General features: G+C 38.3%; 7 protein-coding genes across 7 annotated transcripts; 1 reads left to right on the top strand and 6 right to left on the bottom strand.

Annotated features, from left to right (window-relative positions):
• Positions 1-1,133: 1,133 nt before the first annotated feature.
• LOC134650351 (uncharacterized) lies at positions 1,134-33,208 on the top strand. The gene is made up of 11 exons (XM_063505313.1): positions 1,134-1,294; positions 19,987-20,108; positions 20,751-20,859; positions 22,029-22,141; positions 23,385-23,497; positions 23,736-23,814; positions 24,343-24,473; positions 27,785-27,901; positions 28,417-28,562; positions 31,285-31,391; positions 33,119-33,208. The coding sequence occupies exons 1-11, from the start codon at positions 1,235-1,237 to the stop codon at positions 33,204-33,206; spliced, it is 1,185 nt and encodes a 394-aa protein (XP_063361383.1). The 5' UTR covers positions 1,134-1,234; the 3' UTR covers positions 33,207-33,208.
• Positions 33,209-38,242: 5,034 nt separating this feature from the next.
• LOC134650214 (carboxypeptidase E-like) lies at positions 38,243-49,088 on the bottom strand. Its single transcript, XM_063505157.1, has 8 exons — positions 48,703-49,088; positions 48,436-48,632; positions 46,938-47,093; positions 44,644-44,810; positions 43,907-44,061; positions 41,562-41,822; positions 40,232-40,374; positions 38,243-38,401 (listed from the first exon to the last, which is right to left on the bottom strand). The coding sequence occupies exons 1-8, from the start codon at positions 48,920-48,922 to the stop codon at positions 38,270-38,272; spliced, it is 1,431 nt and encodes a 476-aa protein (XP_063361227.1). The 5' UTR covers positions 48,923-49,088; the 3' UTR covers positions 38,243-38,269.
• A 1,035-nt stretch (positions 49,089-50,123) lies between these two features.
• Positions 50,124-65,048, bottom strand: LOC134650341 (glutamate receptor ionotropic, delta-2-like). Its single transcript, XM_063505302.1, has 9 exons — positions 64,101-65,048; positions 63,451-63,575; positions 63,056-63,149; positions 62,432-62,588; positions 60,608-60,829; positions 57,160-57,268; positions 51,540-51,724; positions 50,587-50,691; positions 50,124-50,258 (listed from the first exon to the last, which is right to left on the bottom strand). Exons 1-9 carry the CDS (start codon positions 64,796-64,798, stop codon positions 50,160-50,162), a joined length of 1,794 nt encoding a protein of 597 aa, XP_063361372.1. The 5' UTR covers positions 64,799-65,048; the 3' UTR covers positions 50,124-50,159.
• Positions 65,049-66,064: 1,016 nt separating this feature from the next.
• Positions 66,065-71,356, bottom strand: LOC134650340 (glutamate receptor ionotropic, kainate glr-3-like). Its single transcript, XM_063505301.1, has 9 exons — positions 70,561-71,356; positions 70,346-70,473; positions 70,156-70,249; positions 69,564-69,720; positions 68,139-68,360; positions 67,823-67,931; positions 67,299-67,483; positions 66,635-66,739; positions 66,065-66,171 (listed from the first exon to the last, which is right to left on the bottom strand). The coding sequence occupies exons 1-9, from the start codon at positions 71,259-71,261 to the stop codon at positions 66,073-66,075; spliced, it is 1,800 nt and encodes a 599-aa protein (XP_063361371.1). The 5' UTR covers positions 71,262-71,356; the 3' UTR covers positions 66,065-66,072.
• Positions 71,357-79,073: 7,717 nt separating this feature from the next.
• Positions 79,074-80,671, bottom strand: LOC134650580 (protein THEM6-like). The gene is made up of 3 exons (XM_063505533.1): positions 80,442-80,671; positions 79,766-79,980; positions 79,074-79,355 (listed from the first exon to the last, which is right to left on the bottom strand). Exons 1-3 carry the CDS (start codon positions 80,581-80,583, stop codon positions 79,125-79,127), a joined length of 588 nt encoding a protein of 195 aa, XP_063361603.1. The 5' UTR covers positions 80,584-80,671; the 3' UTR covers positions 79,074-79,124.
• Positions 80,672-81,429: 758 nt separating this feature from the next.
• On the bottom strand, positions 81,430-83,360 carry LOC134650579 (protein THEM6-like). The gene is made up of 4 exons (XM_063505532.1): positions 83,010-83,360; positions 82,486-82,552; positions 82,191-82,338; positions 81,430-81,663 (listed from the first exon to the last, which is right to left on the bottom strand). The coding sequence occupies exons 1-4, from the start codon at positions 83,149-83,151 to the stop codon at positions 81,430-81,432; spliced, it is 591 nt and encodes a 196-aa protein (XP_063361602.1). The 5' UTR covers positions 83,152-83,360.
• Positions 83,361-86,614: 3,254 nt separating this feature from the next.
• LOC134650257 (doublesex- and mab-3-related transcription factor dmd-4) lies at positions 86,615-108,525 on the bottom strand. Its single transcript, XM_063505213.1, has 5 exons — positions 108,364-108,525; positions 100,838-101,008; positions 87,788-87,885; positions 87,316-87,481; positions 86,615-86,896 (listed from the first exon to the last, which is right to left on the bottom strand). The coding sequence occupies exons 1-5, from the start codon at positions 108,523-108,525 to the stop codon at positions 86,615-86,617; spliced, it is 879 nt and encodes a 292-aa protein (XP_063361283.1).
• Between the last annotated feature and the right edge of the window lie 225 nt (positions 108,526-108,750).

Below are 108,750 nucleotides of genomic sequence, written 5' to 3'. Positions count from 1 at the left end.
ATTAGACAACCCGAAAAATGTAATCCTTCTTCATCACTTACCTATTCAGTCATGTTTTTTAAGATATACCTACTAACAATTAAGTTTAATTACCACAATCAAACACAAAAACAAAATGTAGTAAATTTCAGTAAAATAGGAAATATATGAAAACAACGACCATCAATTGATTGACATTTGAATCGGCAACTTTTTTTTTGTAAAAAAAAACATTTTAAGATACGGTCCGAATTGCGGATACTTACTATTTGTAAACTATTGTAGATTGTAGAGATTCTTAAAAGTATAATTATTTATTTTACGTGATATACTGTGTATTTTTTTGAGTTCATTATTTTAATCGTAAAATAAATTACGTAAAATATAGTGTTTTATCAGTTTTTATCAAATCTGAAACTTTATTTTCATTAATTAATTATTAAGAATTAATACTTGTATGTGTTTTGGAACGATGCGTTCTGACGTTTTTCGGGGGTCTATTATAAACCGTCAATATACCGTTGAATGTCGTTTGAACTTTTTTTGTCTCTTTCTTTTTGCTAACGACGTGAAAGGGACAGAGATAATAAAATCCAAGTATTTCGAACTTGTATTAGACCCCGCATGTTGAAATGACATTTGAATATTAAGGTCACTTGAATGTCATTTTGTCTCACTCAGTGAGCAAAATGCGATTTTGCTCACTGTTTTTAAGTAGCAAAGTACCCTTGTTCGAGCTGCTGAGGTGAAAATGATATTAGTATCTAAATTGTCGAATCAGGACTATCAGGAGTTTACAGGAAAAAGCTAAAGTACTTACATACTTTAAAAAAAAACAACGGGTTGCACTCCGGGAGTGCCGGCAGAAGTGAAAACTCAATGACATCTTACGTCTTAGGTACGTCTTACGTCTTACTCTCTCGCGAGTTTAAAATTTTTTTCTCTAACCCAAAAAGTGCACAGCGCCGCTAAAGTACTTTTCACTTCAAAAACGCTATCATTACTAGGCAAGTACTTATTACATAATGTACCAGTAAATATAAACAAACAAAGTGCCTGTATATTTGCTAGCAAAACCATCACAGTCCACAAAACCTTGCATGTAAACGCGGCCTCCCACAGAAAGTAAAGTTTGTTGTTCTCGGTCGTGAGGCTCCGCGAGTCCGCGCGCAGTGGCGCTCAGACCCGCACGGCGACCGAACGCCATGCCGATGCCGCGCTAACCTGTGCTAGTGACAAGCTGTCAAGTGTCAACATGTGGCTCTATGGAACGTGTGTCCTCGCCAGCGTCCTGCTGGTGACCGTGCGCTCGCAGGTATTCACCATTGTTTTATTTACATTCCTGGCCCTGCCGATTGAGGCAATACTTCATTATCAATAGTCCGCTCTATGTGTCAGAGCCGTATTATTGCCGTGCAAGATTTTTGAACTTTGATGCTGTTTTATTATCTGACGATTTATACGAGTTACACAACACAAAATTCTGTGTTGTTAAACTAGAAGTTATGTCTGTAAAAGTCGTTAAAATGTGTACTTACCTAACATAAATGTTACAACCCTTAAAATGTATTCTATAGTAGTACATCGTAAACTTGGGACAAACTTTTTACGATCTTTTATCGAGAACAATAATAATCCTGTTAATATATTTTATTACCCTTATCACATAATATACTTCTTGTTGTTTTAATGGATCTAATAAGAATCTAACTTACATTGATTAAAGTAGGTGAAGGCGATCCAGAAGTAATTAATTAGGATAGTTAAGATAAATATGAATACATTAACACTGAAAATTAAAGAGAGAAAGCTCCTATTTACCAGAGCGTTTAGCGTAACCGCAGGCCGCAGGTTTTTATAAATTATCACCACAATGACTTCATACCATTATCACCAATACGACCTTGTTCCAATAACAAGTATTTTTTATGTGTGTCTCTGTATACTCGTACATCAATATGTTATTCAAATGTTGTGATAACATTAACATGCTCTATGAATAAAACATTTTACCTTAGATATTACTCCAACAAAGCATACCAGCGGTCTTTCTCAATAGCTGCTGGTCATTTTAAGGGACCTTGTCATTTTCTGAATTTATATTTATATATACCTAACTATTATGACTTTCGTGGCATTATTACTATGTGCAAGAAACCGACTGTGCAAGCTTACAACAAGCATACAAAGACATTTCTTATTGTAAGATTTGCCAGCTTCTTTTCATGATTTTATTGTTACAAAGATCACGAATAGATAATGCGGTAATAGTTTTATTTTCATGAGCTCGGATGCTCGGCATTGCTCGTATGTTAATAAGGTAGGAAGGCTGATCAGCTGCGGCTGAATAAATATCCGTACATAATTTATACGCCTCCACACCGCATTGTTTAATATTCGTCCTTTGGGGACCGGGCTTTGCAATATTCAATGCGAGAGGATCGGGGGATAGACTTGACGCTTGACAGAGTTACTTGAGCCTTTTCAGTATAAATCCATTGGTTTTTAAATCAAAATTCTTCATTTGTTATTTCTAGATATGCCTATACCACCCTATACATAGCGTAGCGTATCTGTAGGTACATGGATATAAACCTATGTTTTAAGGGAGATAATAACATAATAATAATATGTTTCCCAATAAGTAAACTGACGTATGGAGTAAGACCTCTTAAGCTTACTTACGTATTGCTTAATGATATAGGTAGATAAGTATTATGAAGGTATGTTCATTTTCTCATCATGATCAAAAGGCAAGTGGCACTACATCACTGTCAGATGGTTGTTGTCCATCAGTGTGTCGGTAAATTAGAGTTCTCAGAAAACTTAGCTAAAACGTACCCATATAAAGAATGATATTAAAAAGAAACAGTTATACATTTAAATAATTCTAACCGGTTTGTTGATCTGACTGAACGGATTAGATTTTCCCGAAACAAATGCTCGAAATGTTTTTGCAATGAAGTAGCCCTGCCCCCAAAAGGCTTATAAGGCTGGCGGTTGACGCCAATGCCATGCCAACACGGGCAGCAAGGCTACTCCTACGCATCCCACGCGCATTCAATACGATATTCAGATATCACAACTTCAAAAAATTTCAAGAATGTATAAAATCAATAGGTATAGAGATATTGAAAAACATGACAGCTATATTGAGAGAAAATTAATTTCTATTGAAATTCTTAGATTCCGTCGAAAGATATTAGGAATGGACTACAAAACTATCAGACGTGCACCTAAAGTAACTAGATTAGATACTTAATATCTGGGAGACCGAGCTTTGCTCGGAAAACATATAAAAACTCAAAAATTTGCGTTTCCCAAAGATAAGATCTAGATCGATTTTTTGCCCCCGAAAACCCCCATATAGCAAATTTCATCGAAATCGTTAATGAAATAATAAGAATTGCTCGTTTAAACTTTTAAAGGTATAAGTTAGTACCTACTTCTTAAAATGTTACACCTCGTAACCAAACATATTGTACAAAGGAAACAAGTTTACCAAGCAGAAAGAACACGTAATTTTATAACGAAATTTGCCGTTAATTCGGTAAACCTCCGCCGACATTATGGCAACGAAATACACATGCCATGTACCTATTTACTTACAATTACAATAAAAGCAAATAAGAAATATATATTCAAGGAATAGTCACGGAAATAGGTAACATAGTAGTATGACAAACCGTTCATTCATGGAAACATGGTGAGTCGAATTATTGAGTCACCGAGTAAATACGCAGCCTTAAGATATGACGCAAGGTGATACAAATCTGCCCTGCCCACGCCATACCGGGCTTCGTACCCGCTGTCAACTAGGACCTTTTGTGTGGAAAACTAAGATTGGCATGTTCTTATCTTTGTACGAAAATTCGTGTTCATTTTGGAGGGAGTAAGGTTAAAAGAAAAGGAAAAAAGTTCCTTAACGATTCTTTTCACGAGTGTTATACCATTATCGCTATTATGCCAGACGTTCTATTCAGGATTTTTTTCTTTCAGCGCGTCATTGCTTATATCCAGTTATATGCCTACATTTTAGAGTGAGTTTTTATCTTTGGATCACAATAAAATTCACACAAAAAAAATGTGTACCTAGACTTAAAAATTACCGTATTTGACTATTTGAAGTTAGCAAGTATAACATGTATATTGTTTGTCAGCGTGTGACCATGACGTGCTATTTATTCTATACGGACACGTATAACGCATAAACGAAATCTAAGAATTGACGTTCATATTTGATTTTAATCAAATTGCCAAAACATGACTTGCTGAGTTTCTACTTAACATTGTCATACGTCATTTATTTTTTGTTAATTATTGAAGTGCGATAAAAACGTGGTTTAGTTAGACGACTCGTTTACGATAGAGATCATCATACCGACGAACAAATAGATACCAAACATGATTAGATAGAGTTGATAGAATCTTGTCTGGCATGAATGACGGTTACCAAGTAGATGTTGTATACCGATTACTCTAAACTAAATCCTTTGACAAAATATCTCATCCTATACTTTTAGAAAAACTAGAGTTAGTCGAAGTGCATGGCGATCTCCTGCGGTGGGTTACCTCGTATCTGCGGGACCGATCTCAGGCTGTAGCTGTTAAGGGTTTCAGTTCTAGTTTTGTCCCTGTCAGTTCAGGCGTCCCTTAAGTATCTCATTTGGGGCCCTTGTTCTTTAATGTTTTTATAAATGACGTGACTTCCCACCTAAAATCTTCAACCTGCTTTTTATACGCCGACGATAAAAAGATACTGAAACTTGTTAAGAGCTTGTCAGGTCTTAAGTGATTGTCAAGCTTTACAGGAAGATTTAACCCGACTGCATGTATATTGTCAATTGAATCATTCGCACTTAAATATAAATAAGTGTAACAGAATTACGTTCAGTAGAAAAAAAAAAAAACTATTTACTACGACTACCATATAAACAATGTGCCATTATGTAGAGTTTCTAGCATTAAGGACTTAGGTATTCATTTGGATAGCAAGTTATTATTCTGCGACCACACTGAAAGCATAATAAATAGGACCTTTAGTTTACTTGGGTTCATCTTGAGAACTTGTAAAGAATTCAAAGAAGCTATCACCTTGCTGACACTCTTCAACTCACTAGTCAGGCCAATTCTGGAATATGGATCTACAGTTTGGAACCCTAACTATAAATGTTATATTCATAGTATTGAAAGAATTCAAAATAAGCTCATCAAACATTTAAAGTATAAAAACCTTCGGTGAACTCAATCGCTTAACCTGGATAAACTGGTGTCGCTTGAAAGCCAGCGCACATTAAAATAACAAATATTTTTGTATAAAGTATGTATTAAGAAATTTAATTGACTCCCCTTATTTGTTAAGTAGACTTAGCTTTAAAACTCCCCGCTTGAACTGACGACGTTGTGATAAATTATTCCATATTCCCTTTACTAAAAAGAAATATGTACAAATCAAACTCCTTTTTGATAAGAGCTTGTAGATTGAACAATGATATTTTTTCAAAAAATTATATATGTAATGACTTCTTGACTAAATTTAAACATCAAGTACTTTTGGTTTTAAATGAACAAACGAATTAAAGACACTGTAACTTTACATTTATATTGCATATTTAATGTATAAAAATAGTTATATCTCATTAATTTAAGCCCTTGTCCTAATTAGACTGTTGTTGTTAATTTTTAAAATCTAGTTATCCCGTATTTTGTTTTTCTTGAATGAGCTAGTAAGTGGTGGCAACTGTATTGGTTTATGAATTAAGTATGTATACTTAGACATTAGTTATAAGAAACATGTACCGTTTGTGTCCAAATAAACATTAAAACATGATATCGGTACCAAACAACAAAAACCTAACTGTAACTAAAACTGAATACCTACGGTCATTAAATTATTCTCACGTTGTATAGCAGACGCCCTAAGCTAGTTATTCCTATCGTTTGCCTCACTCTCCTTACACTAGCCAACATAAATGTGACCCCGAGATCCATGACAAAACCGCGCAGTCGCAGATAGCTCCTACACTGGTCCGCCTCAGGCGACTGCTCGGGGAGCAGATGGAATAAGTGCCCTGCACCTCTGCGCATGACATGACATCACATAACTTAATGACAAATGAAAGACATGGAACGAGCCGAGCGCTGCATACTTATGTTATATTCAAGGTACGAGTAGGTAAGTACCAACTGCGTAGAATTTACGGTATTAAAATCGATGACAAACTCCATACACATTCCGTGTAAATTTAACAGTTATGTCATAAATCTTGTTAAGTTATTGACGCGAGAATAGTTGTTTATCTTTATACGCACATGCAAATCTCCGCTAAATTAATTCTAAGTACTATTACTAGAACGAATAAAGGAAACGGAAATTATAACCATACTTTATAGCTTGAAAATGGTAATTAAGTTAACGTTTAACGTTACTTTAAACGTTAAGTTAGATGGATCAGTTTGTAATACTGTTTTAAATTTAAATAACATTAAGAGTTGTATAACATAAACGTAGTTATTAGTTAAGTCAATGGCAATAACGTAATCGTAATCTAGTCGCTCGGCCTCCGGCCGGCACCGCCAAGGTCGCATCTTCCTCTTTTACAACTTACCACTTCATACCAAATTATGGGCAAATAAGTTTTTCCTTAATTTTCTTAATTAAACGTTTTACTTAATTACTTTTGAAGGTTGATAAACGAGACAGTTGCGGATGTGAATGTGATTTATTAAACGAAATTGCTGAGATTATCATTCAAGGTTAAAACAATGTCGTAGGTTTTTAAAACTTAAGTGTAAGGTAGACTAGGTAAAAAGTACATACCTTTCTCGTAGACCGATTGTACCTATCGGAGTTTGATTTTTCAGTAAGTCAAGAGAATGTTATGGTCTAAGTGTACCTAAGTAATATTTAATATCAAAAAATAAATATATTAACAAGAGAAGTCAGAACAAGAGAGCACACATTTTATTTCGAATTGTTGTACATTATTCACGCAGTGAAATTCATTCAGATGATTGATTATCAAAAAACACCACCATAGACACTTGCCTACTCAAGCAAAAATGTTAATGCAAAACAAGAGGGCATATTCGATGTGTAATTGATAGCGCCTTTGGTTACGCATGCGCGATGGACGCAACGCTCTGATTGCGCCGGCGGCGATCGCGATAACACCTCGCGGAAGCTTCGCCTCGCCTTCCAAAGCGGCACAACAAAAGCGTACCTTATGTGATTCCTATCAAAACATTTTGCAACCTCTAAGGATGGAAACAAACTGCTTCTAAAATTGCAGTTCCTCGAAACGTATATTCCATCCAATTGCAATGGAGTTCCACGCGTAATGTGCTGCCGCTAGTGCCGCTGCAACTGCTTTTCAACTAGATATGTGAAAGATGGCCAAACGTGGAGTAAAGTTCAGGTTCGCCACTGGTAACCTAAGATATAACCTTAGATATATCTTCCGAACTGGAGAGTATCAAACGTACCAAGCAACGCAATTCAATACATGAGTACCGTATATGTATGATGAAAAACGAGTTTAGTTTAAGAAACCAATGAGGAAACCGTCCACTACAAATATTGTTCTTAAACATTAATCAACCGTCGCTAATCAACCGACGTATGTCTTACACAAATAGAAAGAGCGCGTTACTCAATATCTGCTAGATATTGAACAAAGCTTTTACAATGTAACTAAGTTATTCACGTCATACCATTTGAAAGATGTTTTGGTCGGTTATCTGATTTGCGGGCGTGTCTGTGACTTATTGTCTTCGGACACCATCTGATGTTACAAAAGGCTGTGAGATCCTTTACAGAAAACTAAGGCAGGATAGTATGACAAAAACAAGTTACGTTGTTGTCGATGACTTAAAAACAGTATATAAATGGATCTTATTTTATAAGATTGAAAACATTTTGAAACAGTAACATGATGGACTTTACAGTATGCATATTAATAAAGGTTGCCATAAAGTATAGGGAGTCATTTAAATTGTAACTTACAGCTCAGCCTCGGCTCACCCTCTGGACTCTGGTACAGATGTTGACGCTGTGAGCTAAAGTTTTGCAGAAAGGTTCAACTCTTAGTGTCATACGTCGCCTACGTTAGTATTTTTTTTCTTTGTTTATTGCTTCAATTGTGGTCAAACATATGAGTGCATAGCATATCATCATCATATCTATAATATTTTTTATTGCGGTTGTATGAATACCGCTTTTTGTACCTAAGTTAATGCTCCTATATGTAAAAGTAAGCAATAAAGATATTGACTGATTGAAGTTCGTGAACAATCATTATGCACGTGACATACTTGCAAATTTCCTCCATCGCAACATACAGACAGGATAAACTTTTGTTGCTCAAATGACACTTGAAGTCTCCTGGAAGACGTATGGCTGTACCGCCTTGTCATTATGTGCACACATCCGTGCGCGTGCGCCACCTACGTCGCTAATGTTCCATCATTGACCACTTCCTATTCGCAATCGGGGATTGCAGTCTAACAATACCTCGCTATTTCCGTGGGAAACACATTATGTGATCGAAACTGACAAATACGGAGTTGTTACTTTTTCATTAGCACACTTCAAGATCGCGATTCGCGGCCTACTGAGTGGATGTTCGTCGTTTTATAACATTATATTGACATTATTTCGGCATTAACCCTAATGCCTTGTCAAAGTTACTAAGTTGCAATGAAAACACCAGTATTTAACAATGAAACAGTCGGTTACTGATGATTCCTTTGGACCTCAAAACAAAACTGTATTTGGGTCAGGCACTTTAACAAAAGTTGCTTCCATGCAATTCGTAGAGATCCATTGAATATTGGAAATCAGAAAGATCGTCAAAACGATCCACGATGCAGACTTTGTTGACTTTTATTTTACCTTTTATAGTGTGTATTTTTAAATAATTATTACGTACCTACGCACCGGCAATCGATTTGTATGTAATGATCCGGGTCCTAAAAGTGACATAGGCTACATTGTAAACCATCCCCCTTAGAAAAGAGGTGATATTATAAGCCAATAAATAGTTTCCAAAGTTCTCAAAACTTTTTAAAAGTATATCAAAAGAAATTAAATTAACTTTTCTTAAGTAGCTGGTGCCAAAACCAGCATTTGATCCATTGTCTGCACCAATTAACTACCTACCCATGTTTAAACATAAGAGGCTATTAATATCGATCCTGTTACGGAAACAATCCCACGCCATAATAAGCATTTGAATCGTGAATATGTCCAAACAAGTTCTTCTGTATAATGGTTTAAAATTACGTCACGAGTCCCACATCACATACTGGGGTGACATTACAATCGCTTACCTAGCTCGTAGGAGTCGAAGGTGTGCTCTCCGACCATGCAAAGAGTCTGGACAACTTTTTACGCCGTTTTTTCCATAACCCTTAAAAGGAAATGTTTTCATAAGATGACGTTTAGAGTTTACTTTCATGTAAATGAAAGATGGTAGCACATTGACCTCCCATGGTAGCACACTAATCATGGTGAAAATGACGCAAAACGCTTGAAGATTCGCCCTCAAATTGTTGAATCCTTTATTATATGTATGTATGTTTACCACGACCGTAGTCGTTAGCGAATGTGTACTCTCACTACTAGTACACCTTGCTTGCACAAATAATATATGTAAATACAAGCTAAGTAGATGCACTGCGAGTATGTTTACGCAGTGGGTTAATATTGGCTCCGGCCGCGGTAAACTCATGGTAAGAGTACATGGTTCAAGCAGATCCGTACCGGTCCGGTGTACACGTCCGCTATATACGTACACGTACAGCGCTATGCATGTGCGATTCTCCTCCAGTATGAAAAAATACAGATCATGAGATCACATCACACTGGTTCGCTAGAGATCTCGACTAGCCCGTGCTCGCGCAACACGCGGCCCGGTAGAGTCGCCCACTGCCGCAACGAAGATATTGGGGCCGCCAGAACAGGTCGCAGCGCCCAGTTACATCAAAACGCAATGCCCGTCGCAAAATTAACTCACATTCGTATTTATATAACAGCTGCCAGCTTTACATAAATTTATCTTAAAATAGGCCACCACAAACCCTATTCAACCAAATTTCTAGTGGTTTTGTGAAAGTCTACTTAATCGTGGCACTTTTCGATTGATAAAAACATCAACGTACGATTTTCTCTAAAGCAGTATACGACCCTCTTTTTTCTAAAATAAGAGGGTCGTAGGGACTGGCATAGTTAAAAAAAAAAAAAAAAAAAAAAAACAAAAAACAAAAAAAGCAATACAGATTACTAACAGCAGCAGCAACGTTCGTAAAGTGCAAAGTGCAATGAACAAGAAGACCTGCGGCTGTATTTTTAGACATAAATCTCGTGCGTGCCCCATGCAACACAGCCTATATTAAAAGTTGCAATGATGTAATAACTGTTTATAATATGTACAGAAAGTATTTGCAAGAATACAACTCTACTTTACCAACTTAGGGACTAGAGCCCTTCTGAACATCCAATAAAATAATTACCGATAGAACTGTTGATGAGAGATCTGATGAACAGAACAGGTTACTGCATGCTACCTATATTCTTATAGGGCTATCAAATATGGAGTCAGCCAGGAAATGATCAGTGGGATCACCACCGGCTTGATAATCAAGCCGATTGGCAAGTACCTACTGTCGTTGGCACCCCTTAAAGAGGTTCTAGGTACATATATAGTGTTTTAATTTTAATATTTACTTTAACGGGACTTTAACGTTTTCTTTGCAATTAAAAGTACTTATCTACTACTTATGTACTACTATTGCTATTAGAATGTAATTGGTACCAGTATTTAACCAGACGCCAGCCTTTACCATTAAGTATCAAACACAGAAAACACAAGTTCTCTTAGATTTATTTTTATGACCCAACCCATTCCTTAAGAAGACTATAATGAAGCTTTTATTTCCCTGGATGACCATACCGTTGAATAGCCATAGGATTGCTATTAAGGGACTTAATGGAGTGTCATTGCCTTTTAAAAGTTTAGGACTTGAGGACGTGACAGACATAATTCAGGTACCTACTTACTTACTTACAAACTAGATGAAGCATACGACTTGCACTAATTGCTCAAAAAAATCATACATTTTACAACTACGCCATGAGCCGAACTGTTCAGCTATTTATTGTATTTTATATACTATCCCCGAAATTAGTTTTTTGGTGTCTTTTAAACTTGAAAGACACCAAAAAACACCGAACGCTGCGACTCGCGGCGTGCGTAGTAGGTACTTTATAAACCTGTGCCACTTAATGATAAATGCTGCTACAAATACAATAATGCGAAGTCTAATAGTAGGTAATCTCCAGATGCCGCAGACTCTGCAGAGCCTTAAAGCTCTTGTTTATTATAGCTATTTCAGCGCCAAGATAATTTAAACACTAAGAAAGACATTTAGACTTGGAAGCACTCCCAAAAGGGTATTTTAGAAGTTGTTTACGTTGTTCCTAGGTTATTTAATTAAGCAAATTTATCTGCTTTTGGTAATATTCCATCGTGGCAGTCAAAACTCGATTAAATAGACAAATGAACTAACTTACCTTCGCCAATTTCGAGCTCGAAATACCGTCAAAAGTTATTCGAAGCCAGTAATAAAATAAACGACTCCTTCTTAATTTAACTGTTCTGAGAATTGAGGATTTTGATTCAGAAAGCTTTAACGAAGGGATTTGCAAATTAGTTCCGCATTCAAGTATGCAAATGTTGCAAGGGTCGTTTCTCCGCGCCATTAATGCCACACGCGCCATTACGACCTAATAACATCTCTACTTTATAACATGGGGTACCTAATACTGAGCCTACGCCATGGTATCTACTGTACTTAGGAGATCACATATATCATATATAACTGTACTTAAACGTGGCTGCAAGCTGCAGAAGTCGATATAACGTTCCAAATTGACGATACGCTCTAACGCCTCTTCTGTCAATTAAAGACGTGTCAAAAATTCTATACCTCCCGACAGTTATTCATTATACCGTCAACAGCAATCATTTTCAGCATCTGACCCAAACAGTCATAAGGTATTTGATACTGTACTTATTCATTAATATCTTTGAACCTGTTGTATAACCCTTGCATTAATTCTCAGGGCAAAATAGTAATACAAGTCATGCGTTAATGCTCTACCAAAATCTCTCAATCAGAACAAACGGTTCAATATATACTTACTACATAGGTACCGCTTTCTGTCCATATACTTAAAATAATAATCATAATATGTTTCTAGTTTCAAAGAAACGGAATGAGTTCATCATTTTCTGTACCATTTGACAGTTATGATGATAATCTTTTTTTGTTTGCGATTCCAATTTTGAATTGTATCGTAGGAGAACCGTTAAGTCGATGGCGGCGCGTAAACGGCACCCGCAGTTGCGTTTGCTGCTCGTGTTATATCATTACATTACTATGCCGGTAATATGCTGTGCAATGCTCAATTCGTATCGGATGAGGATGATGGCTGTGGGAACCGTGAAACGGAGATTTACACTAATATACCCGTCCGTCGCGAGTAGAATAGGTATATTGAACACTAAGAAATAGCACGACAGCTATCAAAAGTAAAGATATCGCATAAAACGTTATAAAATAAAATAGTTAAATCTTTTTTAACGTAAAAAGTAACAAAATCAGTAAAACAAAGACGACATTGGCCGAGAAACAGATAGCGAAAACGAGATCATCGGATTGGATTCAACGCTCCTAATTTTTTAATTGAATACTTTTTGCGATTAAGAAATTAGCGGTATATCAATCGTGCGTACAGAGCGGCCTTCAACATTTCGGCTGACTATTGTTGTCACAACAGGTTCTGCGGCCGACGGACCGACCTACGATTAAATTTCAAGTGATTGCAATGCTGTAGGTTTAGTTGTGACTAATAAAATACTTGCCTAGAACCATGGCTTGGATATACATGAGTATAAGAACTGGATTTAGTAATTAAGTAGACAACTTAAATAACGCGTCATGTGTTCACATAAAAGTCAATCACCGGAAACATCCTTTAGGTTTAGGGCGTTCGCAACGTCGTGCGTGTGCACGGAACGGGCTAAGGGTAACATTCCATTTCTGACCGCAGCTGCACTACTGGTACTGAACGCGTCGCTGTTACTGTCAATTTCCATAGTAAAATGAACAGTAGTGCAGCTGCGGTTGGAAATGGACTGTCACCTTAACTGACGTGGGCCCGTGCGGCAGATTTTTCCTACGACTTCACCCGCGCGTGTGTGCTCGCTCCTTACACCCGCGCGACGTTGCGGACGTCCTACCCCTTAGACCTCGAGAATTCAATTGATTACTTTGCTTGGAATGCCTTGTTTCAATATTATATTTTCGTATATCCTGTTCACGTTAATTACAATTGAAAGTATACAAATCGCTATAAAAATAAACGAAGTATCTGTACAATAATGCCTTCCATTAGGGACATCAAGGAAATGAAAATTTCTTCGAAGGCATTGACGTTTTGCTGAGGCAAACATCAATTCTTTTTTTATCTGGGTACAGCTTTCTTTCTACATTTACGTATGCAGCTCTGTATGGTATAGATTTATATAACCCTACCCTAACTAAATACATGTTCCAGTATTGTATCTGCCCCATCTTTCGGTCGCTCGACCTGAGGCCCGGTGGTCGTCCGTTGACCTCGTTTGGCCTCTTCTTTGACAATTGCCAACGTACACTGCCACGACCTGCTGCGGTGCCTTCTAGATTATATACTTGTACAACAATAGCCCACAAAACTCGGCCTTAAATCGGTACATTGTATGACAAAGCGTAAAAAGTAGACCGGTATTATTATGAGCGGTAAAAAAGTATTTTGTCCAAAATTGGTCTTTTGAATAAATACAAGAACATTGTGGGCACAAAACGCAGGTTATAAATATTTAAATTAAAAAAATACTAAAATAGAACTTTACTTTCTTGGTTTAAAACGTCTACCCTACATACTGTTAATACGAAAGAACATTGTTGACTTTTATGTGAAATTCCTCACTCGTATTATGTCTACATACCTATCCAATAGGTAAGCCACAGCTGCAGCTATGTATCATAAGGCTATAAATACTCGTAGCAATCCGTTTTTTGTTTTATTTGTGTCTGGTTATAAAAACTGCTGATCTTGCTTGTAATGCACTTAATTTACCCCACTGGCTATCAAATAAATGGACCTCACGTACAACCTTTACAACCGTTCCGTAATTTTACAATCATGAGTATTCTGCCAATAATTACGTTTTGCCTCTACAATAGACTACTATCAAAATTGCGGACAAGGAGAAATATTTATGTTTCAAGTTAACCAAGGGATGAGAGGCCCCTTCAGCCGAGGTAGTTTAACACCAATTCAATATAGAACTATATTGAAATGGTGCCTTTCACCCGAATTAAGCACTATTTTTCATTCCGACTAAAAGAAAATCAAAATCAGTAATATATCTCTTAATTAGATACATTTTCGTGCAAATGCGAGTATTTTGTACTTACCTATCTATTTCACGAGTACCTAGCACAAGAAACAAATCCCGGGACGAATAAAGTTTTTCTTATTACATTTTACAAAAAAAACGCAATAGCAGCAAATAACAATACAAGTTGAATTTGTCTCTAATGTTTCGTTATCGACAAAATACGAGCAATATCTAGTCAATCATTTGTTACAATTACAAGTCAAGTTGTCTCACATGTTAAACGACATCGAAAGATAAGTTTTTTCGTGTTTTTGTCGGCGGAACTAATAGTCGGTCTTGGTAAACCACTTATTTGTATGACAATAGCAAAACTATACTGTGACATGATTTCATGGTAATTCGCTATCTCTGTCTAACAACGTCTAGTAGCATTTAAAGTCACTGTGAAACGTTTCCGTCCTTCAGGGCAATCAGAGGGCCTACCGCGAACCACGTTCGACGTGTTGGCTCTCTGTCGCACTTGTAAATTCGTACGTAAGTGTGACAGGAAGGCAACACGTCGAACGTGGTTCGCGGTAGGCCCTCAGTCACTACGATTTGGAATGAAAATCTTGCGTTTCTAAGTAGGTATGCTACTTTAAAATATTATTATATTACAGAATATTTATTATATTAGTAGATATACATTAAGTACAAACTTGTTCATGAAGTCGTTTTTTTTTTAATTTGCTTTCATTCCTGGATTGTATTTTACTTAGCGAAATTTATTCGGTAGGTATTTGTAATGTTAGAGAAAAAGCTTGTACTAAATTTTTCAATGTTACTGGTTTGTTCTAAGCAATACCTAAGTAACTGGTCACTAACTACTTTTATATATATTCAAAATATGTTTATTTCTGAAATAGGTATCTAACTGATATAACATAACTTAAATTGTATTAGGTAAATAGGCCATTCATCGAGCAAAGCCTGATTCCGAACAGATAAATCATACTAAGATCTCAAAACATCCGAAAATGCACGGTGTCAAAACTACAAATTATGACATGCATGCTATAGCTCCAACTATAAATGCCTATATTGTCTGCTCTTTGAGAATGCGATAAAGGAATAAGACAGGTCGTGAGATTCATAATCATAACAACGGCAATCATCCTCCCGGGGAGGGCATTATCTCGCGGGGACGGTATTCTTAACTTTTCCTCTTTGGATCCTTCCTCGTGCATAGGATTTGCAATCCGGATCCGGAATGTAAAATGGAATAAACGGAATGTGAAATTATCCGGATCTGGATCCGGATCCGCGGTTCTTCCCATACATTTCGGATCCTTCGTGCAATACCTACTCGTGCAGTTTTTCTGCTGGCGTAAGCACGGGCGGAAAACCAGTTTAAAATGGACACTTCTATAATTATACAAATTACAATTTTACATGTCAAACTGGCAACTGTTCAAATTGCCACATGCGATTGATCTAGTGCGTGCCAGTCCAGTATTGACGAATCACGAAATGGACGAAATGTAGAGTGACAAATCGCGAAATGGACGAACTGCGTATTGACGAATCACGAAATGAACGCATCACTTATGGACGAACTGCGTAGTAGACGAATGTACGAAATGCGATTTGGACGAACTGCGTATTGGACGTACAGCTAACAAATCGCTGGTTTACACCTGTAAAATAGAAAATTCAACCAACTCAACCTGCCTGTAATGAAAAGACATGAACATTGTAATGCAAAGGTGGAAGCTTATCGTAATTAAATAATCTACTTTGTTTTCAAATGTTTCGTCCCTATATCACAGGATTAAAAAATAAATAAACTAAATAAATTCGTGAAATATACGGTACCTATACAATTTTTTTGCTAATTTATAAACACGTTTTTAAGATTAGGCATTAGGTACTATTAATATTCCTACTTAAATCTTTCGATGTGTACCTACTCCAGGTCTTCTAACTATTCATATCAATCATATCATCATTTATGCTATACCTATAGGCACAAATTGATAATACAATTCAATTTATAACATAATACTATATAAGTGGTTCAATTTCTAATAAACGATCTCGTCCAGATAACCTTTCGGACAATAATTTACTTATAGAGGTTTATCTTCTCAATCCAGGAAGTAACCTAAGGCTTTCCGCAAAAGAATGGCCATCAATTGCTTGGAAATAAATTGAAGTTTAGAGTAATGTTGGAGCTATCAGGCAGATCGTGTAGATCGTGCGCGTGCGACGCCCTAGGCCGCGACCCGCGTCAGGCCGTTTCCTGGAGCAAATATTAGAGTAAAGGTAAAGGCCCTTATTCATGGTACACCTTGCTATACATGCTATAGGCAAAACGTGTGTCGCAAAAAATAACACAAATTACACGTAGAGTCGTCAAAGGCATTTTTGCATGTTACGGTCAGGGGTGACAAGAGATTATATCGATAGTATCGATACCTACAGACTACAGTCAAGCGTCGAACATTGGCGGCCTTTACTAATAATTAAAATGTAGGTAGGCGTTTAAGACAGCGACTTCCATTTCATTTTTGTCAAAAGAGAGAATTTTCAGTAGGTAAGTATTATGCATTGAATACTTAGTCACTTATGTATCAAACCAATTTGTGTTTTGGTTTAGAACTTGGATTCTAACTTTATCGAAAATATTTGATGTAGAACATATTTACAGTAAATGGCACACAGCTATTAAATAGAATGAGATGTAACATAGGAGTTGATGTTACAACATTCTCAGCTACGTTAGCGAGATGGATCGAGAATAAGTCCTAACTGGCAGCTGCAGCGACTTGCGTGGGCTAGCCCCGAAGGCGAAGCTAATCCATTCGTATCACGCTCTGCCTTCGAACAATCGATTTATGCCATCTCGCCAAACTTGGAAGTTTTAGCATGGCGTCGGCATCGGCATAGCTGAGCGCTTCCTAGTTGTGTAGATCATACTACCATGTAATTCAATATAATTACAGCAATCAGGTAAGCTTACATTACATACGTTCACGTAAGTTACAAACTTTTACTTAAACTTAGTTTTTATATACCAGATACTAAAATTGGTCCAATATATTGTTCAACCGATAGATACAGTCAAGTGTGAAAATATGGGTGCATATATATATAGATATAGTCCTCCTCATCGTTTTCGATGACGGCGACCCCAAATAAACATCATGGACGTTGTCTAGCGTGAGCCCTTATGTGGCTGGCCAGGCCGAGTCTGGTCTTAAATACTCTATTGCACGTGTGACAATAAAGTTCGCCAGCTGCGTTGAGCGTGTACACGTAGGAGGGCTTAGGTCTCTCTTTCCGTGACTGGCGTTTTGTGTCTAGGCTTGTGAGGCGGTTATCCTCAAACATTTGGACACCGTTATGGATGGTAGAACGCCAAGATGACCTTCGTCCAGCAAGCTCCTCCCAACGCTCAGGGTCGATGGCGCAAGCGCTCAGATGCCGCATGTCATCGCTCATGGGTGCATACAACTTACTCAAAAATATGTCCCATAGTTCTTAATTCGCTGATATAGGTAAGAGCTAAGTATGACACATATTTTTGACTAAAAAGTAAGATATGTGCACCCATATTTTTACACTTGACTGCACAGTCGCCCTTAGATATATCGGAGCGGCCAAGGTGGTCACAAACATGCATGCATGTTTAGATTGGTATTTTTGAGCACCTCTAAATCTGATGGCGACTGTACAAAAGCAAGATTACAGGAAACTTTAAAACAAGAAAATCATTGCTTTGAAACACTAAACATTGACTTTGTTCGTAATTGATGGGTATTAGTACTGGGTAAAACATTTACTTAATAAGATGGACTTCTAAGACCGCGGAAACAAGAATTGAGCATTATTACAAACCGACAAGGTATATTTTCAATGTTCTTCAGCTAGTATCATCTTGAACCGTCAAGCGAGCAAATAGTAACAATTTGTTTTGTTTATGTTTATTTTCTGTCATACAATACCAATCAAGTTGCTGCGGTTTACTCGATAACAGGACAAGTGGTATTATCCATTCAGTTATGTATTCTAGTCAATTAAACTGTTGGTTTTCCTTGTGCATAATTTGCGTAGTCATCAAGGACCCCTTCGCTCTAGAGAGCAATAACATGGATATATAATGATCATCATTATAAATAAACTACCTATGTATGTAGACCAAATCTTGGATGATCGAAAACAACTAACAAGCGCAGAAACACAAGATAAAATACCTAACGGACAAACTGCGACCAAATAAAGCTTGTGGAATTTTGCATATTACCTATGATATGAATCGATCCGCTTAACATTTTAGCACAACAGTACGACTACGAGTATAAACATGAAAATTAAATACGATAAGACTTAAAAAATATATAAGTAGATAGGTAGGTAGTGCAAGTATTTGTATAAACATTAATGTTAAGACAATCACAGTGCCAGTGTACCTACTTACGTTAAACACGTTAGCAAATGTTTTAAAAACAAAACCCAGCCACTAGTTCTGGTCGGTAATTTATAATCATAATCGTTTATTGCAGCCATGGTATTACAAGATGTTCTTTTATTTTAGTCAGTACATACATGGACCTAGGGCGTGGCAACATTTTAAAACCATAATTCATCTATAACTTTACATATTGTTATCGTTGACTCTAATAAAGATTCCAATCTAACAGTTTGTCGGCAAGTTAAGACATTAATCAAATTGCCTAATTACGTACACGCACAAGGCGTAGTGAACAAAAACAATCTATGCACACAATCGTGTGCAGTGTCCATATAAGGAAGGTGGACGCAACGAGCAGGAAATCCTTGTAGGTATGCGATGCTATGACTTGCAACGCATGCGCGAATGACAAATTGATGCAATTGCGACCAAAGTGAGCGTCGTAAATTTAGAGCATGTTTGACAACTCAATAATACGTTGCCAACGATGTAGTTTAGTTTATATGGGGCTCTCGTGTTTCGTTGATATTAGCTATAAGTATGCACTGGGTAAAATAGTCCGGTGTCTTGGTTGTATTAATAGTAGATCGCGATATGATCGATATGATTGGTGGTAGCATTCAATACATGAACGGATGAAAGAAACCATACCAATGTAAAGAGAGTGCTGCCGCTATAGTCCTACTGTTTCTTCTAGTCGATGCCTACACGACACCCTATCTTTAAACTTCCCTTATAGCTATAAAACACCGAAAGTTACTGAAATTTACTCATAGGTAGTCTATTTTCCCTCAAGTTTTTCCGACACTGACATTATACCAGCATTCCGCACCGTTGCGTTGTGAGGATCGCCTAGTCATAGTGCTACTTTACAAAATCTGTATCTATTTATTCAGCCCGTATTTACCTATAGGTCTGTTTATTACGCCACGCTCCTCGGTCCTTCGGTCTCTGTCACTTTATTACAAGATACTCAACTTCAATAAAGACACTGAAAAATAATGTTTCAAACCCTCGTCATACCTGTTTGTTTCTAAAATAGCATCAAAATGTACTGGATTTTCTAAGTAAAATGTCTTCAAACTGACAGAATTTGCTTTGTTACAGAGCACCGAAGGGAGCAGCGAGTTCGCCCCCGTAGTGACAGCTACCTGCAAGACGGGCGTGATGTCCGTCAAGATCAACTTCAACCAGCCCTTCTACGGAGTTGCTCATGCGAGAGAGTTCAGGTAATTGTAAATAATACAATAAAACCTACAACCACCTTCCAGAACGTAAGTAACACAACAAATCCATCAGGCGGGTTGAAACAAAGATCAGTTGACAAAGAGCTCTAGAATTGCGGCGCAAGTAGTATGTATTATCGGCTTGGTGAAAATAGAAAATGGGCTCTACTTTTATCTTTGCTTCAACCCTTTTTAGTCTTCCCCACTACTTACATGTATTATATATTTCCAGTTTTGAGTAAGGTCAACAAAACGCCTGCTGAAGCATTTTATAGACGAGCGGCATGCGAATCCGCTTCCATTCTGAAAAACGCCTCATGTAAATACCGACGACCGGTCTGGCCTAGTGGGTAGGGTAGTGACCCTGTCTGTGAAGCCGATGGTCCTGGGTTTGAATCCCGGTAAGGGCATTTATTTGTGTGATGAGCACAGATATTTGTTCCTGAGTCATGGTTGTTTTTCTATGTATACACATAAGTATGTATATCGTCGCCTAGCACCCATAGTATACAAGCCTTGCTTAGTTTGGGGCTAGGTTGATCTGTGTAAGATGTCTGTATATCGTCACCTAGTACCTAAGTACAAGCTTTGCTTAGTTTGGGACTAGGTTGATCGGTGTAAGATATTTATTTATTTATATTTCAGAACCCCAGCATGCATGGCACAAGGCAACGGTTCCGAGTCCATGAGCTTCGACGTCAGCCTGATGGCGGCACAGGGCTCGCCGGACTATTGCGGAGTGTTCTGGAACAACGTAAGTGCTTCAAATTGTATGCATTTATCACACTGATGAGGCCGACGAGACAGCGCTATGTACGTATGTACCTAAATGTAACCAGGGCCGGATCTAGGGTAGAGCGAGTGGAGCGGCCGCTCTAGGCGCCGGATGGCAAGGGGGGCGCCATACGCTTGAAAACTTCAACGAAGGGCGCCAAAACCCGATTTCGCTCTACCCTGATCAAGGGCTCGGGCCGGCACTGAATGTAACGATGTCTCGCTTGCACACCAATGTGAAGACGCGTAAAGATGGGTCCAGATCCAGGCCGCGAAAGTACACGCATTTTGGCTTCCGTATGGCCGTAAAATTAGAGTAGGTACCTAGTGATTAGCGAAGCAAAAGCGTTCGAAACAAAAAAAAAACAATATCACATCGTTGTTGAAATGAGATTGAAATATTTAATCGATATAATTATGTAAGTAAACAAAAAGTTGTTTTTATTTATTGTTTTTTTTTTGTCATGTTTTTGTACCATATACATATATGACTAAACAAAAAAAACACAACTTTTTTTCTTCTTTATGACCCACCGATACCTGCTTGTACCTATGATATCAATATCACATAAGTACCAAACTTCATTAAAGTACAATGATGGTTTGTTCAGCATACACCCGTAGAGTACATTATGAAATGTTAGATTGTTTATCTTACACTTTCACTACCCGCATAAACATTACACAACTTCTATCGATTACCCTCATTCGATGTAAGTATCAGCTCACATATCTTGGTAACTAAACTGACACTGTATGCGTCTTGGGCCCACTTGCACCATCCCACTAACCCGGTGTTAAGCGGTTAAACCGTTAACCCAGTGTCAAATTGTATTGTACAGCATACAAATCTCTCCATTCGTGCATTCCTTCCTTTATGTTTACACGCCTTAGAGAAGCGCCTCAAGCGCATGGCAACATCAACTGCAAGAATGTGTTTCTTGCCCGGAGCGATGAATTTTTCAATTTTCCCTTTAATATAAATATTTGTAGTTACCTAAGTATCGCTTGCAAACGTTACTGCTTGAAAATAAATAGTTTAAACATAACCTGTTTGGGGTAATTATCCTGAGATTCAGGATTCTTCAATTACGAAGCAGTGTCATATTTCGTATGATATGAAAACTACGTGTATTTGTCATGTTTCAGCGCACGGACGAGCGCTCGCTGCCGTTCGCGGTGCGCGTGCACCGCACCCTGGAGCTGGCTGACGACAAATTCTACGTCATCACGTGCGGGAAGGCGGGCTTCAGGAACGCTAGGTACCTACAATTTTATTTAAAACAGTCCGGGTTTCCTTAACTGATCTTAAAAGATCAGTCAAAAACAGATACTAAAATTGTGGTTGGTTTGGCCTGTTTACTATTTTACGAGTACCTATAGGTACCGGATTATCCTGTTTTTGTAGTAATTTTGTACTAACATTAACCTAAATTATAACAATTGTGGCAACTGTCATTTTAGTACAGAGAATTTAAAAACAGAACAAGCATGTCTTTTAAACTTACTAATAAAGTGTCTGGTAAATTCCCTTCTTGAGGTATAGTTTGTAGCTTTCTAATAGACCCCGAAGGCTAATCCTATTGTCTATTGTTAAGAAAAACCGCTCGTGCCACGTGCCACAACCACCTGCATAAAAAATCGGTACTTCGGTTACTGAGTGCCGGCGAGTCGAACGCTACAGAACCAGTCTAAAATGTGTCATCGAGATGCGTAACAAAGGCGCGTTATCGGAGAGCGCACCTACACTGGTTTTTTGAGCGTTGGACTAGCCCGCGCTCAGGAGCCAAATAGAATACTTAGGACCCTTTTTTGCAGGTAAGTAGCACGTGCGGTTTTACTGAACAATAGACAATAGGATAAGCCTTCGGGGTCTACTAGAAAGCTACAAACTATATCTGCGCTATCGTCTATCTATAATGATGCCAAATGAGGAATATTCCTAAACCTATGATCAGCTGGTAAAGATAGAAAAATATGTTAGATTAGTAGATACTTTTTATACACACTAAGTGGAAATTAATTATCTCGTAAACACTCAACACTCAAAGTATTTTACCAACTTTGATTGTCGTCGAAAATTGTAACGAGACAAGAATGTATGTACAGCGCTCTTGAACTTTAACACCTGTTACGTAGGTAGAGGACAGTATAACTTTACGCGAGTAAGGAAAACGCGAGTCCTAAACTTTTACACGTATATTAACAAGGTTATAACTTATAAGAGGCTCTAAGACACAGAAATATCACGGATATTTAGCAAAGTATAATATTTATAAAATGAACATTTTATGAGTTAAGTAGGTGATTAAATGTAACGTACGAGTAGGTAAACGTCCGGATATAGGCCGTTATGGTTAATTTGCAAGCGTATTATACCTACTACTATATTGGACACTTATTGCAGACGCCATGTTTACTTTATTTCATTCGATTTAGCTTGCCCAGCTTCCGTGACTTCATTCGTAACGAATAATCTACATACGTAATTTAATTTATTTGCAGAAACGAAACCTCACTCGTGTCCCTACGAATGTTGAACGAAAATGGCAAAAAGATTATGAACGCCGCGTTCAATCTGCCCTACACGCTGCGAGCGGAGATGAGCAAGCCTGACGGTAATAACATTATTATAATATGAAGAACTGTATTAATATGTATTTAAAATGTTTCTAAAATATCAGAGTCAGAAATTTACTTTCAATAAAAAAACACAAAGATGTAAAAATATTGAAGAAATTTTTTTTATTAAAAAAATATATCACTACCTCTTCAACTAGTAGGTCATGGTCATAGCAACTTGACTTTGAAAATTGGTAACTAAACTACTAACCCTTCATGTGCTTCCCATTTCAGGTGCTCATGGCATCAAGATGAAGAGTTGTTTTGCATTTAACATGAAGAACAACACAGTGGACTTGCTGGATAAGCGAGGGTAAGAGCATTATTATATTGTCATAAGAATGTTTTTATTACTGTAATATTTGCTGACTTTTGCTTCGGTGTGAAATGTATGCATTAGAGCCAATAGTTTAACTGTGTCGAAAACGTCGGTGAATAACTATAAAAGCTTCGTCACACAGGCGCGTTTACCGGGCGCGGCGTGAGCGGGGCGTGAGCATTTTATATGTTAAAGCGGCGCGCCCCGCTCACGCCGCGCCAGGAAAACGCGCCTGTGTGACGGGAATTTCCTTCCGCGAATGATCCGGCTATGTAATGGTTTTCTCGAAGAACTCTTACAGTATGGTTCCTCAAAAACGGAGAGTATAGGGTCGAAAAGGGTGGGCGAAGCGTATAAATGACACCTCTGGAATTGTAGGTTATGCGTCCATAGGCTACGGTTTACGGTACTGTGTACGGTAGTTTGCGGCCCGGGAAAAAATAATTTTCATCACTCATAATCACCATTCCACACAAACATCGCTGGCAGAAACTAGTAGTGAATATGTTGTATGATTTTCAGGTGTCCGATAAAGCAGCAGTCAGTAGTGGTGCGGTCGGAGAGCGGCGCGGCCGAGCTCTTCATACCCGCCATGTTCCGCTTCCCCGACTCCTCGCAGATCAACTTCCAGTGCGACATCTCAATCTGCAAAGGTACTGTAAATATGTTCTATGGTGGTCAGGTGTCCGATAAAGCAGCAGTCAGTAGTGGTGCGGTCGGAGAGCGGCGCGGCCGAGCTCTTCATACCCGCCATGTTCCGCTTCCCCGACTCCTCGCAGATCAACTTCCAGTGCGACATCTCCATCTGCAAAGGTACTGTAAATATGTTCTATGGTGGTCAGGTGTCCGATAAAGCAGCAGTCACTAGTGGTGCGGTCGGAGAGCGGCGCGGCCGAGCTCTTCATACCCGCCATGTTCCGCTTCCCCGACTCCTCGCAGATCAACTTCCAGTGCGACATCTCCATCTGCAAAGGTACTGTAAATATGTTCTATGGTGTTCAGGTGTCCGATAAAGCAGCAGCAGTAGTGGTGTGGTCGGAGAGCGGCGCGGCCGAGCTCTTCATACCCGCCATGTTCCGCTTCCCCGACTCCTCGCAGATCAACTTCCAGTGCGACATCTCAATCTGCCAAGGTACTGTAAATGGTGTATATGTTATACATTCCCATTTTTCCCCGCTGGGCACTGTATGGTCACGTAGAGCGGACCATACAGACATACCGTTACACCTGTGGACCTGACGTTACATACATAGGTCACCCAGGAAAATACATCACAAAGGATTTGTGTAGCAATGTAATATTTTGTTGACACTCCAAAGTAAATGGGCGTTTTCTAAAATAAATATTGAAAACCCGATTCTCCCAGATCCTGGTGTTTTTGGGTTCTTTCAACTCAGAATCACTAGCATAATCAATCCTGATGATAAAAAAAATTGTCCCAAAATTTTGTATGAAAATTGTACATTCCACTACGTCACGTTACATACAAGTGAAGAATTTTCTCATACTAAAAACGTGACGTAATGGAATGGACATTTTGGGACATCTTTTTTTAATGGTAGGAGAGGTGGAGAGTGCTGTCGATTCTGAGTAGAATGAGCCCAAGAATGTCCAGCCCGCGTAACCAACTCGCCAATCGCTTACGCTCCGTAGCGATCGAAACGCAACTGTCACTGTCTCACTAATATGGAAGTGTGATGGAGAGACACAAAGCGTTTCGATGTCGAAGCGATACCGATTGTCAGCTTGGCTAGGCCGACTGATTTGAAAGAATCGGGTTTTCGATATTTATTTTAGAAAAAGCCCAAATAGCTACAACCATTATAAATTGTACAAACGCTTTTTTTTATATAAATATTACGAGTAGGTACTACTTAATTGGCCTCTGGTAGAAATGTAATAGGTACAGTAAAAGCCGCCTATAGTAACGGCACCAGTCATGGGACATTTAAGAGGAAATTTTGAGTATTTGTGATATTTCCCTGATACATGTAAAAGTTCTACCGCTTAGCTTGTTAAAAGATGAATATCCTATCCTTCTTTCATGTTTCAGGCGTGTTGTATCAAAGATACTGCAGTCAGTTTCCACATAATTAATAAATTAAAAGTATGTGTTTTTTCTCCAGTCATGGACACCAAAGCTCCAGTAATGGAACCCCGGTAATGGACGTGGATCCAGTAATGGGCCCCCTATAATGGGCATACCCTATCAGTATAAGATATTGGAATAGGGAATAAGTTTTTGGCAAAAAACGAGTTATTAGTCATTTTTGTCACCCGATTGCATTGTCATCCGATTTGCATACGTATCCAAAATTTCAACTCAATCGGAAATCCGAAAGTGGCTCAAATGCCATTTCCAAGATTTGAACCACACTAACTAATACAGGATGGATTTTCTTTTTGGGTCAGTGAGGGCAGCTACCACATCCCGTGCTGCTACGAGAAAACGGTCTTAGAAGACCTTCCCTCGATTTCAAATTAATGAAGATTGGCTTTTACAGATTTTGGAAAAAACATACAGGGTGCGAGGAAAAGGTAATTTTTGACAAACTTTTTTTTTTATGCCAATCGATCCCATTCCTATTGAGGATCAAAAGCTTGTATGGAACAAAAAATAATTTCCGGCTAGAAAAGCCACAAATCGAGGAAAACATTTCCCATACAATTTGTATGAAAATGAAAACTTATTTTTCACATGCTATTTTTGTATGCCAATCGATTCCATTCCTATCCAGTCTCAATAGTTTTTTTGGGGTCAAAATTAAATTTCTCATTTTCTCCATAGTAAATGTATGGAAAAAGTTTTTATTAATTTGTGGCTTTTTAGTACATTACCGTAAGTTGACCCCAAAGAAACTATTGATACTAGATAGGAATGGAATCAATTGGCATAGAAAAATAGCATGTGAAAAATAAAAGTTTTCATTTTCATACAAATTGTATGGGAAAAGTTTTCCTCGATTTGTGGCTTTTCTAGCCGGAATTTTTTTTTTAGTTCCATACAAGCTTTTGATCCTCAATAGGAATGGGATCGATTGGCATCAAAAAAAAGTTTGTCAAAAATTACCTTTTTCTCGCACCCTGTATGTTTTTTCCAAAATCTGTAAAAGCCAATCTTCATTAATTTGAAATCGAGGGAAGGTTTTCTAAGACCGTTTTCTCGTCGCAGCACAGGATCTGTTGGCTGCCCTCACTGACCCAAAAAGAAAATCCATCCTGTATAGAAACTAACAGGGCAAGTTAAATAAAATTTTGTAAAAACGATATTAATTTATCCGAAGTCCGAGGAGACCTCCTGACATAGTTCGTACGAGTAACTACATTATACTTCTGTATTGTTTAAACATGAAATTACGCCATGGCAAGCATCATTATGTAAATTATCCCATCATAGGAGGTATGCAGTTTTACAGCTCCTATAATGGGATTGGGCAAAATACCACTATTTTTTATACATCTCTAGAGTCATAACATAATGTGTTGTATACCTTATCTCATGGTAGATGCAATTAACAAAACACATTCTAGTTTACACCAAGTAATAATTAACTACAATTGAATATATGAACTCACCTCTCTTAGCGAAGTTGTTAAGAATTCTTACTGGTTATTTTTTCCAGTGACACGACAACTTTTGGGTTGGCGCCAATTTCTTAAAAAGTAACCGAAATTAATAAAAAGTCAAACTTAAACAGCTCTATGACTCTTATTTATGGTAAAATATTGCCAGTGTTTATAAACTACTTTTACATACTTATTTTAGAGGATTTGTGGTTTTATGTCCCATTACCGGTTCCACGTCCATTATAGGGTCCATTACGTTATTTGCCGATTAGTCACGTACATTTTTTACGTTTTTAGCATACGAGCTCGCAGTTCGTTCAGAATCATATTACCTATTCTCATTAATTGTATTGAATAAGTTGTCTTTATGATATGAATGTGTTGTACTCTTTTTCAGGAAGTTGCCCAGTGCAGGACTGCACCGCGGACGACGGAGTTGGCGTAGTGGGTGAAGAGGAGACCACGGTCACTGCCTCCACGGGAGTCTTCGTCTTAGATCCCAATGATAGTGCAGGTATTTTCTTAACCTTTTAACCGCCAGACGGCGAAGGAATATGCCGTGCTCCCGACGCCAGGCAATTATTTAAGCGAAATTGAACTTTACGGAGTCCTGCCTAAATCCCTATTACATTGGCGAAGTCCTGGGCTGTAGCCGTCGTTGGCGTCCTAGGCAAGACTTTTCGATGACGGCCACAGCCGACTATGGCGGTCAAAAGGTTAATTAGGTAATTGTTTTCATTGAACTATATAGCCAAGGTAATAACGGTTACGGCTGGTAACAAACGCTACCCACATCAAGATAGTGGTTATTCGTTTTATTACTCCCCGTTTTGGCATTTTTTGTATTTTTTCATCAAGGCAGATATCATGCAGGCGAACTTAAGAAAACATTGTGTGGCCGCTGGCAGTAGGTGTACCATTCTCCAAAGAAATTATCTCTTGAAATTGCGGCTAACTGATGCCTTTACCTCATTAACAGGTTATTTGCTTACTAATCAACTCGTTATAAGAATATATCGTACTCCACAGTGGCAGCCCTGAGCTGCTCCGATGGCAGCATCCACCCGCCGTGGCTGCTGTACCTGGCCATCGCGCTCGGAGTCATGTTCCTCGTGATGCTGCTCATCAACTGCTTCCTCTGCACCGCCATGACGTGCTCCTGCGCCAGGACTGACGTGAGCTCTCTCCCTTTCTAACACACCGGGCAGACAGAGACAGCACATCCACCGTGGCTGTACCTGGCCATCGCGCTCGGAGTCATGTTCCTCGTGACGCTGCTCATCAACTGCTTCCTCTGCACCGCCATGACGTGCTCCTGCGCCAGGACTGACGTGAGCTCTCTCCCTTTCTAACACACCGAGCAGACAGAGACAGCACATCCACCGTGGCTGTACCTGGCCATCGCGCTCGGAGTCATGTTCCTCGTGATGCTGCTCATCAACTGCTTCCTCTGCACCGCCATGACGTGCTCCTGCGCCAGGACTGACGTGAGCTCTCTCCCTTTCTAACACACCGGGCAGACAGAGACAGCACATCCACCGTGGCTGTACCTGGCCATCGCGCTCGGAGTCATGTTCCTCGTGACGCTGCTCATCAACTGCTTCCTCTGCACCGCCATGACGTGCTCCTGCGCCAGGACTGACGTGAGCTCTCTCCCTTTCTAACACACCGGGCAGACAGAGACAGCACATCCACCGTGGCTGTACCTGGCCATCGCGCTCGGAGTCATGTTCCTCGTGACGCTGCTCATCAACTGCTTCCTCTGCACCGCCATGACGTGCTCCTGCGCCAGGACTGACGTGAGCTCTCTCCCTTTCTAACACACCGGGCAGACAGAGACAGCACATCCACCGTGGCTGTACCTGGCCATCGCGCTCGGAGTCATGTTCCTCGTGACGCTGCTCATCAACTGCTTCCTCTGCACCGCCATGACGTGCTCCTGCGCCAGGACTGACGTGAGCTCTCTCCCTTTCTAACACACCGAGCAGACAGAGACAGCACATCCACCGTGGCTGTACCTGGCCATGGCGCTCGGAGTCATGTTCCTCGTGATGCTGCTCATCAACTGCTTCCTCTGCACCGCCATGACGTGCTCCTGCGCCAGGACTGACGTGAGCTCTCTCCCTTTCTAACACACCGAGCAGACAGAGACAGCACATCCACGGTGGCTGTACCTGGCCATCGCGCTCGGAGGCATGTTCCTCGTGATGCTGCTCATCAACTGCTTCCTCTGCACCGCCATGACGTGCTCCTGCGCCAGGACTGACGTGAGCTCTCTCCCTTTCTAACACACCGAGCAGACAGAGACAGCACATCCACCGTGGCTGTACCTGGCCATGGCGCTCGGAGTCATGTTCCTCGTGATGCTGCTCATCAACTGCTTCCTCTGCACCGCCATGACGTGCTCCTGCGCCAGGACTGACGTGAGCTCTCTCCCTTTCTAACACACCGGGCAGACAGAGACAGCACATCCACCGTGGCTGTACCTGGCCATGGCGCTCGGAGTCATGTTCCTCGTGACGCTGCTCATCAACTGCTTCCTCTGCACCGCCATGACGTGCTCCTGCGCCAGGACTGACGTGAGCTCTCTCCCTTTCTAACACACCGAGCAGACAGAGACAGCACATCCACCGTGGCTGTACCTGGCCGTCGCGCTCGGAGTCATGTTCCTCGTGATGCTGCTCATCAACTGCTTCCTCTGCACCGCCATGACGTGCTCCTGCGCCAGGACTGACGTGAGCTCTCTCCCTTTCTAACACACCGGGCAGACAGAGACAGCACATCCACCGTGGCTGTACCTGGCCATCGCGCTCGGAGTCATGTTCCTCGTGACGCTGCTCATCAACTGCTTCCTCTGCACCGCCATGACGTGCTCCTGCGCCAGGACTGACGTGAGCTCTCTCCCTTTCTAACACACCGAGCAGACAGAGACAGCACATCCACCGTGGCTGTACCTGGCCATCGCGCTCGGAGTCATGTTCCTCGTGATGCTGCTCATCAACTGCTTCCTCTGCACCGCCATGACGTGCTCCTGCGCCAGGACTGACGTGAGCTCTCTCCCTTTCTAACACACCGAGCAGGCAGAGACAGCACATCCACCGTGGCTGTACCTGGCCATGGCGCTCGGAGTCATGTTCCTCGTGATGCTGCTCATCAACTGCTTCCTCTGCACCGCCATGACGTGCTCCTGCGCCAGGACTGACGTGAGCTCTCTCCCTTTCTAACACACCGGGCAGACAGAGACAGCACATCCACCGTGGCTGTACCTGGCCATCGCGCTCGGAGTCATGTTCCTCGTGACGCTGCTCATCAACTGCTTCCTCTGCACCGCCATGACGTGCTCCTGCGCACTGACGTGAGCTCTCTTTCTCTCTCTCTCTAACACACTGGGAAAATAGTAACAGCACATCCACCGTGGCTGTATCTGGCCATCGCCGGAGTCATGATGTTCGTGTCTTGAGCAACATTGACACGACTCGTATACAATGAATTACCTATTTGGAGCCAAAACCAACGTGCCGGTAGGACATAAAAATAAATGATTCGGTTAAGTTGTGTTCTAATGTATGGGGAAGACAAACAAATTATAGCCAGCCTTTTATGAATTTAGTGATACCTTTGGGTATGGTGCTTTACGCACACAAGCGTCCCAATCCTTCCCCCTGCCGCAACCATAAAAGGCTGGCTATAATTTGTTTTTCAAAAAACACAATTTAACCGGACCAAAAAGATAATAGCTGGAACACACATCGCTTAGAAACCGAGTGCGAGCCAGCCAGTTCATGAATTACTACTCTGCAAGCACGTGGATTTGAACTTTTCTTACAATTCGTTTGTAAGATATTACTGTACATACATACCTACTTCTACAGTTACAACATACGTTTGTGTTTGCAGGTGATCGAGAAGGACCCGTCAGTGGTGGAGGACTACGACCCGTACCGCAGCTGGCACGGCAGCCAGTACGGCAGCAGGTACCCCTCGTCCACCATACACTCCGCGAGGTAACACCCATCATCACCATTCACTACTTTTACATTTATATACAACTTTTGACCGCCAACGAACGTGTCAAGACACGCCATCATTGGCACAAGCGACCGCGGTATTCGGAAAACAACATCCGTTCTAGAGAAGAGAACGATACGATATGTACTAGATACCAACTAGTTTAGATTTCAACTGGATATCTTTTGCAGCACAATTCGGGCAACCAATGTCACTTTTACGTTAAATTATAGTTTTAAGATCGTTTCAAAATCGTTTAGAGATCTAAAAATACATAACGAGACGTTTTAGACATTGTGAAAATCGTTCAAGAGTATCTCCAGAATCGCGGAAATGTCAAATTTGACAGGCTAGATCTTTAAAATATCTTTGTCGTATCTTGGTGATGTCTAATAGATATCTAGTTCAAAATCCGAATCGGGCCCCGAGTCTATCCCTTATATGATTGACTATATGTAAGATACTATACTCGTACGTACGTACGTACAACGCACCGCAACCAGAACACTCATGACACCTTTACCCTTAGGTAAAGGTGCTCTTAAGCTATTGGCACATTTAGCTATATTTTGCTAGCAGCATGAATAAACTATAAAGACATGTGGAAAGGAAGTTAGTCATGCTAACTATCTTCTGCATGCTAACTATCTTGTGATACCTAATTCCAACGGTAATAAAGTATATGCATTATATGAAATAAACATAATTTGGTCTAATAAGTAGTATACAGCGTGTTCCTTAGGCAGCACAACAATATTTTTAACTTAACTTATTTAATCTGTCATGCTATTGATTACGAGACTCAAAAACAAATACAATATTTACATCAAATTCGCCATTTTAAATACTATCATTCGAGATTTATTCATATTCATGGCAATTAAATCCCGATCTAAACTTCTAACTAGCTAAATCACCAGCTAAACTAAACTTTACAGAAAAACTAAACATTACAATGGTTACTAAGCTTGCTAGCTTGCAACCTCGCCGAAGTCCATGCTATTCCAACTGTTATAGTAGGAGATCCGGCATATATGGTCGACCTTCACCGATATGTCTGACGGATGAAACTTACATATTATGAAAGAAAATATGTTTCTGAACATAAATAAATAGGGTTGCCTAAAGAAATATGGTCAAGGCTATTTTTAATTAATTTTTAAAAAAAAAAATTTTTTCCTCAAATTTCACCGATCTGTCTGACAAACGAAATAAGTTCCAATGGAAAGTATACAACTTGTACAACATAAATCAACTAGGTTGCCTATCTTTTTCCGGTCACTATTATGTGGTTGCCGTGTTTAAACAGGTGACTTTTTATCGATAATTGCACTCATCTGTCTGACGCTTGAATTATACATCAAAATGATGGTAATTTTATTGCGAATACAGTGGCATAGGGTTGCCTGCGAAAATCCGGTCACAAATAAGGGTTGCCAGGCTTTTAAATAAAATAAGAAAGGAAGACTTTTAGCGATAACTCATAAAAGTCATAAACGGCTTAACTTATCAAGTTTGTTTTTTTTTTTATTAATTAAAAATAGCCTTGACCATATTTCTTTAGGCAACCCTATTTATTTATGTTCAGGAACATATTTTCTTTCATAATATGTAAGTTTTATCCGTCAGACATATCGGTGAAGGTCGCCAATATATGCCGGATCTTAGACTACTACCAACTGGGGGTTTTACACAGCTCTCATGGTTTGCTTATTAAATGCAGGTCTGTCTCGGATAACAGCGACCACTACGCGATAGTGCAATCCCGGCCCGGCAGCCGGCACTCCGGCATGCACCGGAATAGGCATTAAAAGGTAATGTACTACTACTTCACAAAGTATGGTTAGGAAGTTGGTTATTGTGGCACATTGACTTGAGTGATAAACGCCCGAGCATATTTGTAAACATAAGTAAGGTAAACGTCCCAATGTAAGACAAATGCTAATGCTCAGTAGGTAAATGACATCCTGTTGTTACCTCTATCGCTAATGACAGTAGTTTAAAGAAGACATGTACTGGGACAGCGACGAGCACTTTGACATCTACCTTAACATGTATAAGTATAAGCGTGTATTACTTTATAAATTGGCTTAAACATGAAGTTTTTACGGTTCCGTAGTTAACTAGGAAATTTTACAATTGCGCCATGTCCGTACGTTTATCTGTCTGTTTAACATCGAATGGTACTCGTTTTGATATTATTTTTTAATGTTAACCGTTTGTTTACAGAATCTATACGGAAATCTCGAGTGGAACGTACCTAGCAAGCAAGTTGATGATGAAACTAAAGATACAAAATTGTAAAATAATTAGATTTTTAGAAAACCATTGCCTAATTCGTAGAAAAAATTTAAACATTAGTTATATCCACTTCTAAATTTCCAACTGTGTTGATGATATGAATCATTAACAAGAAATAGGTTAAAAATACGAGTGGTGCTTTGAATAATATTCACAATTTTTAACATAACAGTATGTAGACCTTAGTCTGTAACGTTACCCAAGCTAGAACATGAAGGTACTTCCGTATGTTCAAATGAATTTATCTTGTGCCATTTGATTCCCCGTACCTTGAAGGACATTACCGATATTTGGTACTAAATGACTGCAATCATTCGAATTTAATACGCAATTTGATACAACGAATCCGTCCAAAATTATCTCATAGAGTAAAAATAAATTAATGCATTGTATGGTTGTACTTTGAATAAGTTTAAGATTGAGAAATACACCAGTATAGTTATTAATGTAATTATTAGGATTAATCTAGTATAAAGACACGCGCCTATGTTTAGGCGTGGGTTAAAACTGTACCACATCATACACTGTGAATTAGTGTTAATTTACACTAGTAGTTAGTACTTCCTCAGCTACCTAGGATATTTTATGTGTCGTATTGCCTGTCATGGAATGTGTAACTAAGTATGTAATAAGAGCGAATGATATTAGCTATATGACATCTCTTTATGATTTTGTGACTTATAATTTCAAAAACTTAACTTTTTTCGTCTTTTGCCATCCGTTAGGTAGTATATTTAAGATTAAAAACTTGGCTTCTCGAGTATACCTAAAGTAGAGACTAAGTTAGGATCTCTTAAATCGGTACGAGAAGCATTTTTTTTTAATGGGAATGAAATGAAAATTCTTTATTCGTATAAAATGTCAAAAACTATATGAAACTAGACCTTTATGTTATGATTTTAAGAGTTACAAAATTGGGAAGAGACTTGGAACAATGAATAGCGATGTGCTCAATCCGTCTTCCTCAAGTAAATGGAACTTTAATGAATATTTTTTGAATCTCGTTTTAAGGTGTGCTATGTGTTTGTGTGCAAGAGAGAGTGACAATAAAATTCTTAACACTGTCCGTTTGTTTTAATCACCTGAAATTAAAAGTGCCCATAGGTTACAAAGATAAAGAAGTTTAATTTGCTAAATTTGTATGTTGTATGATGAATTAGTTAAAGGCATACTAGTCATGTGTAAAGTTAGATCAGATTTTAACGTCACTTTCAATTGAAAACAAATATGACATGTTTGACCTTTTTGGTTACGAAAATTCGACCAACTTATTTTACTAAAAATTAGACACCTAAATCTGTTTATTTGCAATGTACTGGACATAGGTAATAGTATGGAACGGTTATTTGATTATTGCATGGAGAATTTATGTCATACTACTTTATAGTTAAAAAAAAGCGGCCAAGTGCGAGTCGGACTCGCCCATGAAGGGTTCCGTATTTAGGCGATTTATGACGTATAAAAAAAAACTACTTACTAGATCTCGTTCAAACCAATTTTCGGTGGAAGTTTACATGGTAATGTACATCATATATTTTTTTTAGTTTTATCATTCTCTTATTTTAGAAGTTACAGGGGGGGGGGGGGACACATTTTACCACTTTGGAAGTGTCTCTCGCGCAAACTATTCAGTTTAGAAAAAAAAGATATTAGAAACCTCAATATCATTTTTGAAGACCTATCCATAGATACCCCACACGTATGGGTTTGATGAAAAAAAAATTTTTTGAGTTTCAGTTCGAAGTATGGGGAACCCCAAAAACTTATTGTTTTTTTTTCTATTTTTGTGTGAAAATCTTAATGCGGTTTACAGAATACATCTACTTACCAAGTTTCAACAGTATAGTTCTTATAGTTTCGGAGAAAAGTGGCTGTGACATACGGACGGACAGACAGACGGACAGACGGACAGACAGACAGACATGACGAATCTATAAGGGTTCCGTTTTTTGCCATTTGGCTATGGAACCCTAAAAACTGAATATAGTATTTAGACAGTGGACGCCTGTATATATTTTTACTTGAAAAACAAAACTAAAGGTAAGATATTAAATACAAATAAAATTATCTTGCTCACACAAAATCTCATATTTTATTTAATACTTAGTGTCAAACACTTGTGAATTTTACGTAAATATTATATAACCTACAAGTTTACACGTTACATTACAATAATTAACTATATTTAGAGGAATGGTTAAGTGGTCGAGTTAAGAGGAATGATTCGAGTTCAAATACATTTAGGTAGGTACATACAGTTCACAATAATTATAGAATAGATATAAAAAGTAAAGGTTTAAAAATAAATAAATAGTGTAGAAACTTTAGCTGCCAATATTTACCTAAAGGTTATAAAATTAATAATTATACAAATCTCATTTTCAACAGAATATTAATTATTACTTAACCCCTTGATGACTGCTGGCATACTAGTTCATTATCGTCATAGATGTAATTTTCAGATTCCCGGTTGCTGGTATGTATGGGATTTCAGACATCCAGGCATTATAGGCATGAAGTTGGGCAGAATACTTGACTGACTAACCGTTAGATTAACCTGTCAGTTAATAAGCGCTTGCTCTTAGTATCAACGGGAAGCTATGCTCTCGTAAATTTGCGAGTTTTCGATTACATTTCTTATAGACATAACCGTATATTAAGTTTGATATTATCATTTGTTCGTAACTTTAACAACAACCCATATTTAAAAATAAAGTTTGATCGATATAAAATCCACCGAAGCATACCTCGCCTTAATAATGTATCGATAATGAAATTAGCTAACAGCAGTGCTGGAAGGGTTAACTTACATCCACTAACCTAACGGAGCTTTATACATAGGAGAAGGTACTTCACTGAGGACTAGAACATATTTACTACTGGTAACATGCAACAATAAACATCTAAAAACCATATAGGCTCTAAATCTTTGTGACATTGCCAGGGTTTGTATTATACATATACTCTAAACTATAACCAAATGATCTACTGTTTATGGCACTTTAGTAGTACAATAAATAAAGTATTTGCTTACGTACGTACGTTTGATCAAAGATTGTGATGTACATTTTAAATTGGGTTAAATAATTAGAACCCTCATATTGCCAAAAGCGACCACAAAATTCTTCGACAAAACGAAACTTGTTATGGAATATAAATTAACTACAATATTTGGCAATAAGAGTGTTAAAATTGGCCCAAATACAAACTGATTTTTGGTGTAAGAGATACGTATTTTATTTTAAAATGTGTTGGTTATAATCGCGATAATCAGTTTCTAACATGTCCAAAACGCGCGTCGCGACAAACACAGGACGAAAGCATCAAATAAATTCGCAAGGATGTCTTCATTTACTCTACAACTCAATAAAATTCAGTCAAAAGGCAAATTCAGGTATCTAGTGAAACTTCACTGCAAGGTTTTTTCATTCACTTCTGCACTTTATTATTACTTAGCTGCAACAATGCACATACTCGTATTATAGGCTGCTCTAGCCCTGACATTAAAACTTGAAAAAAGAATGAGCGTGGTTTAATTAAATGCCGCCGAAAGGAAATTGCATTAAGAATACACCAATGATATATTATTGCCCTTTCCTTGAAAGCTGCCTCCCGTCCTTGTCGCGGCGCGTGAGATCCTGTATAACACGATCACGTTTATTATACCCTTCATTTGTCTAACTAGCTATGAAGAAGTCTTTAGATTTCATAATCTCTACAATTTTTCGGCCTGCCCGCGGCTGAAAATACCTCCCTTAAATAGAGAAACACACAGTAATTGGCATACTATATTTGTAGCACATTTACAGCTTATTTTAGCAATACTCGTCCCAATAGACAGTCCTGGAACTACACCGCGGATTTAAATTTTCTGAATTCGTCTATCTCACAGAGGTAGTGTAAAGCTTTGGTTTCCTCCGATAGCGGTGCCGTCATATAGCGGCCGTCTCCATACAAATACTACGACATCCATATTTAGCCGTATTATTTAGTATGGAGACGGCCGCTATATGACGGCACCGCTATCCTAAGGAAAACCGATCTTAACTTCCAAATGGCAAATAGCAGTAGAGACAAAAATAGACGAATTTCGATGTCCAACATTTGCCAGTTTGACTTAGGCACACTAGGAAAAGCTTCCAGCACAAATTTGGTGATTACCTGGTTCCGATACTGTTGTTGTATAGAGAGATTAGAAAACGAGTATCAGGAGCACACCCAATATGTGTGAATTTCACACAGTGGCAACGTAATCAGGTGGTCCTGGTACTTTCAAACACCCCATCAACTATGCTATCCCTCAATCAAACTGACGACCGAGGTCAAATTACTATCTCTCTCAATCTTGCCATGACCACGTAAGCATGAAAGAGAAGTTTTACGATAGTTGGGGGATAGTATAGTATACCTAGTAGACTACATGACGGATATAAACGTGATCCTGCTACCTGGGGCCCGTTTTTCAAAAGCTTGTAAATCTCATTCTAACAAAAGCTGTCAAAAAGTGACATCCGCTTGTATTACAAGTTACAAGCTTTTGAGAAACGGGCCCCTGTGGTTCCTTTGACTTCGTTTAATGTTTATCTGTCTTCACGATGGTGTTGACGACCTTCTCGTAGAGCGAGCGCTTGTAGATGCGCGGCTGGCCGTCGCGCAGCCCGCGCGGGTACGGCCCGATCTCGTCGTCGAACCAGCTGGTTGTGGGCTGAAATAATAGGGATGATGACACATGTTGAATTTTATAACAAAATCTAGTAAAAAACGAGCAATTTATCACAGTATTATGGGTAGGACATCAATTTAAAATGAGTTTGTATGAGTACCTCATTTTCTAAAATGAGGTGTTACAATGTCTTACTTCAAATGAGGTGAGGTACTAGCATATTTTCAGCGTCGACTATTCCATTAATTCCAACGGCGACAAAAATATTTAATGTATATACATATTTATATATTCATCACTTCCTTTATAAATAAATAAATAGTAACATTTAATCAGAGTGCAATTCTGGAGGTTAAGAATAGAACTTTTAGGAGAAAGATAATTTTAGAATCAAGTAAAATGAATAGAGGAGTGAAGTAAGACATTTTTGCGGTACGAAGTACTTCGACAAATTAACAAAATGAGTGGTACAAATGAGGTGCCTCACGAGTGAGCGACTCAACACTACACAGTAATGTAGATATTAAACTAAAATATTGAAAAATTACAAAAATACAGGACCTTTTTAACTTCCAAAAACGATAAAAGTAAGGGTACCATTCGATTCCTTACATTTCACCCAAAAAATACTGTATAGCAACTATATACATAAACGCAATATTTCAACGACAAAAACGCAATTTTCTTGTTTTGTCCATACTACAAGATGGGCGATGACGTCACGGCCCCTGGCCGTTTTGTATAGGGCGTTTCGCGAGTGAAGTGCGACTGTCGGCCTTTGACTACAATTTCTGACTTTTGTGTTACTTTAATGCAATGGGTCCCATATAGACATTTGATCCTAAAAACAAACCCGATCGATTGATACCATAAATGAAAATTAGTCATGTAGCCTATTAAAACAAAACATATAGACGCGCTTAAGGCAGAGTATATTTATATACAGGTTGTAACAAAAATTGTGGGGATCCGTTTTAGGGGACATTCAGTATCGTATTCTGAGGAAAATGTAGAAGAATTTTTTTGACATCTCTTTGGCTTACCATCTTCATTCAATCTATCTTTGGTCAAGAAAACAGCCTAATACAAAGCTCGTCAATATAAATTGTATTCGGGTTAAGTTTAGGCATGAATGATCACGAGATTGAAGGGGTATACCCATACATATAGGTATTCTGTGACGCACACGAACTCAATTACGTCAAAAAGCTAGGGTGTACGTGTGGGTAGGTATTCATTCGTGCGTAAATCTTGAATGTAATGATCGTTGTTCTTAAATCTTAATTGAGTGCGGTAACTGAGGTTCAAATATAGGTACAATTATAATGAATTTGTGTTTATTTATAATCTTTACAGAGTTATAAGATACTTTTTACTGAGTACGCAACTGAAAGTAAGTATCAACATTTAAAACGAATTATATCATGATATACGCATATTATGATAAGCGATATATGATGATACTGCATGCAAACCGTTATTCAAATGAGACTAGTAAAAGTAAGGATACTTTTGCCTTAATTTGATTTGTATTTTGGGGACATTTGTGCCGGGTACTTACCGGATTAGGATATAGGTTTATGGCTTATTATTATGTATTTTGTAATGACCAATTTCCTTTATAATTTGACGATGCGTGTTGCGGATGACATATGTGACCAAATGCATTTTAATTTGACGAAGCCTGAGGTGGATGAGCTTTCTGTATGATGACGAAGCCTACCTATGCTGTTATTATTGTGTTGGTTTAATAAATAATTCTTTATTTTCTTATTAGAAAAACATAGCTCTAGCACCTCTAGATTTGACAAATGAATATACATATTACTTTCCAAGATTTTGGCAGAATCCTACAAGGTACTCAGTACTCACCTCCAGCTTGAAGTTCAGGATGTGTGCTTGGTTCTGGTTGTGAGGCACTGTAGCCACTCGTGACACGGAAAAGTAGCCGGGGTGGCTCGCGGTTATCTCGTAGTGTCCCGGCGTCAGGAGGCGGTAGTAGTCTCCGAAAGCACCTGGACAAGAATTTTGTTAGTTATAATTGTACTAGCGACCCGCCCCGGCTTCGCACGGGTTAACAAATTATACATAAACCTTCCTCTTGAATCACTCTATCTATTTAAAAAACCCGCATCAAAATCCGTTGCGAAGTTTTAAACAACTAAGCATACATACAGACAGACAGACCGCTGTCTGTCTGTCTGTATGTATGCTTAGTAGTAGTTATGCTTAGCTTCCCGCTGGAAGCGAGTTTGTTTTATACTATGTAGTGATTAAGATTAGACTGATTATTTTAAAGCTCGTCGAAACTGGCTATTTGGAGACAATCTTAGCATAGATTGTCCAAATATGATTTTCACAATCAAGCGTTTGAGATTAGCAAGTTAATAACTGTGGAAACGACGGTACAAATACCAAAAATCTCTGTTGAATTTTAAAATCAAAAGTACCAAACCAGAACTGATTCATTATAGCTCTCTTCACTTTTGCCGCTTCCCTACTGGCCCTACGGCGAACGTAAACCACGTAAAAGTAGGAAGCACTCAGTTAATTGAGTTAACGTGCGTCGGAACATTCTCCTCGATTAGCGGTTGACAATAGCTTATATAAGTGCGATAGCGGCCTGTGTCATGGCATTGTCTGGCCTAGTTTATAGTTGACATCTCAATGGGGATTATTTACGTTCTGCTCTGCTCGATCCAATAACAAAAGATTTCAATATATATACCTAAACAATTGTTTCTTCTACTGTACTAGAAACTTTGCGTAAGTCTTCAGGTGTAGGTAATAATTGAAGATTTATGAATTGGATTGGTTATGTACCTCTTCCTAATATTTAAACAAGAAATCGGAAATATTCCCCATTAACCAGTTGCGATAAGCCGTGTTAATGTTAATTCAGGACAAGTCGTTTAAAAAGGTTTGTCCACTAGACAGCATAAGATTTTCTAAATGGGAAAGAATATTTGAGTGGTGACAGGCCTGGCCAGTCTAAATTTTTTTTTATTTCAATTATTTCTAAGAACCCTGAGAATAGCATCCAGCCATAGTGAAAGTGGGCAGGTCTAGGCCCAAGCCTAGACTTAAAGAAGCGATGGGAGATGGGCAGCGTAGATGAATTTATCACAAGAGCGAAAAGATTGGCATAGGTAATAAAGAATTCAGGCCGAATAGATGGAAATATTGATGGGATTAAACTTACCAGTAGTAACATCGTGTCGGATAGGCCTCGGTATCGGTCCAGTAATGTTCACCACGGAGATCACAGCGTTCTGAATAAACCCAGAGTCATCAGTCACAACTCCCTTCACTCCCGTATGCGCCTTCCATAAGTACGCCAACATGGCTTCCCTGTTCCTTTCCCATTCGGCCTCCAGTTTATCCGCACTCGGGTACTTATCGCACCCGAGCTCCAAAGTCACTTCAAACGCGTTCGTGGCCAAGTAGTTGAAATCTTGCATGCCTGAAATATTTCAATTGGATTAGGTATTTCAGCGGATTTTCCAGTCTTTGAATAGAAATGCTAATTTGTGAGATGTTTTGAAGTTCGCGATTATTCGAGAACGCAAGATAATGCCTTTTTACGACGTGTTTTGGCATTTATATAATTTCTATACAGTCGAGATTAATAGGCATAGATATTTTAATTACTTTTCGAGCTTAAGAAACGAGAAGGTAAAGTGGGCAGTCCCTATATTACCTGAAATTCCGAGTAGATAATGTGCAGTGTTTCTTAGTAACATCGCAATACCTCGCACAAATAAATTATTGATGGATGAAATGTAAAAATTTAGTGTATTCTAACCAATCAAGAGCGTTATCTATTATATTCTAATGTAAGAGGAATATTTGGGCGAATAAAGCGAAGTGGATCTAAGTTAATAGTTCATTTATATCGCTTTTACCAAAGATGGTTTTGTTACTCTATGGAAAATTGTTTAATTTTAGAATCGACAGCAGTAGATACCTATAAATAAAAATAAAAGTAGATAACTAGATACGTAAGTACCTATACTTAACTGATGATTGACAACAAATGTTTGGCTAATTTTAGATTATAGAACGGGCTAAGCACTGTATAGTGTATATGTAATAGTTACAAAAAGTTGTTTATTAGCGTGCAATGACAATGTACGAGTAACGTAGGTGTTCATAGATTCACATCAACCTTGAACAATATTCAATGTCACATGTGAGCTGAAGATATGTAACTATCATTAAAAAAGTGTTTGCAAAACAACAGCGGACAATGATTCTCAAATTAGCATCACTAAACCAGTTTACTCATGGTTAACGACTTGACATTTATGTGCGACCGATAAATGTCAAGTCGTCATGTCACAGACATGTCTGAGTAGACCACGGAAGCTAGCTACTTTGCTCGACAACGAATCGGCTTTTGCGAAGTCATGTTCGATACACATGCAGAGTTGCAGAGTCAGTGTGGAAAACTATATACTTACCTCTGCACTCTGGGTGTGCCTATAAAAGTCACAATTTCATAAGAATTTGACGTTTATGCTGGCACTGACACACTGTTGCTTGCAAAGTCGGTACATAGTTAACTCGGAATGATACCCGTATGATATTCATCAGGAATGATAGTCTTCATGTTTGAACACAACGCATCACAAAAAAATAATACTAAAATAATAAAACGTGACAATTCACAACAATACAATCGTCTAGCTAGATTTAACATATTTTGGAGATGCAGTAACGTGACATGAACATGCTCCAGGGACAAGTCGCATAATTGGTACAATTGGTTTTCCAGACAAGTCATGTCGGATGCGACTTCTACTTAGATATGTCTGTGAGCTAGCATACAAATGTCAGTGTCCACGTGAAGTAATCTATTATGTGGGAACCGAGATACTTCCTGCTACAGAACTCTTTGAGACAAGTGAATGTTGACGAGAGTTCTTTGTTTAGTTTTAATAACAAGTGCGATAAGGTAATCTGAAAAGGTCTAGAACTGTTAACCCGTGAAAATGTTGATGTTGATTTATGGACTTTATGGTACATAAAGTACATATTGTAATTAGACCGAACATATTGATAATGTAATTGAACCACATACATACAAAAAGCAATCGCAAGTATTAGAAATAATTCAGGTGAAATAAGTACACCTATCATGATTTAATTAACCATTTCATATATATATATATATATGACTCCCGCGTGCACTCCCTTCAGGCTGCGCCATTGGTGACGCCGCCTTGCTTGCCGAAGTTGTAGGTGGCAGTGACGCCATGTTGGTGTGTTATACGCCATGTAACATACCTCCCTTCAGGCTGTACAAGGCCGCGACGTTGGTGACTCCGCCCTGCTTGCCGAAGTTGTAGGTGGCGGAGTAATCGCTTCGGTGACGCCATGTTGGTGTGTTATACGCCATGTAACATACCTCCCTTCACTTCAGGCTGTACCAGGCCGCGCCGTTGGTGACTCCGCCCTGCTTGCCGAAGTTGTAGGTAGCGGAGTAATCGCTTGTGACGTCACGCGGTGACGCCATGTTGGTGTGTTATACGCCATGTAACATACCTCCCTTCAGGCTGTACCAGGCCGCGCCGTTGGTGACGCCGCCCTGCTTGCCGAAGTTGTATGTGGCGGAGTCGTCGGCGCTGGTGGCGTGGCAGCCCGGGCGGCGCGGGGACGCCATGTCCGCGTGATTCACCGCATAGGCCAGGGCCAGCGCCCTGTGAACAAGTGCTGGGTTTACAAGACGGCCACTTTTTAAATAACCCTAAGATTTTTCAAGAGACCTGGAGGATCGACTTTTAAAATCTCAATGACAAAAAAGTTCCAACAACCTGCACAAAACAACAACCACTTAAGTATACAACTTAAAACCAACTTACAAGAAAACAACTCCAACAATCCTGAAGGTATCATCATCGGGCTGGCAGAGTCATAAGGGTAGTTGGCCACAAGGTCACCTCCGTGCATAACCACAGTACTAAGGACACTACCATAAGTCTCGCGACACAACAAACCTGAAGAAACTCCGAACTGAGACAGGCGCACGGCTGCGACTCTCGTAAGTACCCCGCCGTGAATGGCCCCAGTAGGTATCTAGGTATCATGGGCGTAGGCAGGTACAGGCAGGGGGGGGGGGGGCAGCAGCCCCCCCTCTGCCCCTGCCCCTGCCCTCCCTCTGGAGATCAAATTTTACATACAATGCATGCCCCTCTGTGGCCTCTTTCCCCCCCTAGGCCTATCAACTCGCCGCCCCCTAGTTCACTGGCTGGCTATACCCTTGCTAGGTATACTAATGGTACCTGAAGGTATCATCGTCGGGGCTGGCCGAGTACTCGGAGACGGGCGCGCCGCTGCGGCTCTCGTCGTACGGGTAGTTGGCAACAAGGTCGCCGCCGTGCATGGCCGCGCTCAGCACGAACGGTATGGACATGATCCATCGCATCACCGCTCGTGTCTCAGGCTCAAGCTACGAAAAATAAAACTGTCGTAGCATGCGAAAAAACTGTAATCTAGGTAGATATTTCGGCTACAAGGTAAAAACTTAAAATGTGATGTATGTAGTTTTATCGGCGTCTAGATATCTGGAATGGCTACGTGACTTCACTTCAGGGCTTCAAAATTCCTGTGTACAGTCTTTATTAGTTTCCATTCGTAAAACAAATGCGTAAACTTTGTCATCGTATTTAAAGCTTTATTTTACTGCCAGATGCCGTAGAAGTGCTCCATGTGCAAAACAGATGGTTTACATACGTTACCATTAACCACATTTAAAGGCTATTGTGGTGACATTATTGTGGCTATTGTGGTTAAATGACTACAATTTTTTGTGTAAATCTATAAGTAAGTAGGTACCCCATTCTATTAGAAAGGGGTCATCCATTAATTACATAACACGTTTAGGGGGAGGGAGGGGGTCAAGAAAATGTGACATATTGTGACATGGGGGAGGGGGGAGACACAAACTTTGTGACGTCACTTTAACTTCATCAGTAACCGAAAATTTATTTAAATTATTTTATTCGCTGTACATTTAAATAACAAGTTTTTAAAACGATAATCGTTTTTAATCGTTTAATTTTCTTTCCTAAGCAGTTATGGGTTATAAAATTACTAATATTTATATCGTCAAAAATATTTTGATAAAATATTAATAACATTTAGGTACCTACTTAATTCGATTTGGCGATTTCGTAGAAAAAATGTGACGTCACACTAGGGGGGAGGGGTTTGCCAAATGTGACCAAGTGTGACAAGGAGGGGGGGAGGGGTCAAAATACCTAGAAATTCGTGTGACGTAATTAATGGATGACCCCAAAGAGTATATCTCAAACACATAAAATTAATCTCGAAATGCTAGCACGTCAACAGCCCACTTATATCCGGCAGGGCACTATCACTCTGCAATTTGCAAAGGGAAAAAAATCAATAATTTCATATATTGAATTATCTTATCATCATGCAAGCACATTTGAATACAATACAGTAGTATATGTAAAAGCCGATATAGTTAATAAACAATATCCATAATATAACTGCCCTCCAATTCAAATCCGAATACCTAATTTATGTGATGAGCTGATGAGAAATATTTACAAATATTTACAACATCGATGTTTTCTACGTATTCTAGATTAAAGTAAGCTGCCGCAAAGCATTAATGGAAAGCAATACCTATAATGTTTGCGTATTTTGATAAATTTGAGCTTATTCTCCATGTATTTAACAAATAACCAAGAGGAAACAGCTTTGGCTTCTCCACAACAGATTGTTCCCACCTGCTACTGTTACTCTACTGTTACTACTACTAATGATAAGTCTGTACTCATCCATATGACCATGTGGGCACATTGTAAAATTTAAACTGTAGAAGATGTAATTTAAGAAAAATAAGTTATTCATACAGTTGAAGTTTGAAGTCAGTTCAAATTTTAATAAGTTTTGAAAAATTATACTAGTCTAGCTTTGTTTGGATTGGAGTTGGACTAAGATTAATTTGTGAAATTTTGTTGGAAAATAATTTGTTTGGCAAACTAGAAGTAAAGGCTTTTGCCCAGAAGGACAAAATATAGGCTATGGAAATATAAATAAGTTTATGTCAAATAATAACATTCTTGAAACAAGCTTTTATCTGTACTTTTCTTTTAACAGGCAACTATGTAATACTTATCGAGACTCATTCTAACAAACCCAAACACAACGAGGCTTGGCTTTGTTTTAGCACAGAGTTCCTATGGCCACCTCCTGTGTCCATCATCAGATCAGTGCGATGGTACTATAATATTGCATTGTCACCTCTGGATGCATGGAAATGTCGCTTTTCTTTCATTCGGAATACGGGTGTTTTTGTCATCAAATGAGTGTTGCAGATAGTAGTTGAGTAAGTATAGCGGCAATATGTACGTGAAGTTTCAGCTAAATTGAATAATGACAAGTGGGTGGGTTGGGGTTGGGGTTTGGGTTAAATTATAACTTGCAAGATTTGACCCAAACAAACATGCATTGTAAGTTAGATAAAAGTTTGTAAATAAATGGTTAACTCACCGGAGCAGCACTCAAAGTTAAATAAAAGCTTGTAAATAAATGGTTAACTCACTGGAGCGGCGAGACGGGTCACATCTCTCAGTAAGTGGTTGTTGTGGTTAATGCCCTGTCTCTCGAGCTCAAATGTGATGGCGTCCAGATCGGGGAAGTTCCGGTTCAAATCCACTGTGTGGTTATTGTAGCGACCAATGAGATAATCCTGGGTACCCTAAAATAAATATGCTATAATAACAACAGCGAAATAACTTACAGATATCTTATACCAAAACATGTCTATGTAGTACCTAACAATAATGCATTTTTTAAATATTATAACCACATTCTATAAAAATCTCATTGGCGAAAAAGTATTCTAGAATATTTAAAAAAGCGGCCAAGTGCGAGTCGGACTCGCCCATGAAGGGTTCCGTATTTAGGCGATTTATGACGTATAAAAAAAAACTACTTACTAGATCTCGTTCAAACCAATTTTCGGTGGAAGTTTACATGGTAATGTACATCATATATTTTTTTTAGTTTTATCATTCTCTTATTTTAGAAGTTACAGGGGGGGGGACACACATTTTACCACTTTGGAAGTGTCTCTCGCGCAAACTATACAGTTTAGAAAAAAATGATATTAGAAACCTCAATATCATTTTTGAAGACCTATCCATAGATACCCCACACGTATGGGTTTGATGAAAAAAATTTTTTTGAGTTTCAGTTCAAAGTATGGGGAACCCCAAAAATTTATTGTTTTTTTTCTATTTTTGTGTAAAAATCTTAATGCGGTTCACAGAATACATCTACTTACTAAGTTTCAACAGTATAGTTCTTATAGTTTCGGAGAAAAGTGGCTGTGACATACGGACGGACAGACAGACGGACAGACGGACAGACAGACAGACAGACATGACGAATCTATAAGGGTTCCGTTTTTTGCCATTTGGCTACGGAACCCTAAAAATTGCAAGCTGTAGAACAATACTCATTTTGCCTTATGAACAATCCATGGCTGTAAAAAAGCACTTTTGTTGGACATTCTCTTAATTATAGTAAGAAAGGTTTAAATAAGAATTAGTTAATTATATTTATAATAAATTTCTACGGGATTAGCACATACATCTAGTAAAGTGCTTCAGACACCTTACTTAATTGAGTAACTGACGACAGGGATGCCGCAATACACAGAAGTGAGATGCAGATATCTCTTATGTCTAACAATAGCTACATCCCTGCCGTCACTAAATTAAGTAAGGTGTGTGAAGCACTTACTAATAAAAAAAAATGCGGAAGTGTGTCTGTCTGTCTGTTACCTCTTCATGCTTAAACTGTTGAACCGATTTAGTTGAAATTTGGCATAGTGATAGTTTGAGTCCCAGGGAAGGACATAGGGTAGTTTTTATCCCAGAAGTCATACTTTTAAGGGGGTGAAAAGGGGGTTGGAAAGTTGTACGGGGAATCGATAAAAAGCAGATTGGATCAAAAATAAGCTACCCAAATTACTAACTCCACGTGGACGAAGTCGCGGACAAAAGCTAGTAATGGAATAAGTTTAATATACTTACTGTGTCTGTCGACAACTGCCATCCATCAGGGTTCATGGAAGGCATCAGATGGATGCGCGTGTTGTGTATGAGCGCCCGGATGCGACGGTCGCGATTCATGTACTGGTCACACAAATAATGGGCCAAGCCTAGCAGCAACTCGCGACCCAACACCTCATTCCCGTGGATATTGCCGATATATTTCACTTCAGGCTTATCTAAACGAAAAAAACGGTTATAGCAGATAACAAAAAATTAAAAAAAATAAGACTACCCTCGAATACTTACAAGGCTGATGGATTCCTGGTTTATCCGAGAATTCAATCACGTAAAGAGGCACATTTTGTACCGACGGCTCGGTAAGAGCGTAAACTCGCGATATGTTTGGACATTTTTTATGAACTTCCTCCAATATTAGCGGCAACTCTTCATTATTATGATGTCTCCAAGTAAATTCGGCATTCGCGGTTAGAAATACGGCAAAACAAAGTACTATTAACTTTGCCATTGTTATTGTTATAGTAAATTTTGCTTTATTTTTAAACAATGCACAACATGTTATTCGTTCAGCCTGGTGATATCGCAGTATCGATCGATTTCCCGCCTACGTAAAAGCTCACAGAAAATGACACCCTACAAAGACTCGCAAACTAATCTGACTGAATGACGAAACGAAGGATGAATGAAGTGAAGTTGGTCGATATCAATGACGTATATCATGACGATGACGCTTGACGGCCGATTAACCAATCACGTGCTGGCTGTCATTTCCAAGCTATTCAAGGCATTTTTAAAAACGATTATAACCAAATATATAGTGTGTCAAAGGTCTGTTTTATTTCAAACATAGACAGAGAGAATCATACTATCTTTGTCTTACACTAGTACTAGCACCCAAAAGAAAAGGATGAGAATAGTTTTTTTTGTTCCTATTTACTGACAAGATTTGGTTGACCCAGTATAGTCAAACACAACTATTCAGTCAGTAAGAACCAGGAAAACCATAGGAAAACTATATTCATCCCTTTCTTTTGTATTAGTACTAGCGTAAGACAAAGACAGAATGATTCTTTCTGCCTATGATTGAAATGAGACAGTCCTAAGGTTGGTATTCCATCTGTCAAATTTCTTAGTTCAATGTGCATTGCGTCTCACTCTCTCACTAAGCAAAATGTGAGACGCAAATAAACATTGGACAGGTGGAATAGCACCTTAAGCCAAACTGGGAACAAAACTGGGAAAATAAAAAATCAGTGTTCAGTAACTGCACTTTGGTATTGGTTCCGTATAATTATTTGTCTCAGAACAATGACCCCAGACATCCAGGTATTATTTTGTTAGGTACCTAATTGCTCGCTAGATGTCACTGTTCCGTGTAGTAAACATGCTGACTCGCGTTATTAACATTTTTGTCGGGATTATGACCCAAGCTATTGTTTAGTTACCCAATTGCCTGCTAAATTTTTTCTCGGAACAAATACCCAAGCTTTTGTTTAGTTATTTAAATGCTCTCCAATGGCTCGCCAAATATTACTTTTCCAAGTAGGTACTTAGTAAAAATCCTGAAGATTGTCAAACTTACAATTAGAAGTGTGTGCGGAAAAAGAAGAGTCGTGAAATATATGGAATGAATAATACATTTTACGACTCTTCTCTTTCCGCACGTACATACTATAGCTGGTATTTTAATCACAAAATTGCAGGTATATTTAGATATATAAATCTCAGTATATATTTAGGTATTTTTATAAAACTATTGAAGGTTTGCTGCATTTAAAGAGTAATTCCCCGAAGAAAACCATTAGTGCTATGACTACTCCTCCGAAGTAAAAAATGTAGATGCCCTGAAAAAATAACAATACAACAACAAAAATAATAATAAACAACAATAATTTACACCACGTCGGACCACGCTAAGATTTCATGTTAAGTGCTATTTACATCAAGTATGGAGCTTATAGGGATTTGTTGTTATAGCGGCAACAGAAATACATCTGTGAAAATTTCAATTGTCTAGCTATCACGGTTTATGAGTTACAGCCTGACAGACTGACGGACAGCGGAGTAGTAATAGGGTTCCGTTTTTACCATTTGTGTGCGGAACCCTAAAAACAGACATTCAATCCATTCATCAATTTTTGTAAAAGCTCAACAAGTATTAGAAATACGCACCAAAAGCTTTTTTAAGCTTAACGGCTCAATTCCTTGCAAATCTTTTCTTGCTCTAGACAACCTTACTTCCAATTGTACTTTGAAATCTAGATATTTCAAAGCCACCTGTAACAGATATAGGTCAAGATTTTAAAGTTATATAATTATAATAGGCTCTATTAGGTAGTACCAGTACCAGCTAGCTGTACAATCTCACCTAATTATAAAAAAAACCGGCCAAGTGCGAGTCGGACTCGCGCATGAAGGGTTCCGTACTATAACCCAAAAAATATGGGAACCCCACTTAAATATTTATTTTATTTTGTTTTTAGTATTTGTTATTATAGCGGCAACAGTTGTATGCTGTATTTACATCATCTGTGAAAATTGCAACTGTCTATAGCTACCTATCACGGTTCACGAGTTACAGCCTGGTGACAGACAGATGGACGGACTAACAGACGGACAGCGGAGTCTTAGTATTCGTAATAGGGTCCCGCCCTTTGGGCACGGAACCCTAAAAAGCTCCTTTAGTCATAGGTACAGTCGCCATATCGGAGCGGCCAAGGCCAGGGCACAATATCTGAACAAGCACTCTAAGGCCTTGACAATAGAGGCGTGGTCAGATATTTGTGAGCACCTTGGCCGCTCCGATATATCTGATGGCGACTGTACAAACTTTCAATCTCGCTTCAAATTATTCCTCCTTAACAACAGTGTATAGCCTCCAGAGTCCAAAAAGCCCCTCTAAAGGCCTTATTCTAAAATTTTATTTAAACCTTTTTATTTAGAAAGTGGGTAGAGATTGGCTGTGCCTGTAAGTCTATTAATTAAAATTATATAAGCCTTAAATCCTATAATTATATATTTCGTTTGTGAGATGTACGTTGTTTATGTTATAGAATGTATCTTATTGCAGTGTACCCGTCGGCATAGGCCTATCTGTTACTATGACTATAATCAACGGCCCAAACCTGCGTCTCCCAAGACAGCATTAGCCCAGACTGGTGAAGGCGACCAACTAACTCGCTGAGTTTAGCAGTGTACGGAGAACTCTTCCTCAGCATCACCACGCACTGCTCGTAATACACTTTGTCCAGCATTATTTCGAGGTCCATCGCTGCTTCCTTGGTTATGTATTCACCGATCGCGAAGTATCCTAGGTAAGTAAATAATAAATAAATCTCTCGAAGCAGACACCTAGTTAGCGATACCAAATTTTAGTTGAGTGTGATATAAGAAGCCTGTACTACAAATTTCTTGATGAATATCATAATACTAACCCTGGAGTTAGATATCGCCGCTATACTTACTCAACCTCGTATCTGCAACACTCATTTGATGACAAAAACACCCGTATTCCAAATGAAAGAAAAGCGACATTTCCATCAAATGATTGTTGCAGATATGAGGTTGAGTAACGCTACGGCTTACGTAGGCGGACAACGCGCGAACGCGGCGCGGCGCGGCGAGGTTGAAACAAACCGTTGATACGTATAGGTATGTCCTACTCGTACGTGAGCGATTTAGACGCGAAGCGGCGCGGCGGCCGCGCGGCGTTCGCGCGTTGTTCGCCTACGTAATGTGGCTGGTCGTATACCTATTGCCTAATATTAACCTAAATTGTTCATTACAAAACCCGCAAACTAGAAAGAAATACCTTGAATACTAAGATCCCCTTCAGTCGCGTATTTCGTACATGATTCCAATGGATAGTGTAACAATTACAACTTGAAGCACACTTTTTCATATTTTGCCACTTGTGGTCTCGTTAAATATATAACCCACTATAAATTTTTTGCTATTTAGATTAATAACTTGCGTAAAATAAAAAATAACCATCACAAGTTGAAACTAACCCAAATATGTGAACTTTTGGCATTAGAATAACAGTGACATTGACAGCGTGACGTTCGGTCGTATTGAAGTCTGAACTCCTAGTACAGCGTTAATACAAACAGTCCAAAAACTCCTAAGATTTTAAACTTCCCGCTATGTTTTGAGTATGTTTGCTACTGGTGAACGTAGAATACTTCCACACGGGAGTGTTTTTCGGAAAGAGACTAAAAGTATCCCAAAGTAAAATAATGCTTGCAGGTTCGTGCGTGTAGAGGGGCCATAAAGCGTTCCTTTTTATTACAATTTAGTCTACTCAAACTGACTACCCGATTATTGCCTGTGAATGTGTGCGTAGACGTCATTGAGAATATCTCCGTCTTTCTCTAAGACGCAAGCGTGAAAGGGATAGATCTTGGTAGCATCGAACTTTACGACTTTTGACCTCTTCCTCAGTCATGGTATCCTGGTACTTTCTGATTAATGTTTGTCCCAGTATGTCGCCAGTATGTCGCCATTATGTCGCCATTATGTCGCCAGTATGTCGCCGTTATGTCGCCATTATGTCGCCATTATGTCGCCATTATGTCGCCAGTATGTCGCCGTTGTGTCGCCATTATGTCGCCAGTATGTCGCCGTTGTGTCGCCATTATGTCGCCATTGTGTCGCCATTATGTCGCCATTATGTCGCCAGTATGTCGCCATTATGTCGCCAGTATGTCGCCATTATGTCGCCGTTATGTCGCCATTATGTCTCCAGTATGTCGCCATTATGTCGCCAGTATGTCGCCGTTATGTCGCCATTGTGTCGCCATTATGTCGCCATTATGTCGCCGTTATGTCGCCGTTATGTCGCCATTATGTCGCCATTATGTCGCCGTTATGTCGCCGTTATGTCGCCATTATGTCGCCATTATGTCGCCAGTATGTCGCCAGTATGTCGCCAGTATGTCGCCATTATGTCGCCGTTATGTCGCCGTTATGTCGCCATTATGTCGCCATTATGTCGCCAGTATGTCGCCAGTATGTCGCCAGTATGTCGCCAGTATGTCGCCGTTATGTCGCCATTGTGTCGCCGTTATGTCGCCAGTATGTCGCCAGTCGCCATTATGTCGCCAGTATGTCGCCAGTATGTCGCCAGTATGTCGCCAGTATGTCGCCAGTATGTCGCCATTGTGTCGCCGTTATGTCGCCGTTATGTCGCCATTGTGTCGCCGTTATGTCGCCAGTATGTCGCCGTTATGTCGCCAGTATGTCGCCAGTATGTCGCCATTGTGTCGCCAGTATGTCGCCATTATGTCGCCATTATGTCGCCGTTATGTCGCCAGTATGTCGCCAGTATGTCGCCATTATGTCGCCATTATGTCGCCATTATGTCGCCGTTATGTCGCCGTTATGTCGCCAGTATGTCGCCGTTATGTCGCCGTTATTTCGCCAGTATGTCGCCAGTAAAAGAGTATAAAAGGCAGGAGCGGACCGCCGGTATTCATTCATTCTTCAACCATCGGCTAGCAGTGACTCTGGTTCTCGGGCGTTTAAATATTCGGTGAGCAAAGTTCCTCTACTACTGTTACTATGTTTGTTTTTGCCGGGAATTATCCTGGTGAATTTAAACGTGGAAATGGTGTCTGTGTTTGGTTTTACGGGGACAATATCTTCGTAAAGCTGATCTTAGACTTTTGTGGAGATTCTTTGTTACCGTGTACGGGATTTAAATATAGTGAAGTTTCCTACGCAGTGTTTTTCTAAGTGCCGCCACGTTATGCAGGGACAATATCGTTGCATAGCAGGGACTTGGAAAGCGTGTCTGTGTTTAGTTTTACGGGGACAATATCGTCGTAAAACTGAACTTGGGCTGTTGCGGGGATTCTTTGCTACTGTGTGGTGTTATAGTGAAGTTTTCTACACTGTGTTTTCTAAGTGCCGTCACGTTATGCAGGGACAATATCGTTGCATAACAGGGGCTTGGAAAGCGTGTCTGTGTTTGGTTTTGTGGGGACAATATCGTCATAAAACTGAACTTAGATAGCGGTGTTTAAGGGAATTTCACTTCTGTGTTTAGTTAGCTTGATTTTGTGAGTAGTTTGGTTCGTAAAATTGAACCTAGTTATTTTAGTGTTTTACTATGGGGTCTTTTGCTATATAGTTTAAAACCAGATCATTGTTTGGACTGACTGTTTGTCCGACTGGACCGCTCACCCCTTGCGGTGTTAAATGTGAGCTGTCTAGGAGTCTTTTTGCTCCAAGATGAGGGTTATCTTGGCACCTTCTCTTTACCAACATAGAAGGTGAAAAACGTCTCCCTCCTTAGCTCTCCAATGTCCAGCTGTTAGATGAATAATGGGGATGTCACGTGCGCATCATCCGGAGTAATCTGGGCCCATTTGAAATCTACAGTATTTGGAGGCTTCGTATATTAAATATATTTATTTATACCACTTATATACATAATAGGGCCCTGTCTTACCCATGTTGCCACCCTGCCTCTGTGCAACCCGCCATGGGGGGAGACAAGTCCACGAGCTGTTAGGTTGCATTCTCGGAATCGCTCGCCGAACTCTTACAGCTTCTTAGTAGGGATACACTTGCGTATATTCCAAAGTGCCAGGTCGATGGTAAGTACGAACTGTGCTTTGGTTATACTAGAGTAGGGACAAGGGTAGGTTTAGGGTAAATTCACACACTAATTATTCGGAATTTAGGGTTCGTTCTAGTCTTGGTCTGTAAAATTGATGTATTTCTCTTTTTAAGGGACTTCAACTACGGTCTTGCTATACTAAAATTGTGCGTAAATAGGTATAGGGTTTAAATTGCTTAAATCTTCCAATATTTTAATTTATTTGGGGAAAATAATTAATGTAAAATCTTATCTTTATTTTTATTTTCTAGTTTTCTGGTGTAAAGACGAGGTACTGAGTATTAAAATCATGTTTCTAAGGTATTTACACAATAAAATCATAAATATCAAGTTGGGATTAGGAACACAGTCTATTCGGAGATAGAAAATCGACGACTAGCTGTTTTAGGGAACCTTTGGCAGGCAAGAGTAATCCAAAGGATAATTTGAGTGAAATAATGCTCATCTTGATATTTCAGTCTCATAAAATTTAGTATATAGTTTAACAAATAAACTTAGTACTTCGTTCATACTTCTAAAAAACTAGAAATACAGTTTATATTTTAGTTCTGGGGGATGGAAATGGGATTCGCATCCCTAGCTTTTGAAATAAAAAAGAATAGTAGTTTTGATGACTGATGGATACTTTGACACTTCTCTTCATAGTCATCTAGGCACGCATAGGTTCCGAAGTGTTGGTCATAGCCCGTCTGGCTAAAGAGGTAGGGTAGGAGTTCCAATTGACCTTGCTGATTGGACTAGGAGCCCCCAATCCTGCATCGAGCGTATGGGTAGCATATTTCGAATAGAAGCTGGTAGATAATAATATTAAATGCTAGGGTGTAAATGGGCTTACCCCAGGAGTGCTACTCATATGTTATCCCGGAGGCTTAATAGATTGTAGCAGGCTTTTACCAACCCCATTTTTAAACTCATTTTAACAAATATATTTCTTTTATATTCATATTATCATATATGCTGCATTTACCTAAATAATATCACTTCAAGTAAAATATAACTCCATTTACATCTGTATTTTAATAAATTATTCTAGTAAGTTATTCGTTAACATCATAACAAAACGCGCTTTCAATATTGTAATATATTTTGCCTAAAGTCCAGGTAATTGTAAGTAAAATCAGAGTCCAAAATTTAGCTGATACTCATTAAAGAACTTAGGGTACCGCGGTTCACTTCGAGGGGTCCTAACGCTAGACTAGACGATCACGACTAAATCACATGGCCATATTCTAAGGGTAAATCTAAAGAGGGTGTTTATATCATGGTTAGTTAAGTAAGTAAGTAAGTAGGTAGTGGGAGGTTACAGTAAGACGTAGCGTAAGTACAGCGACGATATGCGTGCGAGTGGCGAGGCGTCGCGCTATGCGTCACGTCATTAATTCACCTTGCGACTTATCGCATATGTACCTACAGTCACCTGCAATAATATGTTACGTCGGAGGCCGCAGAAATATCTGACACGATCTTATTTGTAAAGCCATAAGAGCGGGTAACATATTATTGCAGGTGACTGTAGATAAACTACCTTGTAGAGCATGATTAGTTGGTCTGTAACTTTTATGTTTTTGTGTCCATGATTCAAGATCAATTCTTAGACCAAGATAGACATGATTGTTGTATACTTTAAATCTTAATATTACATGGCGCAGTCGGTAGGATAATGGATTTTTAGACAAATACCATATAAGAGCAATTAATACATTTTTTATTTCATGTATTTTACGACAAGTTTTGACTCATAATTTAGTTTCTTAATAAGAACTCTGGGATTTAAAGAGATATAGGTACTTAACTGAACAACTAACTCTAGAACCAAATAATGCAGTGAGATGTAAGGTCAATGTGGATAATTCCGTCATATGGACTATTCCGTTGCGAGCGTAAGTATATTTCTTTGATTATTAATCGCAGGAAAAACATCTGGTTTTGATTGCTGAAACTGAAACTAAAATCTGAAAAGATGAAATTATCAATTTTGTTCGTTGTTCAAGAAAAACGCTAGTAGACGGAATAGCCCCTATGACAGAATTAGCCACATTGACTTTACCCAAAGCTGTTCATGCGTAAAATATGAGCCATGATCCATGAATCCATGATGATACCAAGTGTGTGCATATTACCTGCTGGAAGGTGTTCAATGCTAAACGCCATACTTCTTGAGAAGCTCTTCTTCTTTAAAACGTCGGCTGGATAAGTTTTAAATTGACTCAGCAAACTCTTGATCAGAGGCTGAAAACAACAATAACTCAGGAAACAAACTAATAATATCGCACCTACGTATTTCAGACATGAAGGACGGGGACAACTTTTACACAGCTTTATTAGCTAGTTTGCGAGAGGGATGGATGCTAGATATAACTAATATAACCAAGTATATAGTAACAGCACCAGTCATGGGACATTTAAGAGGAAATTTGGAGTATTTGTGATATTTCCCTGATACCGGCAAAAGTTCTACCGCTTAGCGTGTTTAAAGATGAAAATCCTATCCATCTTTTATGTTTCAGGCGTGTTATATCAAAGATACTGCAATTAGTTTCCACATAATTTACAAATTAAAACTATGCCTTTTTTCTCCAGTCATGGACACCAAAGCTCCAGTAATGGTACCCCGGTAATGGACGTGGATCCAGTAATGGGCCCCCTATAATGGACATACCCTATCAGTATAAGATATTGGAACAGGGAATAAATTTTTGGCAAAAAACTAGTTATTAGTCATATTTGGTATAAGCTTTTATGTAAGAATGTATTTTTCTTTTCACAGCCAACTAATACTCATCAAGACAATTCTAACAAACCCAAACACAATAAGGTTGCGTTTATTACAGAGTTCCCATGGCCACCTCCTGTCTCCATCATGAGATCAGGTCCATGTTATCATAATATTGCATTGTCATCCGATTTGCTTACGTATCCAAAATTTCAACTCAATCGGAAATCCGAAAGTGGCTCAAATTCAACTTCCAAGATTTGAACCACACTAACTAACAGGCATGTTAAATAAAATTTTGTAAAAACGATATTAATTTTATTCTACTCCCGTACTTTTATTTGTCATTTAAAGGGTCGTGCACACACCTTTAAACCCCTCTCTTATAGTTGTCAAGACAAGTCTTTAGTCTATTCCCCAAAAAAGTATTTGTGCATACACGCAGTATCTTTTTGGCACTTTTACGATACTTCGTGTAATCACCACTTAAAAAATATTGTATGGAATACATTGTTGCCAACCTAATTTTAATTGTCATTTCTGCCAGATGAGTGAACCATAGACATGTTTTGGTCACATCATCATCATCATCATCAGTTTTCATCTTTATAGGGCTGTATCTCCTAAACCGTGCGTCGTAACGCAAAAATAATCAAATTTTCGTTCCCCTTTGAATCCCGTAAGTAATATTTAAAAAACACGAAAAACAAAAAAAAAAAATTATAAAAAAGAAAGAAAAATGTTTATGGGTTGTATCTCCTAAACCGTGCGTAGTAGCGCAAAAATATTAAAATGTTCATTCCTCTGTAAGAAGCCCCTAATTAATATAAAAAAAAACACAAAAGAGAAATAAAAAAAAAAACAAAAAAAAAATTATAATGCTGTATCTCCTAAACCGTGCGTCGTAGCGCAAAAATAATAAAATGTTCTTTCCTCTGTAAGAAACTCCTAATTAATATTAAAAAAAAAACACAAAAGATAAATAAAAAAAAAAAAAAAAATTTATAATGCTGTATCTCCTAAACCGTGCGTCGTAGCGCAAAAATAATAAAATGTTCATTCCTCTGTAAGAAACCCCTAATTAATATTATAAAAAAAAATAAAAAAATAAACAAAACAAAACTTTATAATACTGTATCTCCTAAACCGTGCGTCGTAGCGCAAAAATAATCAAATTTTCGTTTCCCTTTGAAACCCCAAAGTAATATTTAAAAAAACACGAAAAACAAAACAAAATAAAAAAAAAGAAAGAAAAATGTTTATGGGTTTACATCTCCTAAACCGTGCGTCGTAGCGCAAAAATAATAAAATGTTCATTCCTCTGTAAGAAACCCCTAATTAATATTAAAAAAACAAAAAATATATGTATATATATTTATAAGGCTGTATCTCCTAAACCGTGCGTCGTGGCGCAAAAATAATAAAATTTTCGTTCCCCTTAAGAATCCCACGCACTGAACAACCTATCACATTAGGACATTAAACAATCATCATCATCTATTCTTATTATTATTTCATTGCATTTCAAAGTAAGTGCTTGGTCGTAGAAAAAGTATTGTATGCAACGTTGTTTAACTGAGTCAAAAAATACTCGTGGCGTCTTTATTAACAATTTTCGGCTTCACGCCACTCGCCTTTTTTGACCCCTCTTAAACAACGGTTGCATAAAATACTATATCCGAAGTCCGAGAAGACTTCCTGACATAGTTCGTAACTACATTATACCTACTTCTGTATTATTTAAACATGAAATTACGCCATGGCAAGCATCATTATGTAAATTGTAAGTTATCCCATCATAGGAGGTATGCAGTTTTAGAGCTCCTATAATGGGATTGGGCAAAATACCATTATTTTTTATACATCTCTAGAGACACAAAATAGTGTGTTGTATACCTTATTTCATGGTAAATGCAATTAATAAAACACATTCTAGTTTACACCAAGTTATAATTAATTACAATTTAATATATGAACTCACCTCTCTTAGCGAAGTTGTTAAGAATTCTTACTAGTTATATTTTTCGGTGACACGACAACTTTTGGGTTGACGCCAATTTCTTAAAAAGTAACCGAAATTAACAAAAATTCAAACTTAAACAGCTCTATGACTCTTATTTATGGTAAAATATTGCCAGTGTTCGTAAACTACTTTTAGATACTTATTTTAGAGGATTTGTGGTTTTATGTCCCATTACCGGTTCCACGTCCATTATAGGGTCCATTACATTATATGTAACTAAATGCAAGCGCTCAGTTTACATACAGGTACCGAAGGGCATAAAATGCCATCCTTGCTCATATAAAAGATAAGGATTTTAAATTGCGATAAATCCCACCCTACCAAGATTTTCATTTAATAACATCTGCCGATAGACGGCGATTTGGGGCAATTTTTTTGTATAGGTATAGTTTATTTTTAAGCTTACTTTTTAATTTTAGTTTGTAATTTTTATTTTAAGGCTTTTTATTTTATTGTTATTAACAGGAATTATTTGAAGCCAAGCTTTACTTGTTTTATTATCGACGTTGCACAGTAAAGCACATTATAGTCTAGACAACACTAATCCGTTGGTCTCTCACGTAATTGCGTAATTTATAGAAATAGGAAAGAAAATATATATCTCAATACCAGTAAGTACCTCCTCTGAAAGCCCCCTCCTCCTCTCCTCCTCCTTTTATTGTTATTAAAGGAATTATTTGAAGCCAAGCTTTACTTGCTTTGTTATCGAAGCTGCGCTATTAGTAGCATATTATCGTTTAGACAAAAACAATCCGTTTGTCTCTCTCGTGCGTCATTTATAGAAATAGCAAATACCAATTACGTGTACGTATGTCAAGAAACCATGCAGTACCTCTTCTGAAAGAATAATAGAAAATATCCAAGCATCGTGCGTCGCGCCCCACTCCATTCTCCTGTCCACCAAGTCCTCCACCGTGTCTACGGAGGCCTCGTACTTGGGGACCGTGAAGCTGGACGCCAGGCCGCCGCTGTACGCGTTGTCTATGATGAGGCCCGTCACTAGCATCCAGCCGGTGATGCTGCGTATGCGCCATGAAGTCGCGTCTTCGCGGGTCTGAGAAGCATTGAAGTGGGAGCAACGAATTCAATTTATCGACCAAATGCCGCAATGTATTGTAAATCACACGTGATAACATAAACTAAGGAAACTTATAAAATGCTAAAGTACCTACCTCACTTCTATCATTACTGTATATAACCGATCTGGATTCCTAACTACTACATTACATACCACTCTACTTAGTACTTATGTGTCTCCTAATAGTTAGGTACCTAATACAAGGGGTTCCAGTTTAAAATGTAAGTTTATTAACAGCGAGGTTCTGGGATGGTAAGTAGCAGATAATATATATTTCAGTCTTAATAGTGTAAATGCACTAAAGTTGTAATAAAAATGAATCCGAATGTATTTAATGTACTTACTTAAATGATTTTACAGACTTAAATTTCAATTTTGATACCTATTAATTTGTGTCGGGAGACAAATGGCCCAAATGGGTTAATAGTTATTTGTACAACAAGAGATCAAAGTTTGATATTTCTTCGAGTGCTTATTTTGAGTCCCGTGCAAGCGAAAGATTCTATACTAGATTCACGAGCGTAGCGAGTGAATCTAATATAGAATCTTGAGCGTAGTAAGGGACTCAAAAGCGCACGAGATGTAAATAACTTTGATCTCGTGTAGTTCACAAAACTTTTCACCTCAGCAGTGAGAACATATTAGAGAACCCGAAAAATGTACCTATTCCTTCTTCATCACTTACCTCTATTTATTCATGTTTTCTTAAGATATACCAACAATTAAGTTTTCACCTCAGCAGCTCGAACAAGGGTACTTTGCTACTTAAAAACAGTGAGCAAAATCTCATTTTGCTTACTGAGTGAGCAAAATCGCATTTTGCTCATTTTGTCTCACTCAGTGAGCAAAATGCGATTTTGCTCACTGTTTTTATGTAGCAAAGTACCTTTGTTCGAGCTGCTGAGGTGAAAAACGTATTTGATGACACGCCATCTATAAACCACGTACCGGTGATGATGGTAAATGACTGTTTTCTGCTATCAGAATAAGCTATCGGGGGCACTGTGTACCCCAATGCCATATAATTCAGGCATACAAACTTTATATGGCATCATTAGCGTTAAACCTAATATTTGCAAATGGATGGTTAAAAAACTTGTTTGTTTCAGGTTCAGGGTAGCTATAAAACGGTAGAACGTCAGAAAGTGAATATCCTGTTCTTTTATTTAATAGCACATAGCGGGATTCAAACGCTATGCAAAGCGAGACAGCCGCTCTTAAGTAGGTAACCCTTTTAGTTACCTACCATGGGTGATAAACATACAGAAATACAGACTTTATTGGTAAATATAAACATAGTTCATTTTGCACGTACATAAGTACATTTTACACAGTATGTTTTACATTTTTATAAAAAATTTAATCACTCAATTGTTACTAGTTTAAGTCTTAACTCTTTCATTGCCATCGACCCGCTAGGTGGTTCTCCGTTCGTAGGCGTTTTTTGCTACCAAGCAGTGCACAGTGCTACCGGCTACAAGCCTAGCACCTAGGCAGTGGTTGTTCCATAGTTGAAATAGGGCCGCGAAACCGTTTATTACTCATAAAAAACCGTTATATGTAAAACAATCTGCTTACTTGAGTGATCATCATCCCAAAAGTGTCTAGAAATACATTGTTGGTAGAGCGCTGGGCTATGGAGAGAGCAAGCGATGCGTAGAAGAAGGCAAACAGTAGGCACATCCACATCGTCAACGAGAATGGCACCAGGGGTAAGTCCCAACTTGTCAAAATCCTACAAACAAATAGCATAAACTTAAATTTTCCTACTTGAGAAAAAAAATCGCCCTCTACTTTTTCCCTATGGAAAGTTGTCTTGATGGTTTCGAATAGATAGGTACCAAGGTACTTTTTTAACCGACTTCAATTTCATAGAAGGAGAAGGTTCTGTATTCGGTTTGGTAGTTTTTTTAATGTATGTTCACCGATTACCTACTCCGAGACCCGTGGTCCGATTTGAATAATTATTTCTTTGTATGCTTTTTTGTTATGAGGCTTAAACAAACCTGTGCTACCGAGTGAAACACAAAACTTTTCCCCACACTTAACATTCAATTCTACCAGCCAACATGAGAAACAACTCAAAATTTGCACCAAATTACTTTGCCACTCTTATGGAAAAAATGCTACTTTCTCATCACTTTTTGAAAAATAAAGAGAGCGTTTACGAGCTGGTGTGGCGTAAATGTTAATTTTACTTGCCTAGGTGCGGGTGCGACGCAAGTGATAGCAGTTCTAATAATTGGAGCAGAAAAATCCAACACCCTGTATTCTTCGTACCAGGAATAGAGCGCCGCTGCAAGTTAAAGTAACATAATATACGCAAAAAGTACATATGGGGCATTTTCTATGAAAAGGGACCTTAATGTCGATGGCGCTTACGCCGCACAGCGTCGCGCGGCATTGTATTTATATCGAAGCGTCGTTAATAATGGCGTAAGCGCCATCGACAATAAGGTCCCTTTTCATAGATAACGTCACATATATTTACAAAAACAAAATTATAACGCTGCTCAAATACATGATATTTGAACGAACACCTAAAATTAATAGTAAAATAGTTACAGTTATAATTATAAATAAAGGAATTGACTTACTGATGCCTATGTCGGCACGATCTTCAACCACATTGCCCAGGACACCGACACCCGTATTGTTCTCATAAATTTCGCCCCACTCGTGCTCGTCGTCTCTTACTATTTTCACGGTACAGTTCACCCACCTAAAATAAAAGTATGTTAAAATATAGTGTCGGAACTGCTGGACCACGCTCAGTTTTCATGCCAAGTGCTAGGTCAAGTATGGAGCTTAATAGGGATAGGATATGTTATTATTTCATTCTTACTGCCATGTATGTGCAAAGTTAGTGTGGTCTAAGTCTAAGGGAAACAAAACATAGGTACCAAACTTTCTGTTTTCATCAACGAAGCAAATATATACTGTTTTGTGCAACGTAGTAAGTATTTTTTACCAAAAACTGCGAAAATATACAACATTTTTTTAAACCTGTAGAAGTTGGAGGATCTATTATTGATTCGTTTTTATTAGGTACTTGCACTCGTATCTCGCTTGCACCCTATTAGTAAGAGCAAAAGATGCAGAGAAGACTACAATCAAAATAAACCAAATCGACATAAATTTGTACGTGAGTGAAATCCACTGAAATCTCCTATTTTAGATATGAGTGTGTGTGAAAAATTAAGTGTAATAACCTAAATATAACATATGAATGAAACATTGAAAATACCTGCAGAACTCATCGATAATTCTCATTTCCATGCCATCTCGGCCCAGAGGGTTCAAAGATGGATCGAGGTCTAATAAAACGTATGGTTTATACGTAAACGCGGCAACTTTGACCGTCTTGCCGTATAAATTCGACATGTCGTGAGGGAACAAATTCACTCCTCTCTCGAAATTGCCAGTACAAGAATCCCAACGATCCAAATACAAAGGCTTTTTTACTTCTTCATCGGAGCCGACAAATTTATGAGTTATCATGTCATATACCTCACAGTCGCCTGAGCTTTGTAAAGAAGGTACTATTAACAATATATTAGCAACAAAACCAGTCTCTGTTAGCGCCAAAATATCGGTAAGAACATCTTTGTTGTACATTTCATCTTGTAGAGGTAAAAATATAAGTTTCTTGTCGCTTCTTCTTACATCTGCCAAATGATTAACTTTCTCAAAAGCTATCATAAAGTTTTCAGGCTCATGCATTTGAATTATGTAGTCGTAGCAACCTTTTTCCGACGCATCCATAATTTGTTCAACCAGTACTGAATTATTGGGCTGTATTATCATAGAGCTCATGTTTTTGGGAATGTTAACGGTTAATTTTGTTTCGGTAACAAACGTTAAGCAAAAAGAATCCTGCAAATGCTCATTTATTATTATGTTAAGTAATATTTCGATGGGGAATAATATGCTTGGCATTTTCATCTTGAGTTAGATGATCTTGTGATGTTAGCAAAAGCAGCCGTGTTCCTTGAAAAAACTTGTGATACAGACGTTTATAAGCAGATGTTTCGTTCGTCATTAATGATAAACCATAGGATGAGGTCAAGTAAACAACTCTACAACACATATTTACTTATGAACTCAAACAGTAAGTAAGTAACTAATGTAATTGCAACGGGTGTAATAAAAACATTAAGGTTCAGCAGTCAATAGATTTTTAAGCATTAAAATAATCTTATCATCTGTTGATACCTGAGGGTCTAGCCAAGATGCCAATCGTTTGCGCGCTTAAGTGACATTACCGTTTCGTTCGCTACGACCCTCTGTAGACTGTCAGGTTTAGTCAGATGATAAATGCGACTATTGAGTTATTTTTTTAAACAACTTAAATTACAATTACAACAGCCGTCATTTTGTGAATAAAGCCTGAGCTACTTGGATATAAAATAGAGGGCGTTCCGACTAATAGTATTCGAGAAATAACAAAAAGACGCAATAATCCTATAGTTGCATTCATCCCGCTTGACATTATAATATTTATAATGCTCATATAAATAAAGTCTCCTTTGGAAAAAAAAACATCAACCCTTGAATAATATTTTACTCTACTGACAATAACATGTAAATTAAAATAATTATTATACTACTTACAAGAGTTACAAGGAACAACGTTTGCTACGCCGTAGCTCGTAGAACCATTTTGCCACTTCATAGTGAAAAGAACACAAAAAAAAAAAATGTATACTAGGTATTATCATAATTAAATGTTTTAATGGAACATGGAACCCACGTGAAAATTCAGAGAAATATCGCTTGGCCGTAATTCAACCTACTTAAATACTAAGCGCTGTTTATTTTATGGACGAGGTAATAGTATGTTTCATTATGTCATTATGTACTTAGATAATTAAAGCTATTTAGCGGTGAAGTATTGTATTGAATTAGCCATTATCTTATGATCTCTGCATACCCACAGTTATTACGAATCTACCGGTCAATTTATGCTAGGGAATAGATCTTAGCGGGTTTTGTGAAGGAAAAGCTGGAACTCACTTTGTTTACACTGGCCAATCAAATAAATTTTATGAGAAGCATATTGTTTCATTTGAGTGCTCTGAAATCTACTCGATTATTTAATTCCAAATTATCTTGAAAATTTACTGATCAAATAACTCTAAATTACTCCTATGGATAGGAGGATAAACAAAATGCAAAAATGAATCATCAGAAATAAGTCATACTATAAATTGTACAATTCATATAACAATTGTAGCTTTACCGCGTTTGATGAGCAATTCCGCAATAAAAACTACGATCGATATAAATAGACCTCCAAAATAAAGCAAGTAGATACCCTGAAAAAAAAAGACATTATTTAATCAAAATATCGTTTTATGTTAAAATGTGGGCTGTAAAATTAAAGACCCCGAAAGATAAGTTTTTCCTTCTTTTACATACGGATGAACATAGGTACTAGTTAGACGAGCTCACGTCTCCGCCTGTTCAAAAACAGTAAGTAATGTGTCTTTTATTCTCCCTCCTATGGCCTGTTGTATTTTGTAAAGCTTAACTTTTTACATGACATATTTCATCAAAAGCGCTTGAATATATTTTATATTGGTAAAATATTGCTTAATTTAATTAAAGGATGACTCACGTTAGACCGGGGCCGGGCCGGAGCTTCCGGCGCTTCGTTTTCTATGGAAAGCACCACGTAATCACCAGTCAGGTACCTACGTCATAGAAAATGACATGTCGGATGCCTCAGCCCGGGCACGGCCCGGTCTAGCGTGACTCATCCTTAATGAATATACGCACCAATAGCTGCTTTGCATTTAACGGCTCAACTCCATCTATGTCTTTCTTTGTTCTAGACAGCCTTACTTCTAGTTGCACTTTGAAATCCAGATATTTCAAAGCAATCTGTAACATAAATTCCAATAAGTTTTTGAAAATTATTTATATTTTCGATGCAGGTTTTAATAGCATATCTGTTATATAAACATGATCAAGACAATTCTAACCCTTTTAATTCGGTTGGAGACTACCAACGAACTCTGTTACCTTTCCATTTACGGAGAACTCTTCCTCGTCACTACCACACTCTACTGGTAGTACATGTCATTCTACTCATCTCGAGGTTCTTGGCTCCTTCCTTGATTACGCTCTGCTCTTGGTTAAGAAGGGGACAAAGAATGTCGTATCTAAATCCTGACCTGAATCTGATCTGTATCTACATCCTCACCTGCGTTTCCCAACACAGCAACAGCCCAGACTGTTGAAGACGACCAACCAACTCGGTGAGCTTGGCGGTGTACGGAGAACTCTTTCTCGTCATCACCACGCACTGCTCGTAGTACATGTCCTCCAGCATCATCTCGAGGTTCTTCACTCCTTCCTTGGTTATGCTCTGCTCTTGGTTAAGGAGGGGACAAAGAATGTCGTATCTAAATCCTGACCTGAATTGTGTCTACATCCTCACCTGCGTTTCCCAGCACAGCAACAGCCCAGACTGTTGAAGACGACCAACCAACTCGGTGAGCTTGGCGGTGTACGGAGAACTCTTCCTCGTCATCACCACGCACTGCTCGTAGTACATGTCCTCCAGCATCAGCTCGAGGTTCTCTGCACCTTCCTTGGTTATGTACTCGCCGATCGCGAAGGATCCTAGACAACATATATGGATATAAGGCGTGAGACCGTAAAGAGTAAGACGTGAGACGCTAAAAGTATTGAAATTCAGACAGCAGTCGTTCTTTTTTAGTAAATTCTTGGGATTAGGTTTCCGAAGCCGGCACAATAATAGGAAGATGATAATTAACTTATTTATAAATTGACAGACAGAAAGGTAGGTAGTGACCTAAAGGTTGTCTGGAAGAGATCGCTCTTTAGTGATAAGACCGCCTGTTGTTTACCTCTGTCTTCATGTATTATTTGTGTTTCCATGTACATTTATTCTGAGGTTGTGCAATAAAGAGGATTTGTATTGTATTGTATTGTAGTTACCTGCAGGAAGGCGTTCAATACTAAACGCCATACTCCTTGTGAAACTTTTTTGTGTCAATTTTTCTGGTGGATAAACCTTAAATTGACTTATTGCACTCTTGATTAGGGGCTGAAAATAAAAGTAGGTATATTTAAATTGTTTTTTATCAGCTTAGCAGTATTTTCAAGGACCAAGACATTGTATCCGAATCTACATACATATTTTCAAAGACTTTTTAATTTCATAGAAGTTATAAAATACCCTCGTTGGCTATTTATATTGCATGGGAAGGCAATGCCTCAACATTTATTCTGCAAATCACTCAACAACCCATACCTCCTCAGAAAGTATCATAGAATACAACCAGGCGTCAACGGGAGCGCCCCACTCCATTCTCCTGTCCACCAGATCCTGTATCGTGTCTACGGAGGCCTCGTACTTGGGGACCGTGAAGCTGGACGCCAGGCCGCCGCTGTATGCGTTATCTATGACCAGGCCTGTCACTAGCATCCAGCCGGAGATGCTGCGTATGCGCCAGGAACTTGAGTCTCCGGGACTCTAAAAAACAAATACTCGTAACAAATAATTACGAAAAAGTTATAAATAACAAGAGTGGTTACTTTGTTTCAAATTTGACATACCTACGTTAAAGTTGTCATTTTTATTTCGATGACAGCTTGCATCTTTGTGTTGTTGGTTGGGACCGTGAGCACAGTACACTAAGAACAGTAGTGAATCTAAGGCCGCTCGGCAAGTTATTTACCTACTCTTGCGTTGGCGCTTAGGGTTGTCACTTTTATTTTTAGTTAATAGTTATTTGTACAACAAGAGATCAAAGTTTGATATTTCTTCGAGTGCTTATTTTGAGTCCCGTGCAAGCGAAAGATTCTATACTAGATTCACGAGCGTAGCGAGTGAATCTAATTTAGAATCTTGAGCGTAGTAAGGGACTCAAAAGCGCACGAGATGTAAATAACTTTGATCTCGTGTAGTTCACAAAACTTTTCACCTCAGCAGTGAGAACATATATTAGAGAACCCGAAAAATATATTCCTTTTTCATCACTTACCTATTCACTCATGTTTTCTTAAGATATACCAACAATTAAGTTTTCACCTCAGCAGCTCGAACAAGGGTACTTTGCTACTTAAAAACAGTGAGCAAAATCGCATTTTGCTCACTGAGTGAGCAAAATTGCATTTTGCTCATTTTGTCTCTATCAGTGAGCAAAATACGATTTTGCTCACTGTTTTTAAGTAGCAAAGTACCCTTGTTCGAGCTGCTGAGGTGAAAATATTATTTGCGTATTATGAGTAGCACTAGGTTTCTATTTATATAATATAATGAAATGTTCTATCAATTCATAAATGAGGTATAAATTAAGGCCGGTAAGAGCAGGCAAATGCAAGCGTACTCGAATGCGCGCGATCACAGTCGCGGTACGGCCCACACTGCCGCCACCGTATTCCCCCGTATATTATGCGAATGTGTGCGTGGCAGCGCGTGCGTACACGGCGCCCGGCGCGCACGCACACATTCAAGCCGGCAGCGGCACATTTCTATGAAGATTCACTACTGTTCTTGTACTGTGCCGTGAGCCAAGTGAGCCAACCGTGAGCAGCTTGTAATTTGTGCGTATTTTGTTGATTTTTTTTTGTTTTTTATAGTCATGATACTCATGATTGACAGAGAGTGCTATCGTCCAATTCTTTATTTCTAAATAAGTTAAAAAATGTTTTCCTCTAACATTTTTCTACTAACCTGACCAATCATATTCCCAAATGTAGCGAAGAAAATGTCGTCAGCAGATCGTTGAGCTACGAAGAGAGCAAACGACGCAAAGAAGAATGTAGCTATCAAGCACATCCACATCAGCCACGAGAACGGCACCAATGGCAAGTCCCAGCTTGACAAAATCCTAAGAATAACATTATTAGTTAGAGTTAGACCAAGAAAAGTCGGCAACGATTTTGATAGCACACGCAGTGCAAGTGTTATTTATACGTCATAATTTTATAGAAGTTTGACCTTTAAAATAACACTTGCGTTGCGTGTACTATCAAAATCATGGCAGACTTTTCTTGGTCCAACTCTACCTATAACCATTATTTTATTCTGGTTTAAATTGAGCTGTTACTTACAAATATTATTCTTGTTTCGTTAGGTACATCTAAAAATTATTATGACCAACATAAGCACCAAATTTTGAGGACTCCCATATTTTTAATATAGGTACTCATGGATACTCATTCAAACTATAGTCAACGGGATGTTTTTCGCTCTTTACCACAGTAGGATATATACCTACTTCACAGTATGTAAACATAGGTATCATCATTATGTTAGTACTTGCCGAGGTGCAGGTGCAATGCAAGTGACAGCAGTTCTTATAATAGGAGCAGAAAAATCTAATGCCCTATATTCTTCGTACCAGGAATAGAGCGATGCTAGAATGAAACGAAAATGATTACAGGTGGGGCACTTGTATTAACTCAAAAATATACAAAAGAGTACATTTTTAAGTAGGTATTTAATTGGCTTACTAATTCCTATTTCCGTTCGATCTTCAACCAGATTTCCGACTAGGCCGACGCCAGTGTTGTTCTCAAAAATCTCACCCCACTCCTGGCCGTCGTCGGGTCTTACGATTTCCACTGTGCAATTAATCCACCTAAAATATTTAAAACTCTTTATACTTTTTGTCAGAAACTAAAATTGAGATCATATATATTTTGGGATATTCTGTAACGTTACCTACCTACAAAACTCCTCTATGAAACGTATATCTATGCCGTCGCGGCCTAGCGGAGCCAGAGATGGATCCAGGTCTAATAATACATACGGTTTGTATGTAAATGCTCCTACTTTGACCTTCTTGCCGTATAGATTGGACATATCATGAGGAAACAAATTTACCCCATTCTTAAACAGTTTGGTACAAGAATACCAACGATCCAAATACAGAGGTTCACGTATTTGTTCGTCGGCACCGACAAATGTATGAGTTATCATGTCGTATACTTTACAGTCTGCTGAGCTTTGTGCAGTGGGTGCTATTAATAAAATATTAGGAACGTAACCAGTTTCCTTTAGCGTAAATAGATCAGTAAGGACACTTGCATTGTAAAATTCGTCTTCTAAAGGTACAAATATGAGTTTCTTGTCGCTTCTCCTTACATCCCCTATATGATTGACCTTGTCAAAAGCTACCATAAAATTTCGAGGTTCATCCATTTGTATAATGTAATCGGTACAAGCTTTTTCCGATGCCTCCAAAATTTGCTGCACCAGTTCTGAATTATTAGGTCTTATTCTCATAGAGCTCATGTTTAATGGTAAATTAATCATTAATTCAGTTTCAGTGACAAACGTTAAGCAAAAAGACGTTCGCAAATAATTATTAATTATTGTGTTTAGTATTATTTCAATCGGGAATAATATGTTTGACGGTATCAACATCTTGACTATTTTTTAAATATATTTAATAAAAATAAGACTTAAAATAACTATAATACGTAAGATCGTCTTGAGGCAACCATTTTTTTCGAATGCACGTGTGATATAGATGCATTTTGTAGTTGCTACGATTTCCCATTATATTGCATAGGTATGTAAATTCCACGACACAAGTTTTATTGTAACTCAAATAAAAATGACTTACCGTAAACATTTACTTAGATAACAATTTAAAAAGCAATAAGATCGATAATACGTTTAGGTTCAGCAAGTTAAAACAAACTTAACAAACTAGGTTAATTTAATACTCGTATTAACCCTTTCAGCGCGCATGATTTGCCAGGAGGTACTCTTTGTGCTTCGAAATGTTTCTATACATTGCATATAAGTAGTATAGTTATACAAAACGTTTAAGCGACATTTACAGCTTATCACACCACGATATGGCTACGACTACGCTGACTACAGCTGTTTAATACGTAAGTAATATATTATTAGTTAAATTTTCCTTTTTTTTTGTAAATGAATCAAAACTGCAAATGATTCAGATTTATCACGGTAGCAGTTTAGTAACTGCATATTCCTACCATCCTACTGAAATTAAAACTAAGTCCTAGCCGCCGATTTTATTGTGTGCCCCAATAGATAATGCCCAGAGACAAAAGTGTTCCTCGGACAGAAAAAGCCCTAATATGACTATCAGATAGTCTGTAGATCTGATTATTTTTGTCAGACGGGTTATATTTTCGTAACAAAGGCATTTAAAGAACTAGTGCTTTCTATAGCAAGCTTAGGTATTAATGTTATTTAAAACTGAGTTAACATAGTTTGACATTCATTCCATAATCTATATCTATATCTATATATATAAATGCAAGTGTCCTGACTGACTGACTGACTGACTGACTGACTGACTGACTGACTGATTCATCAACGCAGAGCCGAAACTACAAAAGCTAGAAAGTTGAAATTTGCACACTAGGTTGAATTTATAAAGTGTACAAGAGATAAGAAGCGATTTTGAAAAATTCAACCCCTAAGAGGGTTAAAAAGGGGATGAAAGGTTGTATGGGGTGCAAGTTTTATTTCAAGCGAGGAATTTGAAACTTTGTAAAAATGTACTATATTAAAAAACAAGTAAATTAATTTCTGCGTTTTCGAAAATTCGTCCCCCAAGGTGGTGAAAAAGGGGTTGAAAGTTTGTATGGAGATCAAATATTTTTGTGAGTGTTGGACTTGAAACTTTCTATATGGGGATATTATTATAAGACGGGAAAAGTAATTTCAGCGTTTTTGAAAATTCATCCCCTAACAGGGTTAAAAAGGGGTTGAAAATTTGAATCCATTACAACAAATGCTTTGAAACTTCTTAGAAAGGCATAATAGCCGATGACAAAAAAAAGTAATTGCGACGTTTTAGGTAATTCAACCTCTAAGGGGGTAAAAAAGGGGATGAAACTTTGTCCTGGGGTGCAAATTTTATTTTAAGCTAGGACCTTGAAACTTCGTAAAAATGTACTATATTAAAAAACAAGAAAATTAATTTCTGCGTTTTCGAAAATTCATCCCCCAAGGTGGTGAAAAAGGGGTTGAAAGTTTGTATGGAGATCAAATATTTTTGTGAGTGTTGGACTTGAAACTTTGTATATGGGGATATTATTATAAGACGGGAAAAGTAATTTCAGCGTTTTTGAAAATTCATCCCCTAACAGGGTTAAACAGGGGTTGAAAGTTTGAATCCATTACAAATGCTTTGAAACTTCTTAGAAAGGCATAATAGCCGATTACAAAAAAAAGTAATTGCAACGTTTTTGGAAATTCTACCCCTAAGGGGGTTAAAAAGGGGTTGCAATTTCGTCTTAGGGTGCAAATTTTATTTTAAGCTAGGAACTTGAAACTTTGCAAAAAGGTATTGAATTAAGATACAAGAAAACAAATTTCAGCGTTTTTAAAAATTCATTCCCCTAGGTGGTAAAACATGGGGTTGAAAATTTGTACGGATATCAAAAATTTTGGGAGTGCGGGACTTGAATCTTTGTATTTGGGGATATTATTAGAAGACAGGGAAAGTTATTTCAGCGTTTTGTAAAATTCATCCCCTAACAGGGTAAAAAGGGGTTGAAAGTTTGTATGGAGTTCAAATTTTATTTTAAGCTAGGAACTTGAAACTTCGTAAAAATATATGTTATTAAAATACAAGAAAAGTAATTTCAGCGTTTTTGAATATTCATCCCCTAAAGTGGTGAAAAAGGGGTTGAAAATTTGTATGGATATCAAACATTTTTTCGAACGCGGGACTTGAATCTTTGTATTTCGGGATATTATTAAAATACAGGAAAAGTAATTTCAGCGTTTTGTATAATTCATCCCCTAACAGGGTTAAACTGGGGTTGAATGTTTGAATCCATTACAAATCCTTTGAAACTTCTTAGAAAGGCATAATAGCCGATTACAAAAAAAAGTAATTGCAACGCTTTTGGAAATTCAACCCCTAAGGGGGTTAAAAAGGCGATGAAAGTTCGTTTTAAGGTACAAATTTTATTTTAAGTTAGGAACTTGAAACTTTGCAAAAAGGTATTGAATTAAGATACAAGAAAACAAATTTCAGCGTTTTTAAAAATTCATCCCCCAAGGTGGTAAAACATGGGGTTGAAAATTTGTACGGATATCAAATATTTTTGAGAGTGCGGGACTTGAATCTTTGTATTTGGGGATATTATTAGAAGACAGGAAAAGTTATTTCAGCGTTTTGTAAATCCCCTAACAGGGTTAAAAAGGGGTTGAAATTTTGTATGGAGTTCAAATTTTATTATAAGCTAGGAACTTGAAACTTCATAAATATATATGTTATTAAAATACAAGAAAACTAATTTCAGCGTTATTGAATATTCATCCCCTAAAGTGGTGAAAAAGGGGTTGAAAGTTTGTATGGATATCAAATATTTTTTCGAGCGCGGGACTTGAATCTTTGCATTTGGGGATATTATTAGAAGACAAGAAAAGTAATTTCAGCGTTTTGTAAAATTCATCCCCTAATAGGGATAAAAAGGGGTTGAAAGTTCGTATAGGGTTCAAATTTTATTTCAAGCTAGGAACTTGAAACTTTGTAAAAAGTTATTAAATTAAAATACAAGAAAACTAATTTCACCGTTTTTGAAAATTCATCCCCTAAGGTGGTGAAAAAGGGGTTGAAAGTTTGTATGGATATCAAATATTTTTTCGAGCGCGGGGCTTGAGTCTTTGAATTTGGGGATATTATTAGAAGACAGGAAAAGTAATTTCAGCGTTTTGTAAAATTCATCCCCTAACAGGGTTAAAAAAGGGTTGAAAATTCGTATAGGGTTCAAATTTTATTTTAAGCTAAGAACTTGAAACTTCGTAAAAAGATATATTTTTAATATGCAAGAAAACTAATTTCAGCGTTTTTGAAAATTCATCCCCTAAGGTTGTGAAAAAGGGGTTGAAAGTTTGTATGGATATCAAATATTTTTTCGAGCGCGGGACTTGAATCTTTGCATTTGGGGATATTATTAGAAGACAAGAGTAATTTCAGCGTTTTGTAAAATTCATCCCCTAATAGGGCTAAAAAGGGGTTGAAAGTTCGTATAGGGTTCAAATTTTATTTTAAGCTAGAAACTTGTAACTTTGTAAAAAGTTATTAAATTAAAATACAAGAAAACTAATTTCAGCGTTTTTGAAAATTCATCCCCTAAGGTGGTGAAAAAGGGGTTGAAAGTTTGTATGGATATCAAATATTTTTTCGAGCGCGGGACTTGAGTCTTTGTATTTGGGGATATTATTAGAAGACAGGAAAAGTAATTTCAGCGTTTTGTAAAATTCATCCACTAACAGGGTTAAAAAGGGGTTGAAAATTTGTACGGGTTTCAAATTTTATTTTAAGCTAGGAACTTACAACTTCGTAAAAAGGTATTAAATTAAAATACAAGAAAACTAATTTCAGCGTTTTTGAAAATTCATCCTGTAAGGTGGTGAAAAAGGGGTTGAAAGTTTGTATTGATATCAAACATTTTTTCGAGCGCGGGACTTGAATCTTTGGATTTGGGGATATTATTAGAAGACAGGAAAAGTAATTTCAGCGTTTTGTAAAATTCATCCCCTAATAGGGTTTAAAAGGGGTTGAAGTTCGTATAGCGTTCAAATTTTATTTTAAGCTAGGAACTTGAAACTTTGTTAAAAGTTATTAAATTAAAATACAAGAAAACTAATTTCAGCGTTTTTGAAAATTCATCCTGTAAGGTGGTGAAAAAGGGTTTGAAAATTTGTATTGATATCAAACATTTTTTCGAGCGCGGGACTTGAATCTTTGGATTTGGGGATATTATTAGAAGACAGGAAAAGTAATTTTAGCGTTTTGTAAAATTCATCCCCTAACAGGGTTAAAAAGGGGTTGATTTTATTTTAAGCTAGGAACTTGAAACTTCGTAAAAAGGTATTAAATTAAAACTGCAAAAAATGTATTTCAGCGTTTTTGAAAATTCATATCTCAAGGTGGTGAAAAAGGGGTTGAAAGTTTGTATGGAGATCACATATTTTTGTGAGTGCGGGGCTTGAATTTTTGTACAGAGGCATTTATTAGAATACAAGAAAAGTAATTTCAGCGTTTTTAAAAGTACATCCCTTAAAAGGGTTAAAAAGGGGTTGAAAGTTTTTATGGGGTTCAAATTTTATTTTAAGCTAGGAACTCGAGACTTCTTAAAAGGGTATTTTATTAAAAGAGAAGAAAACTTATTTCAGCGTTTTTGAAAATTCATCTCTCAAAGTGGTGAAAAAGGGTAAAAAGTTTGTATGGAGATCAAACATTTTTGTGAGTCTTTGTAAAATGGCATTTTATTAAAATACGAGAAAAGTAAATTCAGCGTTTTTAAAATTCATCTCTTAAAGGGTCGAAAGGGGGTTGAAAGTTTGTAAAGTTGCAAACAAACTTGAAACTTCGTAAAAAGGTATTTCATCAAAAGAGAAGAAAACTAATTTCAGAGTTTTTGATAATTCATCCCCATCGTGGTGAAAAAGGGGTTGAAGATTTGTATAGAGGTCAAACATTCATTTGAGTGCGGGACTTTAATCGTTGTAAACTTTGTATATAGGCATATTATTAAAATACAAGAAAAGTAATTTCAGCGTTTGTAAAAATTCATCCCCTAAAATGGTTAAAAAGGGGTTGAAAGTTTGTATAGGGTTCAAATTTTATTTACAGCTAGGAACTTCAAACTTCGTAAATAGGTAGTTAAGTAGTAGGTTTTATTAAATAGAGGACATGAAAATCTTCTGGTTGAGAGGGATTATATCGAGAACAATTTTATTCAGTTAGGGGCTTGAAGCTTCGTAGGTTGTGAAAGACAAGTATCATGCACTGATTTAAACTTTCACGATTTTTACACATTATTAAATTATACAACGGGACTTAATCGCGTATCTAAGTTTTAAGATTTACCTCCGACGTTTCGAGGACGGCGTTGTCCCCGTAAATAAAAACAAATAAATAAATAGGTAAATCTTAAAACTTAGATACGCGATTAAGTCCCGTTGTATAATTTAATAATAAGTATCATGCGTTGTAATATTAATAATTAACAAATGATTAACCGTCTTACTGCGATCTTTTGCTGCATAATGTTCTAAGCTAATGTAGAATATATAACCACCAATATACAAATCCACGCGTACGAAGTCGCGGGCAACAGCTAGTTTTCCATATATACTATGTCCTAAGTTAATAAAGAGCTTGTAAAATACCATTATCGTATGTCTTTGTGCTTCGTGCATTGAATTTATTTAAAAAAAACTTTAAGAAAGTTACAGGCCACTAAAGCTAATGGATATTTTGTTATGGTTAGCGACAAGACACAGGCGGTTAGCGCCACCAATCATTATTATTATAGGCCTACACGCATCCAGCATCTTGATCGTTGCTGAGGTAATTATAAATAGCAATAATTATTTTCATATTCTAAAAAGTATTGTGTGTTATTAATATTTGTGATGCAGCCCGGCCTAGCGTGAGTCATCCTTAAGACGATATTACTTGCCAAATTTAATAGTTCTAGGTCAAGGCGAAGTACTCTATTAGTGTCGAAATATGCGTTTTTTTGGCGACATAAACGGCCGTATCTTTTTTTTACGTAGAAGTTTATTTTTTACAGCTTCAAGGGACTGTAGATCTGAATAGGTATATTAATGGTTTTAATTTCATTTCAACTCGAGAACTCCACGCGTTCCCGAGATGAAGGGTCTTGACAGACAGACAGATAGACGGACGGACGGACGGACAACAAAGTGATCCTATAAGGGTTCCGTTGTTTTCCTTTTGAGGACCCCTAAAAATATGGATAGAAGTATTTGTGTACTGTACCTACACGTACCATAACATAATATTTTTTGAAATCGGGTAAAAATGGCATTCCATGAAACATAGTATCAAGATGGTCCGGGTAGTTTATTCGGCGCGTGTGTGGTCGCCGCCGGGTGCCGCCGCACAACCGAACTAATAATAAAGGGCATGAAAAACTCGCGCTACTCCTCGGCTCGGGCGTTACGCAGACAAAACTTTTTAATCGAGAAGATCTGATAGTTACGGCGACTAAGGTTTAGACATCAAAGCTTTTCGACCGCCTTGTTACGTATATATACCTAGCTTTTATGATCGCACATAATGGGGCAACCTGCCGAACCATACGACGAGTCAGACGACGCTACGGAGCCACTCTGTTACGTCGTCGCCCAAATCTAATGTAATGTTTAGTAATTTTTTATTTGTTTTCTTGTATCTTATTTTACTGTATAATGCTGTGTCACTTATTTGAATAATAAATAAAATAAATAAATAAAATTATAAGTAGCTAGGGTACCTACGTAAGTCACATTCATAGCGAATTAAATTTATATTAAATTATTTGTATTGAAAGCACTGCCCCTACAACCAAACGACACTTGGTATTTTTATGAAAGCCATATATCCTTACCAAATTTTTTTTTTACAATTTTACCCTGCTGATATGGCATCTAATACACTAATGATAAAGTTAATTTACCCAAACCTAATGTTTACACACAACATTAAGACTAGCCATTTTTCATTTCCTTCGCCACTTCGACATATGTAAACAATCACAAACTAAAACCTATTTTCATCTATTTAAAAACCTTTTTCGCTTGTCATGTGTCGCGTTTACTTTCTTTTCAAGCGTGCAACGATATTCATCACTATTTTGTCAGCAAAGGGGAATCACTTCGCAATTTTGGCTAAGTTTAACTAACATCGCCCTTAATTTCAATGTCGTAGAGGCTAATATGGTCTGTGTGAATGTTGTTCTAGATCCCTAAATCCGTGCTCATGATTTGCAGGTTGTGTAAACAGTAATCCAACCCGCACCGCCGGAGTGCGTCGGTGAAATGCGATACCTTCTGTTATTTTGTACTTTTCACCATTTGTGGTGCCGGCTGGGTTTTTAATTAGGTGTATTTATTTTGTTTTAGTCATTTTAGAATAACAAAGTTTGAACTAAAACACTTCGGGGTATTTGTAAGCTGACGCGTTGGGTTGTGTCACTGAATAAATATGGTTGTGTTGGGAATTTTGTTAGCCAACCGACAAAAACTTTTATGATTAATTAGGTCTTGGTTGTACACACCTACTTAAATATTCAGACTACTGAAAACTATCCACGATGTGGCAAATAAAAAGGATGTTGTTTTCTGTCTTATAATCTTAGCTGCGCGCTAGATGCGCTTAATTTTTCCATGCCTTGTTGGTGATTTCACAGTAGTTCAGGGTCAAAACAAGAATTAAACAACTCCTTAAAAATCTTATAAAATTTATTAAATAACATGTTTCCCATTTGCCTTTACTTAATCCTTCTTCCTTAACCTTGCACTTGAGATCTCGATAGACTGTAGCCAATGAGTGATTTCCTCAGGGCATGTCGGTTTCTGCTCAGCGCCGGGGATGCCTTTGAAGAGAGTTTCGGCGTTGACGTCGATGAGGTTCTGCCGGGACAGCACGATGGCTCGCACGAAGCCGTCGCTCAGGGTGATGAACTTTTGCTCGATGAAGAGGGTCTTGTCGTCCCAGTATGCCAACTGTAACGTAATAATAGTAATTTTAATAACTGACAGGAGCGCATCCTTATTCATATTCCTACAATCTTCTGTAATAATACTTGTTAACACTCAAGTGCTCAAGAAGGGTTTGTCTTCTTTTTCAATCGATCGTATTGTTTTCGTACTTTAATTAAATAACGCAACCGCACCTTGGAGATGGCTGTTTAAAATGTGATAGTGGTTTAAGTAACTAATATAAACATTCACTGATTATTTAATTTATACAATGTTTGGCTGATGTTTATAGGCAGCCAGACCGTTAATCGGCCCATTTCTCTTATTGCTTCCAATGATACAACCCTTATATCCCTAAAATTGAAGGAAGATGTCCATATTGTCCATATCCACGTCTTATTCATTTACAGAAACGGTTCTCCTTCTACACTTACCCTAGTTTCGACTTTATACGCCGTGAAGATCGGGATGGTCCTCCTGTACCGGATGCTGGAGGCGCCCTGCAGCGCATGCCCGTTGGCTTTGGTTATGTTTTCATAGATCCCCGTGCGATCGTAGAAGTGGAACCGTGCGAAGTCCAGCTCGCGCACGTAACGCGCGTTGTTCATGTGTCGCAGGAAGATGTCCACGTCTTGTGTTGTGCAGAAGCCTGGAATAGCAATTTGTAAGAAATTGTAGGGTTGATTCTCACATCGAGAAAGCAAAGACATGCTTTTTGACAAAACTCGTAAGGTTTGTATTTTGAGCCCAGAGCAAAGACATGCTTTTTAGCATGTCTTTGCTCTGGGCTCCAAGATACGCTTTTGTACCTATCTAGTCGTGCTAAACTCGTTTAGGAAATTATCTTTCATAACCTGGCTTTTTTATCTTTTGACTATGAACATAAATAACATAATAGTCCATCTACGAGTACAAGTATACTTATAGCAAGATTAACCGTTAGACGTAAGGTTAGGTACCTATATTTTTGTAATATAAATACCTATGAAAAATGCTAGTCATTGAAATCAAAATGTTAATAAAGTTCTTCGCTAACAATAAGTAAATTTACAAGTCTTAAGTAAGCTAATTAACTTGTACCGTGCATATTTAAACTAAGTAGTAACTTACCGTAAATTGTAGTCGTATCATTTACGCCACACTTCTTTTGGAAGAGCCTCCCAATTCCGATGGTAAAAGCGGTTCGAAGGAAGTAGTTCACATCCCAGAACATATACGCCAGAGCTATGAGAACTGTTATCACACACAACATTTTGAATTAAAAGTACGAAGTAATTGTTTATTGGAACGTGACGTTTGATTAGCAGCAATAGCAAGCGCGGTATGCGAACACCGGCTAAAGTGTAGGCAGGTGGAACGCCAGAAGAACAACGCAGTAACTATGTAAATTAAGACACGTTGACCAAGCATTAGACCTTAGCTGTTGGCAATAAGGTCTACCAAAACCCGTTAAGTGTATATCTTCTTGCGTAAGCATGAGTTGACTTACTGTCTTTTAGTTCTGGAGGGCTAAGTGAGGACGCAACAACGGTGAAGTGGCAACAAGATCGTTGAACCGGTTGGACCATGCATGAAGTTAGGCGCAGTAACGACGCAACGGGACCTAGCCCTTGACTGGCTAGTTTTGATAGTATATTATTGTATACTGTATACTACATGGTATACTACATGTAAGTACTACCGACACTACCGTTGATATTTTTATGTGTTGCTAGTAGGAGTAGTAGATGCCGATGTGTACAAACAGAATCGTTTACGTACATAAAAGCGGAAAATTCCACAAGTTTAATTATGATTATAGGTATACCGGCTATAATTATGTAAAGTAGTTAAGCATTTGTTAATTTGATTACTTAATACCTCAATACCTATAGTAAGTAGGTACCTATTAGGTAGGTTATTAAGTACCTATCATACTTAGGAGCATTTCACGCCGATAGAGCAGAATTCCATCCCTTTACAGAGTACCTATTCATTATTAGTGCCTAGTGGTTATTTCTATCTATCGTCTATCGAATAAGTTTCTTCAACAAGGAGAAAAGGTAGGATACCTAATGATCGGAAATAAAACCAAAGCTATTCAAAATGTAACGTATATTCAAACTCTCAACGTTTTACTAGATATATCCATACTTTTCAGCCAGAGCTGAATGTAGTCAGGACACGTCGGTCTCATCTCGGAACCCCTCAGACCCTCGAGAAGGGCCTCGGTCGAATGTCCGTTCTCCCCGATAGCGTGCTGCCGGGAGACTAGAAAGGACCGAACTTTGCCGTCCCCTGTGGTGGTGACTTTGTGTTCGAAGAACAAGGAACGGTCGTCCCAATATATGAGCTGAAAACAAAAGAACGAATAATTGTATACTCCGTTTTTCGTGTACAGAATGACAGGTGTCACCCCTATAACAATGTACATTTTTTTACTAATGAAAAAATACCTAGGTACTAAATCGACGACGGGCGCCAATCTAACCACGGATAAAAACACATCACGTCACGTCATTTAGGGTTCTAGCTAAATTGGAAATTCTATAGCGTAAGTATTAAACAACCAATTTAGCTAGGACTCTCATTGGCTCAACAATCGCGGAGCGTGATGGTAGGTACCTGTGATTAGATACTTCATTCCATGATGATCACTATATGATTATAACAACAACATCTAGTCAATATAAAATCTTTAAATCTTTGTAATCTTACATAACGTTCTTCTTAGAATGAAAGGAGATTAGGTTAGTTTAGGATAAATCGCAAGATTCACTTATTTCATCCGGCAAAGGGAGAAAATTAGAAAGTATAAAATGTAGCTAAATTTGTATTAGGCAGCGCTGCATTCCCAGATTTTCTAAAATCCTTCTGTACCTTCGTATCTATTCTGTATATTTGAAATAGCGGCACAGGTTCCGAAGTCAGAGTGAGTGTGGATCCCTGCAAGGATTTGATACGAAGCTGCCGGCTCCGCTGGTATATGCCCGTGCGATCATAGAACTGGTAGCGGGCAAAGTCCAGGCCGCGTAGCCAACATGCCCATCGCTTTCGCTCCGTAGCGATTGAAACGCAACTGTCACTGTCGCACTAATATGGAAGAGTGATAAAGAGACACAAAGCGTTTCGTTGTCGAAGCGATAGCGATTGTAACCTTGGCTAGGCCGGCTGGTCTCTCACTAGTCTGGCTAGGCGAATACTAGTGAAAGTGAGGTCGCAATCTTGTAGTGTGCAAATACCTTAAACATAAAAAAGATATTGGTACTTTGGGATCCTATCTATTTTTATAGGGATCTTTAATTACTGGTGGCCCTTCAAGGGAAGTGGGCGGCGTAGCCGACCTACCGAGATAGGTATTCAGTGACAACGACAAAGTTAAGAAAACATTATATTATTTATATTGCTTTAATGCCTTTAATAAGGCCCTAATTGACTCGAGACAAAGATAGAAGGCGTGGCGTCATGGCGTTGCACCAAACTATCGTGCCGTGGCGTGCATGATACCTCTACACTTGCCACAATAAATAGACATATCTTTTGACACTTTTTCAAGTCAAATAGGCCCCCTATCGTAAGATTAGGGAGGCTACTTTCACAATTAAGTAGTTACTGAAAGATTAAATTTCTTCTCTTCCATGATTATCCGGCATTTATTTATCGCTTTTATTTTTTATACTTACAGAAAAGTATACTCACCGTAAATAGTGGCAGTATCTTTGATAGTTATTGTGCTGTTAAACAATCTGCTACCGATCACGGTAAAATACGCCCGAATAAAATAGTTAGCGTCACAAACTACCATGAAAAATATATAAAGCAAACACAATAAGAACCACATTTTACTAAGTTAAGTACGTAAACAATGTCCAATTCTGTGTCTACTTTAACTTCAAACAAGTCCATACATTATTACAATCGGTGGGTAAACGAATTATGTTAAACGTATGGAAATTTCGATCGACATTGATCTTTGTTTAAACTTTCATAAAAACCAACATGAATGGCTAAGTAATAATTACGACTATCGTTTGATGTAAAAAGACAATTGGTATTATTGTTAACCACTTAAGTATGTACCTATTCTCTGTAGGTAGGTACATTATTTTTTTACTATTTTTAGGGTTCCGTAGCCAAATGGCAAAAAACGGAACCCTTATAGATTCGTCATGTCTGTCTGTCTGTCCGTCTGTCCGTCTGTCCGTCTGTCCGTCTGTCCGTCCGTATGTCACAGCCACTTTTCTCCGAAACTATAAGAACTATACTGTTGAAACTTGGTAAGTAGATGTATTCTGTGAACCGCATTAAGATTTTCACACAAAAATAGAAAAAAAACAATAAATTTTTGGGGTTCCCCATACTTCGAACTGAAACTAAAAAAAATTTTTTTCATCAAACCCATACGTGTGGGGTATCTATGGATAGGTCTTCAAAAATGATATTGAGGTTTCTAATATCATTTTTTTCTAAACTGAATAGTTTGCGCGAGAGACACTTCCAAAGTGATAAAATGTGTGTCCCCCCCCCTGTAACTTCTAAAATAAGAGAATGATAAAACTAAAAAAAATATATGATGTACACTACCATGTAAACTTCCACCGAAAATTGGTTTGAACGAGATCTAGTAAGTAGTTTTTTTTTTATACGTCATAAATCGCCTAAATACGGAACCCTTCATGGGCGAGTCCGACTCGCACTTGGCCGCTTTTTTTTATGTTTGCACCGACTATAAGTTATGTAAGTATAGGTACTTAATTATCTTTATTAAAATTAAATTAACGTTTATTTCAAGCTCGGGCGTCATATCCACTGGGCCACCACCGCTTCCAATCCGGAGGTCGCGGGTTCAAATCCTGGCTCGTACCAATGAGTTTTTCGGAACTTATGTACGAAATATCATTTGATATTTACCACTAGCTTTTCGGTGAAGGAAAACATCGTGAGGAAACCTGCATACATCTGCGAAGAAATTCAAAGGTGTATGTGAAGTCCCCAATCCGCATTGGGCTAGCGTGGGGACTACAGCCAGAACCCTCTCGTGCATGAGAGGAGGCCTGTGCCCAGCAGTGGGACGTATATCGGCTCAAATTATTATATTATTATTATTTCAAGCTCAGGCTCATAAAATGTTAACAGTATTTAAATGTTACAATAAAAGAAAAAATTTAACATTAAATATATTAAAACTTAAAACTGTGTTATTGAATTAGCCACGGAAGATTAGATTAATTATGATCTTTTAATGTCATAGTAATGCCGAAAATCGAGGCAGTAAAATTATACTTAGGGCATACTGAAAATTCTTGGACTGGCCACTTAGAAAAAATAAGTCGTCTCATAAGTAGGTATATCAGAATTCAGAAACTTTTAGTATGGCCCACGTATAACAAAGACTCCAATCGAATAGGCAGCGTTCGGGAATCTGCGTAATATCTTCCTGTCCTAAATACCCCACCTATCCTTAGACGAAAATTTTCAGTGTGTGAAGAGTGATGACATAATAGGGTAACAAACATGGTCGCTGGTCATAATGAGATTCTTTAAGACGGCTTCAAGTTAGAATGTTAAATTTACCTACCTACTCAATAGGCAATAGGCAAAAGGTGTATTCGGTTAATTCCAGATAGTAGTAGGTACTACACAATGTCGGCTAATTAAAAAATGACCCATAATTCCATCATATAAGAGTACATTTTCGGAATTACCCGACAATGGTATTTGTAATAGGGCCTTATTGTTGCCTGAATTAAATTTAAAAAAATGCGGTATAGGTATTTGGATTTACCCGAATATAACTTACTGTAGGTACTTAATAATAATCAATAAGCTTTAGTGTCATTGCCCACCCAAACATCAATCCATAGACCGGTATAGGTACTGGTTCAGATTTTCAACAATAATCCCAATGCCTGCTGAGACCGGTTCATGGGTGTCTATTGTTGCACCTGTGAACGGGTTCCAGCAGGCGTTCTACATGACATTAAAGCTCTCCAAATGGCCTCTACGTGTTGGATCTATATCCCCACGCAAGCCTATCAAAAAACCGGGATTTATAGGCCCGTGAATTCCAAAAAAAAGCTTTAGACTCACATTATTAATTTACACACAACCCACACCCGATGTGTCGGAGTCGGAAGCCCGTGTTGATCGAAGTCCACACCTAAACTGGTGACAAGTTTTCTTAGTGTCAGGGAGCTGTAGGTAAGGGGATCTGTCTTCATTTCGATTATTGTCACGGATTTGTTACTGTCCGCCGCCGGCGAGAGGGGATTTCGTTTGCACTACTAACTTGTATTTATTAGCTGTTTGCACTGCAAATGTATTTAACGTAATGCGATTTGGTCTAACTGTATTTTCGGTTTATTTCTGTAAATATTATTTACACATACGAAGATAGGTGAAGTCCGTAGAATGCCGTTGGCTCACTAATAACCGACGACAACATCTAATAAGTCTCACCGACGGTTTGTGTAAGTTTTCACAGACTTGAACAAAACAAAGTGAGTGTCATTATAAACGCCATATTTTCATAGAAATTTGACAATGACATCGCCATATTTTGTCATTGCAAATGCCATGCAGAGTTAACTTAGTCCGACTGTAGTGTGGGTTAGCGTTTATGGTAGGTAGGTACGTTTAAGTAACCCTCTCTAAGGACCACATTTTTCTATTTTACCGCCTAAAGAACTGGGCTGAACATACCTATGGCTGTTCTACCATATTATGTATTTATAGAAGTAGGTAGTTAGGGTTTAACTTAATAAAAACAATACAGATAACATCGAATGCATTTAATTAAGCTGTAATAAATTGCATACAATTTATAAATTCTTAAGTTAAGATACAGATTAGTGCTTAACTGTAAAACAACATCATATTCCTATAGTACCTAGGTCCTTAATTACAGTAAGTAATTAACTAATATTTGGCAATTTTCTTTGGCATTAAAAATAATCAATAAGCCTTAATACATATACATAAAGTACATAACCTTAACCTCCTAATAATAATCTTATCTTAATAAATGAAATTAAAATTTAATTTAATTACTTGTACAAATTTAATGTAGATTACATTTCCTATAGTCAGGCGCGCAGAAGTTGCAAACCGATGGCTCATGCCGAAATAGCAGCAGCAAGGGTCCAGACAGCGCCGCAACGCAGGCAGGGGTACCAACCACTCGGAACCACAGGCCCATGACTAAAGCGGGTAGCTTACAGCAATAGCCGCGGCCTGATCGGGCGGAAAGCCAAGCAGCTTTAAACTCAATTGGTTGTCCATATGCAGACTAACTTCTGTACAACTTAATGTCGATTACATTGCCTACAGTCGGGCGCGCAGGGGTTGCAAACCGGAGGTTGATGCTGGAATGGCAGTAGCAGGGGTCCAGACAGTGCCGGTAACGCAGGCAGGGGTACCAACCAATCTGAACCGCACACCCGACCCATGACTAACGCGGGTAGTTGTTGCAACAATGGCCGCGGCCCGACCGGGCGGAATGCTGACCAGCGCTCTTCGGAGCTCGATACGGAATCGTAGCTGGTGCTTGCACCGGCGCTTGCCAGTACTGTTTTGTCGGTTTGGGCCTGAAATTAAACGGTTGTAAGCTTACGACAAATATCATAATTCGTGAATGTCAATGACACAAGTGTATCGACTTAATTTTCGCAGAATGAAAGTTATGTTGGGTATTAACCAAATATAGCTGGTCAAGCAGATCTTGTCAGTAGACAAAGGGGGCAAATTTGAAAAATGTAGGCGCGACGGGATATCGTCCCATAGAAAATTTGAATTTTGCGCCTTTTTTTACTGTCAAGATTTGCTTGACCGCTTACCACTCCTATTACGATACGCCGTGGCTGGTTATATGACGAAAGTTATTAGAAAGAGCGGGTCCATTTTCCAACTAAAAATATTTGAAGACCTCGCCTAACAATAAGGTATTGGAAAACATCATGAAACCTAAAATATAAATTGTATAATGTGTATGTACCAAAGTACTTACATGCTGCACATTGCAATGCTCAACCGCACGTAACAAGTCGTGGTTGCACCGACGCAGCACCAGCTCTAACACGGAGCGCTTTTTGCCCGGGAACAACTTGCTCAGCATCTCGAGACCTGCTGTGCTCACGGACGCCTCTGCTTCGGCTTCTTCGCTGCCACTGACACTGGATAAAATATACTAGTTTTTAATCTTAAACTAGCGACCCGCCCCGGCTTTGCACGGGTTAACAAATTATACATAAACCTGCCTCTTGAAACACTCTATCTATTAAGAAAAACCGCATCAACATCCGTTGCGTAGTTTTCAAGATCTAAGCATACATAGGGACAGACATACAGCGGGAAGCGACTTTGTTTTATACTATGTAGTGATTAATATTGAGAATCGGATAAATAATTATTACGGGAGCATTGGAAAAAAAACCGGAACTTTGCGTCTTGAGAATGGAAGGAGAAGGTCATAATAGTACCGTGGCCTCGGAGAGGTTGCAGTATTGCCACCGGAGTCCGGAGAAGCAGCGCAGCAGTCCGGGAGAGAATCGCTCGTCTCGCTGTCGATGTGGATAGGCTACGGACAATACATCAGGTAAATTAAGTGTACCTATACGATGATTGACGACATTAACCTAAGTAAATATCGAAGCAAATGGGGATCTGAATCGCAATATTTAATACCTTAAGCGAGGAAACTAACGGCTCTTTTGCTTGGCGACCAGGGGCCTTATTCGACATGCCAATTTTGACGTCGCATGTTGAAGTTCATTTGAATCTGAACTATCGTGGGTTGTCGAATAGGTAAAGATCATTATCTGTCAGTGAATCTCATGTAAACAAATCATTTCATCGCTAGACTTGATTGTCTATTGGTATGGCCGCCATGTTTGGATTTATGACATTTAAAAGGGGATTCTATGGCATAGAGTAAACTGCATTTCTATTTTCTATAGTTTTTTGATTCCTCTACTCGACGCAAGATGGAGTTAACAGTCAAATTTTGATCTTGGCGTTATAAAAATAAACCGCAAGAACATGACATGCAGTTGCGTTGGTGTAGATCTATCATGAAAACGAATATATGACAATTGTCCAGAATTAAAAAAAACTTGACAATAAACATACAGCAATACATATACCACTAAATGTCAAAAAGAAAACAGGTTTAGTATAATTACTAGGTAACAAATTATATATAAAGTTTAAATTTTAAACCAATCGTCGTGGGTCCTAACCCCGGCTCTTAGCAATGAACTTCTTGTAACTTGTGTGAAAAATATCATTTGATATTACACCAATTACTTTATGGTGAAGTAAAATATCATGAGTCATGAGGAAGACGGAGTAGCCAGTAGCCACAATAAGCTATATTTTTGTCCTCTGGGTTAGATGGCAGTGAAATAGGGAGAGATAGTGAAGAATGCGGCAAAATAAGCATTTATTGTGTTGTTAGTAGTTAGTAGACTAGTTTTTTTTTCTAAAAATGAAAATTGACGCAACAGCAAGCTCATAGCCCCCTATGAGCCAGTCTGTTAGGTGCAGGCTTAAGGGCTAATCCCGGGGGAAGCGGAGCGTCGGCGACTAGCTGGTGCATCTGCTTATTAACCTCTTCTCACTTTTACCTCAGGTCCTTTGATTAATAAATTAAGGTAAAATTCGTAAGAACTAGTGCCTGTGTCATATTCTAAATTGGACGCTATGCCTAATTAGTTGTTATAAATTAAATAAAATAATTATTTATTTAATTAAATTTATAACAACGCAACGTGGGGTTATTCATGATGAATTTTAATGGCTTATATAAGACAGCGGTCGTATATTGCCTTAGAAATTTGGATTTTGTCAGTTTGAATGAACAGCAAACTGGAGACATTGAGATTAATTTTAAACTTATTATTTTAGGTGTTCGTAAGAAATAAGGTATTGACAGACATTGACGGAAAATCGCGAAAACCCGGCCAGGTGCGTCGGACCACGCAAAACGGAGGAGGATTCCATACTTACTTCTTCTACCATGTATCCATATGCCAAAATAGCAACAAAAAAGCCGAACAAAAATACCGTTTCTTCGCAGCACTAGATTTCAGTCCTTTTTTTAGAAAAGTAATATGTTTAGGTACATAATATATATATGTAAGTAATTTTGTTATGTGAAACTTATATGTTGTGTTACGAGACTTACGAGTAGGTAACTTTAAACTTTAACAGCCTAACAGATCCCAATAAGGCCTAGTTTACCCTCTGGGTTGGAAGGTCAGATGGCAGTTGCTTTCGGAAAAACTAGTGCCTACGTCAATCCTTGGGATTAATTGTCAAGAGAACAATAGGTTCTCATGATCCGTGGCAAAATCGAGATAACGCGAGGAAGAATAACTTTGTCACAAGAATATTTGGCCAAATATAAATCCTTATTTTAAAACTCTCGTGTATTTGACCTACCTACTCGTATTGAGTCGTATTTTGCCACCTAGTAGCCTCGAATTGGTTGTTATATGTGGCTTTCCATAAATTAAGGGTCCTTATGCTTCAATAAGGACGTTTTCATGGGGTCCCGTTGTTTCCCATAAAGTTTTAAGTCATAATGTATTGTTTGTCATATTATCATTACTCATAAAACTGAAACCGTTAATATTTCAAGATTTTAGTTAGGTTATCCTATAGATAGGTTAGGTTAGGTTAGATTTGTTTTATGGCAATCCTGAAAAGTGACGCGTTTCTGAACTAAATGAATTATGACTAACGAAAATTCGAGCAAACAATACATTATGGCTTAAAACTATTTGGGAAACAATAGAGACCCCGTTTTCATCTGAAGTTGCAATAGAAATTGAAAAAGCCACATTTTTTCAAGCTTTTACTTAGTTTTATCTGTCCCGTTGGTTGTCTGTCTGTTCCAATGTGGTTCCAATCAAATCATGCAAATTAAATCCCAACAAAAACATAAATGTGAAATGAGAGCCAAGTTCAATATTGAGAATACGTGTCGTTGTTGACTCGCCGACAAAAGAATTGAGATCTATATGGGTGCCAAGTTCTGTGCTGTGTAGAAAATCCTGAAATTATAAAGCATTTGTCTTGGCTAGTTTTTAACAACAAACCAAGTTTTTGAAAAACTAACAGAAAAATATATATTACCTATATGCCTATACGTAAAAACTAGCCAAGACAAATCCTTTATAATTTCAGGATTTTCTACACAGCACAGAACTTGGCACCCATATAGATCTCAATTCTTTTGTCGGCGAGTCAACAACGACACATATTCTCAATATTGAACTTGGCTCTCATTTCACATTTATGTTTTTGTTGGGATATCATTACTTTTTGTACAGAAATTACTATAGTATTCATCATGAAAGCAGTTTGCCTAAGCTGAAAAGGAGACCCTCGCTAACGCGCGGTTAATTTTCAAAAAGTGTATACGCCTTATAGTCTACTTTCATTCCAAATATCAAGTTTCTAAGTAATCTAGAAGTGGGTTAGGTTTTTGGTCTATAAGTATGTTTTTTTCCATCGATATATCAATAATTTCCAGTTTTCAGATTTTTCCCTCTATATGCACCTAATATTCTACCTTGATGCCAAATATCAAGTTTCTAAGTCATCTAGAAGTGGGTTAGGTTTTTGGTCTATAAGTATTAATTATTTTTTTTCCATCAAAATATCAATCATTTCCAATTTTCACATTTTTCCTTCTATATACACCTAATAGTCTACCTTGATGCCAAATTTTAAGTTTCTAGGTCACCTGGAAGTGGGTTAGGTTTTTGATCTATATGTCAGTCAGTCACAAAAATGCCGGTTTTTAAACGTTAATTTATCAATAACTGTTTGAGCTATGTTTATGAAATAGTGTATTTTGAACAAGCTAAGGGACTTGAATACATGTGCCAAATTTCATGTGTGTAGGTTAAGTAGGTTTCAAGTTGTGAAGGGGTCAAAAGTAGCTCGAAATGGTTCGTGTAATATTACACACGGTTGCTGCGTCGCCAGTTCCTTTTTCTTTGAACTTGGCTGGACACGCTACCGCGTGTCTAGATTTGACCCACTTCTCGGGTGTTCAATGAAGCTGAAAATTTACATAAGTACATAATATGTAATATGGGTGACAATACAATATTTTTATGGTTACCATCGAGTTGATCTGATGGTGATGATACAGACAGTGGTCTTTTAAGTCTTTTTAACTTTGTGATAAAACAACGCAACTTAATTATATTTGAAAATATTTAAAGAAAAATACAGTCAGAAATTAGAAATATTGTTATCTAACCTCTCTATCACTCTTGCATATTCGAGCGATAAAGAGGCAAATAGCTGAGTTTCGATTTTCGCACTTCCCGATAGGCCCCTTTGTAAACAAACCGCCTTGATGTGTCTATGTCAAATTATTAATTGTCTGTGAAAACTTGTTAAAAAAAGTTTAAAGCAAAGGCGTAGGCAAAGAGTAGTATAATATGTATATAGCTGGTCAACCAAATCTTGTCAGTAAAAAAAGGCACGAAATTGAAATCTTCCATGGGACGATATCCCTTCGCGCCTACATTTTTCAAAATTGCCGACTTTTTCTACTGTCAAGATCTGGTTGACCAAGTATACCTATATAGCGCTGGCGGTACACCGAGAAATTCAGTAAAATGCTGCAAATGATGTTAAAGGTATGAAAATCGGTACGATTGATCTTTAGAACATTTGAAACAATTTGACCCGAAGCACCAACAAATAAAAAAAAAACGAGAGGAGTTATGACGTCATCTTTTTTTGTAAGGAATAAAAAAATATTGTTTAAAAACCTATCGTGTTTGGTATTAAACGAAAGGGCTTTCTGAGCCGATTCCAAACATATATCACATCATTACATTTCAGTATTTTTTTTTAATTATAATATAAATAATTTTCAAAACATACCAATTAAGTTTGGGATTCTCCAGATACAATACGGTAAAATTTTTTTTGTAAAATATACCTCTAATCTTATACCTAATATCCTCATATCTAACCCTAATAAAGCAATTTTGAAATTATATACATTTAGGTTTTTTTTTATTTTTCAATTTTACATAGTGTGATCTATGAATCTCTCAAAAAATTAATATATAACGGTTTTTTTCAGAAAGTCGCTTATATCTCGGAGTCTATAAGTCGTAGTAAAAATTGTCTATGTAATAATTAAGAAAGAATTAACCGAAAAAACTCACCTTTAACGTCCCCCCTTTCCCGAGTTCTCCACCCCCCACTCATCTGAACTTTTTCTTACTTAAAGCTTAGATATTACCAAAGGAACATGTAATAGTATTTTATGCAACTTTTGTTTAAGAGAGGTCAAAAAAGGCGAGTGGCGTGAGTAACAATAACAACAAACAACAACCGAAAATTGTTAATAAAGACGCCACTAGTATTTTTTGACTCGGTTAAACAACGTTGCATACAATACTTTTTCTACGACCAAGCACTTACTTTGAAATGCAATGAAATAATAATAAAAATGGATGATGATGATTGTTTCATGTCCTAATGTGATAGGTTGTTCAGTGCGTGGGTTTCTTAAGGGGAACGAAAATTTCATTATTTTTGCGCTACGACGCACGGTTTAGGAGATACAGCCCTATAAATATTTTTCTTCGTCTTTTTCTTTTTTTTTCTTTTTTTTTTCTTTTTTTGTGTTTTTAAATCTTACTTAGGGGTTTCAAAGGGGAACGAAAATTTGATTATTTTTGTGCTACGACGCACGGTTTAGGAGATACAGCCCTATAAAGATGAAAATAATCGTACCATTAACCAAAACATGTCTATGGTTTACTCATCTGTCAGAAATGACAATTAAAATTAGGTTGGAAACAATGTATTCCATACAATATTTTTTAAATGGTGATTACACGAAGTATCGTAAAAGTGCCAAAAAGATACTGCGTGTATGCACAAATATTTTTTTGGGGAATAGACTAAAGACTTGTGTTGATAACTATAAGTTAGGGGTTTAAAGGTGTGTGCACGACCCTTTAAATGACAAATAAAAGTACGGGAGTAGAAAAAGCAAGTTTCAATACTCTTATTTTACCCGAATGACATTATTACTCGTATTGAGTAATTCGGCAGGGCTATTATTACACTTTGTAAAATTGAAAAATAAAAAAAAAAACCTAAATGTAAATAATTTCAAAATTGCTTTATTAGGGTTAGATATGAGGATATTAGGGATAATTTGAGGTATATTTTACAAAAAAAAAAATTATGGTATTGTATCTGGAGAAGCCCAAACTTGGTATGTTTTGAAAACTATTTTTATTATAATTTAAACAAAATGACTGAAATGTAACTATGTGATATATTTTTAGCATTGGCTCAGAAAGCCCTTTCGTTTAATACCATACACGATAGGTTTCTAAACATTTTTTTTTTATTTCATACAAAAAAACATGACGTCATAACTCCTCTCGTTTTTTTTTATTTGTTGGCGCTTCGGGTCAAATTGTTTCAAATGTCCTAAAGATCAAACGTACCGATTTTCAGACCTTTAACACCATTTGCAGCATTTTACTGATTTTCGCGGTGTACCGTCAGCGCTAGAAGTGGGCAGCAAAGAGTAGTATAATATATATATATATGTCGGCGACGGATGGTCCCGATGGCGGTGGGCACGTGGGGGTAGTACCTAGATGTATTACTTCACAGCCAAAATAGTAGGTATGCTACCAACGCATGAAATAAACATTCAGACTCGTTACCCATACTAGTGCCTACTATATTTTAGTACTAAATAATCACAACGACCAATCACTATTCCAAAATTATTTGAATCAAAATAAAAAGATCACATGAAACCGTTCAAATCTTTATTTTACAAAAGTAAGCTTCTAATGGCACATAAGAAATCAAAATAACACTTGGAATAAAACACTTAGCTAAACGGTTAAACAACGTGAGAATCTATAAGCTTTCAGAATAATCCTTCAGGTGTAAGCCTTCAGGAACGTAGCGAATTAGGCACGAGCTTGGCTAACGTCCGATCTCTAGCGCGGTCCGATCAAGAAGAAAGAAGCCAGTTCCAGCGGCGGAGCCAACCGCTCCCGCCTCCAATTCAAGTTGGTAAACCTGCCTGACCAGTCTACCAACATAACGACAAAAATGCCTGCTCGTGCCTACGTTCACTCAAGATACCCCTCTTGACGTTCCAAAGCCTTCTACCTGTCATCTTAGTTCATCAATACGCCAATAGATGGTGGCGTTACTCTCTACGCAACTTTATGATTCCGTTACAAGCAAATAATATGTAGCCAAACATTGCTAATCGATTTTATACAGGCGTTTAAAGCTATGAACTGTAATACTGCAATACGTCCTTCTGGTGTCTCGCTCCGACACGGCCGTCCTGCGTTACACACGTCCTCGTGTGTGGGTGTATGCATTTGATACTGAAACAAAACATACAGCACAGTATCTCATCGCTCGGTCATTCCTGACCAACAAATTGGGTCTCACTCAAATTACTATTAAAATCAAACTTTGTTATCAATCAAACCAGAAAAAATAATTGTTCGAAATTACTTTAACAATCCTCAATTCTCTAGTCAAAAATAGTCCATCGAGCAACGACTAAATAAAAATACTCGTCGGCAATCATCGCCGCTATCTAACGGATACACTCCAATAATCATCGCCTCCATCTGGCGGATACTCTCAAATTTATGTGAAAACAGAACAATCCCAAACATCAAAACACAAATCACAACAGCTCTAATTCATTGCTCGACAGTATCACTACTATTGTCATCAATATCAATTTACGGGGAAGTAATCTGGCATTAAAAAAAAATTGGTCATATGTGATCAAAATTTTTGTAAGACATCTTAAAATAAATAACATTCTGAATTGATAGTTCAAATTTTACTCATATGAACACAGTACAAAACGGGAATTCATTTTTAACAAAACAACACCAGTCCTTCGGTGCATTGCCAGTCCTTCGGCAGATACCAGACCCTCGTCAGAAGTAACCATCTCAGCCGCGTAAGTGCTACTCCTCGCAAAGAGCATTCTGCACATAAAAAGCAGACCACGTGCACCTCTTACATGCTCCGGCACTTCTGATGCGGTCACTAAACAATACCCATACCCAGTCCATCGGGCATACTTTCAGTCCATCGAAAGCAAAACAGTATTGCCCAGTTCATCGGGCGTGCCTTCAGTCCATCGAAAGCAAAACAGTAGTACCCAGTCCATCGGGCGTACTCTCAGTCCTTCGAAAGTACAAGCTTTCAGTCCGTCGAAAGCAAAACAATGTTAACAGTGAATTCCAAAAAAAAGAAAATAAAAACAGGTCTTTAAACCATGTTACTCAGAACCATTAGTACTATCAGCGTCAACTGATCAACTGAAACTGAACATTACTGATCAAAATAACTGAAAATCGCTTTTTACTTTAGCTTTTACAACCGAAACTCGCTCAAGAGTTCTAAACAGATGTAAGACATCTAAAAATAATCCCAACGAAACGGGAACTGCTCACCAGCTTAATAAAGTATGATGCACGCGACCAAGTCAAAGGTGGTGGTGGTGAGGTCCAACCCAAGCACGGAGGCTGATCCTTTCCGCTTGCCGTTGCCGTTGCTGCGGCAGACTGCAAGAGACACGATGCGGCTCAACACAGCCGGCTGCCACTGAAATCATCATTTACACGGTATCAGGTTTATCATGTATGCAGGCTAAACTCAAAAGGTTTATGAAATGCAAGGTGGCAGACACAAAAAACATGTTTCCAATGTATACGGGACTTCAAAAATCTCAGAATAAAATTTAAACTTCAATGAGTGCGTTTTATTTCATTCTATGAACACACAAACACGTGTTCCAAAAATAAGTAGCACGGTAAAATGGGCCAATACGAAAAGTGACAGCTTATTAGTTACGTTCGACTGTTATGCTTCGCCATTACACTCAAAATAAAATTCACTAATAAACAATTAGAACGAAACCTGTCCTTTTATTTCCAAATCTCCAGCACAGAAGATACTGCACAGCTGCTTCTGTGTCACGGGCGTAATGGTATGATGTCTGCAAGTTCGCTCGGCTCTGGCTGCAGGACACTAACATTAATTTTCATATGCGTAGCTCATGTTTCCATAGTATGCACTATTTGTGATCTATCACGGCATTACGAGCAATAATTTGTCGCAATTTTATTAATTACTAAACGTTACAGGGTAAAGATTACATAATCCTTGCATTGGCAAATCAGCAGGATCAATTTCTAACGGTGCATTGTATTTTCATGAAAAAAAATATTTTTTGAGGGTAGATGCACAAGTGAGCGATGAAATAATATCACGTCGCGACAGCCAATATTTGATTTTAATTAACAATATGGATTTCACATCAAAATAACTTAAGATCACTTAGATTTAAATGGATTTTAAAAATTAATTGTATTTTCAAATCAATTATTGAGGGTTGATTCACAAGTGAGCGATGAAATAATATCACGTCGCGACAGCCAATATTGGATTTTAATTAACAATATGGATTTCATACCAAACTTAGATTTAAATGGATTTTAAAAATTAATTGTATTTTCAAATCAATTATTGAGGGTAGATTCATATGTGAACGATAAAATAATATCACGTCGTGATAGCTAATACTTGGTTTTAATTAACAGTATGGATTTAAAATCAAAATAACTCAAGATTGCTTCGATTTAAATGGATTACAAAAATTAATTACAAAGAAACATAACGATCCCAGAGATGACGTCACGTCACGACCACTCTGTTCGATAGCCCCAATAATAATTCACAATTTCACAATAATTCTCACCAAATAACAATGAATTACACTCACCTTTCAATGAAGGTTAGACACGTGAGCTTACCTTACCACGTGTCCAGATTATGGAATGTAGGTCACCAGAAATACACCACGCTCCCAGGTGGCTGTGTAAGCAATACATGAAACTCCGCATCTATCCCACTTGCTGATGTCGGCGACGGATGGTCCCGATGGCGGTGGGCACGTGGGGGTAGTACCTAGATGTATTACTTCACAGCCAAAATAGTAGGTATGCTACCAACGCATGAAATAAACATTCAGACTCGTTACCCATACTAGTGCCTACTATATTTTAGTACTAAATAATCACAACGACCAATCACTATTCCAAAATTATTTGAATCAAAATAAAAAGATCACATGAAACCGTTCAAATCTTTATTTTACAAAAGTAAGCTTCTAATGGCACATAAGAAATCAAAATAACACTTGGAATAAAACACTTAGCTAAACGGTTAAACAACGTGAGAATCTATAAGCTTTCAGAATAATCCTTCAGGTGTAAGCCTTCAGGAACGTAGCGAATTAGGCACGAGCTTGGCTAACGTCCGATCTCTAGCGCGGTCCGATCAAGAAGAAAGAAGCCAGTTCCAGCGGCGGAGCCAACCGCTCCCGCCTCCAATTCAAGTTGGTAAACCTGCCTGACCAGTCTACCAACATAACGACAAAAATGCCTGCTCGTGCCTACGTTCACTCAAGATACCCCTCTTGACGTTCCAAAGCCTTCTACCTGTCATCTTAGTTCATCAATACGCCAATAGATGGTGGCGTTACTCTCTACGCAACTTTATGATTCCGTTACAAGCAAATAATATGTAGCCAAACATTGCTAATCGATTTTATACAGGCGTTTAAAGCTATGAACTGTAATACTGCAATACGTCCTTCTGGTGTCTCGCTCCGACATATATATATATATATACTCTCCCGGCCGATTTCGACCACGCCGACTGTTTCAACTCCGCTGCTGAAGACAGGACAGTCGGCAGTCAACGTTTGTTCCTAATAAATATAACATTGATGAATCAAGGCGGTTTGTTTAAAGAGGGCCTGCCGCGAAACCAATTTCGTTATCTGCCACCATTAAATTTCGCTCGTATATGCAAGAGTGATAGAGAGGCAGATAACGAAATTTCCCCCACCCCCCTTTGGATGGTTCTTGTTTGAGTTATAATGTCACTGTATTGAGGACTCAACCTTTCCATTTTTAAAGTGTTTTTATATCGACATGACACTGGCTACTGTAGTAAATGCCAAAAAAGAAAAAAAAACGCTGTCATAGTAACGAAAATAATAAACACGTCAATCGAAATAAACAACGTAATATCCAAGAAAAATTTACAAAATAGTATATGATAAATATGTAAAACATCATTAATTATCGAATTAAGATTACATACAACTTTGTGTAAAAAAAATTGAGGCAATTATACAGCCCGATTATACGGGTTACATTTTGAAAAAGATGATTATCTTGGAAAGAAGAGTAAATATACATAGGTGAACATAATGGTGAACAAAGGTATAGTAAAATAGGTAGGGACATAATTCAGGGTTTGCTTGTCTGGTCCACGCATGCTGTACCTATCACGACCACGGCACGGCCGTCTCCTGCTAACTTTTCGCTATAATAGTAAAATCATAGGTCTAATACCTATGATTTTAATATTATAGCGAACAATATTTCATGTTCATGATCTCGAATTTAAGACTTTAGCTTAGATTTATGGCGTGCGGCCTAGCGCGCGTTGCCTCTATGAGGAGCTGTCAAAGCGCTTTATATCTGTATGCTTTTGATGATGCGGATCAGCATTCTTATCCAGCGGGGCAAGCGGCCAGCCTGCAGAAGGGCACCCTACCGCACTTGGTAGGTCACTACACTCACTACCAGGATTTAGGGCTAATAATTTATTTATAAGTTTTTAATACCTTTAAACGAGCAATTCTTGTATATTTATTTATTTATTTATATGTATAATATATTTCGGGGATCTCGGGAACGGCTCTAAACGGATTTAGATGAAATTTGCTATATGGAGGTTTACGGGGGCGCAAAATCGATCTAGCTAGGTTTTATCTCTGGGAAAACGCGCATTTTTGGGTTATTATATGTTTCCAGAGCAAAACTCGGTCTCCCAGACATTAAGTTTTTAATTTAAGTGTTTTTATCATGTTTCATATTTAAACTTACAGATGAACCAGCAGAGTTTTTGGAGAGGTGTGGTTTTCTTATTTCCTGTTACCAACCTGAAACACCATACCTACCTAAATATCAGAAAATAATAAAGTGAAGAAAATTAAATAAAGTTGAATGCTTAAAAACTTTAATGTTTTATTAAAATTAAACGAAAAAAAATGTGTAAACTGAAATAGATCAATTTTTTTTATTTGTAGTTGAATAACATATATGTATTTAATCTCCTTTAATTAAAAATCATCTCTGAGTAGATACATATTAAACAATAGGTACTTTTAGGTCTTGGTAGTAATGTTAGGTCTTATGACCTACTGTATTTGACTATATTACTTACCAAGACCGGAGCCTGACCTGTCAGTCGCCAACTATTTTGATGCTCTTTGTAGGTAGCATCAAAATAGTTGGTGACTGACAAAGTTACCAAGTTACTAAGGTAGTAGGTACCTATATAGTAGGTAGCAGTAGCGCAATATTTAGTCAAAATATTTTGACTAATTTAGATTATTTTTATGCCAAAAAAGTAATACAAGCTATTCATGTTCCACTTAGTAATAAAATACGGACTTTTCTGAATATGTGGTTTACGAAATGTGTTAAGGTACAACTTGTGGTTTATTAACGTGGTTTAGAAATAGGCAGCTTGAGTTGAGAGAGGGCTTGATGAGTAAATTGTTTCATTTTTTTACAATTTTGAGCGTTTATAGGAGAATGTGTGGAGCAAGCATTATTTGACGTGTAGGTGTGGGTTCAACAAAAAGATCGCTTGTCAATAAGGCATTCTTGCTGTTAAAATTCAATTATTAATAGCCTTTATCGACCATCAGCAATGTAGTCCCTTTTTGATTGATGGAAATTGTCACGTAAGTTCCACTACTCGCCGCCGCATCGCCTACAGCGCATTCGTTGGTCTATCGCTCACAAGATGTCATTAATTCATGTAAACTTACGTACTGAAAAAAAAAAAGTTTTACTCTTTGCTATAAATTACCCTTTCGCACGTCAAAAACTCCAAGATGGTGCCGAAGGTCATAGAGAACCAAGTCTACCTTTGGAATCATTACTTGTCAAAATTTGACATTAGCAATCCACAGTTAGGTGACAACCAAACCAAACCATTATAAACCTTAAAGTAATAATAAAACAAAGTTGTTTTTTGTTAAATTATTGTTTGTACCAAATGAACTTCAGCACTTGATGAACTTCAAATGAACTTCAACAGTTGAATTTCAAATGACGCGAAATTTGACAGTTGCACATGTCGAATAGGGGCCCAGTGATTTCGTAAAACCGTGTCGCCCAATTTAGGCGACGTTTCGCTCTCCAGGGTGCGTAGCCAACGTGCAATCGTTAATGCTCCGTAGCGAACCAAACGCAACTGTCCCTGTCGGACTAATGGGGAAGAGTGATAGAGAGAGATGACTACGATATGCTACGGAATATTAACGATTGACAGGTTGGCTACGCGCCCAGGACTCGAGTCTACTGACGGGGACGGAACCTTACCGTGTGGTCATCGGCCGCGGAGTCAGGCTGGTCGGGGCTCGGACACGGCCCGGTGACCCTCATGCCGTATATACGACCGGGAGGCAGCGCCTCCAGCGAGGTCCCGCTTTCAACAGAAGCCAGGTGCAGGGCTATTTTGTCTTCCGCGGCCTGCTGCCTTTTTAAGGCTACCTGTCAGAAATAATGGAGATCTGATTAGATTAAATCCTAGCTTATTGATTTGAGAGATAAAATAACTGATTTGCAAGACCGAATAAGTGTTCCGTGAACCAAGTTTTATACGGGACACTGAAAATGATATCGTTTTCATTTTGCTATTGGCAGTTATTTATGCTAGTCCGAAAAAATAGTCTACATCACGCTTTCAGAATTTATAAGGTAAACCTACTAGTGCTCGACATGCTAATGCCAAATAGATGGCACCCTGCTGTCACCCCTATTGACAATGACTTCAGTTTCAAGATGACGTGTAGGCACTGGCACCGCGTCAAGCACCTGTACGTTTACCTTACACTTTGTAATTCTGAATCTCGTACGAAATCCGACTGGTGTAAGAAAGAAAATAAATAACTACTACCTACTCGGCTACTACGCACAAAATATTTCACCATGAATCCCTGCCGATGAAATTCGGAATCCCGGCTCGTTGATAAATTAATTTAGCGGAAAACCAATGACAAACATAAATGTTTGCGCGGTGACCCCCGGGAGCCCGAGTCGGCCGCAAACAGAACTCGATCCGCGCTAATCAAATAACTGGACGCCTCTGGAATACCATATGCGTTCTCTATCGCGTTTCGGGGGCAAGCTAGAGTATAAATCTGATTGGATTCTATCTGGTAACAGGTAGGTGGTACATTTCTTAGTAAAGCCATTACCATTTGGTGAGAAAAATAACTAGTGTATGTGTATGACTGTAGCAAACTGTAAGCCTTAGTTAAATGTACCTAAGTAATTAACACATCAGAATTCCCGATTCCCGTCATCCATTGACAGAGATGTTCGCAAGACACATCTGCTAGGCAGATCTGACGGGCATGGTGGGACTGGGACTTCCCCATCAGTCTGTCGTTTGTCAACTCTTTCCGAAGTTAGCTTTGACTGATTCTATCCAGTCAAAATCGTTCGAGACTGAAATGGTGTTGGTCCCTGCACTGTCCGCTATACATCAGGTTAGGTTAGGGTACCTAGTGTTTCACCTAGATTCTACACACTAAAGTATACACAAATGTTTAAGTATTCATAATGTTTAATCGGTGTTGATTCGGCTGTAAGTCAAGTGTTAAACCGATATGGGGCTGATCGATACCCCCGTCTCCTCCGGTAAACATGTGCCACTTGTTCAAATAAACTGACGGCGCATTAGCCGTTCTCGATTTCACTACATTAAAACGCATTAACGCCTCAGAATTGGGTGTTATTTTTATCGAACGTATTCTTGCACCGGATATCGATACCTTTTAACGTAATGTTTCCGTAAATAATTTAAATAAGTATATGACGGAATGGGAATGTTTGTGCTAGAATTTGATAAATTCAAATTCAAATAATAAAGGAATTCATAATTCATTTGCGATTATTTATTTTATTTATTTTACAATATTCAATCATGCTATGAATATTACAAACTTTAAATAAAGCTAGTGACTTAGGGTAATTCCGGGGTAGATGGCCATAAGGGGGAGATTGCCCATCCAAATATTTCATGGTTCTGATGGCTAGATGTCGCTAGTTCTTGTTTAGTACGCTTCACGCATAGCTGGGCAGAAGTCCGTTAATCCGTTAATCGTTAATTAACGAAGTTAAGTTTTCGAGTAACGGATTAACTTTTAAGTTAACTTTTAAAACCTGTAACGGACTTGTTAACTTCCGTTAACTTTCCATAAGTCCGTTAATCGTTAATACCTAAGTGTACCACACCAAGGCCGCGCGCTGCCGCGCCGCGCCGATCACGTTCCGACTAGTTTGCGTTAGGTTTGTATGCAGTGCAACTTTACATAGCGCGAATCGTCGCGCGCTTGTACTACTGACTAAGAGTCTAATATTGCTTACCCCGTGCGCAGTATTAATTTTGTTATTACGAGAGTATGACAGAGTCGATCGCGGCCACCTGAGCAGTTGCCATATAAGATACACGGGTGCAAGCGAGACAAATATAACAACTTACTTACTATTCGAGACCGAGCGTCAAAATTTATGATTATTTCTACTAGTTTTATTTCCTATTGCGTATATTTACGATTTAGAGTTAACGATTAACGATTAACTTTAACTTCCGTTAAAACTTTTGAAATTTTTGAAAAGTAACGTTTTAACGTTTAACGAAGTTAACTTTTTATTTAACGGATTAACGATTAACGAAGTTAACTTTTTGATTAACGGTGCCCAGCTCTGGCTTCACGTCATGCTTGGGAGCAGAGATATGGCCAACATTTTGGGGGAAAAACTTGTAAAATTTCGTAAAATCCTTGTAATCAACAATAGTTTAAGTTTAACTTTGTTTTGAATAGTGCAAATATTTCTTAGAGGGTTCATATTTTACATGGTAGTGATGCTAGTGTCTTATTCTAATGGTGTTAATGCTTTGGTGCTTTTGGTGCAAAGTATAAGATTGTTGTATTGTTCTAACCTAAATAAGAATGAAGCTCGAGTCTCAAATTATTTTGATTTTAGGCGTGGTCTTCTCTCCCGGATGAAAAGGAGAGATGGCCAGTTCAAGTTGGGGTATTATGGCCATATGGCCGTGAAGGCACACAGTGATGAAGATATATCTATCACGAAATAGATATTCCAAAGGTTATCAGATATCAGTGACAACGTCCCCCTATGCATGATAACGATTAAAAAAGGAAAATGAGTTCATTTAGGAAGATAACTATTGCAGGTGTGGGAAAAAATATCACGTGCCTCTTCTCCTCCATTATTGCGTTGAGTGCGCTGTTTGCTGGTGTTAGGTGGCCTAAGCGGGGTCTTGAGAAGAAAAGGGACTTGGGGAATAAAAATTAAAAATAAATTATACTCAAATGAAGAGTTATGTTATGGCCATCTTTGCTGTAATGGTATTCATCACTCGGGAGGGATGGCCAATTCAAAAAAAAAATTGATACATTTTTTCAAGCTGTTCGCAATAGAAATATTTTTTGTTTCTTTCATTTCTGAAAGTCAATTAATCAAAGTTTATGAAGAAGAATATTTATTAAATTACATGTAAACTTATTTTTTTATCGAGTCCTAAAAAAACTATGGCCAACTACCCCGGAATTACCCTAATTTATAGAGATACCTACATAGAGTAAGCAACGCGTACCTACCTACCTACCAATTTAAATACTCCCTGTATAAAAACTCAACATATGATTTCGAATAATTAAGTCTAGGGGGAAACTAGGTATGCTTCCCTGTGTGTTTTAGCGCTTATATAACGAGTTATCCTGAGAATCCTGAGCATAGTGAGGGATTCAAGTGTTAACGCCCAAGGTGGAAATATTTTTTCTAACGTGTGCATGACACATACCCAGGGGCGTATTTACCCTAGGGCAATCCGGGCCATGGCCCGGGGCGCCAACCCTCAGGGGCGGCATAGGGCGGCATATGCCGCCCCTAGCGGATTGCATTTTGTTTTTCTTCCTTGACTTCTGGGGCGGCGAAACGTATTGGCCCGGGGCACCAAATTTCAAAATACGCCCCTGCACATACCTACTGCTTTCCACGAAGGCATGGAGATGAATCAGTTATAATGCAACACATTACCTGAGCCGCCATGATACGCTGCCGCTCCTTAATGAGCCCGCCTCGTGCGAAGTCAGCAAGCCTTTTTAGGGTTCCGTAGCCAAATGGCAAAAAACGGAACCCTTATAGATTCGTCATGTCTGTCTGTCTGTCTGTCCGTCTGTCTGTCTGTCCGTCTGTCTGTCCGTCCGTATGTCACAGCCACTTTTCTCCGAAACTATAAGAACTATACTGTTGAAACTTGGTAAGTAGATGTATTCTGTGAACCGCATTAAGATTTTCACACAAAAATAGAAAAAAAACAATAAATTTTTGGGGTTCCCCATACTTTGAACTGAAACTCAAAAATTTTTTTTTCATCAAACCCATACGTGTGGGGTATCTATGGATAGGTCTTCAAAAATGATATTGAGGTTTCTAATATCATTTTTTTCTAAACTGAATAGTTTGCGCGAGAGACACTTCCAAAGTGGTAAAATGTGTGTCCCCCCCCCTGTAACTTCTAAAATAAGAGAATGATAAAACTAAAAAAAATATATGATGTACATTACCATGTAAACTTCCACCGAAAATTGGTTTGAACGAGATCTAGTAAGTAGTTTTTTTTTATACGTCATAATTCGCCTAAATACGGAACCCTTCATGGGCGAGTCCGACTCGCACTTGGCTGCTTTTTGTGTGTACTAAGGCTTGATATTAAGCCCAGAGGCGTATTTACAAATTTGGCGTCCCGGGCCATTTTGATTTGCCGCCCCCCTTCATCAGTGACGATAAAGTATTTTATTTAAGAAAAAACCTGCAACAAGTACCTTTGGGGTGTGAAATAAAAAAAAAACTAAACATTTAACATTTACTCACATAGGCATTTACATTGTTTTCCTATGTACAAATTGGTTGACGAAATCATCAATGACGCTGTCGTAATTTAAAACGTTTGTCAGCTCAGCTTCTATATTAAGAAGAGCTAAGCTATTCAGGCGCTCTTCGCTGATGGGCCCGGCCACATGTCAGCGGTGCGACATCAGCGGCGCCGCAAACCGCTCTGCGGCGTCGCCCGCCGCACCGCAAAATTTAGCGGTGCCGCCCGGCGGCGCCACGGTGCCGCCGAGCGCGATGCCGCGCTGCATAGTAAAGAATAAAAATTCGACTAGGTACCAGTTGTTTGATCAGACATGAATCCCTTCACACGTGTTCTGCTCTTGCTGTTGTCGAGGTGATATTTTGCTTAATAGTTCTTCAAAACACGGCACAGACATTCGAAAATACCAAGTTATAAAATTTATTTTCAGTCATCTTCAACGCCTCGTATTTTCTTTTGAAATGATTTCCATCTTCATTCATTATACGAAGATATGAGTTCACCCAATTTTTTCTTTTCAATTGTTTTTTTATTTCTGCGCCTTCTTAACAGCAGCAAAAGCAGAACACGTGTGATAGCGCTGGCAGTACACCGAGAAATTCAGTAAAATGCTGCAAATGATGTTAAATGTATGAAAATCGGTACGATTGATCTTTAGGACATTTGAAACAATTTGACCCGAAGCACCAACAAATAAAAAAAACGAGATAAGGACGTCAACTATTTTTTGTATGGAATTAAAAAAAAATGTTTAGAAACCTATCGTGTGTGCTATTAATCGAAAGGGCTTTCTGAGCCGATTCTAAAAATATATCATATCATTACACTTCAGTCATTTTTTTTTTTAATTATAATAAAAATAATTTTCAAAACATACCAATAAGTTTGGGCTTCTCCAGATACAATACCATTCAATATTTTTTTGTAAAACATACCTCAAATTATACCTAATATGAGGATATTTAAAAATAAAAAAAATAAAAAACTAAATGTAAATATTTTCAAAATTGCTTTATTAGGATTAGACTTGTGGATATTAGGTATAATTTGAGGTATATTTTACAAAACAATTTTAACGGTATTGTATCTGGAGAAGCTCAAACTTGGTATGTCTTGAAAATTAGTTTTATTATAATTAAAAAAAAAATACTCAAATGTAATGATGTGATATATTTTTGGAATCGGCTCAGAAAGACCTTTCGTGTAATACCACACACGATAGGTTTCTAAACAATTTTTTTTTATTCTATACAAAAAAAGATGACGTCATAAATCCTCTCGTTTTTTTTTTATTTGTTGGTGTTTCGGGTCAAATTGTTTCAAATGTCCTAAAGATCAATCGTACCGATTTTCATACCTTTAACACCATTTGCAGCGTTTTTTTGGCGAACCGCTATCGCTATGAAGGGATCCATGTCTGATCAAACAACTGGTAGTCGAATTTTATATTTTACTATGCAGCGCGGCATCGCACGCGTCGCCGCACGCCGCTCGGCACCGCAAAGTTTTGCGTGCGGCGGGCGACGCCGCGCAGCGGCGGCGGCGTCGCACCGCTGACATGTGGCCGGGCCCTGGAACGTAGATATTTTTTTTATTCTTTTGAGTGCAGAAAATGATCGTTCTGCACTGTAATTAGTCACTGCGGTGCAAAGAAAAATGCGCAATGCAATTTCTACATATGGGAATGCTTCTTTAAGGCCCTTATTTTTTATGAGTAAGCTTAGTTGCCTTAAGCTCATTTTATTTTAGTAGGCGGTGATCACGCCCTACATGCGCCGTACTAATACTTCTTGAACGAAAATGTTGCTTAATTTAGGTACTTGTTGGTAGATATTTTAAGCAATTGGTGGGGTTTGAAGCGTTCGTTTGTTTATTAATTTAAATGTCAATTAAAATATAATAAAAAATTTAGCTAAGTTTGATTATAAAAGGCGCCCAGAAAAAGCCGCGAGGAGGCTGCTTCGCCGCCCCCCGCGGTCTGCCGCCCCGGGCCATGGCCCCCTTGGCCCTAGGGTAAATACGCCCCTGATTAAGCCGATGCGGTAGGTACATTACCATAAGCCGCCAATATGATACGCTGCCGCTCCTTTATGAGCCCGCATTTCGGGCAGTTGGTGCTGTAGCGACGAGCCTTCTTTTGTCCACGAAGGCTTGATCTTGATATTGGTCCGTTGCGGTATATTACCTGATACTGATTACTGATGGCTGGTTGGTATGAGCCCGCATATCGGGCACTGGCAGGTGCGGTAGCGGCAAGCCTTCTTGTGTCCACTAAGGCTTGATATTGGTCCGTTGCGGAACTTTACCTGAGCCGCCATGATACGCTGCCGCTCCTTTATGAGCCCGCATTTGGGGCACTGGCAGGTGCGGTAGCGAGCGACGAGCCTTCTTGTGTCCACTAAGGCTTGATATTGGTTCGTTGCGGTACTTTACCTGAGCCGCCATGATACTCTGCCGCTCTTTTATGAGCCCGCATTTCGGGCATTGGCAGGTGCGGTAGCGGCAAGCCTTCTTGTGTCCACTAAGGCTTGATATTGGTCCGTTGCGGTACTTTACCTGAGGCGCCATGATACGCTGCCGCTCCTTTATGAGCCCGCATTTTGAGCACTGGCAGCTAATGCTGTAGCGACGAGCCTTCTTGTGTCCACTAAGGCTTGATATTGGTCCGTTGCGGTACTTTACCTGAGCCGCCATGATACGCTGCCGCTCCTTTATGAGCCCGCATTTTGAGCACTGGCAGCTAGTGCTGTAGCGACGAGCCTTCTTGTGTCCACTAAGGCTTGATATTGGTCCGTTGCGGTACTTTACCTGAGCCGCCATGATACGCTGCCGCTCCTTTATGAGCCCGCATTTTGAGCACTGGCAGCTGGTGCTGTAGCGACGAGCCTTCTTGTGTCCACTAAGGCTTGATATTGATACGATGCGGTAGGTACTTTACCTGAGCCGCCATGATACGCTGCCGCTCCTTTATGAGCCCGCATTTCGGGCATTGGCAGGTGCGGTAGCGGCAAGCCTTCTTGTGTCCACGAAGGCTGGAGATGAGCCCGTGGTTGCGGCACCGGGCACATTTTGGCACTCTCGCCCGTCCGCCGCTTAGCATCCCTGGTTTCACCAATCATAGGTATAATAAGCACTAAGCACCTAAGTTATAGGTATAGATTTCCCATCCATTTTTTAGAAGGTATTTTAAAATTAGTAGGTTTTCTAAGTAGCCCACTTTATTGATGTAGGTAAGAAGTAAAATATCACTTGATAGATAACTAACTATCTACCGATTTATGTAGATATATACCAGTATCATTAAGAAGGTATATACATAGTTCTT

This window comes from Cydia amplana, chromosome 8 (assembly GCF_948474715.1).
Source record: "Cydia amplana chromosome 8, ilCydAmpl1.1, whole genome shotgun sequence".
Lineage (NCBI taxonomy): Eukaryota > Metazoa > Arthropoda > Insecta > Lepidoptera > Tortricidae > Cydia > Cydia amplana.
The sequence above is the reverse complement of the archived record's forward strand: the minus strand, read 5'-3'. Positions and strand labels throughout refer to the sequence as shown.

Coding starts and splice junctions, on each gene's coding strand:
- LOC134650351 (XM_063505313.1), top strand. CDS start 1,235: ATGTGGCTCTATGGAACGTGTGTCCTCGCCAGCGTCCTGCTGGTGACC. Junction 1,295..19,986: donor TGGTGACCGTGCGCTCGCAG/GTATTCACCATT, acceptor GCTTTGTTACAG/AGCACCGAAGGGAGCAGCGA. Junction 27,902..28,416: donor AGATCCCAATGATAGTGCAG/GTATTTTCTTAA, acceptor CGTACTCCACAG/TGGCAGCCCTGAGCTGCTCC.
- LOC134650214 (XM_063505157.1), bottom strand. CDS start 48,922: ATGGCAAAGTTAATAGTACTTTGTTTTGCCGTATTTCTAACCGCGAAT. Junction 40,375..41,561: donor CCGACACGATGTTACTACTG/GTAAGTTTAATC, acceptor ATTCTTGTCCAG/GTGCTTTCGGAGACTACTAC. Junction 38,402..40,231: donor TCCTGAACTTCAAGCTGGAG/GTGAGTACTGAG, acceptor CTATTATTTCAG/CCCACAACCAGCTGGTTCGA.
- LOC134650341 (XM_063505302.1), bottom strand. CDS start 64,798: ATGAAAATGCCAAGCATATTATTCCCCATCGAAATATTACTTAACATA. Junction 57,269..60,607: donor CTATTATTCTTTCAGAAGAG/GTACTGCATGGT, acceptor TGTTGTTTTCAG/CCTCTGATCAAGAGTTTGCT. Junction 50,692..51,539: donor TGCTGTCTTGGGAGACGCAG/GTTTGGGCCGTT, acceptor TATCTGTTACAG/GTGGCTTTGAAATATCTAGA.
- LOC134650340 (XM_063505301.1), bottom strand. CDS start 71,261: ATGTTGATACCGTCAAACATATTATTCCCGATTGAAATAATACTAAAC. Junction 70,474..70,560: donor TTCATAGAGGAGTTTTGTAG/GTAGGTAACGTT, acceptor TAAATATTTTAG/GTGGATTAATTGCACAGTGG. Junction 70,250..70,345: donor TCGAACGGAAATAGGAATTA/GTAAGCCAATTA, acceptor GTTTCATTCTAG/CATCGCTCTATTCCTGGTAC.
- LOC134650580 (XM_063505533.1), bottom strand. CDS start 80,583: ATGTTGTGTGTGATAACAGTTCTCATAGCTCTGGCGTATATGTTCTGG. Junction 79,981..80,441: donor TGATACGACTACAATTTACG/GTAAGTTACTAC, acceptor TTGCTATTCCAG/GCTTCTGCACAACACAAGAC. Junction 79,356..79,765: donor CGTATAAAGTCGAAACTAGG/GTAAGTGTAGAA, acceptor ATTACGTTACAG/TTGGCATACTGGGACGACAA.
- LOC134650579 (XM_063505532.1), bottom strand. CDS start 83,151: ATGTGGTTCTTATTGTGTTTGCTTTATATATTTTTCATGGTAGTTTGT. Junction 82,553..83,009: donor AGATACTGCCACTATTTACG/GTGAGTATACTT, acceptor TTTATGTTTAAG/GTATTTGCACACTACAAGAT. Junction 82,339..82,485: donor CTAGCCAGACTAGTGAGAGA/CCAGCCGGCCTA, acceptor TTGGCTACGCGG/CCTGGACTTTGCCCGCTACC.
- LOC134650257 (XM_063505213.1), bottom strand. CDS start 108,525: ATGCTAAGCGGCGGACGGGCGAGAGTGCCAAAATGTGCCCGGTGCCGC. Junction 101,009..108,363: donor AGCGTATCATGGCGGCTCAG/GTAAAGTACCTA, acceptor TATTTCTGACAG/GTAGCCTTAAAAAGGCAGCA. Junction 87,886..100,837: donor CCGCGGCCGATGACCACACG/GTAAGGTTCCGT, acceptor TATTGTCCGTAG/CCTATCCACATCGACAGCGA.